General features: G+C 35.9%; 1 non-coding gene across 1 annotated transcript; it reads right to left on the reverse strand.

Moving 5' to 3' along the window:
- Positions 1–101,158: 101,158 nt before the first annotated feature.
- LOC128283334 (small nucleolar RNA R71) lies at positions 101,159–101,264 on the reverse strand. Its single transcript, XR_008273676.1, has one exon. It is a non-coding gene; the product is annotated as a small nucleolar RNA R71 (small nucleolar RNA).
- Between the last annotated feature and the right edge of the window lie 42,915 nt (positions 101,265–144,179).

Below are 144,179 nucleotides of genomic sequence, written 5' to 3' on the forward strand. Positions count from 1 at the left end.
GGTACACTTTAAGCACTCATCGGTGTGCAGGATAGCTCATCAAGCACCCAGATAGTGTTATCTAACCAAAATTCAGCTCGCTTCGGCATCATCATCATCCGTAGCCTTAAATTCTGTGGCCCCATGTTTTCGAATCCTATCGACTGGGGCTTACTTGACCTTATTTGGTCAATCACGGGAGGTATTGTAGGTGCGGGGTTGCATTTGTCGGGAATGGAGGTTGTGGAACAGTAGTGTTGGTTCGAATGTATTGATTAAACCATTCGCTCATCACACTATAAAAGGCTTGCCTAGCCTCGTCATTAGGATTGCTGGCCATAGGTTGAGAGTCATTGGCGCCGTCCCTTGCGCAGAGCAGCACCACACTCTCCACATCATCAGCTATCGCTTTCGGTTGGGATCGGGATCCATTGCTATAAACAAACACAAAGTCAAATTGTTAGAAATCACCACACTATCGATTCATCATTTAATGGCATGTATAGCTAGACCCCAAACACATCACGGTAGTCCTAGAATCGACTAAACCGTGGCTCTGATACCAATAAAATTGTAACACCCCAAACCCGAGACCATCACCGGTGTCGGACACGAGGGGTTAACAAGCCAAGTTCACTTGTTTTGCCCATCCATTTGACATTTCCAGTCAGGCTGGAAAACTGCGTCACTGTCGCCTTAAAAATCATATCTCGAGTTTCAAAACTCGGAAACTGGTTTCGTAAATTTTCACTGAATTTAGACTCATATATCCATCCATGGATTTATTTCTAGAATTTTTCGTCTGGCCAATTGATACAGTTTATTAGTTAAAGTCACCCATGTTACAGGGATCGACTGCTCTGACCTTCGCACGGTATAACTTGAATATCTCTCTGTACAGGGCTTTAATGCTGGTGTCATTTGTTTCTAACGAAACTATACTCAAAATGGAATCTGTACATATAAGGTATGTCTCCTAATTCTTTTTGGATAATTTATAGTAAATTTTTAAAGTTGCGACAGGGAACCCAGAAACCGTTCTGGCCCTGTCTCACAATAGCTTTAATATCTCTTAACATGTAACTCCTATGACCATTTCGTTTCTTCCATATGAAAATAGACTCATCAAGGTTCATTTACATAGCTTATTCACTATTTAATTCCATTCCTACGAATTTTGGTGATTTTTCAGATTCACGTCACTGCAGCTGGCAGCATCTGTTTTTAAGGTAGGTCTTACCTATTTGGTAGTCTCCATGAACCAACTAGTCTTGCCATACATAGGTTTATATATGATCATTTTAACCATGCCAATGGCTGATCATATGACCAACATTCCCATTTCCAAGCCATAGCCACATCATGACACCAATATATACATACAAACCACAATTAGTCTAAGTCGATACTTCACTTTTACGAGCCATTTTCGCATGGCCGTACATATATACATCACAACATATTCAACCAACAAGGGGTAGTCCTATACATGCCATTTCAAAGTTCAACCAAAATTTATACCAAAATATAGGCGTGGATAGTGTGGATGACTTCGACTTTATTGATCCCGAATCCGATTGCTATCGAGCGAAATCTATAAAACAGAGAGCCAAAGTAACGGGGTAAGCATTTTTTATGCTTAGTAAGTCTCAAGGAATATAATCAGCTCTAATTACAGCAATACATTCACATAGCCAAATGCATCATTTCATTAATACACATTCTTACTTCACACTTCATCATTATATACTTTCACAAAGTATCAATCAATTCAATAACTGAAATTCATTAGTCGATTGAGCGAATGTTGCTCAAACATGTCGACTTTCCAATGCACATATAACGTACCTTATCCTTTGGGCTTTTCGAGTGTACTAATTGAATTCATTACAGCAACCAACACTCACCTCCAGCCCAAGATTCTTCGAATATAACCGGATATAATCACGCACAAATGCCTTCGGGTCTTAGCCCGGATAGAATAACTCGCACGAATGCCTTCGGGTCTTAGCTCGGATATAGCCACTAGCACAATTGCCTTCGGGTCTTAACCCGGATATAATTTCCAGCATAATTGTCTTCGGGGCTTAGCCCGGATATCATTCAATTTCTCATGTACACATACATCAATAATCATTGGACATACATATTTCATTTTCAGTTACTAAGGCTCAAACGCAAATATAATCACAAGCATATTCGCCTTGGGACTTAGCCCGGGTAGAATTCAAATGCTCATACATACATAATCAATAATCAATACACATCCATACTTTATTTCACATAATTCAAGTAGGGTCACTTCTTGAGGACTTACCTCGGATGTTGTCGAACGGCTTTTTCGGCTATTCGATCACCTTTTCCTTCCCTTGTCCAATTGTGGCCCTCTTAGCTCTTGAGCTAATTCAAACAAATTCAATTTATTAAAACCTCATTGTGCTTGCTTATGGCGAATATGACAAGGAGTTTAAATGGTCATATGGCCACTCTTTAGCTTGAATACACAATGGTCATGCACATTTTATACTACATCAAGCAATTCAATACAATTTATTTGAGCATCAAGGAAAAGCTAAGGCCTTCAATAGGCTACCCAAGGCCGAATATTCATGTACATGTTGAGGTCAATTTTGCACTTAATACCTCACAAAAACAGCATGCATTTTACTAGTTAATGCTTTGCATATTGTGGCCCAAAACTTATAATATAGCATCAAGCACTTATATGTGTGCTAGGCCGAATTGTGCTTGCAATTTCACAAGCATTCTTCCACATTTTCTTCTTTAAACCAATATATTCATCACTTACTTCATAGCCAAAACATCATGTGCAAACATATATATACAATATGAGCATGGCGAATTTCAAGGTGTCCATAGCCATCCAAAATACAAATTTTAACTAACATGCAAGAAGCATGAACCATGCTCATGAATGCATCATGGCGAATATGACAATCATGCTCCATTCAACTTCAATCATGGTTAAACACAAAAGAAAACTCAAAATCTTACTCAAGAGTAGACAATCCATCATTGCATGCATCATCATCAAGCTTCACACTTAGCATGCAATGGCTTTATCACCATAACAACTTTGGCCAAATACCATTTCCATGGCATAACAAGGATTTGAGCCATGGCTAACATGCACATCAAATTAGCAACCAAACCATGCATGAAACTCCCAACACAACCTCATACATACCTTAATCTTGATGCAAACTTAGCCAAATCTCCTTCTAGATCTCTTCTAAACAAAGGAAATGAAGCAAAATCCCTTCTTCCTCTTAGTATTTTCGGCCAAAAGGAGAGAGCAAGCATGAACAAATTTTTTGTTTTCTCTTCTTGGTTGCACGGCAATGGGGGATGCTACTCTCTCACACACATTTTTTTTCTTTTCTCACCCATGCTTAGTTGTTTATTATTTCTAACATCATCCATTAGTAAAACATGTTGGGAACATGTTCCTTGCCCATAACCTTGTCATGGCCGGCCACTCCTCCTTAAGAAGGGATTATTTGACATGCAACTCCACCTTTTGTTAACATGTACTAACAAGCCATTTAAAATTAGCCTATCATATTTCACCATGTTTCACTTTGATCCCTATTTAATACTTTCTCATACAAATGGGTAAAATTAGAGAATGAAATTTCCACATATGCATGCACACACATAGTAAGCATAGAATATAACAATTAATTATTTTTATGACTCGGTTTAGTGGTCCCGAAACCACATTCCGGCTAGGGTCTATTTTGGGCTGTCACAGCTAAGGCCCAACTTAATCTATTTCTGTGGTTTGAACTGATCTGGACTATGGTTGGGTTATTTTACACACTGAGTTTTCTAAACTCACACCTTGTTTCCATCCATGCAGGTAATCCCCAACCATAGTGGACTTAGAGCCGTGAGGGATTCGGAGTGGCCACATGTTCTGCAAATTATGTTTTCGTCATGTGTTTTGATCAGCACTTATTTTGCTTTAATTGCTTTGGATTTTAAGTTGTAATAAGGCCGCTTTATTTATTTTTAATTGTCTAAGTATTTTTGTTAGCTTAGGCGTGATATTGATTTAATTGTTGAAGTTAAATAGCTCTAGGGCGCGTTTTAAAAAGGTTACTTAATTTCAAAATATCGCGATAACATGGCAAAGCTTCCGCAATGGAAATGCTTTCAAAATTAACAACCTTTTAAAATGGTTTTAAACGAATCGGTTTCCATGAACAAACACTCGATTAAAGTGCGGCAGTGGTTGTGTGCATGTCTAGGATTGGATCCATGGAGAGCTAGGTACTTAAGCAGTCTAATTGACTCACCTCCTCTTTTCTGGCATCCTACCTGGTGCACAGCTTCCATTCACTTTAATCTATAACGAGGTTATTCTTTAAACACTAAGAAAGACTTTAGCTAAAACATGACTTTTTAGTAATTCTTCAATGTGACACGTCGAATTCGGTCATAACGTATGGGCCAGGTTTGGGGTGTTACAAACCAAGTCCAAATCATGCAATACCAATACCAACAACCCTAATGCTCATAAACATCACAATTTGCCGTTTCAAAACATACCAATATCACTTTCAAGGATTCACCTAAATGATCAATTTCATATATGCATTATCTTGCCTAATACTTAGCATGATAATACATTCTCAATTTCAACCATTTGCTACCTAATTACCAATTCACAATAAGGCATTCACATAGCAATTATAAATCATATATAAAAGAGCCATTTACAGATATTTACATATCAAAACATATGACTACTTACAAGCCAATTCAAATGGCAAAAATTCTTCAAGACATAAAGGCTACATTAGCCAAAAAGACTTATACATGCCATATAACCACGCTACTCAAAGTTCAAAAATACCAAAGCAACTGCTAGATAGTGTGATGAGATCTCTAACTCTGAGCAAGCTTCGAAATCACTATAAGACACGAAAAAGTAAACAATGTAAGCTATTAAGCATAGTAAGCTCGTATGGCTAATAAGTACATCTCACAATTTAAGTAAATAAAAATAGCATTATGCAACTCAATTTGAATCCAAAAGCCTGACACATATTCAATCAATAGGTTAGTCATGAATTCACCAATCTCATAGATTCAATGCTTATACAATTCATGAACATACCTGTACTGGTACATGTCAATCTTTTACTCTTTCCTATCATCAATATACCCTTTGATCCATTCGGAAGAATATTAGATACTCAAGACTCTTGCACACTAAGTGCCAATACATGGTCGACACCATCTCAATCTCATCTCTCATATAAATGCTCACTCTCGAGCTCTCACTGAGTCTACTAACACAAGCTAACGGTCAAGAAGTACCTACATGGCTCTGCTCACACAAGCTGACAAGTAACAGCAACACATGCCGAAAAACTCAGCCATCGGTAGAACGTACAAACCAGCACCCAAAACATAGTAACCTCTAATGACATGTCATTTGTAACCTATCTATTCCCAAGGTTCAATCGGGATCTCATATATTTCCAAATCTTCATTGAGTATATTGTGACATCATGTTCATCAATAATGTAATGGTAAAGGATTTAAAACAGAAATAATTTAATGCTTATTAACATACAAACTTATCTTGATCACAAAAACGATAAAATGGATCAACTAGTCCAAACCTTTATCTTTTCCTCGTTCTAAATCTGTACAAGGTTAACTTGATCTAAATAATCAAATTTAATCCATTTAGTATTCATTCTATTCAACTCAGCCCAAAATACATTTTTTACAAATTTACAATTTTACCCCTAATATTTTAACTTCTTTACAATTTAGTCCCTATCTCATAAAAATGCAAATTCATGCAATTTAATCCACACCTATACTAACCGAATTTCATACAAGCTTATAGCAGCACACACATTTCATTAATTCACACATTTCACCACATAATTTTCACATTTCTCAATTTAATCCCTATTTGACATTTTCAACCAAAATCACTTAACAAATGTTGTTTATCTAACAACAACCATTCATTTTCTATCATCAAACATCAAAACACATACACATTCATCAATGGAAATTTCAAACAACTCAATAGTTTTGCAAATTAGTCCATGGGCTATCTAGATTAAGTTACAACAACTCCAAAAATATAAAAATCATTAAAAAGGGGACGGAAACACACTTTCATGCACAAGGTATTGTTGGCCGAACCTTTGAACCGTAAAAATGGTGTTCTAACCTCAAATATTTGGTGGAGGCTGAAGATGAATGAAAGGAATTCGATTTTGTTTTATTAATTTTAACCTTAATTACTCATTTACCTTTATGCCCTTTAAAAACATTAATAATATCAAATAAACCAATCCCATAAGTGTCTACTATCACTTAAATGGTCTATTTACCATCCAACTACTCATACATTTAAATTCTATAGTCATTTAGTGCCTATAACTAATAGAAATCAAGTTTTGTATCTTATGCGATTTACTCTTTTTTATCAAATTAAGTATGCAAACAATAAAATTTCTTAACAAAATTTTTATTCTAAACTACGAACATGTTCTAGACATTAAAATAATAATGAAATAAATATTTCAACCTCAAATCTGTGGTCCCAAAACCACTATTCCAATTTCACTGAAAATGGGCTGTTCAAGTCTTACCAGAAAATAGGTTAGGGTACTATTTTCTCATAGCTTCTTTGGGTTCCCACAAAGCCGTCACGTTGCCAAAGAATCTTCACTAGAGCTATGCTTTCGTTTCTTAACTCTTTAATCTCTCAGACCAAAATTCTTTTTGGTTCTTCGCTATACGACATATCAGGCTAAATTTCAATCTCTGTTGAAGAAATTATGTGCAACGGATCTGATCGATATCGTCATAACATGGATACATGAAATAAATTATGGATCCTTTCAAGTTCTAATTGTAACTCAAGTCAATAAGCTACTGGCCCAATTCTCTCAATAATCTCGTATGGTCCAATAAATCACGGACTTAATTTTCCTTTGCAATCAAAACGAGGAATCTTCTTCTACGGTGATACTTTCAAAAACACTCTGTCGCCGATTTGAAATTCAATATCTTTACATTTTAAATCTGCATATGATTTCTATCGATCTGAAGCTGCTTTCAAACTGTTGCAAATTACTTTCACTTTCTCTTCAGTCTCTCTAATCAAATCAACACCGTGAATCTTTTTCTCACTAAGCTCGATCCAGTACAACAGAGTTCTGCATTTACAACTATATAAAACTTCATATAGTGCCATCTTTATGCTCAACTATAAATATTATTATACGCAAATTCAACCAATGGTAAATATTTTTCCAAATTACCTTCAAACTCTAAAACATAGCAACGAAGCATAACTTCGAGAACCTAAATCACTCTCTCAGATTGACCATCGGTTTGAGGATGAAATGCAGTACTAAAATGCAACTGTGTACCCAAAGCCTCTTGCAAATTCTTCTAAAATTGTGACAGAAACCGTGGATCTCTATCTAAAATAATAGAACCTAGCACCTCGTGCAATTTGACAATCTCAGAGATATACAATTCAGCTAATCTATCGAGTGAAAAGTGTATACATACTGGAATGAAATGTGTAGATTTCGTTAAACGATCAACAACAACCCAAATAGCATCTTTCTTTTTCGGAGATAGGGGTAACCCAATACGAAATCCATCGCAACTCTATCCCATTTCCACTCAGGTATCATCTTAGGCTGTAATAGTCCCGAAGGTACTTAATGTTCGACTTTAACTTGTTGAGAAACCAAGCATCTCGGCACAAATTCTGAAATGTCTCATTTCATGCCCGACCACCAGTACATCTGTTTCAGATCGCTATACCTCTTAGTACTCCTCGGATGAACAGATAAGCAACTACTGTGTGTTTCATGTAAAATTTTTTGAATAAGCTCAGAATTCCTCAGCACTCAAACTCTACCTCGGAATAGCAAACAATCATCTGATCCAATCTGATACTCTAAATCAATAGTCGACTCGCATTATACTCTTTTAGCTTGCAATTCATTGTCACATTTCTGAGCTTCACAGATTTGCTGGAGAAACATCGATTTAGCTTTTAATTCAGCTAAAATCAAACCACCATAAGATAATGTGAATCGTGAATTCATAGCTCTCAAAGCAAACAAAGATTTTCTATCAGAGCATTTGTGACTACAATCGCTATCCCAAATGATAATCAATCACTAACTCATAGTCTGTCAATAATTCAAGACATCTTCTTTGTCGCAAATTCAAATCTTTTTGAGACATCAGATACTTCAAACTCTTGTGATCAGTAAAGATATGGCATTTGTCACCTAACAAATGATGTCGGCAAATTTTCAATGCGAATACAATAGTGGCCAACTTTAAGTTGTTCATCGGGTAATTCTTTTCATACAGTTTTAACTATCTGGAAGCATAAGCTGTTACTTTGGCTTCTTGCATTAAAACAAATCGCAAACCATTCAATGAAGCATCACTAAAAATCACAAATTCTTTACCCGACTCAAGCTGAAGTAAAACTGGTGCTTCAGTTAACAGTGCTTTTAGCTATTCAAAACTTTGTTGACATTTCTCAGACCACTCAAACTTCACATCTTTCTGTAATAATCGAGTCATCGGTGTAGCAATCATCGAGAAGCCTTTTACAAGACGCTAATAATAGCCAGCTAATCCCAGCAAACTTCTGACGTCAGATACGTTTCTTGGTGGTTTCCAGTCAACAACTATTGAAATCTTGCTCAGATTAACTCTAATGCCTTCCGCCGAAACAATGTGTCCCAAAAATCCAACTTCTCATAGCCAAAACTCGTATTTACTGAATTTAGTAGACAATTGTTTATCTTTCAAAGTCTGCAATACAATTCTCAAATGCTTGGCATGTTTAGATTCTTCTCGAGAATAAATCGAAATGTCATCAATGAATACAACTACGAATCTGTCTAAATACGATCTAAAAATTCTATTCATCAAATCCATAAAAACAGTAGGAGCTTTAGTTAACACAAACGGCATAAAAAGAATTTCATAATGCCCGTTCCTAGTTCTGAATGAAGTTTTCGAAACATCCAAATTTTAACCCGCAACTGATAATAACCAGATCTCAGATCAATTCTTAGAAAATACTATTACTCCTTTTAATTGATCAAACAAATCATTGATTCTCAGCAATGGATACTTATTCTTGATCATAACCTTATTAAGCTGACGATAGTCGATACACAATCTCATCAATCCATCTTTCTTTTTGATGAATAAAATTGGTGTACCCCAAGGAAAGAAACTAGGTCATGCGAATCCTCTATCTATTAACTCTTGCAACTGAGCTTTCAACTCTTTCAACTCTGCCGGAGCCATTCGGTACGGAGTTATCAATATTAGTGATGATTCTGGTACTAACTCAATAGCAAATTCAACCTTTCTGATTGGTGGAAACCCGGGTAATTCCTCTAGAAACACATCCAAATATTCACAAACCACTGGCACCGATTCAGTCTTCAATTCAGACACTTTTTTATCAAGTACATAAGCAAGGTAAAAACCCTTTCTCACATATTTCTGTGCTAACATTGTCGATATCACAACCAGCAACCCATTCGAATTATTGAATTCAATATGAAGAATTTCACTATTCTGACATTTCAACTCAATAGTCTTTCGTCTACAGTTTACAACAGCATCATGTAGAGTCAACCAATCCATACCCAAAATTACATCGAATTCATCACATGGTAAAAGAATCAAATCAACTGGAAAGCAGTAACTCTGTGTCATTAAATGATAGTTCTTGCAAACTTTATCAACTAGGACATACTGGCCTAGGGGGTTCGATACTTTAATCATGAATTCAGTAGAACCAACTGGTAAACTCTTACTAGACACTAAATTCATACAAACATATGAATAAGTCAATCCAGGATCAATCAAAGCAATTACATCAGTGTCATAAATAGAAAATGTACCGGTGATAACATCTGGTGCTGATGCATCTTCACGAGCACTAGTAGCATAAGCTCTGGTTGCCACTCAAGCCTTTGATCTCATAGTAGAATCCTTTGTTGCTCCTTTGCTACTATTTACATTTCCAGTATTTCAAGGTGGTCTCCCTCTGGTAGCTATATTACTTGGCCTTGCATTCAAAAATTTGTCTTTCTTTGGTAACTTAGGGCAATCCTGAATAAAATAATCTTACGAGCCACATCTGAAACAGGCTCTATTATTCATACAAAAATCTCCAAAACATCGTCTGCCACATTGTTGACACTCAGGTTTGTTGGTTTTGACACTACCTACGCTCAATACTGAAGTAGCTTGAGCTTTCGAACTCGTGTGTTACTTTCCATGATCTCTATTGGAATACCCCACTGAAGTAGTTGAACGATTATAAGAATCCCTTGATTTCTTTGAAGAGGAATGATAGGGTTTACTCATTGACCTCTTTCTCGAATCTCTAGCCTCAGAGTCGTCTCTTCTCTTTTCTTTGTTAAGCTTCTCAGCTTTGCATGCTCTATCGACAAACACAACAAATTCTTTCAGTTCAAAAATCTTGATTAGAAGCTTAATGTCTTTGTTCAACTCATCTTCAAACCATTTACACATAATTTCTTCAGTGGAAATGCATTCTCGAGCATACTTACTCAGTCTCACGAATTCTCTTTCGTACTCAGTTACGGTCATACGACCCTGTTTCAATTCTAGAAGTTCTTTACGCTTTTGATCAAGAAACCTCTGAGTTATATATTTCTTTCTGAATTCAGCCTAAAAGAATTCCCACGTGATCCGTTCTCTTGGCACTACAGATGTTAAAGTGTTCCACCACTGGTATGCAGTATCTCTTAGAAGTGATACAACACATTTAACGCATTTCGCTGGTGTACAAGATAGTTCATCAAAAACTCTAATTGTATTCTGAAGCCAAAACTCGGCTCTCTCAGGATCATCATCAACTGTAGCTCTAAACTCTTCAGCCCGTACATTCAAATTTTATCAACAGGTGGCTTACTCAAATGCAAAGGTTCTAAACCTTGAGGAGCTATAGGAACCGATTGGGAAATAGGTAGGGGTGGATGTTGTTGAGTAGCTGGATTCATTCATAAAAACTAAGAAAACCATTCATTCATCATTTAGAACAAGGCTTCTTTGGCCTCTCCTCCATGACCATTAGATACGGGTTTCGATTTAAACGGCGCTACTCTGTGAATGGAGGCTGGCGCATGACTTTTTACATCATCAGAAACTGGTCAATTAGGATCCATTGCTATATGAAAACATAATTTAAAACTATCAGGAGATATCATTGTAACACCCCTTACCCGTGTTTACGCCAGAACAGGGTACGAGGCATTACCGAACTTAATCACTAATCATCGTATAAAAATCGATTCATAATTAATAACATAATCAAGACTATCTACATTAAATGACTTTATACAATCATAGGTCAGTATTTTAAGCCAATTCCTAGCAACTTAATAACAATTAAACGAGTCTCCATACATGCCAAAGACTTAAAATATTTTAAAACCTTTATATATCGATCAATAGTGTGATAGTGTGATTTAACCTCCGACAACCTCCAACTCGAGCTAACATTTGCGACATTATAGGAAAAAGGAAAGGAAGGGAGTAAGCATTATAGCTTAGTAAGTAAGTATGTAAATATTAGTAAACAATATATTATCATACTTTAAACAAAGTCACAATATGTTCCTAGAATATTACCATCAGAAACACACATACTTTCACTATTACAATCATAAACAGGTTCAAAATAAGCTGTCTAGCAGAGTACCAGCAACTAAATTATTTATTTTTGGAGCTATAGAACTCCAAATTACAAACCGTTAATTTCTTTGAAACTAGATTCACATATATTCTTACCATAAAATGTTCAAAAATTTTGGTCTTGCAAATTAGTACAGTTTATTCATTTAAGTTACCCCTGTTTCACTGCTCAACTATTCTGACCACTCTTCACTATGAATCAATTTTCTCCTCGTACAGAATTGAAAAAATGTTCTCGTTTATTTCATTTGAAACTAAAATCATTAAGGATTTTAAGCATATAAATTATATCCCATAATTATTTTTTTTAAAATTTTTAATGATTTTTCCAAGTCGTAACAGGGATCACGTAGTCATTACGAACCAGTCCCTCAAAAACTTAAATATCTCATAATATAGAATTCCTTTGCTTCCTCTGCTTTACATTATATGAAAATAGACTCATTAAGCTCTAATTTGATATCTCATTCAGTCTCGATTCAATTACTATTTTTGGTAAATTTTTAGATTCACATCAACGCAACTATCCGAGCAGCTTTTATTGTCAATTTTGATCTTTCACACTTCAATTGTATTCATCACTTTCCCATAACAATCTTTCCAATTTCCAATCACATATCGAGCATATTGCTCATAAGTTACACACGTATATACTTACACTTATCATCACAAAGTCATACACAATTTCATTTAATTAATTTTCCAATTGAATGCTTCGGAATAATAACAGATACGCAATGGTATCGCACACAGCCCACCTTTAAAATCGAAGCTCTCTTGTACACAAAGTGGCCTTCACTTAAAACCACTCATGTGACCTAGCTAGATTGTACACATAATTTTGGCTCTTTTGTACACATGGTGAACACTTAGTACCACCAATTTGACCTAGCTAGTTTATCTCGTAGCTCTCTTGTCTACATGGTGTCCTTCACCTGGAACCGCGCATGCGACCTAGCTACATATAACCCGTAGATCTCTTGTCTACATGGTGTACATATAGTATCACCCATGTGACCTAGCTACATCATAATGTCTCGTAGCTCTCTTGTAAACATGATGTGCACTCAGCACCATACATGTGACCTAGCTACATACCATCTGTATCATCCAATCTTTCCGAAGGTTCAACCGGGATTTCTCTCTCTTTCTAATACTTGATTCCATACTTCCAATAGTCAAATATGTTTCAAAAATCAGCTACAATACATAAAATATGATGAAATACAAAAACATAATAAAGATAATGTATTATTTACATACAAACTTACATACTTTCTCATTTCCATGTCGAATTAATATTGAACATTTAAATCATCATAATTATACTTACTTTCAACACCTCGAAAATCATATTAAATATATCAATTTTAAATTGAAGCATGTATAAATTAATTGCTTAGCTCGATACTAAAACGGTCATTTCACCAACTTCTCGATTTTAGATTTTTCTCCCATTCTAGATTCAAACCTCATTCTTCGGGATCTAAAACATCATATTTTACTTATTTAATTCATGTACTATTCAAAACAATCCTTAACTCAAACTTTTGCAAAATTACAATTTTGCCCTTAAACTTTTGCATATTTACACTTTTGCCCCTAGGCTCGGGAATTAAACTTCATCCCTTATTCTTATGTTTTATGACATGCTGATCATTTTTCCCTTCTATGGCAACATCAAATTCTCACTCTAACACATAGTTATGAACAATAACAACTTTTACCGATTAAGCCGTTTTACTCATTTTTGCTTAAAACCGCTTAGCAAAAGTTGTTTAAAATAATGCCCTTAAAATGCCCTTAAGGCATTTCTTTTAATTACCAGATGACTAAAATGCCCTTAAGGCATTTCTTTAAAATTTTGTCCTATTCATGCCCATTTTTGTCCAAACGAAATATAATGGTCTAATTATCATTTAAGGACCTCATCTTTAAACCCCCATTTCAATCAAGTACTTATGAATTAGAACACATATTTTGCAACTTTGGCAATTTAGTCCTAAAAGTCCAATTAAGCACTTTATTAGTAAAATTACTTAACGATATTTTTATACAATATTTTAATCAATAAATAAACCTTAAAACTTAATCGGAATAAATTTTTCAACTTCGAATTCGTGGTTCTAAACCGTCGTTCCATTTAGGCCCTAAATCGTGCTGTTACATCAACTTCTGCAAATAAGCCTTAATAGGAAAATTAAACATGCAATCTATAAAATTTCTTATCAATACTCTAACACAAGCATCTAATCACTCGGTAAATCATAAAAATTAATCGAAATAAACTTTTCTATCTCAGATTTATGGTTTCACAACCACTATTCCATTTAGGCCCTATTTGATGTTATAATCACACTATCACAGGTTAAATATGGAATGTATAGCTAGACTCAGACATGCTACATTAGTCCTAGAATTGACCAAACCGTAGCTTTGATACCAATAAATGTAACACCCCTAACCTGTATCCATTTTCGGAATAGGGTTACGGAGTATTACTAGAATTATTGCTTAAATAATCATACATTTCATATACATTTCTAAAATCCAAACAGAAGTCACCCAAATACAATCATATAGTCCCTAACATGAGCTCTTGAGGCCCAAAACAAATAATAGAAGTGATTCGGTACTAAATCGAATACTGAATAATTTTTTAGAAAAACATAGAAATTTTTCAAATTGCAGGGGACACACGCCCGTGTGGCCAGGCCGTGTGTCTCATACGGCCAACCACACGCTGGTGTGACCAGCTCATGTAACCTTCGAAATGGCCTCACAAGCCCGTGTGTCAGGCCGTGTGCTAGGCCGTGTGAAAACTAGAAGGCATACGGACTTGTGCCACATGACCAAGCCACGCACCCGTCTACTAGGCCATGTGAAGCTACTGACTTGGTTTCTAAATAAGTATCAGGACCGGGTCACCTAGCCGTGTGTCAAATACTGTTGAGACACATGCCCGTGTCTCTACCCGTTTGGACAAAAATAGGCCATTTTTCAAGCCTTATTTCTCACCCAAAGTTACATCAATGTAAACACAACAAATAGCATAAAACCATATCATCAATTGGTAATCAAACCAATCTTAACCAAGTCCAAATCATGCAATACCAATACCAACAACTCTAATGCTCATAAACATCACAATTTTCCATTTCAAAACATACCAATATCACTTTCAAGGATTCACCTAAATGATCAATTTCATATATGCATTATCTTATCTAATACTTAGCATGCAAATACATTCTCAATTTCAACCATTTGCAACCTAATTACCAATTCACATAGCAATTATAAGCTACATATAAAAGAGCCATTTATACATATTTACATATCAAAACATATGACTACTTACAAGCCAATTGAAATAGCCAAAATTCATCAAGACATAAAGGCTACATTAGCCAAAAAGACTTATACATGCCATATAACCATACTACTCAAAGTTCAAAAGTACCAAAACAATTGCTAGGTAGTGTAATGAGCTCTCCGATAACATCCAATTCGAGCAAGCTTCGAAATCACTATAAGACACAAAAAAAGTAAACAAAGTAAGCTATTAAGCTTAGTAGGCTCGTATGGCTAATAAGTACATCTTACCATTCATTCACAATTTAAGCAAATAAACATAGCAAAATGCAACTCAATTTGAATTCAAAAAGCCTAACACATATTCAATCAATAGGTTAGTCATGAATTCACTAGTCTCATAGATTCAATGCTTATACAATTCATGAACGTACCTGTACTGGTACATGTCAATCTCTTACTCTTTCCTATCATCAATATACTCGTTGAATCATTTGGAATAATATCAGATACTTAGGAATCTCACACACTAAATGCCAATACATGGTTGAAACCATCTCAATCTCATCTCTCGTATAAATGCTCACTCTCAAGTTACCACTAAGCCTACTCACATAAGCTGACAGTCGAGATGTAGCTACACAGTGCTACTCACACAAACTGACAAGTAACCGCAACACATGTCGAAAAACTCAACCACCAGTAGAACGTACGGACCAACACCCAATACATGATAACCTTTAATGACATGTCATTTGTATCCTATATATTCCTAAGGTTCAATTGGGATTTCACATATTGCCAAATCTTCATTGAGTATATCTGTGAAGTCATATTCATCAATAATGTAATGATAAAGCATTTAAAACACAAATAATTTAATGCTTATTAACATACGAACTTACCTCGATCACAAAAATGACGAAATGGATTGACTAGTCCAAAACTTTATCTTTTCTTCGTTCTAGATCTGTACAAGCTTAACTTGATCTAAATAATCAAATTCAATCCATTTAGTATACATTCTATTCAATTCAACCCAAAATACATATTTTACAAATTTACACTTTTACCCCCAATATTTTAACTTCTTTACAATTTAGTCCCTATCTCATAAAAATGCAAATTCATGCAATTTAATCCACACCCATGCTAGCCATGTAACACCCCGTACCCGAGACCGTTGCCGGAGTCGGACACGAGGGGTTAACAGACTTAATTCACTTATTTGCACAGTCCATTTTAAATTTCCAGATATGCTGGCTAACTGCGTCACTGTCACCTTAAAAATCATATCTTGAGTTCCAAAACTCGAAAATCAGTTTCGTAATTTTTCCCTGAAACTAGACTCATATATCCATCCAAAAATGTTTTTCTAGAATTTTTGGTCAAGCCAATGAGTACAGTTTATTAGTTAAAGTCTCCCCTGTTACAGGGTTCGACTACACTGACCTTCCTGCATTGCGACTTAGATAACTCCTTATACAGGGCTTCAATACTTATGCCGTTTCTTTCTAATGAAACTAGACTCAAAAAGGAATCTATACATATATTTCTTGACTTCTAATTATCTCTGGTTAATTTGTAATGAATTTCCAAAGTCGGAACAGGGAATCCAGAAACCGTTCTGGCCCTGTTTCGCGAAAACTTAAATATCCCTTAAAATACGACTCATATGACGGTTTCGTTTTTCCATATGGAAGTAGATTCATCAAGGTTTGATTACATAATTTATTCACTATTTAATTCCATTCCTACTATTTTTAGTGATTTTTCAAATTTACACCACTGCTGCTGTCAGCATCTGCCTTTAAGGTAGACTTTACCTAGTACATAGTTTCCATGATTCAACTAACCCTTTTACATATATAGCACAAAGTATGATCATGATTAACCATTCCAATGGCCAATCATTGCCAAGCACATCCACACCTCTCAATAACCATATACATACAAAATGATTATAACATTATGCTCAAAAATATATATAAGCCATTTTCGCATGGCTATCCAAATTTGTACAATACCGAAAGGTACATGACTAACATCAAAAAGGGTAGTCCTATACATGCCATTTCAAAGTTCGACCAAAAGTGTACCAAAAGGGGCTTTGATAGTGTGGGAGACTTTGACTTCAACAATCCCGAGTCCGATAGTGATTTAACCAAAATCTATAAAAGAGATTCAAAGAAACGGAGTAAGCATTTAATGCTTAGTAAGTTTTGAGCCATGAAATTAGACACAACTAAAGTGTAGTACTCATATGGCTAAACGGATAATTTCATATGCACAAATTCTCAATATCATACTTACTTCACATTACCAACCCTTATATTCATACACAAAAGATCAACTTAGCCAAAGGCCGGTAGCTCATTTATCGACTGAGCGAATACTAATTGTAAGGGATCAACTAAATCAATGCATTTACGAGACATACCTCATTGCTGGGATTTTACGAGCATATTAATTGAAACTATTACAGCAAGGTCGCTCATTCCCAAGCCAAGTACCTTCGGGATTTAACTGGATATAGCTACTCGCTCAATGCCTTCGGGACATAGCCCGGATATAGTAACTCGCACCAATGCCTTCGAGACTTAGCCCGGATGTAATAACTCGCACAAATGCCTTCGGGACTTAGCCCGGATGTAATAACTCGAACAAATGCCTTCGGGACTTAGCCCGGATGTAATAACTCGCACAAATGCCTTCGGGACTTAGCCCGGAACTAGTCACTAGCGCAAATGCCTTCGGGACATAGCCCGGTTATCATCCGAATATTCATGCACATATCAATAAATCATGTCACATTTATATCTCATTTTCATAATTAGAGTTCAAACACAAGTCACGTATTAAGCACTCCCATTTTCGGCTCACTAGCCACATACAAACAGCATGGTTTAGTTTGCTTTATGACACGATCTCTATGCACATACGGCTACGCGTCATACGTATAGACTAATTAACTCATCATATAATTCAAGTAGAATCATCATATCACCGTATATTTGTTATGCTCATACATCATGACTTAATCAAATCATAAACTAAGTCTCATTGCTCGAAAACTTACCTCGGATGTTGTCGAACGATTTCGATGGCTATTCGACCACTTTTTCCTTCCCTTTATCGAATTTAGTTCCCCTTTGCTCTTGAGCTTAATTTAACAAATAAATTGATTTAATCATTTGAGCATCGAAAAGAGGAACTCAAGGTACTTGGCCCATATATATATACATTAGACATTAAAGTCACATACATATGAAATCATGAATCAACTCAACACATTAACCCACACTTCCTTTTAGCCGATTGTCTAAGCCAAGATAAAAGCATCAATATGCTTGCCTCTAACCGAATACATGCAACACCAATCTTCTTCCTATGGCCGAATATGCATGTCTATGTTGAGGCCGATTATATGCTTAATACTTCCTACAAGTATGGTTACTTGTATTGATTATATATCATCTTGTTTCAAGTTCAAAACTCAAGCTAATACGCATATATACACTAGTAATCAAATACAAACATTTTGCACTTCACCTTACTACCATTTCACATCTATTTTCTACCATGGCCGAATGCATCAAGACACCATACCATTCAATTTTGGTCATGGGTTACACAAAGAACTTAATGTCTAACTCAAAAATGCCAACAAGAAAATCCAAGAGTCATCAATCACCATCACATGTATCATTACAAAGCTTCACACTTAGCATGCAAATGACATCAACACAAATCCATCTTAGCCGAAACTTAACTCATCTTCATGCCTCATCACTACAACATCAAACATCAACCAAGAAGACAACACCCATGGCCGAATATCATCTCCATCTCATAGCAAAGATTTAAACCATGGGCTAGGTAGAACTCAAACTAACAACTAAAAACATGCATGAATCTCAAGGACAACATCAAACATACCTTAGCCTAGCAACCCACCATAGCCGATTTTCTCAAGCTCTTCCCCTTCCTCTATTTGGCCAAAGATGTTCAAGAATGAACTCTTTTTTTTTTTGTTTTCTTTCTTCAATTCACGGCAATGGGGGGGGGGAAACATGGATGAGACAATTTTTTTCATCATCATTTACCTTTCCATTATTATTTTATTGCCCATACTCCTTATTTTATTTTTTTCTAACATAAACCATTATCACAACATGTTTTATGACATGTTTTGCTCATCACCCTTTGTCATGGCGGCCACTAGTAATTAAATGGGGAAATTGACATGCAAGTCCACCCTTTGATTACATGCACTAATAGATCCTTATAGATTAACCTATCACATTTCTAAGTGTCACACATAAGTCCTATTGACTAATTTCACATGCAATTTACTAAATCAAGCTTAAAACTTTCACACATTCATAATCACATATTTTAGACAATAAATATCATATTCAAATAATTTGGTGACTCGGTTTAGTGGTCCTTAACGCTTCCGACTAGGGTCACTTTAGGGTCACACAACTCTCCCCACTTAAGAAATTTTCGTCCCAAAAATCTTACAGTAAATAGGTTTGGGTATCATTCTCTCATAGAGTTCTCGGTTTCCCAAGTAGCTTCTTCGACTCCGTGTTTGAGCCATAACACCTTTACTAACGGAACCCTTTTGTTTCGCAACTCTTTCACTTCACGAGCTAGGATACGAATCGGTTCTTCGTCATAACTCAAGTCAGATTGAATTTCAACTTCTGATGGATTAATAACGTGTGATGGATCAGATCTATAACGTCGAAGCATCGAAACATGAAAGACGTCGTGAATCTTTTTAAGTTCAGGGGGCGAAATCAATCTATACGCAACTGGACCAACTCGTTCAGAGATTTCGTACGGCCCAATGAATCTCGAATTCAACTTGCCCTTACGGCCAAATCTGAGTATCTTTTTCCAAGGCGAAACTTTAAGAAACACTTTATCTCCCACCTGATATTCAATGTCTTTTCGTTTCAAATCCGCATACGATTTCTGACGATCTGTGGCTGCCTTCAGACTTTCACGGATTACTTTTACTTTCTATTCAGCATCTTTAACCAAATCAACTCCGAAAATTTTACTTCCACCGAGCTCGGTCCAAAACAATGGTGTACGGCATTTACGACCGTACAAAGCCTCGTAAGGTGCCATCTTAATACTTGATTGAAAACTGTTGTTGTAAGCGAATTCAATCAAAGGTAAATACCGTTCCCATGAACCACTGAACTCGAGGATGCAACATCTCAACATATCCTCAAGTATCTGAATTATCCGCTCGGATTGACCATCGGTTTGAGGATGAAAACCGATGCTAAAATACAACTTGGTACCCAAAGCTTCTTGCAATTTCTTCCAAAATCGTGAGGTGAATCTCGGATCTCTATCCGACACGATAGAAATAGGTACCCCGTGTAATCTCACAATCTGAGAAACATACAATTCAGCTAGTTTATCCATTGAAAAATTCGTGCGTACGGGAATAAAGTGAGCCGACTTAGTCAGTCTATCCACAACAACCCAAATCGTATCTTTCTTACTTGCCGATACTGGCAACCCCGATACGAAATCCATCATGACTCGATCCCATTTCCATTCAGGTATCATGATCGGTTGAAGTAAACCGGTAGGCACTTGATGTTCCGCCTTCACTTGCTGACATACTAAGCACTTCGAGACAAAATTGGAAATGTCTCGTTTCATACCATGCCACCAAAACTGATGTCTCAGATTGTTGTACATTTTCGTACTCCCCGGGTGAATTGACATTCGGCTACAATAAGCTTCGTTCAGAATCATCGAAATGAGTTCTGAATTTCTTGGAACACACAACCGACTTCTGAACCTCAAACAATCGTCATCATAAATTTGAAACTCAGATTCCATATTCGGAACACATTCAGCCCATTTTGCAACCAATTCATCCTCGACTTTCTGAGCTTCACGAATTTGATGAATCAACAATGGTTTGGCCTTTAGTTCCGCCACTAACACATTGTTGGATAGAACAGACAAGTGCACATTCATCGCTCGTAAAGCAAACAGTGATTTATGACTTAAGGCATCCGCAACCACATTAGCCTTTCCCGGGTGATAGTCAATGACAAGCTCATAATCTTTTAATAACTCGAGCCAACGTCTTTGTCGCAGATTTAAGTCTCTTTGGGTCATCAAATATTTGAGACTTTTGTGATCCGAAAATACATGGCACTTCTCACCGAATAAGTAATGTCGCCATATTTTCAAAGCGAATACGATGGCAGCTAATTCGAGATCATGGGTCGGATAATTTTTCTCATGTGGCTTTAATTGTCTCGACGCATAGGCCACAACTCGACCTTCTTGCATCAATACGCAACCCAACCCAAGTAGGGAGGCATCACTATAAATGACAAACTCTTTGCCTGATTCGGGCTGCACTAGAACTGGAGCTTCCGTCAAGTGAGTTTTCAATTGTTCAAACTTTTCGACACTTTTCTCGTCCATTCAAACTTAACATCCTTCAAGTAGTTTCGTCATTGGTGTGGCTATCATCGAGAAACCTTTCACAAACCGCTTAAGTAACCAGCAAGTCCCAAAAAGCTCGAACCTCGAATATTTCTGAGGCTTCCAGTTAAGTATGGCTGAAATTTTGCTCGTCAACTCGAATACCCGATCGGATACCACATGACCCAAGAAGCTAACCTCTCTTAACCGAACTCACACTTATCGAACCTAGCATATAATCGCTTATCCCGTAAAATTTGCAACACTAATCTCGGTGCTCAAAGATGTTCGGTCTCATCTCTTGAATAGACCAAAATGTCATCAATAAACACAACTACTGAACCGGTCCAAATCATCTAAAGATCCGATTCATCAAATCCATAAATCTGTAGGGCATTAGTGAGCCCAAACGGCATCACTAATAACTCATAGTGATCAGATCTCGTTTTGAAAGCGCTTTTGGGTATATCCGAATCTCGAATTCAAGAATCGGTAATAACCCGATCTCAAATCTATCTTTGAAAACACCGAGGCTCCCTTTAGTTGATCAAAAAATCGTCAATACGTGGCATCGGATATTTATTCTTTATTGTCACCTTATTCACCGACGATAGTCGATGCACAACCTCATGGTTCCGCCCTTCTTTTCACAAACAATACTGGTGCACCCCAAGGTGAGAAACTTGGTCGGCGAAACCTCTATCCGTCAATTCTTGCAACCGAGCTTTCAACTCTTTTAACTCGGTTGGTGCCATAAGATACGGAGCTATCGAAATCGGCGTAGTCCCGTGTACAAGTTCAATACCAAACTCTATCTCCGAACAGTGGTAAACCCGGTAATTCCTGAAAACATCCGGTATTCACAAACCACCGGCACAGATTCGGGTTTCTTTTCTAACTCTTTGTCATCAAGTACATACGCAAGGTATGCTTCGCACCCCTTTCTTACATATTTCTGGCCCAACATTGATGATATTACAGCTGGCAACCCCTTTAAGTCCGTAGACTCAACTCGGATTATCTCGTTATTTGCGCACCTCAAATCAATAGTCTTGCTTTTGCAATTCACAACCGCATCATGCACGGTCAACCAATCTAAACCGAGGATAACATCAAATTCATCAAACGACAAAAGCATCAAGTCCGCCGGAAAACAGGAACCTCGAATTACTAAGGGACATTTCTTACACACTTTGTCGACAAGCACGTAACGACCCAAGGGATTTGACACCGATTACGAACTCGAGAGACTCAATAGGTAAAGTCTTCTTTGGATGCTAAGGTTTCACATATATAAGAATGAGTAGAACCGGGGTCAATCAAAGCAATCACATTAGTATCAAAGAGAGTAAAAGTACCAGTAATAACATCTGGCGAGGAAGCATCCTCGCGTGCGCGTATAGCATAAGCCTTAGCAGGAGCACGAGCCTCAGATCTGGTCGTAGCATCTCTAGATCCTCTCTGATCACCACTAGCATTGCCCGTATTTCTAGATGGTCTACCTCGAGCAGTGGTAGCACCCGGTTTCCCACTCTGATTTACATTCTGTTCAGACAACCTCGGGCAATCTTTAATGAAGTGGTCAACTGATCCGCACTTGTAACAGGAGTGGTCATGAAATCTACAACTCCTCGAATGCCATTTACCACAATACTGGCACTCGACGATCATTTCCAACACTGGCGATCGAAGTGACGCGTGTGCTCACAGGGGGTCGATCGCGATTTCGTCTAGAAAAACCCGAAGTGTCTCTAGATCGGCCCAAATCATCTCTAAACTTTTTCGATGATTGTTGAAAGGGCCTCCCCGAAGACCTCTTACGAAACTCCTTTGCTCCCATATCAGCTTTTCTTTTCTCCTTACTAAGCTCCTCGGCTTTGCAAGCTCGCTCGACAAGTACCACAAATTCTCGGATTTCCAAAATGCCAACATACAGCTTTATATCATCATTCAGTCCATCCTCGAAACGTTTACTCATTACGGCTTCTGAGGAAATGCATTCTCGAGCATACCGGCTAAGCCTTACAAATTTTCGTTCATAGTCGGTAACCGACATGGAACCTTGTTTGAGTTCAAGAAATTCCTTTCGTTTTTGGTTAATGAATCTCTGACTCATATACTTCTTTCGAAACTCGGTTTGGAAGAACTCCCAAGCTACTTGCTCTCTGGGCACAACAGAAGTCAACGTATTCCACCAATAGTAGGCGTAATCACGTAGCAAGGAGATAGTACACTTTAGGCACTCATCGGTGTGCAAGATAGCTCATCGAAAATCGGATAGTGTTGTCCAACCAAAATTCAGCTTGCTCGGCATCATCGCTGTCCGTAGCTTTAAATTCATAGCCCGTGTTTTCGGATTCATCAACTGGGGCTTATTTGACCTTATTTGGTCGATTCACGGAGGTATGGTAGGTCTTGGGGTTGTGTTTGTCGGGATTGGAGGTTGTGGAATGCCAAATTAGTCCGAATGTATTGGTTGAACCAATCATTCATCACGCTATAAAAAGCTTGTCTAGCTTCATCATTTGGATTACTAGCAATAGGTTGAGAGTCCGCCGCTGTCCCTTGTCTTGGGAGCAGCGCTACACTCTCAAGATCATCACCACCGCTTCGGTGGGATCAGATCCATTACTATAAGTAAACACATTTGCAAATGTCAGAAATCACCACACTATCAAATAATCACATAAATGGCATGTATAGCTAGACCCAAACGTATTACGGTAGTCCTAGAATCGACTAAACCGTAGCTCTGATACCAATAAAAATTGTAACACCCCGTACCCAAGACCATTCCGGAGTCGGACACGAGGGGTTAACAGACTTAATTCACTTATTTGCACAGTCCATTTTAAATTTCCAGACATGCTGGCTAACTGTGTCACTATCACCTTAAAAATCATATCTTGAGTTTCAAAACTAGAAAATCAGTTTCGTAATTTTTCCCTGAAACTAGACTCATATATCCATCCATAAATTTTTTTCTAGAATTTTTGGTCGAGCCAATGAGTACAGTTTATTAGTTAAAGTCTCCCCTGTTACAGGGTTCGACTACACTGACCTTCCTGCATTGCGACTTAGATAACTCCTTATACAGGGCTTCAATACTTATACCGTTTATTTCTAATTAAACTAGACTCAAAAAGGAATCTATACATATATTGCTTGACTTTTAATTATCTCTGGTTAATTTGTAATGAATTTCCAAAGTCGGAACAGGGAATCCAGAAACCGTTCTGGCCCTGTTTTGTGAAAACTTAAATATCTCTTAAAATACGACTCATATGACCGTTTCGTTTCTTCCATATGGAATTAGATTCATCAAGGTTCGATTACATAATTTATTCACTATTTAATTCCATTCCTACTATTTTTAGTGATTTTTCAAATTTACACCACTGCTGCTGTCAGCATCTGCCTTTAAGGTAGACTTTACCTAGTACATAGTTTCCATGATTCAACTAACCCTTTTACATATATAGCACAAAGTATGATCGTGATTAACCATTCCAATGGCCAATCATTGCCAAGCACATCCACACCTCTCAATAACCATATACATACAAAATGATTATAACATTATGCTCAAAAATATATATAAGCCATTTTCGCATGGCTATCCAAATTTGTACAATACCGAAAGGTACATGACTAACATCAAAAAGGGTAGTCCTATACATGCCATTTTAAAGTTCGACCAAAAGTGTACCAAAAGGGGCTTTGATAGTGTGGGAGACTTTGACTTCAACAATCCCGAGTCCGATAGCTGACGAACCAAAATCTATAAAACAGAGATTCAAAGAAACGGAGTAAGCATTTAATGCTTAGTAAGTTTTGAGCCATGAAATTAGACACAACTAAAGTGTAGTATTCATATGGCTAAACGGATAATTTCATATGCACAAATTCTCAATATCATACTTACTTCACATTACCAACCCTTATATTCATACACAAAATATCAACTTAGCCAAAGGCCTAGAGCTCATTTATCGATCGAGCGAATACTAATTGTAAGGGATCAACTAAATCAATGCATATACGAGACATACCTCATTGCTGGGATTTTACGAGCATATTAATTGAAACTATTACAGCAAGGTCGCTCATTCCCAAGCCAAGTATCTTCGGGATTTAACCGGATATAGCTACTCGCTCAATGCCTTCGGGACATAGCCCGGATATAGTAACTCGCACCAATGCCTTCGGGACTTAGCCCGGATGTAATAACTCGCACAAATGCCTTCGGGACTTAGCCCGGATGTAATAACTCGCACAAATGCCTTCGGGACTTAGCCCAGACGTAATAACTCGCACAAATGCCTTCGGGACTTAGCCCGGAACTAGTCACTAGCGCAAATGCCTTCGGGACTTAGCCCGGTTATCATCCGAATATTCATGCACATATCAATAAATCATGACACATTTATATCTCATTTTCATAATTAGAGTTCAAACACAAGTCACGTATTAAGCACTCCCATTTTCGGCTCACTAGCCACATACAAACAACATGGTTTAGTTTGCTTTATGACACGATCTCTATGCACATACGGCTACGCGTCATACGTATAGACTAATTAACTCATCATATAATTCAAGTAGAATCATCATATCACCGTATATTTGTTATGCTCATACATCATGACTTAATCAAATCATAAACTAAGTCTCATTGCTCGAAAACTTACCTCGGATGTTGTCAAACGATTTCGATGGCTATTCGACCACTTTTTCCTTCCCTTTATCGAATTTAGTTCCCCTTTGCTCTTGAGCTTAATTTAACAAATAAATTGATTTAATCATTTGAGCATCGAAAAGAGGAACTCAAGGTACTTGGCCCATATATATATACATTAGACATTAAAGTCACATACATATGAAATCATGAATCAACTCAACACATTAACCCACACTTCCTTTTAGCCGATTGTCTAAGCCAAGATAAAAGCATCAATATGCTTGCCTCTAACCGAATACATGCAACACCAATCTTCTTCCTATGGCCGAATATGCATGTCTATGTTGAGGCCGATTATATGCTTAATACTTCCTACAAGTATGGTTACTTGTATTGATTATATATCATCTTGTTTCAAGTTCAAAACTCGGCTAATACGCATATATACACTAGTAATCAAATACAAACATTTTGCACTTCACCTTACTACCATTTCACATCTATTTTCTACCATGGCCGAATGCATCAAGACACCATACCATTCAATTTTGGTCATGGGTTACACAAAGAACTTAATGTCTAACTCAAAAATGCCAACAAGAAAATCCAAGAGTCATCAATCACCATCACATGTATCATTACAAAGCTTCACACTTAGCATGCAAATGACATCAACACAAATCCATCTTAGCCGAAACTTAACTCATCTTCATGCCTCATCACTACAACATCAAACATCAACCAAGAAGACAACACCCATGGCCGAATATCATCTCCATCTCATAGCAAAGATTTAAACCATGGGCTAGGTAGAACTCAAACTAACAACTAAAAACATGCATGAATCTCAAGGACAACATCAAACATACCTTAGCCTAGCAACCAACCATAGCCGATTTTCTCAAGCTCTTCCCCTTCCTCTATTTGGCCAAAGATGTTCAAGAATGAACTCTTTTTTTTTTTTTTTTCTTTCTTCAATTCACGGCAATGGGGGGGGGAAACATGGATGAGACAATTTTTTTCATCATCATTTACCTTTCCATTATTATTTTATTGCCCATACTCCTTATTTTATTTTTTTCTAACATAAACCATTATCACAACATGTTTTATGACATGTTTTGCTCATCACCCTTTGTCATGGCCGGCCACTAGTAATTAAATGGGGGAAATTGACATGCAAGTCCACCCCTTTGATTACATGCACTAATATATCCTTATAGATTAACCTATCACATTTCGGAAGTGTCACACATAAGTCCTATTGACTAATTTCACATGCAATTTACTAAATCGAAGCTTAAAACTTTCACACATTCATAATCACATATTTTAGACAATAAATATCATATTCAAATAATTTGGTGACTCGGTTTAGCGGTCCCGAAACCGCTTTTCGACTAGGGTCACTTTAGGGCTGTCACAAGCCAAATTTCATACAAGCTTATAATAGCCCACACATTTCCTTAATTCACACATTTCTCCACATAATTTTCACATTTCTCAATTTAATCCCTATTTGACATTTTCAACCAAAATCACTTAACAAATGTTTTTATCTAATAACAACCATTCATTTTCTATCATAAAACATCAAAACACATACACATTCATCAATGGAAATTTCAAACAACTTAATAGTTTTGCAAATTTGTCACTGGGCTAGCTAGATTAAGTGACAATGACTCCAAAAACATAGAAATCATTAAAAACGAGACGAAAACACACTTTCATGCACAAGGTATTGTTGGCCGAACCGTTGAACCCAAAAAATGGTGTCCTAACCTCAAATATTTGGTGGAGGTTGAAGATGAATGAAAGGAATTTGATTTTGTTTTATTAATTTTAACCTTAATTACTCATTTACCTTTATGCCTTTTAAAAACATTAATAATATCAAATAAACCAATCCCATAAATGCCCAGTATCACTTAAATGGTCTATTTACCATCCCAGTACTCATACATTTAAATTTTGTAGCCATTTAGTGCCTTTAACTAATAGAACTCAAGTTTTGTATCTTTTTTGATTTAGTCCTTTTTATCAAATTAAGCATGCAAATAATAACATTTCTTAACGAAATTTTTATACTAGACTACTAACATGTTGTATACATTAAAATAATAATAAAATAAATATTTCAACCTTAAATTTTTGGTCTCGAAACCACTGTTCCGACTTCACTGAAAATGGGCTGCTACAATTAGAATTGACTAAGTAACTTTCTTGGGGAAAAATCCTAGGAGGTATAAGAGTCTTATATGATATTGCCACTTTCTTTGGGTCATTTGAGTCTTTCAAGCCGACCTCATTAATTTAACCCTTGAAAATTAATTTTTGAGCTTGATGACCTGTTTATTGCAAATTACCTACATTATCATCTTTTTTATTTTATCCTATTCTTTTGCACCTATCTTAACTAAAATTGTCTTGGTGATCCAAGTTTGGGGAAAAATACAAAAGATGTACATGCTCTTCACATGTTTAAAAATAGGAACAAAGGTAAGTTTGTCAAAAGAATAAAAAGCAAAGAAATGTTTGCTCAAAGTCTTAAAAGTAAAGGTTGAGCATGAGCTCAAAATAAGTTTAAGGTGTTCCAAAAACCCAATTTTATGAAGGTTGCGGCATAGAAAGATCCAAGACAAGTTAGGTTCAAGATGATTGAACCTAAAAATTCACTTCTCTTTATCCTTACCTTTAGCTGTAACATCCCGAAATAGGGCCTAAACAGAACAGTGGTTGCGAAACCACAAATCTGAGGTAAAAAATTTACTTTATTATTATTTTGAGGTTCATGATATGATTGCATGATTGTGTGAAAATTTCGTGATGAAATTCTATGCATAAGGTGCTTAAGTTGAGATTAGGGACTAAATCAAATAACTTGCAAAACTTGCATTCTAGAATTTTTATTATGAAATTGCTTTGGAATATTAATGAGGAGGTCTTAAATAGCAATTTTACCAATTTCTAAGTCTATGGACAAAAATTGGACATGGATGGAATTTTTGGAAAGTTTAGTAGTAAGGGCATTTTGGTCATTTAGTTATTCAAATGAATTAAAAACAAAATTAAAAGCCAATTTTTGTCCATCTTCTTCATTAGGCCGAAATTTCAAGGGTTATGCATAGCTAGGGTTTGTTTCAAGCTTTCAAGCTCCATAGTAAGTGATTCCAAGCCCCGTTTTTAATGATCTTTACATTTTTGGAGTCCAGAAAGTCCCGGTTGAACCTTAGGAATGTGTAGGATACAAATGTCATGGCATTAGGGTTTAAGGATACCGTGTAAGACCATGCCAAGGCATGGCAATTGGTAAGGTTTCTAAGGCAAGGAAATCATGTAAGACCATGTCAAGACATGGCATTGATAAGTTACTATAAGGAAAAGGTCCCATGTAAGACCATGCCAAGGCATGGCATTGGTGAGTTCATAAGGCAAGGCTACCATGTAAGACCATGTCAAGACATGGCAATGGTAAGTTTCAAAAGGATACCACGTAAGACCATGACAAGTCATGGAAATGGTAAGATACCCGTGTATCCTTAGTATTCCAAGTGGTTCAACGGGAAAATTTAAAGAGAATATCAAGGTAAGGTAAGGTAAGACGAGTTATACTAAAAAGGTAAGACAAGTTCATGCTAGAAGAGTAAAGGTAAGTACATAATGTTCATGTATGCTTGATAAGGAAAAAGGTAAGTAAAATGTATTAATAAATTTGATTAAGTAAGTAAGTATTTAAGTAAGTGAGTAAGTGAAGAAGTTTAAAATATGTCTATGACAATTAATGAAGTTGCATTATGTAGTATCATGTCAAGTAGTAAGAAAGTTCTTATGAATGTTGTTATTTATTTGCATGCAAACTTACTAAGCTTAATGCTTACGCCCTTTATTTTCCTTCTTTTTATAGTTTTGTCAAGCTAACTCGGGGATCGTAAAGCACGTCGGAGGTCCGGGCACACTATCACGAGGATTATTTTGGTATAGCTAGACGTTTCATTTTGAGTATGGCATGTATAGCATCGTAGCCATTTTGTGTGTATGATCTTATGATATGGCTAATAAATAGTATGTAAATGCTTGATAATGATTAGCTGTTGGAATGACTAATCAAGGACATGTTTGGTGTTATGTATGCCTAAATGCTAGTTATTCCATGGAAATCATGAAAAAGGTGAAATTAGCACAAAATGAATCAGACAAGAGCGATGGCGTGAATTTGAAAAATCACTACAAATAGTAGAAATGGAATTAAATGATGAATAAGTTATGAAATCAAATATTATTATGTCTATTTTCAAATGGATGAAACAAAATAGGTAAATGAGATATATTTTATGAGATATTTAAATTTTTTGTGAAACAGGGCCAGAGCGATTTCTGGATCCCCTGTTCTGACTTTAAAAATTCATCATAAATTGTAAAAAAATAATTAGAAGTCATTATTTATATGTAAAGATTCCTTATTTAGTATAGTTTTAAGAGAAACAAACTTCATAGTCATTGAAATTCTATACAGAGAGATATCTAATTCATAATATACAGACGTCAGAGCAGTCAAACTCTGAAACAGGGGAGACTTTAACTAATAAACTGTACTAATTGGCTTGACCAAAAATTCTATAAAAACAATTACTAAATAGATATATGAGTTTAGTTTCAGTGAAAATTTACAGAATTGGATTTTGAGTTTCGGAACTCGAGATATGAATTTTTAAGCAACTGTGACGCAGATTGCTAGCTTGACTGGAAATTTTAAAAATAAATTGTTTGAGCTGTTTAAGTAATGAATTAAGTCCGTTAACACCTCGTGTTTGACTCCGGCGACGGTATCGAGTACGGGGCGTTACATTTTATTGGTATCAGGGCAAAGGTTTAGTCGATTCTCGGAATATTTAGTATGAGTAAGAGTCTAGCTATACATGCCATACTTATGTGTTGATAGTGTAACGACTCCTAACGATTTTAAAATGTTTTCTTTTATAGTTATGGATCCCGAACAAGCTGGTGCAGATGATGTACAGAGTAACGTGCCCGCTCCCGCAGAAGGGACGGTGCCACCAAATAGTAGTGAAAGGCCCGTTACAGTTAGTCAGGGAGGAGGGGCTCGAGAAGCCTTCTTCCAAGCTATGAATGAATGGTTTACCGAGTTCATTCGAACGAATCCGGCTGTTAGACCTCCACCCCCTCATGATCATCAGACCACCAATGTAGCTCCCCTAGTCACAGGTACAATTATAAGAGAAAAACCACCAGTTAATAAAATCAGAAAACAAGGAGCCGAAGAGTTTCGAGCTACAAAAGATGATGATGCAGAAAAGGCAGAATTTTGGCTCGAGAATACTATCAGAGTCTTTGATGAGTTATCCTGCACATCTGAGGAATGTATGAAATGTGTTGTATCACTCCTTAGAGATTTAGCCTACCATTGGTGGAAGACACTTGTATCAGTTGTACCGAAAGAGAGAGTCACTTGGGACTTCTTTCAGGATTAATTTCGTAAAAAGTACATCAGTCAGAGGTTTGTTGACCAAAAAAGAAAAGAGTTCCTAGAGTTGAAACAGAGCAATATGACAGTGACTGAATATGAGCGCGAGTTTGTTGGACTCAGCAATTATGCTCGAGAGAGTGTGTCTACAGAGGCTATTATGTGCAAAAGATTTGAGGATGGACTTAATGATGATATCCGATTGTCTGTTGGTGTCCTAAAAATAAAAGAGTTTGTTATCCTAGTTGAGAGAGCACATGTAAGGCGGAGGAGTCATAAAAAGAAAGAGCAAAGTTGAAATTGAGACACAAGACACGAAGAAAAGACTAATGAGCAAGTCATTTCAGTCTACATCCAAGAGGCCTAGAGAGTTCTCCACTAGATCTAATTTTTCAGTTGGATATTCTAGCCGAAATAGAGGCAGAAGATTTATGAGTCTGAAAGCTCAGACCACTTCGATTGCAAACATTGGCAGTGTTCAGCCTGATAGACCAGAGTGTCCTTGATGTGGTCGATGTCACCCAGGTCAATGTCGAGCAACTGAGACAGGTTGTTTCCGATGTGGTACACCAGACCATTTTATTCGGGAGTGTCCCGAGATGATCAAAAGGGAAGCAATACCGAATGTAAGATCAGAAAAAGCTCCTGTCAGAGGCAGACCACTGAGAAATCTGGGAGCTGGGGCAAATAATAGAGGTGCATCTAGAGATTTAGCAGTGAGGCCAGATGTTAGAGTACCTGCGATGACTTATGCTATCCGTACTTGCGAAGAGGCATCCTCCCCTGATGTGATTACGGGTACATTTTCTCTCCATGATACTAGAGTTATTGCTTTGATTGATCCGGGTTCAACCCATTCATATGTTTGCATGAAATTGATGCCTAGTATAAGTATGCCTATAGAATCTACAGAATTTGTGATTAAAGTATCGAATCCATTAGGCAAGCATGTATTAGTAGATAAAGTATGTAGAAATTGTCCTTTGATGATTAGAGGCTACTGTTTTCTGGCCGATCTCATGCTATTACCATTTGATGAGTTTGATGTGATTCTTGGTATAGATTGGTTGACCGCACATGATGTGATAGTGAATTGTGGAAAGAAATTCATTGAGTTGAAGTGTGAAAATGGTGAAATTCTTCAGGTTAATTCAGAAGAGTCAGATAGTTTATTTCCCATAATTTCTATTATGTCTGCTCAGAAATGTTTGAGAAAAGGGTATGAAGCTTATCTTGCTTTTGTGTTAAACACTAAAGATCCAGAATTGAAAATTGAATCGATTCGTGGTATGTGAGTTTCCGATGTGTTTCGGAAGAACTACGTGTTTTCCTCTTGTTAGAGAAGTTGAGTTTCAGATTGAGTTGATTCCAGGTACCACGCCCATTTCTATTGCTCCTTATAGAATGGCTCCGTTGGAATTGAAAGAATTGAAAGCTCAGTTGCAGGAATTAACAGATAAAGGCTTTGTAAGACCCAGTAGTTCACCATGGGGTGCACTAGTGCTATTTGTGAAAAAGAAAGACGGATCGATGAGATTGTGCATAGATTATCGGCAACTGAACAAGGTAACAATAAAGAACAAGTATCCATTGCCTAGAATTGATGATCTGTTTGATCAATTGAAGGGAGATACTATGTTCTCCAAGATAGATTTGAGATCCGGATACTATCAGTTGCGAGTTAAAGAGTTTGATGTCCTGAAGACTACTTTCTGGACTAGGTATGGTCATTATGAGTTCCTTGTGATGCCATTTGGCTTGACTAATGCTCCTGCCATTTTCCTGGACTTAATGAACTGAATTTTTAGATCGTACTTGGATAAGTTTGTAATTGTGTTCATTGATGATATCTTAATTTATTCTCATGATGAGACTGAGCATGCAGAGCATTTGAGAACGATTTCTGATTACGAGAGATAATCAGTTGTATGCCAAGTTCAACAAAAGTGAGTTACGTTACGAAGTTGGTTTTCTTGGACATATTGTCTCAGGTGAAGGTATTAAGGTTGATCCGAGCAAGATTTCAGCCATTGTTGATTTGAAGTCTCCTAGAAATGTATCAGAAGTTAGAAGTTTTCTTGGTCTTGCCGGATATTATAGACGATTTGTAGAGGGATTTTCCATGATAGCTACCCCACTGACAAGATTGCTGCGAAAGGATGTCAAGTTTGAATGGACTGAGAAGTGTCAATAGAGTTTTGACAAGTTAAAAGCATTATTGACTAAAGCTCCTATTTTAGTACAACCAGAACCAGGTAAGGAGTTTGTGATTTACAGTGATACATCCATGAATGGACTTGGTTGTGTACTTATGCAGGAAGGGAAGGTAATTACTTATGCCTCTAGACAGCTAAAGCCACATGAGAAGAACTATCCGACACATGATTTAGAGCTATCTGCCATTGTTTTTGCGCTGAAGATTTGGAGACATCATTTGTACGGTGAGAAGTGCCACATATTCACTGATCACAAAAGTTTGAAATATTTGATGACTCAAAAAGATTTGAATTTGAGGCAAAGAAGATGGTTAGAGTTGATTAAAGATTATGAGCTAGTGATTGATTATCACCCAGGTAAGGCAAACATTGTTGCTGATGCTTTGAGTAGGAAATCTTTATTTGCATTAAGAGCTTTGAACACTAGTCTAGCCTTATCAGATGATGATTTTATCTTAGCTGAGTTGAGAGCTAAACTGATGTTTCTTGAAGAAATTTGTGAAGCTCAGAAAAATGACAGTGAGTTGTTAGCCAAAAGAGATCAGTATGAGTCGGATATAGAGTCAGATTTTCAGATCAATTCTGACAGTTGTTTGATGTTCCGAGACAGGGTATGTGTACCGAAGAATGATGAGCTTATTCGAAAGATCTTACAGGAAGCACATAGTAGTTCTTTGTCTATTCACCCAGGTAGTACAAAGATGTATAATGATTTGAAAAAATGTCTTGGTGGGTAGGAATGAAAAGGACATTTGAGTTTGTTTCTAGATGCTTGATCTCGGCCAGTAAAGGCCGAACATCGGTACCTTCAGGTTTATTGCAGCCTGTGCTAATCCCTGAGTGGAAATGGGATCGAGTTACTATGGATTTTGTGACAGGATTACCGTTGACACCAAGAAAGAAAGTTGCAATATGGGTTGTGATTGATAAGTTAACGAAGTCGGCTCATTTTATCTCAGTTCGTATGGATTATTGTAATATCCCGAATTAGGGCCTAATCGGAATAGTGGTTTCGTGACCACAAATCCGAGATAGAAATAATTATTTTAGAATTATTTTGAGGTTTATGATATGAATGCATAATTGTGTGAAGATTTCGTGAAGAAATTTTGGGCATAACGAGTTTAATTTAAAGTTAGGGACTAAATTGAATAAGTTGCAAAATTTGCATTCTAGAAGTTTTTAGTATGAAATTACTTTGAAATATTAATTAGGAGGTCTTAAATAGCAATTTTACCAATTTTAAGTTCATGGACAAAATTAGGACATGGAAGGAATTTTGGAAAGTTTAGTAGTAAGGGTATTTTGGTCATTTAGTTATTAAAATGAATTAAAACAAAATTAAAAGCCAATTTTGTCCATCTTCTTCATTAGGCCGAAATTTCAAGGGTTCTCCATAGCTAGGGTTTGTTTCAAGCTTCCAAGCTCCATAGTAAGTGATTCAAAGCCCCGTTTTTAATGATTTTTACGTTTTTGAGATCCCGGTAACTCGATAAAGCTTATGTTAGCAATAATTTAACCTAGGGTTTATATTTGGAAAAATACCCATAGGTGAAATTTGTGTATTTTGATGTTTTATGATAGAATATGAAGTTTTAAATTATGTTAGACAACTTGTACTACTCGATTTTAAGCAAAAACGAGTAAAAGGGCTTAATCGGTAAAAATACCTAATAGTCACAAGTACATGTTAGAGTGAGAATTTGATGTTGCCATAGAAGAGAAAAGTGATCAGCATGTTGTAAAACATAAGAATAAGGAATAAAGTTTAATCCCGAGCCTAGGGGAAAAAAAGTAAATATGCAAAAGTTTAGGGGTAAAATTGTAATTTTGCCAAAATTTGAGTTAAGGATTAATTTGATAATGTGAGTATTAAATAAGCTAAATGTGTTATTTTAGATCAAGAAATACGTGGAATCGACCTCAATCGAGGAAAAGAAAAGATTGTGGACTAGATTGCAAAATCCTTGTATTTTGGTACCAAGGTAAGTTCATGTGTAAATAATGTAGCATAATGGTTATTTTAAGTTATTGATGTTAATTATATGTTATGCTGAATTTTATTATGAAATGTATGCTTTGTGGTTAATTTCAAATAATATGTAAATTATGTGAACTACTTGTTAAATATAATTGTTACCGAGTATTGATTTCGGCATTCTACGGAAGACGGCAAGGATAAGTGTTCGAGGAAAAAGCCTGTTTGAACCTTAGGAATAGATTAGGATACAAGTGATGTAACACCCCTTACCCGAGTCCGTTACCGGAGTCGAACACAAGGTGCACACAGACTTAACTTAATTATTTTCACAGTCCAAAAAAAAAAAAATTTTCCAGACAAGCTGGTTACTGCATCACTGTCGCCTTAAAAATCATATCTTGAGTTTCAAAGCTCAAAAATCAGTTTCGTAATTTTTCCCTGAAACTATACTCATATGTCCATCTACATATTGTTTTCTAGAATTTTTGGTCGGGCCAATTAGTACAGTTTATTAGTTAAATTCTCCCCTATTTCAGGGTTCGACTACACTGACCTTCATGCATTACGAATTGGATATCTTCCTGTACAGGGCTTCAATACTGATGCCGTTTCTTTCTATAGAAACTAGACTCAAAGAGGAATCTATACATATATGGCATGACTCCTAATTATCTCTGGTTAATATATAGTGAATTTCCAAAGTCGGAACAGGGATTCCAGAAACTGTTCTGGCCCTGTTTCACGAAAACCTAAACATCTCTTAATATACAACTCATATGACTGTTTCGTTTCTTCCATATGAAAGTATATTCATCAAGGTTCATTTACATAATTTATTCACTATTTAATTCCATTCCTGATATTTTTAGTGATTTTTCATATTCATGTCACTACAGCTGACAGCATCTGCCTTTGAGGTAGACTTTACCTATTTCATAGTTTCCATGATTCCATTAGTCCTTTTTGTATACATAGCACAAAGCATGATCATGATTAACCATTCCAATGGCTAATCGTTTCCAAACACTTCCATACCTCTTAATGATCAACATACAAAACGACTATAGTACTATGCTAAAAACGTGTATAAGCCATTTTCGCATGGCTATCCAAATTTACACAAAATTCATGGGTACATGACCAACAACAAAAGGGTAGTCCTATACATGCCATTTCAAAGCTCAACCAAAATTGTACCAAAAGGGGGCTTTGATAGTGTGGGAGACTTCGACTTCTAAAAATCCCGAGTCCGATAGTTGACGAGCCAAAATCTATAAAACAGAGAACAAAGAAACGGAGTAAGCAATTTATGCTTAGTAAGTTTTGAGCAAGGGATTCCAGCACAACAAAAGCATAGCATTCATATAGCTAAACGGATAATTTCATATGCACACATTCTCAATATCATACTTACTTCACATTACCAACCCTTATGTTCATACACGAAAGATCAACTTAGCCAAAGGCCGGTAGCTCGTTTATCAACTGAGCGAATACTTATTTGTAAGGGCTCAACTAATTCAAAGCACATGCGAAACTTACCTCATTGCTGGAATTTTTGAAGCGTATTAACTGAAATTTTTACAGCAAGATTGCTCATTCTCGAATCACGTACCTTCGGATTTTATCCGGATATAGCAACTCGCTCAAAAGCCTTCGAGACATAGCCCGGTTATAATAGCTCGCACAAATGCCTTCGGGACTTAACCCGGATTTGGGAACTCGCACAAATGCCTTCAGATCTTAGTCCGGATATGGTCACTTAGCACAAAGCCTTCGGGACTTAGCCCGGACATCATTCGAATAACCATGCACATTTAACACTAAATCATGACACATTCGCATTTCATTTTCATTAGCAAAACTCAAACACAATACACTTATCACTCTTGCAAATTTCGGCTCAATATCCACACCCAAAGAGCATGATTTCGATTTGCTTAAAACATGATCTAATCAAATCATAATTTAAGCCCTATTACTCAAGAACTTACCTTGGATGTTGTCGAACGATTTCGATGGCTATTCGACCACTTTTTTCTTCCCTTTATCGGATTTGGATCCCCTTTGCTCTTGAGCTTAATTAAATAAATAAATTGATTTAATCATATGAGCATCGAAAAGAGGAACACAAGGCACTTAGCCCACACTTATACATTAGACATTAAAGTCACATACATGTGAAATCATGCATCAAACTCACGGCAAAAGTTAGTACTCTCCTTAGCCGAATTTTTCTAGGTCGAGATAAAGCCTTCAACATGCTTACTTATGGCCGAACAACACATCAACCTATGTACTCATTCATGTGGCCGATTATGCATGTTGATGTTGAGGCCAATTACATGTTTAATACCACACATGAACGGCATACATTTTACTAACTAATGCATTACATATTGTAGTTCAATACATATCTATCATTTACTTCATAACCGAAACATCATCATAAGCAAATATATACCTTGAGGTAGTATATATGTCATACCAATACATCATGTGCAAACATATATACATATAGGTGCAAGGGCCGAATCTCAAGTTGCTTATATCCAAATATAAACATATATCCAAAGCTCAAATCTTACCTATCATGCAATATGCATAAATCATACTTATGGATATACCATGGCCGAATACACCACAACACCATACCGTTTCAATTTTGGTCATGGTTAAACAAAGAACTTAATGTCTCACTCAAAAATGCTAAAAGAAAATCCAAGAGTCCTCAATCCACCATCACATGTATCATTATCAAGCTTCACATTTAGCATGCAATGGCATTAACACAACATCCACCTTGGCCGAATATCATCCCCATGACATGGCAAAGATTTGAACCATGGGCTAATAAGAACATTAAGCTAGCAACTAAAAACATGCATGAATCTCATGGCACAACCTCAAACATACCTTAATCTAGACACAAGTATGGCTAAACCTCCTCCTAATCCTCTTCCAAACCAAGCATGAAGCAAGAACCCCTTCCTTCTTCCTTAGAATTTCGGCTCAAAGAAATGAAAAAGGATGAACAATTTTTTTTTCTTTTTTTTTTCTTCAACTCACAGCAAAAGAGGGGGGGGAGGGACACTCACACCATTCTCTTTTTTTTTTCTTCCCTTTCATTATTCAATTCCCATGCTCATTATTTTATTTTTTTCTTACATACACCATTGTCACAACATGTTTTATGACATGTTTTTGCCCATCACTCTTTGTCATGGCCGGCCACTAGCACTTGGGGGGGAAATTTGACATGCAAGTCCTCCCTTTTGACTACATGCACTATTAGGTCCTTATAGATTAGCCTATCACTTTTCAAAAGTGTCACACAAGTCCTACTAACTGAATTCACATGCAATCGACTAAATCGAAGCTTGAAATTTTCACACATTCATAATTACATATTCTAGACAATAAATATTACGTTCAAACATTTCGATGACTCGATTTAGCGATCCCGAAACCACTTCCCGACTAGGGTCAATTTTGGGCTGTCACAAGTGACATGTCACTAGGATGGTTGAGCATCCGAACTCGTTGAGTTGAGTCCGAGTTCACTTATGGATGCGAATGTCCGGACTCGTTGAGTTGAGTCCGAGTTCGTGAGATGTAAGTAGGCATCTGAGCTCGTTGAGTTGAGTCCGAGTTCACTTATGGATGCGAACGCCCGAGCTCATTGAGTTGAGTCTGAGTTCGCTTATGGGCGGGTTACATGATTGCTTGATTGCATATATGGCACTTATGTGCAAGTTATCCATGTATCCGAATTATATTCCGATATGTTCAACGGGTAAAGTTCTACTCAAATGGAGGAATATTCGAGATGTAAAGAGACGTATTGGTAAGTGATGTGAAATGGATACTTTGGATAGGTATGTATTTAACCCTCGGGTTGAGTATTGATACAACCACGATAAGGTAATAAGATGATGAAAAATGATTAGAAATGTGACATGTGTTTTAGTGATGCATGCTAATGTTGATTGGTATGACTGTTTGTTATGTTACTTATTATTTGCATATGAACTTACTAAGCATTTATGCTCCTTCTTACTCATTGTAGTTTTGGCCAAGCCAGCTCAGGAGTCAGGATAGGTCGAAGGCTCAGTCACACTATCCGGAAGACTTTTGGTAAAGGCTTGTAAATTTAAGTATGGCATGTATAGCAATATATCTATTTTGTGTAAATGATCTTATCGTATGGTAATGGAATGGTTGAGGAAATGTTTGATAATGATAAATTATGAAAATGGTTAGTTTAGATTATGTTTGATGATAAGGAAAATTAATAAGATACTTAGTGTATAAAAACTCATCAAAAGGGATGAAATTTGCCATAAACAGGATACTGCAGCAACACTGACGCGAGTTTGAAAATTTACTAAAAATCATAGAAATTTAATTTAGTGATGGACTACATATCAAATTGAATCTTATCATGTCTAGTTTCACATGAAATAAATGAAATAAGAAAAGAAATTATATGTTAGAAGATATTAGAATTTTAGTGAAACAGGGTCATAGCAGTTTCTGAATCCCCTGTTCCAACTTTAGAAATTCACCATAAACTGTAAAGATATAATTATGTAGTGTATTGTATATTATCAGAATCCTTATTGAGTCTAGTTTCAGGATAAATAAACCTCATATTCATATGTATTTTTTACAGAGAGAAATGTGGTTCGTAGTAAACAGAGGTCAGACCAGTCAAGTCCTGAAACAGGGGTAACTTTAACTAATAAACTTTACTAAATGGCCAAACCAAAAATTATAGAAAAAAATTAGTAGATAGATATATGAGTCTAGATTCAGGGAAAATTTACGGATCTTGATTTCGAGTTTCGTAACTTGAGATATGATTTTTCTTGTGACTGTGATGCAAGTAGCTTAAAAGCTGCGAATGTAGAAATAAATAATCCAAAGTTCTAAATATGTTAAATTAAGCTTAGTAACACCTCATACTCGACTCCGACGACGGTCTCGGGTGTGGGGGCGTTACATTTAGTGGTATCAGAGCAGCTTTAGTCGGTTCTCAGACTACGTGTTGTATGTACGGATTTTGCTATACATGACATATGTATAAATTGTGATAGTGTGACGACTTCTGACCTTTTTAAATGATTTTTTTTATAGTAAATGGATCCCGATCTAGTTGTGGCGATGAAGTAGAGAGTAATGCGCCACTCCTTTGAAGAAGCGTGTAGACTAAAATCCACCTCCTATTGTTGGTCGGGGAGGAGGAGAAAGGGATCGAGAAGCCTTTCTCCAAATGATGAGTGCATGGTACACTTGAGTTCGTTCAATGCGAACCCAAATGTACGACCTCCCTACCTCCCCAATTCCTCAACCTATACCCCGATGCCTCAAGGTATGGATCTGATGAAATTTCACGAACTCCAGTTGATAGAATTACATAAGCAAGGGCGAAGAATTTAAAGCAAATATTGATGATGATGCCGAGAAAGCGAGTTCGGCTTGAGAATTCTATCCGGTATTTGATGAATTATCTTGTACACGAAGAATGTTTAAAATCGCTCTATCTTTGTTGAGGATTCACTTATAATTGGTGGAAGACTTTGATTTGGTGGTACCGAAGAGAAAATAACTTGGGAATTTTTCAAGAAGAGTTTGGAAGAAATATATTAGTGAAAGATTTATTGATCGAGCGTAAAGAATTTACGGAGTGAAGCAAGGTAATATGACGATTCTGAGTATGAAAGAGAGTTTGTTCGATTAAGTAAGTATGCGGAGTATGTTCCTCAGAGGCCAAGATGTGCCGATGATTTGAAGACGGGCTCAACGAAGACATCAAGGTATTTGTTGGAATTCTTGAATTAAAAGAAATGGTAGTATTGGTTGATCGAGCTTGTAAGGTCAAGAATTACTTAAAGAAAAGAAAAAGGTAGAGGTGAAACTAGAAATTGGAAGAAAAGACCGATGAGTAGTTCATTTTCACAAGAACTGGAAAGTCAAGGAATATGAATCCTCGTTCCCAAGCTTCATTTGGGCAATCATATGGGAATTATAAGAAGCAAAATGTGGGTCCTAAATCCCGGACTACTTGGCTGACCGATGTAAGGAACTCGAGATTTGTTAAACCTGAGTGCGAGGGGTGTGGTAGAAATCATTTTGGTCCATGTAGAGCAAATGAATGTTTTCGATGTGGTTCTCCGGATCATTTTATTAGAGACTGCCAGAGAGAGCTGAAAAAGAAAAATTTCAGAATACAAAAACAAGTGGGATGGATTCGAGAGGAAGATATCCAAGAAAAGTGGGAGCGAAGCAAGCGGTAAGAATGTAGCCGAGGATGCACCGTTAGACTGAAGGAAGGGCTCGGCTAGAACTTATGCTATTAAAGCGCGTGAAGATGCTTCCTCACCGATGTGATTACCGTACATTTTCTCTCTATAATGTTAATGTTATTGCTTTGATTGATCCGGTTCTACTCATTCATATGTGTGCATGAAATTGGTGTCTAGTATGAATATACCTGTTGAGAATACGAATTTATGATTAGAGTGTCGAATCCGTTAGGCAAATGTGTGATTGTTGATAAAGTATGTAAGAAATGTCTTTTAATGATTCGGGATCATTACTTTCCAAATTGACTTGATGTTGTTGCCGTTTGATGAGTTTGATGTTATTTTGGGTATGGATTGGTTGACATTACATGATGCTAAAATAAATTGCAAAGAAAAGGTTATAGAATTAAAGTGTGAAAATGGTGAAACTCTGCGGGTTGAATCGGATAAATCGAGGCATTGCCTAGTGTGATTTCTTCAATGTCGGCTCAAAGATATCTCGAGAAAGGGTTATGAAGCTTATTTGGCGTATGTAATTAATACAAAAGAAGTTGAAAAGAAAGTTGAATCGGTCTTGGGTTGTGTGTGAATTTGCGACGTATTTCGGAAGAATTGTCGGGTTTGCCTCCGATCGTGGAAGTAGAATTTGGTATTGATTTGATACCGGAATAGCTCCGATTTCGATTGCTCCGTATAGAATGGCACCAGCAGAGTTGAAGGAATTAAAGTCGCAGTTGCAAGAGTTAACTGATAAAGGTTTTGTGAGACCAAGTTTTTCACCTTGGGGTGCTCCCGTGTTATTTGTGAAAAAGAAGGATGGTTCTATGAGGTTGTGTGTTGATTATCGCCAGTTAAACATGGTGACAATCAAAAACAAGTATCCGTTGCCAAGAATTGATGATTTGTTTGATCAGCTAAAAGGAGCGACATGGTTTTCAAAGATTGACTTGAGATCTGGGTATTACCAACTGCGGGTAAAGGAGTCGGATGTACCTAAAACTGCTTTTAGAACAAGGTATGGTCATTATGAATTTTTAGTTATGCCATTCGGGTTGACAAATGCTCCTACTTTGTTTATGGATTTAATGAATCGCATATTTCGGCCATATTTGGACAAAATTGTTGTGGTGTTTATAGATGATATTTTAATTTATTCAAAAGATGATACAGAGCATGCTGAACATTTGAGGATAGTTTTGCAAACTTTTAGAGATAAATAGTTGTATGCTAAGTTTAGTAAAAGTGAATTTTGGCTACGGGAAGTTGGATTTTTGGGTCATATTGTTTCAGGTGATGGTATACGGGTTGATCCTAGTAAAATTTCAGCCATTGTTGATTGGAAACCACCGAAAAATGTAACGAAGTTAGAAGTTTCTTGGGGCTAGTGGGTATTATCGGTGGTTTGTAAATGGATTTTCTATAATTGCGGCTCCTATGACTAGACTACTCGAAAGGATGTTAAATTTGAATGGACGGAAGAATGTCAACGAGTTTTGAAGAATTGAAAAGTTATTAACTGAAGCACCAGTGTTGATACAACCCGAATTAGGTAAAGAATTTGTGGTGTATAGTGATGCTTCTCTAAATGGTTTGGGATGTGTGCTCATGCAAGAAGGAAAAGTGGTGGCATATGCTTCGAGGCAGTTAAAACCCCATGAGAGGAATTATCCTACTCACGATTTGGAATTGGTCGGTGGTGTTTGCTTTGAAAATTTGGCGACATTATTTGTATGGTGAAAAGTGCCGGGTATATACCGATCATAAAAGTCTTAAGTACTTGATGTCACAAAAAGACTTGAATTTAAGACAGCGAAGATGGTTGGAGTTATTGAAAGATTACGAGCTTGTTATTGATTATCATCTGGGAAAAGCGAATGTGGTTGCTAATGCTTTGAGCGAAAGTTGTTGTCTGCTTTGAGAGTTATGAACACTCGGTTGAAAGTGTCGATGATGGTTCGATTCTAGCGAGCTAAGAGTAAAACCGAAGTTTTACAAGAGATTTCGAAGCTCGAAAGATGATCAAGATTTGCAAGCCAAGAGAAAGCGGTGTGAAGTTGATCTGAGTCGATTTCAAAATTGATTCGATGGGTGTTTAATGTTTAAAATCGGATTTGTGTAGAAGAATGAGGAACTGATTCAAAAGATCCTCTGAGAAGCACATAGTGGTTATTTCTCGATTCATCCGGGTAGTACGAAAATGTATAATGACTTGAAGAAAATGTATTGGTGGAATGGAATGAAAAGAGATATATCGAGTTTGTGTCCAAATGCTTAATCATCAGCGGTGAAAGTTGAACACCAAGTTCCTTGAGATTACTTCACCTATTATGGTTCTGAATGGAAATGGGATCGGATTACAATGGATTTTGTTTCAGATTGCCATTGACTCGGGAAAGAAAGATGCCATCTGGGTAATAGTTGATGATTAACTAAGTCGGCTCATTTTATCCCAGACGTCTTTAATTATTCTCTTAACAAGTTGGCTGAATCGTATATTAAAGAAATTGTTAGATTACGGAATACCATTATCGATTATTTCGATAGAGATCCAAGGTTTACCTCGCAGTTTTGGCAAAAGTTGCAAGACGCGTTAGGTACAGTTAAATTTCAATCTTGCTTTTCATCCACAAACCGATGGACAATCGGAAAGAATAATTGATTCTTGAAGATATGCTTAGATGTTGTGTATTGGAATTTCAAGGAAGTTGGGAAAGATACTTACCGTTGGTGGAATTTGCTTACAATAATAGTTATCAGACGAGCTTGAAAATGGCACCTTATGAAGCATTATATGGTCGTAAGTGTCGAACGCCATTGTATTGGACTGAACTCAAGGAAAATCAGATTTATGGAGTTGATCTAATAAAAGAAATCAAGAAAAGTGAAAATAATTCGAGATTGTTTGAAAGTCGCTTGAGATAGATGTAAATCTTATGCGATCTAAAACGAAAGGACATTGAATTTCAAGTTGGTGATAAAGTATTTTTAAAGGTGTCTCCGTGGAAGAAAGTCCTTAGATTTGGACGGAAGGGCAAATTAAGTCAGCGTTTTGTTGGGCCGTAATAAGTAATTGAAAAAGTTGGACCGGTAGCATATCGGCTAGCATTACCACCTGAATTAGAGAAGATTCATGATGTGTTCCACGTATCTATGTTACGTCGGTATCGTTCGGATCCTTCACATGTAGTTTCACCGATAGAAATTGAACTACAACCGGATATGACCTACAAAGAAGAACCGATTAAGATTTTAGCTCGAGAGGTCAAACAACTAAGGAATAAAATGTTGCACTTGTGAAGGTGTTGTGGCAAAGGCATGGAGTAGAAGAAGCTACATGGGAATCCAAGAAACTATGAGAAATCAATACCCACATCATTTCTGGGTAAGATTTTCGAGGACAAAAATCCTTAAAGGGGAGAGTTGTAATATCCCGAATTAGGGCCTAATCGGAATAGTGGTTTCGTGACCATAAATTGAGATAGAAATAATTATTTTATAATTATTTTGAGGTTGATGATATGAATGCATAATTGTGTGAAGATTTCGTGAAGAAATTTTGGGCATAACGAGTTTAATTTAAAGTTAGGGACTAAATTGAATAAGTTGCAAAATTTGCATTCTAGAAGTTTTAGTATGAAATTACTTTGAAATATTAATTAGGAGGTCTTAAATAGCAATTTTACCAATTTTAAGTTCATGGACAAAATTAGGACATGGAAGGAATTTTGGAAAGTTTAGTAGTAAGGGTATTTTGGTCATTTAGTTATTAAAATGAATTAAAACACAATTAAAAGCCAATTTTGTCCATCTTCTTCATTAGGCCGAAATTTCAAGGGTTCTCCATAGCTAGGGTTTGTTTCAAGCTTCCAAGCTCCATAGTAAGTGATTCCAAGCCCGTTTTTAATGATTTTTACGTTTTTGAGATCCGTAAACTCGATAAAGCTTATGTTAGCAATAATTTAACCTAGGGTTTATATTTGGAAAAATACCCATAGGTGAAATTTGTGTATTTTGATGTTTTATGATAGAATATGAAGTTTTAAATTATGTTAGACAACTTGTACTACTCGATTTTAAGCAAAAGCAGTAAAATAAACTTAATCGGTAAAAATACCTAATAGTCACAAGTACATGTTAGAGTGAGAATTTGATGTTACCATAGAAGAGAAAAGTGATCAGCATGTTGTAAAACATAAGAATAAGGAATAAAGTTTAATCCAGAGCCTAGGGGCAAAAATGTAAATATGCAAAAGTTTAGGGGTAAAATTGTAATTTTGCCAAAATTTGAGTTAAGGATTAATTTGATAATGTGAGTATTAAATAAGCTAAAATGTGTTATTTTAGATCAAGAAAGACGTGGAATCGACCTCAATTGAGGAAAAGAAAAGATTGTGGACTAGATTGTAAAATCCTTGTATTTTGGTACTAAGGTAAGTTCATGTGTAAATAATGTAGCATAATGGTTATTTTTAAGTTATTGATGTTAATTATATGTTATGCTGAATTTTATTATGAAATGTATGCTTTGTGGTTAATTTCAAATAATATGTAAATTATGTGAACTACTTGTTAAATATAATTGTTACCGAGTATTGATTTCGGCATTCTACGGAAGACGGCAAGGATAAGTGTTCGAGGAAAAAGCCTGTTTGAACCTTAGGAATAGATTAGGATACAAGTGGCATGTCACTAGGATGGTTGAGCATCCGAACTCGTTGAGTTGAGTCCGAGTTTGTGAGATGTAACTAGGCATCCCAGCTCGTTGAGTTGAGTCCGAGTTCACTTATGGATGCGAACTCCCGAGCTCGTTGAGTTGAGTCCGAGTTCGCTTATGGGCGGGTTACATGATTGCTTGATTGCATATATGGCACTTATGTGCAAGTTATCCATGTATCCAAATTATATTCCGATGTGTTCAACGGGTAAAGTTCTACTCAAATGGAGGAATATTCGAGATGTAAAGAGACGTATTGGTAAGTGATGTGAAATGGATATTTTGGACAAGTATGTATTTAACCCTCGGGTTGAGTATTGATACAACCACGATAAGGTAATAAGATGATGAAAAATGATTAGAAATGTGACATGTGTTTTAGTGATGCATGCTAATGTTGATTGGTATATTTGTTTGTTATGTTACTTATTATTTGCATATGGACTTACTAAGCATTTATGCTTACTCCTCCTTCTTACTCATTGTAGTTTTGGCCAAGCCACCAGAGTCGGGATAGGTCGAAGGCTCACCACACTATCCGGAAGACTTTTGGTAAAGGCTTGTAAATTTAAGTATGGCATGTATAGCAATATATCTATTTTGTGTAAATGATCTTATGGTATGGTAATGGAATGGTTGAGGAAATGTTTGATAATGATAAATTATGAAAATGGTTAGTTTAGATTATGTTTGATGATAAGGAAAATTAATAAGATACTTAGTGTATAAAACTCATCAAAAGGGATGAAATTTGCCATAAACAGGATCTCTGCACAAACACTAACGCGAGTTTGAAAATTTACTAAAATCATAGAAATTGAATTTGGTGATGGACTACATATCAAATTGAAGCTTATTATGTCTAGTTTCACATAAGATATTAGAATTTTAGTGAAACAGGGTCATAGCAGTTTCTGAATCCCCTGTTCCAACTTTAGAAATTCACCATAAATTTTAAAGATATAATTATGTAGTGTATTGTATATTATCAAAATCCTTATTTAGTCTAGTTTCAAGTATAAATAAACCTCATATTCATATGAATTTTTCTTGATAGAAATGTGGTTAAGTAGTAAGCAGAGGTCGACCACCAAGTCTCAAACAGGGTAACTTTAACTAATAAACTGTACTAAATGGCCAAACCAAAAATTCTAGAAAAAAATTAGTAGATAGATATATGAGGCTAGATTCAGGGAAAATTTACGGATCTTGATTTCGAGTTTCGTAACTAGAGATATGATTTTTCTTGTGACTGTGATGAAAGTAGCTTAAAAGCTGCGAATGTAGAAATAAATAATCCAAAGTTCTAAATATGTTAAATTAAGCTTAGTAACACCTCATACTCGACTCCGACGACGGTCTCGGGCGTGGGGGCGTTACAATTATTCACTTGACAAGTTCGCCAAATTGTATATTTCAGAGATAGTCAAACTACACGGGGTACCATTATCGATCATTTCAGACAGAGATCCAAGATTTACTTCACGGTTTTGGAAGAAATTACAGGAGGCTTTGGGCACTAAGTTGAGTTTTAGTACAGCTTTCCATCCTCAAACCGACGGTCAGTCAGAGAGAGTTATTAAGGTACTTGAAGATATGCTTAGATGTTGTGTACTGGAATTTCAAGGCAGTTGGGAAAAATATTTACCATTAGTAGAGTTTGCCTACAATAATAGTTATCAGTCGAGTTTGAAGATGGTACCGTATGAAGCTTTGTATGGACGTAAATGTCACACACCTTTGTATTGGATGAGCTTAAGGAAAATCAGATTCTGAGGTTGATCTAGTTAAGGAAACAGAAGAGAAAGTAAAAATCATCAGAGATTGCTTGAAAGCAGCTTCAGACAGACAAAAGTCGTATGCAAATTTGAAGAGAAAAGAGATTGAGTATCAAGTTGGTGACAAAGTGTTTTTGAAAGTATCCCCGTGGAAGAAAGTTCTCAGATTTGGCAAGAAAGGCAAACTAAGTCCACATTTTATTGGACCGTTTGAAGTGATTGAGAGAGTCAGACCATTAGCATATCGGTTAGCTTTGCCGATTGAGTTAGAGAAGATTCATAATGTATTTCATGTGTCTATGCTATGTCATTATCATTCAGATCCGTCACATGTTATTTCTCAGACAGAGGTTGAGATTCAGCCAGACATGACTTACGGTGAAGAACCAGTAAAAATTCTAGCTCGAGAGGTAAAGCAATTAAGGAACAAAAGTATTGCACTTGTGAAAGTACTATGGAATAGACATGGGGTAGACGAGGCTACATGGGAGCCCGAAGAGGCTATGCGAAAATAGTACCCAAATCTCTTCACAGGTAAGATTTTCGGGGACGAAAATCCCTACAGGGGGAGAAATGTAACATCCCGAAATAGGGCCTAAATGGAACAGTAGTTGCGAAACCACAAATTCGAGGTAGAAAATTTACTTTATTATTATTTTGAGGTTCATTATATGATTGCATGATTGTGTGAAAATTTCGTGATGAAATTCTATGCATAAGGTGCTTAAGTTGAGATTAGGGACTAAATCGAATAATTTGCAAAACTTGCATTCTAGAAGATTTTAGTATGAAATTGCTTTGGAATATTAATGAGGAGGTCTTAAATAGTAATTTGACCAAATTCTAAGTCTATGGAAAAAAATTGGACATGGATGGAATTTTTGGAAAGTTTAGTAGTAAGGGCATTTTGGTCATTTAGTTATTAAAATGAATTAAAAACAAAATTAAAAGCCAAATTTTGTCTATCTTCTTCATTAGGCCGAAATTTCAAGGGTTCTCCATAGCTAGGGTTTGTTTCAAGCTTTCAAGCTCCATAGTAAGTGATTCCAAGCCCCATTTTTAATGATCTTTACATTTTTGGAGTCTCAATAACTTGATTAAGCTTATTCTAGCAATAATTCAACCTAGGGTTCATATTTGGAAAAATACCCATAGGTGAAATTTGTGTATTTTGGTGTTTTATGATAGAATATGAGGTTTTAAATTATGTTAGACAACTTGTGCTACTCGGTTTTAAGTGAAAACGAGTAAAAGGGCTTAATCGGTAAAAATACCTAATAGTCATAAGTACATGTTAGAGTGTGAATTTGATGTTGTCATAGAAGGGAAAAATGATCAGCATGTCATAAAACATAAGAAAATAGGATGAAGTTTAATTTACGAGCCTTGGGGCAAAAGAACAAATATGTGAAAGTTTAGGGGCAAAAATCTAATTTTGCCAAAGTTTGGGTCAAGGACTGTTTTAATAAATGTGAGTATTAAATAAGCTAAATTTTTTGATTATAGATCAAGAAGAACAAAATTCAGAGTTAGACCGGGGAAAGAAAAAGATAGTGGACTAAATCGATATAGTTGATCGTATTTTGTTTCGAGGTAAGTTTGCAGTAAATAACTGCAATATTCTATTATTTTATGTTAATTTTGTTAATTTCCAGCATGTGTATATTTATTTTATGAAATTATTCAAAGAAGACTTAAGCATGAATTGACGGAGAAGAAATTTCAGAAAGTCTCGGTTGAACCTTAGGAATGTGTAGGATACAAATGTCATGGCATTAGGGTTTAAGGATACCGTGTAAGACCATGCCAATGCATGGCAATTGGTAAGGTTTCTAAGGCAAGGAAATCATGTAAGACCATGTCAAGACATGGCATTGATAAGTTACTATAAGGAAAAGGTCCCATGTAAGACCATGCCAAGGCATGGCATTGGTGAGTTCATAAGGCAAGGCTACCATGTAAGACCATGTCAAGACATGGCAATGGTAAGTTTCAAAAGGATACCACGTAAGACCATGACAAGTCATGGAAATGGCAAGGTACCCGTGTATCCTTAGTATTCCAAGTGGTTCAACGGGAAAATTTAAAGAGAATATCAAGGTAAGGTAAGGTAAGACGAGTTATACTAAAAAGGTAAGACAAGTTCATGCTAGAAGAGTAAAGGTAAGTACATAATGTTCATGTATGCTTGATAAGGAAAAAGGTAAGTAAAATGTATTAATAAATTTGATTAAGTAAGTAAGTATTTAAGTAAGTGAGTAAGTGAAGAAGTTTAAAATATGTCTATGACAATTAATGAAGTTGCATTATGTAGTATCATGTCAAGTAGTAAGAAAGTTCTTATGAATGTTGTTATTTATTTGCATGCAAACTTACTAAGCTTAATGCTTACGCCCTTTATTTTCCTTCTTTTTATAGTTTTGTCAAGCTAACTTGGGGATCGTAAAGTACGTTGGAGGTCCGGGCACACTATCACGAGGATTATTTTGGTATAGCTAGACGTTTCATTTTGAGTATGGCATGTATAGCATCGTAGCCATTTTGTGTGTATGATCTTATGATATGGCCAATAAATAGTATGTAAATGCTTGATAATGATTAGCTATTGGAATGGCTAATCAAGGACATGTTTGGTGTTATGTATGCCTAAATGCTAGTTATTCCATGGAAATCATGAAAAGGTGAAATTAGCACAAAAGCAGAATCAGACAAGATAGCGATGATGTGAATTTGAAAAATCACTACAAATAGTAGAAATGGAATTAAATGATGAATAAGTTATGAAATCAAAGATTATTATGTCTATTTTCAAATGGAAGAAACAAAATAGGTAAATGAGATATATTTTATGAGATATTTAAATTTTTTGTGAAACAGGGCCAGAGCGATTTCTGGATCCCCTATTCTGAATTTAAAAATTCATCATAAATTGTAAAAAAATAATTAGAAGTCATTGTTTATATGTAAAGATTCCTTATTGAGTATAGTTTTATGACAAACAAACTTCATAGTCATTGAAATTCTATACAGAGAGATATCTAATTCATAATATACAGAGGTCAGAGCAGTCAAACTCTAAAACAGGGGAGACTTTAACTAATAAACTGTACTAATTTGCTTGACCAAAAATTATAGAAAAAATTAGTAAATATATATATGAGTCTAGTTTCAGGAAAAATTTACAGAATTGGATTTTGAGTTTCGGAACTCGAGATATGAATTTTTAAGCAACTGTGATGTAGATTTCTAGCTTGACTGGAAATTTTAAAAATAAATTGTTTGAGCTGTTTAAGTAATGAATTAAGTCCGTTAACACCTCGTGTTCGACTCCGGCGACGGTCTCGGGTACGGGGCATTACATTAGCCTAGCCCCATTACAACTAAATAAAAGACCTATTGATATGATGATTATACTGACTACGTTAGTAGAGAGGACTCGCTTCGTTCAACATATGAAGACCACTAATTAAACCTTGTGATTGCTATGTTTAGTTGATAAAGAAAGCATATTAATTTGTGAATGTTATGTATGACTTTGAAAATCATGAAAACTATGATTCATGTTGATATTATGATGTAACTAGTATAAAGTTTGGAAATAATATTTGCATTCGAGTTACTTATCAATAAAAAGTATTTTTGTGCATAATTTCATTGATGCATGATTATGTGCGAAGAATGATGCTGCTTTATCATTTTTTCAAAATTGTCTTAGCAAAAGTTGTGATGTGCATGCACATTACTCGAGATGATCAATGGTTTCAGTTTGGGGGTGTTTAAACTCAAAATTATATATGGTTTTTCTACATATTTTTACCACCTTTTTGCTTAATAAATATGTTTATCTTGAGTAATTGTTATTAAAATAAGTGAATTTTACTTAATTAGTAATACTACACATGAATTTATAAAGTATGTGAAATTGTGCTTAATTACATGATTTTTGTACATATTTTATATAATTTCATGTTAATTTATTAATATGTGATTTTTAACTATGTAGGAGGACCATTAAAGATGTGATTCATGTGAACGAAACATAGACCTGTACAAATCAATTCATGTGGATGACAAAACCATGCAAACTGGGTCATGAGTTGATAATTTGATCTAGTAAAAGATGTGATAAAAGTTGGACATGTTAGCCCAACAGCTTTGCTATTGAAATTGTCCACCCTATGGCTATTAATAGCCTTGGTTTGAATTCAAAATGAAGAGACTAAGTCATCCTTTTTTCCATGAATTGTGGTCGACCATATGTGAGAGAAAAGAAAGAAATTTAAATTCCATTTTTAGAAAACTCTACCCCTTACCTTCACATACAAATACCATGCATCAATCCCTCATCCATCATCCAACATATCTCATTTCTCTTCTCTCATTATTATTTTCTCTATCTTCTATTTCCCTTTTTCCTTTCCCTTGCATAGCCGCCCATTTCCCATCCTATCCTTTAGCCAACATAAGCTTTGTCAAAAACATTCTTTGGTCTGCCACCTTAGGAACTCCTTGGCAAAAGAGTTTACTCTTTCCTTTTTTTTATTTATTTTAATAATGTTTGCTTGGAGTTTATTGTTTTTGACATCAACGATGATATTTTAAATCCTATTTTCTAGGATGATTATGTTAAGTCAATAAGATTTATTTTATTCATGTTTAATATAATTGGGCCTCAATCGATCATATTTTCAATTATATCATGATGCACTTCAATCATACATGACTGGGTGCACTCAGATTAAAGGACCGATCTTTACAAGACAACGGCTAGTAGACACATAACTAAAATCTGCAATGCTCAATTTAGATCCTTAAACCCGACTAAGTTAAAGTTCATACTATCTTTAGTTAACTCTATTATCTTGAATAGTTTTTAGGTTTATGTAATAAAATTGTTGCAAACATAAATGATAAGAAACCCTTAGTCTAATAAGATCAGTAAAATGCATATTTCGCTAAGTAAAATACCCAAGAGGTCTTAATTTGGTTTCCAAACTCATGAAAGATTGAGTTGCCATGGAAGTATTTCTGAACATTGTGAAGCATGATGAAGTAAATTTAAATTATTAATATAATTATCCTAGCCCATTTAATGTTGATTGTTTTTGTTGCTAAAGCCATTGATTCATACATTTAGGTAAATTGCATCTAGATTAAAATTGCATTAGGGATCACTCTTTGCATCTAGTTAAACATCACTATCCAAAATTATTGAGTTTTTACATCAAATTATTATCTATAATTTTGCAATTTATTGGTTAAGCTTATACAATCCCTGAGGAGAGGATAACTCATTTTTACGTACTTATTACTTAAACAATTGTGTACACTTGTGCATATTCCTCATTACAACTAACATGCTTCCACTGTGCAACTCTGATTCCTATTCTCTTTAACTTCCTACGGATTTTTTTTAATATCCTATTCATTACCACGTACTTCCCTTTAGTAACTTCACTAATAGTTTCCTCTATTCATTAGGACACTCTTATCTAAATAACACATAATCGTTGCTCCTAATTTAATGGTCTCTATCAAGATTCTCCATTTATTAGCTAAATCACCTAAAATTTACGACAGCATTGAACCTAGATCTACCAACAAGAATAAAAAGAATGATTACAAGGAAAAAAAATAATACCCACAATCTCGTCGATTGAATCCTAATCCTACGGCTTCCTAACAGCATATACCCAAGCTAGTCTTGTGGTCTAAACCCGAGTAGCAACGGTATGAGCAACAACCCACTGCCAAGCTTGTCTCTCATTACCACCTCTACCTCGGCCACGACCTTTAGCAGGTACAAGTGTAGGTGTAGAACTCTGAGTCTGTGAAACCTCAACACTCTTCAGACAATCCTTCAACATGTGTTCCTTACATCCATACTTGAAACGTCCTATTGTTAGTTTCTAACACTTTTCGGGATGCCTATGATCATATCGCCCACAAAGTAGTCATCTAGAACCTCTTGATGATCCACCAGAACTAATTAAAACACTGTTCTATTTCCTAAATTGACTTGAGCGAAACTCGTGTTGTGTACTCCTATCAGAACTCTGAGTATCACTCCCTCTCTTAGACGATCATCCAAATGCGCCAAATTATTAGAGGCTCTTTTCCCCAATTCTGTCACTACTAAGCGCTGTGACTCAGCCAAAGTCTCTTCAACAACTTTGGCTTCTCAACCATTTCATCAAACAACTTAGTATTAAATAAGCTCAGATCTCATGATTAAGTGCAAAATGAAACCTCTTGCATTAGTCCTTCTTAGTAACTACCATTTTAGGAGCATACTAACTTAGTTGTAGAAATTCCAATTCATACTCAACTACTATCAAACTACCTTGAACCAAGTTTATAAACTTACATTTACGGGCTTCCACATACAACTCACCCATAAACTTCATTTTAAACATTTCTGGTAAGAAATCCCAAGTCAAATGGTCTACAGTAGTACCTCTCTTCATAGTAATCCACCAACAGTGTGTTTCTATGTTGACTAAGGGCACGATACATCGCAATACCTCTTCATTAGTATAGGACATCTGATCGAGGATCATCTCCACACTTTCAAGCCAATATTCCACTACAGTCAAATTGGCTCACTTCACTCCAGTAAACTCTTTACCACCCAACACCCACAGACATTCAAGTGGCAGTCCCTGATTAGCAGAAGTAGGGTTAGTGGGAGCAAGGTTGGCACCAGCAATCCTCAAAAATTCTCCAATCATGGCTTGCATCAGAGAGACAACACCTTTATACTTTCTATTTACTCTATGAGGCGATGCATGAGGTGTAAATGATGTTCCATCCTCTTAAGTGTTTGCATTCACATTAGCACATCTACGAGGCATATTGTATCTACTCTAACATACACAAACAAACCAAGAGTGTGAGTAGCGGGAAATGATCCAAGCCATGTTCCTAAAAAAATTTAAAGAAAGGCAATGTATTCGTAGTCCTACCCCAAAACCAGCAATTTATAAATAATTTCAAACAGAGATATTCAAGTTAAATAGTCAAAGTACTATGAAAATCCAAGTACATGTGTTATGTTACCGTAGTCCCAAGTATTGAAAACTTAGGTCCGAGTGTTAGAAAATCTAGGCTCTAATATCACCAAATGTAACACCCCTCACCTGATCTGCTCACTAGACTTGAGTTGCAGGTTACCATAATAATAATCGAAACTTATACACATGAATACACAGTTTCAAATAAGAGCAACACCTACCACTATAACAGCCCATTTTTAGTAAAATCAGAATAATGGTTTTGGGACCACAAATATGAGGTTTAAATAATTATTTTAATATTATTTTAATGTCTATATCATGATATATGATTGTGTGAAAATTTCATTAAGAAATTTTATCGTTTGAATGGTCAATTTGATAAAAAGGACTAAATCGCGTAAAGTGCAAAAGTGGAGTTCTATTAGCTAAAGGTGTCTAATAGCTATGGGATCTTAAATTAGAGATCCTTATGTTGTAATTAGACCATGGTTAATATGAGTGGACAAATATGGACATGTAATAAGTGATTTTAATGAATTACAACAAAGGTTAAATTGGTAAATTAGTTAATAAAGAGAAATTAAATAAAAATAACATGGCTATCATCTTTGTATTCTTCATCTTCAACTAATTTTAAAGGGGAGAAAAAGCCATAGCTGGGGTTCTCATTCGGCCAAGCTTCCATTGTCTATTTAGGTATGGTTTTTGTCCCGATTTTAATGATTTCTATGTTTTTGAGATTGTTCTAGCTTAATCTAGCTAGCCCCGAGACTAATTTGAAAATTTTTTAAAGGTTTAGGGTTTTTCCATTGATGAATATAGGTGAATTCTGATGTTTGAAGATAGAAAATGTATGCTTGTTGTTAGATAAACAACATTTGTAATGTGATTTTTGGTAAAATTGCCAATTAGGGATTAAATTGTAAAATGTGTAAATTTTGTGGTTAAATTGTGAAATAAATGAAAAATATAGGTTACTATGGGTCTATATGAAATTCAGCTAGCATGAGTAGGGACTAAATTGCATGAATTTGTATTTTTATAAGATAAGGACTAAATTGTAAAAATGTTAAAATATTAAGGGCAAAAGTGTAAAGTTGCCATAATATGCATTTTGGGCTAAATTGAATAGAATGATAATTAAATAAGTTAATTTTCGTTACATATAGATCAAGAAAAGTGAAATTTGGATTTAGATCGAGGGAAAAACAAAGTGTTGGATTAATAGACTCATTTCATCATTTTTGCATTGAGGTAAGTTCATATGTTAATAAACATTAATACAATTGCATTTTAAATGCTTTATTATTGAATTACTTATGAATACGATCTTGCGGATATATTCGACAAAGATTAGGCATTGAGAAATCCCGGTTGAACCTTAAGAATATATTAGGATATGAGTGACATGTCATTGGGGTTATGTGATTTGGGTGATGGTTCCTACGTCCTCCCTGTGGCTGAGTTATCTAACATGTGTTGTGGATTCTCGTCAACTTGTGTGAGATACCCGTTGATAGCTCGAGAGTGAGCATTATATGGGATATGAGATTGAGATAGCTTCGGCTATGTATTGGTACTTAGGGTGCGAGATTCCCGTGTATCCGATAGTATTCCAAATGGTTCAATGGGTATATCGAATATATGAAATGGTGAGAAAAAAATACGTATTAGTACAAGTATGTACGAAAACTATACGAGCATTGAAACTATGAAAGATATGAGATCTTGATTAATTATGTCATTTAATATATGTTAACCTTATAATTACATGATTTTGAAGTATACTATGTTATATTACTTGAATGGTGATTAAATGGTGAGATTTACTTATTAATTATATGAGCTTACTAATTTTTATAGCTTACTTCGTTAACTTTTCCATTGTTTTATAGTGAATTTTGAAGCTAGCTCAGATTGGGAATAGTCGGAGATTGCATAACACTGTCAATCTTCTACTTTGGTACTTTTGAGCTTATGTTTTGTTTATGTGGCATGTATAGGAATTATGGCAGTTTTGGTTTATGTTTTGGTAATGAATTTAGCCATTTGAATTGGTTTGTAAATGTTAAGTGTTTGGTCTTATGTATAGCCATGAGAGTTGGCTTATTTTTGTATATTTGGTGATGTATATATATGAGCAAATACCATTGGTTATGCATTTGGTAATTGATATATAAATGCTTGTGGTGAATGATTGTTTGTGAATTGGAGATTCAGGTAAAGTGATGTATAAATGAAAGTGCATATATGAAGTTAACTAGTTAAGTGAATTGAGAATGTGAATTTGGTATAGAATTGATTAGCCTAATGTGGTACTTGTGTGCCTTGTTGTTTTTGGTATGTAAATGGTATGAATTATGCTTGGTTGAGGTTGGTTGAATTCTCATTTATGCCATATTATGTGCCAATTGGATTGTTTAGGTGTATGCTAATTTGGGTGAGAAAGATAGCTTGGTAAATAGCCTATTTTTGTCCACATGGGCAGAGACACGGGCATGTGTCTTAGCCATGTGTGACACACGGTCAGGTGGCACGGCTGTGTGTCCCCTGGTGTTTTATTACAAACCAAGTCAATATGCTCCACATGGCCCAGCACACAGGCGTGTGTCTTGGCCGTGTGGTATATGTGACACCCCTAATTTGACCCTAGTCGAAAAGTGGTTTCGGGACCACAAAAAAAAAATCGAGTCATAAAAATAATTAGCCGTCATATTTTATGACTATTATATGTGAATACGAATGTGTGAAAGTTTTAAGCTTTGATTTAGTAAATTGCATGTGAATTTAGTCAAAAGGACTTCTGTGTGACACTTTTGAAATGTGATAGGTCAAAACATAAGGATCTATTAGTGCATGACATAAAAAGGGTGGACTTGCATGTCAATTTCCCCCCTAATTAGTAGTGGCCGGCCATGAGCATGAGAATGGACAAAATGTTATGGGGTGAAACATGTTGGAAACATGTTGTGTTAGTGTGTTATGGGAGAAAGAATAAAAGAAAGGGTTAGTAATAAAGAAATGAAAAGGGAGGGGTGATGAGAACAAAGTTGTCTCATCCATGTTCCCCCATTGCCGTGACTTGAGAAAGAAAGAAAAGAAGAAATTGGTTCTCCTTGACCGTGAATTGAAGGAGGAAGAAGAGGGGAAGTTCAGCCAAGGTGGTTCTTGAGATTAAGGTATGTTCAATGTTGCTTTTGGAGGGTTAGCCTACTTCTATTTATCTCATGGATGAAATTGGAGTTGTTGGAGAGTTAGGATTCGGCTAAGAGGCTTCAAAATTTTAGTTGATGCCTTGATACTACTAGCATGTTAGCTATGTGGATGTGTTAAGTTACTTGAAATGTTAGATAAATTTGAACTCCCTACCAAATTCTTTAGGCAACCCATGTTAGAAATTTCGGTATTGAGATGTCTAGATCTTTCGGCCATTGTGGCTATGGAGGAATTAAGTTTTGTTTCTTGTTAAATTGGATGAATTTTGTTGTATGAGTGCTTGAACAAACTATGATTAAATGGATGCATAGATTCAAAGTGGGAAGAAATGGGCTATTATATTTGTTGCTAATGCCGAATATGAAGATGATGAACTTGAATAAATAATATTCAGCTAGCATGATAAGTTATGAAATATTAAGTAGATGATATAAATGAGCTATTTAGATGTTAAAGAATGTTGTCTAAATGGATGAAGACTATGATGCCTAAAACTGCTATTAATTGCTTTACAAGCTGAAATTTAAGGGGATTGAATGCCGAAATTAATTGTACATGAAGGTTAAAGTTTTTGTAAATGATGCTTCAATCCCAGCTGAGTGATGGTGTTCGAAAGTGCTCTGCGGCTTTAGCTTAAGAGCAAAGAGGATCAAAGTCGGATAAGGGAAAAAGAGAATGTAAACGAATAGCCGTGGATACCTAATCGTCGACCACATCCGAGGTAAGTTTTCAGCGATTAATCGTTGAGTAAATTCAATCATAATAGGACATAATGAGTTGGTTTAATAAGATATGATGTGGCCATGATATGTCTTAAACCCAAATGGTAAGTTCATAAGTGTTTGGACTTGAAAATTTAAGAGCAAATTGTAATAATTTGCTTGGACAGCAGCAGTAATGTGATTTTAGAAAATCACTATAAATTGTTGGTGTGGAATTATAGGCTGAATAAAATATGTAATCAAAGCTTAGTTGGTCTAGTTTCTTATAAAAGAGACCGTGGAAGCAAAGAAATTTCCTATAAAGAGATATTTAAAGTTGTGCGGGACTTTGTCGGAATGACTCCGAAATCCCCTGTTCTGTTTTTGGAAAATCATTATAATTTGTACAAAAATGGTTATAAGATAAGATTTATATGCTTAGACTCCTTAATGAGTCTAGTTTCCAATGGAATCAAATAGAACACATTATGAATTCTGTACAATGAAAAATTTGATTCGTAGAGAAGAATAGTCAGATTAGTCAAACAGTGAAACAGGGGAAACTTTAAGAAAAATCTGGTATTGATTGGCCAAACCTAAAATTTTAAAAATTTTATGGGTGGAAGATATATGGGTCTATATTCAGGGAAAATTAACGGGAATTGATTTTGAGTTTTGTAGCTCCAGTTATGAATAATTTAGTGACTATTGCTCAGGAAAACAGCTTGTGGTGAATATGTGAATTTGTTGCAAACATTGATCAAACTAATTGAGTTGCTTATAAGCTATGGCTGAAATTGATGTACAAGATAAATAAGTATATGTGTGATATGTATATGTGGTAAAGCCGAATGGCTGATGTGAAATATATGTGTGATATGTATATGTGGTAAAGCCGAATGGCTAATGTGAAATGTATGTGTGATATGTATATGTGGTAAAGCCGAATGGCTAATGTGAAATATATGTGTGATATGTATATATGTGATAAAGCCTAATGGCCCATGTGATGAATGTGAAAGTGCATATGTGTGATAAGGCCGAATGGCCAATGTGATGAATGTGAAAGTGTATATATGTGATAAGGCCTAATGGCCGATGTGATGAATGTGAAAGTGTATATATGTGATAAGGCCGAGTGGCCAATGTGATGGATGTGAAAGTGTATAAATGTGATAAGTCTCGAAGGGCATTTGTGTCGATTACTATATCCGGTTAAAACCCCGAGCTTTATGCGAGAATATTATCTGATTAGTGTCCGTAGGCTCCGTGCTCGTACTATATCCGAGCTCTAAAGACCTGATGACTAAGGGTGGAGATTTTGTCCGGGTAAGCCCCAAACTAAAGATTTCGCTGAAGATTCGAGTAAAGCGTAAGATTATACGACTTCACAGTAACAATTGGTAATAAATACATTCAATGCGATAAGTTGGTCAGGTATGTATTTTGAGATTATATTTAAGCTTGATTTGGACTAAATCGCAAGGTCGTTATATGAGGCATATGTGAGTAAAGTAATAAGACTGTTCTATGATTATTGTGCATTTGGTCAATGTGGAAAGTTAGGTGAAAATATGTAATGTACTTATGTTTACAAGAGATCACTATCAAGTGAGAAATTATCTGCCTATAAATACATGGTGAGATGTACATATTCGGTAAAGGGATAGTATGCCCGAAGGAAGAGTGAAATAAAAAATACGAACAACTATGTTATAATTTGGTTGTTATCTGTTGACCTTGCTTAAAACTTACTAAGCATTGTAATGCTTACTCCGTTCTTTGAATCTCTGTTTTATAGATTTTGGTTAAATCAGCTATCGGACTCGGGATCATTGAAGTCGAAGTCGTCCACACTATCAAAGCCCTTTTGGTACACTTTTGGTTGAACTCTGAAAATGGCATGTATAGGACTACCCTTTTGTTGTTGGTCATGTACCCTTCGGTTTTGTGTAATTTGGATAGCCATGCGAAAATGGCTTAGATATACTTTGATCATAGCATTATAATCGTTTTGTATGTTGTTTGTCGAGAGGTATGGAAATGTTGGTAACGGTTAGCCATGGGAATGGTTATTCATGATCACTTTTGGTGTATGTATGACAAACTCTAGTTGATCCATGGAGGACCATGAAATAGGTAAGGTTTACCTTAAAGATAGATGCTAATAGCAGCAGTGACGTGAATGTGAAAAATCACTAAAAATAGTAGAAAGGGAAATAAATAGTGAATAAATTATGTAATCGAACCTTGATGAATCTATTTTTATAGGAAAGTAACGAAACAATCATATGAACAGTATGTTAAGAGATATTTAAGTTTTTGTGAGACAGGGCCAGAACGGTTTCTGGATTCCCTGTTCCAACTTTGGAAATCTATTATAAATTAACCAGAGATAATTAGAGGTCATGCCACATATGTACAGATTCCTTTTCGAGTCTAGTTTCTATAGAAATAAACAGCATCAGTATTGAAGCCCAGTACAGGGAGATATCCAAGTCGTGATACGCAAAGGTCAGTGTAGTCAGACCCTGAAACAGGGGAGACTTTAACTAATAAACTGTACTAATTGACTTGACCAAAAATTCTAGAAAAAAATATGTAAATGTACATGTGAGTCTAGTTTCAGGGAAAAATTTCGAAACTGATTTTTGAGCTTTGGAACTCAAGATATGATTTTTAAGGTGACAGTGACGCAGTTAGCTAACTGCCTGGAAATTTTTTTTAAAGTGGACTGTGTAAGTAAATTAATTAAGTCGGTTAGCACCTCGTGTTCGACTCTGAAAAAGGTCTCAGGTACGGGGTGTTACAGTATAAGTCAGTATACCGTACAGGTTTGGCACGGCCTAGCACACGGCCTGACACACAGGCGTGTGAGGCAACTTTGAAAGTGTAACAGCCCGAGTTTAGGGCTTGCCGGAATAGTGGTCCCAACACCACAAATCCAAAAATGAATAAATTATTTTATTATTATTTTGGAGTCATTGCATTTTTATATTAGCACATGAAAAATTTGGTAAAGTAATTTTGACGTTTGTGAGCCCAATTGCAAGAAAGGACTAAATCGCATAACATTCAAAAAGTCCTATTTTGATAGCTAAAAGTGTCAGATAGCTAGAGAATAAAAATTGGAGGTCTTTAAAGGGAAATTAGACCCTATTGTGATAGCTTGGCCTGCCATGGGAGGTAAAAATGTTGAAAAGTCAACATTAGGTTAGTTGATGACATAATGTATGATATAATAATGCCCTAAGCCTAGGTATCATCTTTTTTTCTTTAATTCTTTCGTCTTAACCGAAATTTTCAGTAAAAAATGAGGTTTTAAGAGCTTGAAGTTTCAGCAACTTTAAGTCTTCACAAGTTATTTTTATGGCTTTTCTTGAATATTTTTGTACTTTTGAGACCCTTAAAGCATGAGCTTTCAAATGAGGGTACTATTTTGGAAAATGATTAAGAGTTTAGGGTTTTTCCATGAAAAGATTTGTAATGTTTGCTGAGTTTTTATGGAAGAAAATGAGTCTTGGGTGTCTTATAACCAACTTTTGTGAAAGGTGTTAGCATGAAAACACCTAAAAGGACTATTTTGCATAAGTTGTAAAATAGATGATAAGTGTGTGAAATAGTGGGAATTTGGTGTTGCTATAAGAGTAGAAAGGGTTTGGCTAGGCTTAAGATGTGAAGAAATTTGATAAAAATCGATTTTCGAACCTAGGGGTAAAATGGTCATTTTTTAAAATTCTAGGGGCAAAATGGTCATTTTGCTTAAATATAGGTTATTGAATACCTAGATCGATAAAGTGATTAAATTTCTAAATTTTTGTTATTATAGATCAAGAAATACTGAATCTAAACCTAGACGGGGGAAAGCCAAGCAAATCGACTAAATCAACTAGTCGCCACATTTTGTAACCTAAGGTTTAACATCCCGAATTAGGGCCTAGTCAGAACAGTGGTTTCAGGACCACAAATTCGACACATTAAAAATTTCTTTATTATATTTTTATGGTCTACAATTTCATGGGATGATTTTGTGAAAATTTCGTTCGAAAATTTTGACGTTTGGGCACTGAATTTGGTCAAAAGGACTAAATTGTAAAAAGTGAAAAAGTTGAGTTCTACATGAAAAATTTCAACTTATTACTAACAGCATATAATGCATTTAATTTCACAACTTTATCAAATACCAACATGGTTAAATATACTTCCATTACCACCTCTGTAATTATACATATAGCCACCAAAATTACATATACATTCTTATAATCCAATAAGCCAAAAAAAAAACACATTAAATCATTGCATATACGACTTAGGTAATAATCAATTTGAATTTTGCATGCTTTACACTTTACCACAAATTGAAACAACCACACGATATTATTCACACATTTCCATATAATTCATTTAGAGTATTAATTATTAAAAGAAAACTATACACACCTACTTTAGTCATTAAATTACACGAAATTGGCGTTCGTGAATTTTGACCATTTCATGCACATACCACCAAGAAATACACCGATTAAATATACTAGTTAATGTGTCCAAAATTTCGTATTCAATAACAAAGTAATAGTCAATGTTCGGACATCTTAAATTATTGATCACCTAATGTCACTCATGGTCTAACTTTAACAGCAAATTCTTAATAACTACATATAAGCATACAATCATATTAGATAATTTAATAAGTAGTTACTTATGTGTATTTGGTACATTATACCTTAGCCGAACATAATATTAATGCACATGTACATGATAAGCAGTTTACCCTAAAAAAATAATGATCACACTTAGCATTGAAAACTTACTAAACAATCGACCAAATATTCATGAAACACATGCATTGCATATTTTTCCATCTCAACTAATTAACATACCAAATGCATATTGTAGTATTATTCCTTCATAGATGAATCTTCTATTTGAAATCATATACATATCCCAAAACTTTCATCATCAATTACCAACGAACATGCTCATTAAATATTTTGACTATGATCTTACCATACCAAGTTCAAACATAATCAGCAAGCCATTCCCAAACATATAGTGCTTACCACATATATTATACCTTCAATGCACGCAACTTAGTAACCAAAATTAATATACACATTAACTAACATAACCAAATTCTAATATAATAACTTAGCCATTTTCGTATGGCTTAGGTTACACATAACCGAAAATCCAGCTTACAAAAGCACACTTTAGCCTATACATGCCATAATTCGAGTTTGAATATTAAAATCCCGAAGCTGTAGATAGTGTGATAGACTTTTTTGATGATCCCCGAGCTTGTAACTCGAATCCAAAATCTATAAAACAAAGACAAATATACACGCGATAAGCTATTTAAGCTTAGTAAGCCATAAGCAAACAAACAAACTGATAACATAATCAACCAATTTTAACCAACCAAATTACAATATCAATATCAAGCTTATTCTTAACTTTCAACTTCAATAATAATATACCTGAACACATATATCCTTAACTTGGCCGAATGTTCACAAGATTAAGTCATCAAATCATTGTTCAATTTTCGAAGCCAAATTATCAATATAAAACCTAATATACATACTTTTGTACAAATAAGCTTTTAAATCAAGATAAAATTTATATACACACATTAACTAAGTAACCAAATATGCAAGACCATTATATATATATATATATATGTGTGAAAATAAAACCACACCAACATAGATCATACTTCTTGCCCATAAAGCTGAATACACATGACATAGTTACACATATACTTTTCATTCAAGTCACACATGCTTGTAACTAATATCATAACACTCACTTACCTTGTTGCAAATAAATACTAAGTATTACCTGATCACATAGCTAATTTTACATATTTGTTCCCCACTCACCGATGCCCGATGAACCATTCGAAATTGGGTAGGACACTCCGATAATCACACATGTATTGTACAATGCCAACATCTCATACGTGGTCTTACATGTAATCACGTATCGATGCCACTGTCCCAGATAGGGTGTTACTTGTACACATATAACGGAATCACATATCAATGCCATGGTCTTACTAGCACACATATATCAGGATCCTATGTCATGACATATGTATCCTAACTATTCCTAAGGTTCATACAGGGCTTTCGAACATCGTAACTCAGTCGAAATGAACTCGAAATGTTGTAAGTAAGCTTATTCATATTTGGCCAAAGTGTATATAATTTCATACATTTCGTTCCAGCATACATATTTAATATTAAACTACAATTAAACACGTCTATTTGTTTATAAACTTACCTCGGACGATACAAAACGGAACAGGGTAGCTAGTCGACAACTTTCGTTTTCTCTCGATCCAAATTCGATTTCTTTGGTTCCTGATCTAAACATATTCAAATTAAGCTCATTCAAACATATTTTCATTCAATTTAGTCCAAAAACACATAAATATGCAAATTACCATTTTACCCCTGACATTTACACTTTTTACAATTTAGTCCCTATTGCACAAAACACAAAATATTCACAATTTCAAGGTACCCATGTTTGGCCAAATATTCCTAGTGTTCATACAAGCCCATATATTTCATTTATTTCACATTTTAGTCTCTTAAATTATTATTTTTGCAATTTAGTCCTAATTACTCAAAATCATCAAAAACTCCAATACAAAATATGTTAATCTAAAGCATATCTTTCATATTTCATCATCAAACAAAAAGAATCACAAGCTATCAACAATGGCATAACTCAAAATATTCATCAAAATCAAAAATTAAAGCTTGGGTTTTGTAGTACTCGAAGCAACAATTAAAAAAACGTAAAAATTACCAAAACTGAGCTAAAACTTACCTTGGATCAAGCTTGAAAGAGCCGAACCCTAGGTTTCTTTTTTGTTTTAATGTTTTGGTCATGGAAACAATAATATGAACATGGTTTCTTATTATATGTTTTATTATATACTTATTATTACTTATTTTACTATTATAACCTTAGTTATAAAATTATAAAATCATATATAACGTACCCATTACTGTTCACTTTACTTAATATTGGGCTAATTACGACATAAAGGCTTCCATTTAAAAAGCCAAGTGCAATTCAGCCTCTTTTAGAAAGAACCACCTATTTTCATTTTACGCGATTAAGTCCTTTTATTTAATCGGACACTCAAACGACAAAAGTAAATCACGAAAATTTCACAGACATAAATTCACACAGAAAATAATTTTAAAATATTTTTTTGACTCAAATTTGTGGTCCTGAAACCATCGTTCCTATTAAGGTCTAAATCAGGCTATTACAACTCTCCCCCCTCAGGGATTTTCGTCCCCGAAAATCTTACCGGTGAATAGGTTCAGATAGCGTTCTCTCATTGTATCCTCTAGCTCCCATGTTGCTTCCTCAACATCGTATTTATGCCACAATACTTTAACTAATGGAATCTTTTTATTTCGTAACTCTTTAATCTCACGAGCCAGAATACGAATTAGTTCTTCCTCGTATGTCATATCGGGCTTAATCTCAACCTCAGTTGGACTAATCACATGTGAAGAGTCAGACTTACATCTACGGAGCATCGAAACATGAAATACATTGTAGATCTTTTCTAACTCAGGTGCCAACAATAGTCTGTAAGCAACTGGCTCGATAGCTCTATTACCTCATACGGCCCAATAAACCTTGGACTCAATTTACCTTTGCGACCAAATCTGAGTATTTTCTTTCACGGTGAGACTTTTAAGAAAACTTTATCTCCGATATGAAACTCTATATCTTTGCGTTTCAAGTCCGCATAAGATTTCTGACGATCCGATGCTGCTTTCAGACTTTCACGAATTACTTTCACTTTCTGTTCAGTTTCTCTAATCAAGTCGACCCCGTGTATCTTATTTTCATTGAGCTCAGTCCAATACAATGGCATACGACATTTACGATCATACAAAGCCTCATAAGGTGCCATTTTGATACTCGATTGAAAGATGTTATTATACGCAAATTCAATCAGAGGTAGGTATCGTTCCCACGTACCTTCGAACTCGAGAATGCAACATCTCAACATATCCTCAAGCATCTGAATGATTCGCTCAGGCTGGCCATCTGTTTGCAGATGAAAAGCAGTAATGAAATGTAATCTCATACCTAGTGCATCTTGTAGTTTCTTCCAAAATTGCGATGTAAACCTCGGATCTCTATCTGAAACAATAGATATAGGCACACCATGTAATCGCACAATCTGAGAAACATACAATTCAACCAGTTTATTCAGCGAGTAGTCTGTATGTATCGGAAAAAAATGAGCCAATTTAGTCAATCTATCAACAACAACCCAGATTGCATCTTTCTTACTCGGTGTCAACAGTAAACCAGTTACAAATCCATCGTGACTCTGTCCCACTTCCACTCAAGTATCATAATCGGCTGAAGTAATCCGAAAGGGACTTGATGCTCGGCTTTTACTTGTTGACAGACTAAACATCTTGCAACAAAGTTAGAAATGTCTCTTTTGATATTATGCCACCAGTAAAGCTGTTTCAAATCATTATACATATTTGTACTACCTGGGTGAACTGATAACCGACTGCTGTGAGCTTCATTCAAAATCATCTGAATTAACTCTGAATTCCTTGGAACGCATATTCGGTTTCTGAATCTCAAACAGTCATCAACATCAACTCTAAATTATGAATCAGCATCTGTATCACACTGAGCTCGTTTCACTATCAACTCATTATCAACCTTCTGTGCATCACAAATTTGTTGAACAAATAACGGTCTTGCTTCCAATTCAGCTATTATCAAACCATCATCAAACATAGCTATATGTGTATTCATTGCACGCAAAGCAAACTGTGATTTTCAGCTTAAAGCGTCAGCAACAACATTAGCCTTCCCCAGGTGGTAGTCAATCACAAGCTTGTATTCTTTTAGGAATTCAAACCATCGGCGTTGTCTCAAATTCAAATCTTTCTGAGTCATCAAGTACTTCATACTTTTATGATCAGAATAAACATGACATTTTTCACCAAGTAGATAGTGACGCCATATTTTCAATGCAAACACAATAGCTGCTAATTCCAAATCGTGTGTCGGGTAGTTCCTTTCATGTGGCTTCAACTGTCTCGATGCATAAGCTATAACTTTGTATTCCTGCATCAAAACATAGCCTAAACCATTTAAATATGTGTCACTAAAGATAACAAATTCTTTACCAGAGTCTGACTGAACTAGCACTAGAGCTTCAGTCAAAAGGGCTTTCAACTGATCAAAGCTTTTCTGGCATTTCTCTGACCATTCGAATTTAACATCTTTCTGCAATAGTTTTGTCATCGGAGCTGCAATCATAGAGAAACCTTTCACTAACCGCATATAATAACCAGCAAGTCCCAGAAAGCTTCGGACTTCAGAAACATTCTTCGGTGGTTTCCAATCAAGTATAGCTAAAATTTTGCTCGAATCAACTTGAATACCTGATGCTGATACTACACGGCCCAGAAAAGTAACTTCACTTAACCAGAACTCACATTTATTGAATTTTGCATACAACTGCTTATCTCACAAAGTCTGTAACACAAGTCTCTAATGCTCGGCATGTTCAGCTTCATCATGATAGTAGATCAAAATGTCATCTATAAACACAACCACAAATCGGTCCAAATACGGTCTGAAGATTTGATCCATCAAATCCATGAAAATAGCAGGTGCATTAGTGAGTCTGAACGACATAACCAAAAACTCATAGTGTCTGTACCTCATTCGGAAAGCAGTCTTTGGTACATCAGTGTCTTTAACTCACAACTGATAGTAGCCTGACCTTAAATCTATCTTCGAAAATACTGTAGCACCTTTCAGTTGGCCAAACAGATCGTCAATTCGTGGCAACAGATACTTATTCTTTATAGTCACCTTATTAAGCTGCCTATAATCGATGCACATTCTCATAGTTCCATCTTTCATTTTCACAAACAACACAGGTGCACCCCACGGAGAGAAACTCTGTCGTGTGAAACCTTTATTGTCAATTCTTCAACTGAGCTTTCAATTCTTTTAATTCTGTAGGTGCTATTCTGTATGGAGATATGGATATCGAAGTCGTCCCAGGTATTAACTCAATACCAAACTCTACTTCCCGAATAGGTGACAAACCCGGTAATTCTTCAGGAAATACATCTGGATACTCACATACAACAAGTACTGATTCTATGTTTCTTTCAGCCACTTTACTATCAAGCACATATGCAAAGTAAGCCTCGTAGCCTTTTCTCACATATTTCTGAGCTAACATGGAAGAAATTACTGCTGGTAAACCATATAAATCACTAGATTCAATCCGAATAACCTCATCATTCTGACTCCGTAGATCAATGGTCTTTTTCTTGCAGTTCACCACAACATCATGTAATGTCAACCAGTCCATACCTAGAATTATGTCGAACTCATCAAATGGCAGCAACATTAAATCAGCCGAAAAGCACAAATTTTGAACCATCAAGGGACAATTCTTCCACAATTTGTGAACCAAAACACACCAGCCCAAGCGTTTGACACTCTAATCACAAACTCAGTAGGCTCAACAGGCAGAGTCTTGCTAAATACTAATGTCTCACACACATAAGAATAAGTAGAACCAGGATCAACCAATGCAATTACATTAGTATCATAAAGAGTGAATGTACTAGTAATAACATCTAGGGATGAAGCCTCCTCTCGCGCTCGAATAGCATAGGCTCTGGTAGGTGCACGAGCCTCAGATCTGACTGTTGTATCTTTATTCCCCCTTTGACTTCCACTCGCATTACCCGTATTTCTAGGTGGTCTCAGTATTACCCGATCTCGTGTTCTGTATTGGATTTTCTTCAGTTAACCCTGGGAAATCTCGAATGTAATGATCTGTTGATCGACATTTAAAACAGGCCCGATCATGCAATCTGCAACTACCGGGATGACGTTTACCACAATGTTTACACTTGGGTTGATTTGATCTGACATTCCCCATACTAGCTACTGAGGTAGCTCTTAAGCTCCTAGGTGGTCTATTCTGATCCCGTCTGGTGTAACCCGAAATGGCTCTAGAACAACTAAAATCATCTCGAAACTTCTTTAGTGTTGACTGAATGGACTTACTGAATGATCTCTTATGCGAGTCTCTAGCTTCAAAATTAACTTTTCTCTTCTCTTTCCCGAGCTCTTTAACTTTGCATGCTCACTCAACAAGTACCACAAACTCCTTTATCTCAAGTATGCCAACTAACAGTTTAATATCTTCATTCAGCCCATCTTCGAATCTTTTACATATTATGGCTTCAGTAGAAACACACTCTCGAGCATATCGACTGAGTCTCACGAATTTTCGCTCGTACTCTGTCATGGTCATCCGACCCTGTTTCAGCTCCAAAAATTCTTTTCGCTTCTGATCAATAAATCTCTGGCTAATATTTTCTTATGGAACTCTACCTGAAAGAATTCCCAGGTCACCCGCTCTATCGGAATCACTGATACTAAGGTATTCCACCAGTGATATGCTATGCCTCAAAGCTAATATATGGTACACTTCAAACATTCATCTGGGTACAAACAGCTCATCAAACATACGGATAGTATTATCAAGCCAGAACTCAGCCTACTTAGCATCATCATCATCAGTAACTTTAAACTCTTTATTTAGCCCTGTGTTTTTTGATTTTATCAATAGGTGTCTTATACAATCTCAATGGATCACTTAGTTGAGGTACTGCAAGCATCCAAGAGGAATCAATTGGGGGTGGAGGTTGTTGTGTAGCCGGGTTAGTCTGAATATATTGAGTAAACTAGTCATTCATCATTTGATAGAAGGCTTGTTTAGCCTCACTTTCTTGATTACTCGAAATCAGTCGAGAATCAACCGGCGCTGTCCTTTGCGTGGGAGCAGGCACTACACTCTCGACATCATCAACTACAGCTCTTCGAGATCCATTTACTATATGAAGACACATTTCAAATGTAAGAATTCATCACACTATCGCAGTATATAATATGGCATGTATAGCTAGACTCACACGCGCTACGTTAGTCGTAGAACCGACTAAACCGTAGCTCTGATACTAATAAAACGTAACACCTTTAGCCCATATCCGTCGTCAGATTAGGGTTACGAGGCATTACCGATCAAAACACAATTTCAAAGAATTTATATATATAATTATTCAAGTCAAACTCATTTATAAATAAAATATAATTAATTCACCTTTCAGTACATACATCGATTTATACCTAGCATATATAGATCACAACAAATTTCAACTTATTACTAACAGCATATAATGCATTTAATTACACACCTTTATCAAATACCAACATGGTTAAATATACTTTCATTACCACCTATGTAATTATACATATAGCCACCAAAATTAGATATACATTCTTATAATCCAATAAGCCAAAAAAAAAACACATATTAAATCATTGTATATACAGCTTAGGTAATAATCAATTTGAATTTTGCATGCTTTACACTTTACCACAAATTGAAACAACCACACGATATTATTCACACATTTCCATATAATTCATTTAGAGTATTAATTATTAAAAGAAAACTATACACACCTACTTTAGTCATTAAATTACACGCAATTGGCCTTAGTGAATTTTAACCATTTCATGCACACACCACCAAGAAATACGTCGATTAAATATACTAGTTAATGTGTCCAAAATTTCGTATTCAATAACAAAGTAATAGTCAATGTTTGAACATATTAAATTATTGATCACTTACTGTCACTCATGGTCTAACTTTAACAGCAAATTCTTAATAACTACATTAAAGCATACAACCATATTACATAATTTAATAAGTAGTTACTTATGTGTATTTGGTACATTATACCTTGGCCGAACATAATATTAATGCACATGTACATGATAAGCAGTTTACCCTAAAAAAAATAACTATCACACTTATCATTGAAAACTTACTAAACAATCGACCAAATACTCATGAAACACATGCATTGCATATCTTTCCATCCCAACTAATTAACATACCAAATGCATATTGTAGTATTATTCATTCATAGTTGAATCTTCTATTTGAAATCATATACATATCCCAAAACTTTCATCATCAATTAGCAACGAACATGCTCATTAAATATTTTGACTATGATCTTACCATAACAAGTTCAAACATAATAGCAAGCCATTCCCAAACATATAGTGCTTACCACATATATTATACCTTCATGGCACGCAACTTAGTAACCAAAATAATATAAACCTTAACTAACATAACCAAATTCTAATATCATAACTTAGCCATTTTTGCAAGGCTTAGATTACACATAACCGAAAATTCAGCTTACAAAAGCACACTCTAGCCTATACATGCCATAATTCGAGTTTGAATATTAAAATACCGAAGCTGTAGATAGTGTGATAGACTTTACTGACGATCCCCGAGCTTATAACTCGAATCCAAAATCTATAAAACAAAGACAAATATACACACAATAAGCTATTTAAGCTTAGTACGTCATAAGCAAACAAACAAACTGATAACATAATCAACTTATTTTAACCAACCAAATTACAATATCAATATCAAGCTTATTCTTAACTTTCAACTTCAATAATAATATATCTGAACACATATATCCATTACCTAGGCTGAATGTTCACAAGATTAAGTCATCAAATCATTGTTCAACTTTCGAAGCCAAATTATCAATATAAAACCTAATATACATACCTTTGTATAAATAAGCTTTTAAATCACGATAAAATTTACATACACACATTAACTAGGTAACCAAATATGCAAGATCATTATATATATATGCGAAAATAAAATCACACCAACAAGGATCATACTTCTTGCCCATGAGGCCAAATACACATGACATATTTACACATATAATTTTCATTCATGTCACACATGCTTGTAACTAATATCATAACACTCACTTACCTTGTTGCAAATAAATACTAAAGTAATACATACCTGATCACTTAGCTAATTTTACATATTTGTTCCCCACTTGTCGATGCCTGATGAACCATTTAGAATTAGGTAAGACACTCGGATAATCACACATGTATCGTACAATGCCAACATCCCAAACGTGGTCTTAATTGTACACATATATCAGAATCACATATCGATGCCATGGTCTTAATCGCACGCATATATCGAGATCCTATGTCATGACATATGTATCCTAACTATTCCTAAGGATCATACGGGGCTTTTGAACGTCGTAACTCAGTCGAAACGAACTCAAAATGTAGTAACTAAACTTATTCATATTCGGCCATAGTGTATATAATTTCATACATTTTCTTCCAGCATACATATTTAATATTAAACTACAATCAAACACGTCTATTTGCTTGTAAACTTACCTCGGATGATACAAAATGGAACAGGGCAGCTAGTCTACAACTTTTGTTTTCCTTCGATCCAAATCTAATTTCTTTGGTTCTTGATCTAAACATATTCAAATTAAGCTCATTCAAACATATTTTCATTCAATTTAGTCAAAAAACACATAAATTTTCAAATTACCATTTTACCCCTAACATTTACACTTTTTACAATTTAGTCCCTATTGCACAAAACACAAAATATTCAAAATTTCAAGGTACCCATGTTTGGTCGAATATTCCTAGTGTTCATACAAGCCCATATATTTCATTTATTTCACATTTTAGTCTCTTAAATTATTATTTTTGCAATTTAGTCCTAATTACTCAAAATCATCAAAAACTCCAATACAAAATATGTTAATCTAAAACATATCTTTCATATTTCATCATCAAACAAAAAAAATCACAAGCTATCAACAATGGCATAACTCAAAATATTCATCAAAATCAAAAATTAAAGCTTGGGTTTTGTAGTACTAGAAGCAACGATCTAAAAAACGTAAAAATTATCAAAAACTGAGCTAAAACTTACCTTGAATCAAGCTTGAAAGAGCCGAACCCTAGGTTTCTTTTCTCTTTTCTTTTGTTTTAATGTTTCGGTCATAGAAATAATAATATGAACATGGTTTCTTATTAAATGTTTTATTATATACTTATTATTACTTATTTTACTATTATAACCTTAGTTATAAAATTACAAAATCATATATAACGTACCCATTACCATCCACTTTACTTAATATTGGGCTAATTGCAATATAAAGGCTTCCATTTAAAAAGCCATGTGCAATTCAACCTCTTTTAGAAATAACCACCTATTTTCATTTTACGTGATTAAGTCCTTTTATTTAATCGGACCCAAAATTAAATCACAAAAATTTCACAGACATAAATTCACACAAAATAAACATAGAAAATAATTTTAAAATTTTTTTGACTCAGATTTTTGGTTTCGATACCACAGTTCCGATTAGGGTCTAAATCGGGCTGTTATAGAGAAGACATAGCTAGGGTTTTCCAAGCTTCCAAGCTCAACTGTAAGTCTGTTCTAGCCCCATTTTTAATGATTTTTACGTTTTTGAAATCCTCATAACAAGCTCTACTCATTTCTACCTATATTTTGAGCTAGGGTTTGTGTTTAAAAATTTACCCATGGATGACATGCATGTGTTTTGATGTCTAATGGTAGAAAATGAATGCTTAGTGTGTAATAAATGACTTTTACTAAGTGATTTTCGGTGAAATTGTCAAAAAGGACCGTTTTGAAAAAGTTGCAAAATTCATCATAAAAGTATGATTTAGTGGAAATTAGGGGCTACTGTTGTTATGAAAATGATTCAGCTGGGCTTAAAATGCAAGGAAATTGGATAAAAATAATTTTACGAGCCTTGGGGAAAAAGTGCAATTATGTAAAGTTTAGGGGTCAAAATGCAAATTTGTAAAAATATGATTTTTGGACCCATATGAATAATGTGACTAATTATTAAGTTAAATGTGATATTATAGATCAAGTAAAATGAGATTCGGGCATAGATTGGGAATGAATGAGATTATGGACTAAATTAGAATAAATAGCCGTGCTCGCATTTGAGGTCAGTTTGTATGTAAATAATACATCGATTCTTTTTATGTTATAATATTTTGTTATTATATGAGTGTGGCTACCTATAGAATGATCATTTGATGTAAATTACGAATCAAAATAGACTATGGATGAGTTTGTTAAATGTTGAAAAATGAGGGATTTCCCGGTTGAACCTTTGGAATAGAAATGATACGAATGATCCATTGTGAGAACACATGTGTAGTCCTATGTGTAGGCTACTATGTGTTTAAGATGCTTTTAGGTCATGTGTGTAGTACTAAGTGCAGGCTACTACATGTACCAGATAGTTAAGTTGCATGTGTAGTACTAAGTGGAGGCTACTATGCATACCCGACAACTTCAATCACGTGTGTAGTACTAAGTGCAGGCTATTACATGTATCAAATGGTTAGGTCACGTGTGTAGTACTAAGTGTAGGGTACTACGTGTACTAGATAGTTAGGTCACTTGTGCAATACTAAGTGCAGAATACTATGGGTACCCGACAACTTCAATCACGTGTGTAGTACTAAGTACAAGCTACTACGTGTATCAGATGGTTAGTTCACGTGTGTAGTACTAAGTACAGGCTACTACATGTACCAGATTGTTGGTCGCATGTGTCGTACTAAGTGCAGGCTACTATGCGTACTAGATAGCTTCGATTACAAGGGTGGTAATATGTGCAAGCAACCGTGTATCTGTTATTATTCCAATGAGTTCAACGGGAAATCGACTAAGTGAAAATACATGTGAACATGACCATGTGATGAATAAGTGAAGATATATGTTTGTGGAAATTTATAAGCAATGTGCTCAATTTTTTAGCGAACTTTCAGTAAGATGGAATGGAGTAAGTGAAATTATGTAAGAGTGAAATTTGTAATAAAACAGTTTTGGACAGCAGCAGCTGTGTAACTTTGAAAAATCACCAAAATTCATGGAAATTGAATTAAGGTTGAACAAGATATTAAATTAAATATTTTTGAGTCTATTTTCTTATAAAGGAAATGCTATAAGCAAAATAATTTCATATTATGAGATATCTGAATTTTTGTGAGATAGGGTCAAAATGATTTCAGAATCCCCTATTTTGACTTGGAAATATCATTAAAAATTGTTAAAAAATAATTATGGGTTATACTTTATATGATTAAAATAATTAATGAGTCTATGTTCAAGAGAAATAGACGAGAACATTAATCGAAACCTGTACTATGAGATAATCGATTTTTAGTAAAGAAAGCTCGAAGCTGTCAAGTAGTAGAACAGGGGTAAATTTAAAGAATAAACTATTCTTATTGGCTAGACCAAAAATTTACAGATCTTAATTTGGAGTTCTGTAGCTCTAGATATAAATAATTTAGTAACTATGACTCGAGAAAATAGCAAGACCAGAAAATAAGTAAAAGTGTAATTATGATTATATTTCCATGGAATCATGTTGATAATTTGCTTATTATTTTCATATGGACTTACTAAGCTTTAAACTTATTTCCTCCTTTCCATTTCTTTTAGTTTTGTCAGGTCAGCTCGGGCTTGGAGTCGTCGGAGGCAGCATCATGCTATGAAGCCAATACTTTTGGGATATTGTTACATATGTTAGGATTATCAAGTGAGTGGCATGTATAAGGACCTAGTTTTATGACATGTGTTATTATGATTTGGCCAAATGTATTGACCTATTTTGAACTGTTGTATATGGCCATGAGATGTCATCATATTGATTATGGCTTGTAAGTATAGCTAGTCAGGTTATGATTTATTGCTTATGATGTGAAGATATGATTATGTTTGTTTGTCATGCATGGTTGGCAATATATCATGTGTGTTGAATGCTTGTGTTATGACCATGAATTAAATGTGTAATATGGAGATAAATAATAATGCTTTGAACATGGAAGTTTGATGATAAGTTGAAATAAATTGGCACAAAGATAACTATGGTATGGATAGTCTTGGCCTAATGTAGGAATGTAACGCCTGCACTTTAGACCGTTATCGAGTCGAACACGGGTGTTAACGGACTTAATTCATTTGCTTACAGTTCATTTTAAAATTTCGGACAAAGTGGCTAAGCGCATCACAGTCACTTTAAAATCATATCTCGAGTTCCAAAACTCGAAAACCGATTCCAAAAATTTTTCCTGAAACTAGACTAATATATCCATCTAAAATTTTTTTCTAGAATTTTTTGTCGGGCCAATTAGTATAGTTTATTAGTTAAAGTGTCCCCTGTTTCAGGGTTCGACTACTCTGACCTTCATGCATTACGACTTAGATATCTCCCTGTACAGAGCTTCAATACTTCTGCCGTTTGTTTCTAATGAAACTAGACTCAAAAGAGAATCTATATATATAAAGAATGACTTCTAATTGTCTCTGGTTAATCTATGGTAAATTTTCAAAATCAGAACAGGGGATCCATAAAACGCTCTGGCCCTGTTTCACGAAAACTTAAACATCTCATAAAATACGGCTCATATGGTCGTTTTGTTTCTTTCATATGAAAATAGACTCATCAAGATTCGATTACATAATTTATTCACTATTTAATTCTATTCCTACTATTTTAGTGATTTTTCCAAATTACATCACTCTTCTTTGTCAAGATCTATTTTAAGGTAAATTTTACCTATTTCATAATTTTCCATGAATCAAATAGCAAATTGACATACATTATTATCAAGGGTAATCCCGATTAGCCATGACGTCACGTAGCACCAATAGGACCATGATTGGCCATTCCAATGACTAGTCATTACCAAACATTTCCACACCACTTAATAACCATATCACAAGACCATAATGTTATACTTGAAATATCTGAGCCATTTTCGCATGGCTATACGAATACACATTACCAAAGGGTACTTAATTAACAACAAGGGTCAGCCCTATACATGCCATTTTCAAAATTGAACTAAAAGAGTACCAAAAAGTGGCTTAGATAGTGTGGATGACTTGACTTTGACACTTCCGAGTCCGGTAGTGACGAACATAATCTATAAAACAGAGAATCAAAGTAATGAGTAAGCATTTTAATGCTTAGTAAGTTCAAGTAATGAAATTATTTACGACTAAAGTATAGCGTTCATATGACTAAATGAATAGCTGCATATCGCATATTCCCAAAATCATACTTACTTCACACTTCAACCAAGATACTCATACGAGGATCAAACCGAACTAAAGGCCTAAGTTGCTAATCAATAGAGCGAATACTATCTAAAAAGGAATTAACTTTTCCCATGCATCTACGAAACATACCTTATCGTTTGGATTTTATGAGCGTATTAATTGAAATTATTATAGCAAGATTGCTCAATTCCAAAACCAAGTACCTTCGGGATTTAGCCGGATATAGCAACTCGCACAAATGCCTTCGGGTCTTAGGCCGGATATCGTCAATAGCACAAAAGCCTTCGGGACTTAGCCCGGATATAGTCACTAGAACAAATGCCTTCGGGACTTAGCCCGGATATAGTCAATAGCACAAATGCCTTCGGGACTTAGCCCGGATATAGTCACTAGCACAAAAGCCTTCGGGACTTAGCCCGGATATCATTCGAATAATCATGCACATATATCAATAAATCATGACACATCCATATTTCATTTTCATTACTAAAGCTCAAACACAAGACACTTATCAAACCTTACCAATTTCGGCTCAATAGCCACATACAAAGAGCATGATTTTGATTGGCTTTATAACATGATCTCTATACACATTCGGCTACCCGTCACAAGTATAACTAATCACCTCAATATATAATTCAAGTAGAATCATTATATCACCGTTTATTTGTTATGCTTATATGTCATGACTTAATCAAGTCATAAAATAAGTTCCATTACTCAAAGACTTACCTCCGATGTTGTCGAACGACTTCAACGGCTATTCAATTACTTTTTCCTTTCCTTTATCAGATTTAGTTCCCCTTTGCTCTTGAGCTTAATTTAACAAATAAATTGATTTAATCATTTTGAACATCAAAGAGAAACTCAAGGTACTTAGCCCATATATACATTAGACATTAGAGTCATATATATATGAAATCATGAATCAATTTCAACATATTAGCCAATATTCTCCTTTAGCCGATTATCTAAGTCAAGATAAAATCATTAATATGCTTACCTATAGCCGAATGTGCAACATCAATCTATCACTATCACCTACATCCTTAATTAAAGGCCGAATATATGCAACACCATTCTTGTGGTCGAATATACATATTCCAATATGATATCATTTCCATTTCATTTAACACTTAACATTTACCACATATCAATTAACCAATTTTGTTTATAATTACAAAACTCTTCATCTATTCATGCTCTCATATTCGGTCATCCATACCTATACTAACCATATAACTAAATAATTTTAAGTTTAAACACAATTACAACATTTTAGCACCATGGCCGAACACCTTATGAAGTTGCTAAGACCCATCCTTTTCAAATTCCCACACACACTCACATCCAATCCTTTTTATTAAACACTCAAACTCAATCATCTTCATGCCTCATCACCACAACATCAAACACCAACCAAGAAAGACAACATCCATGGCCGAGTATCATCTCCATCAAATAGCAAAAGTTTAAACCATGGGCTAGGTAGAATTTAAACTAACAACTAAAAATATGCATGAATTTCATGGAATAACAGCAAACATACCTCAACCTAGTTACAAGCATGGCCGAACTTCTTCAAACCTTTCTTTCTTTCTTTTACTTGGTTTTTCGGCCAAGAAGAACCAAACTCTCACTTTGTTTTCATCACCCCCCAATTTCCATTACTTTATTACTAACCTTTTATTTTATTATTTCTAACACAAAATATTAACACAAAATGTTTATAATATGTTTTAACCCATAGCATGGCCGCCACTACCTAAAATTTTGGGTAATTTGACATGCAAGTACAAGCATTTTCTAACATGCATTAATAGATCCTTATAGATTAACCTATCACATTTCAAAAGTGTCACACATAAGTCCTATTAACTAAATTCACATGCAATCGACTAAATCGAAGCTTAAAACTTTCACACATTCATATTCACATATTTTAGACAAGAAATATTATATTCAAATACTTCGGTGACTCGGTTTAGCGGTCCCGAAACCACTTTCCGACTAGGGTCAATTTAGGGCTGTCACAACTCTCCCCCACTCAAGAAATTTTCGTCCCCGAAAATCTTACCGGTAAATAGGTTTGGGTATCGTTCTTTCATAGAGTTCTCGGTTTCCCAAGTAGCTTCTTCGATCCCGTGTTTGAGCCATAACACCTTTACTAACGAAACCCTTTTGTTTCGCAACTCTTTCACTTCACGAGCTAGGATACGAATCGGTTCTTCTTCATAACTCATATCGGCTTGAATTTCGACCTCGAAGGGATTTATTATGTGCGAAGGATCAGATCTGTAACGTCGAAGCATCGAAACATGAAAAACGTTGTGAATCTTCTCGAGATCAGGGGGTAAAATCAATCTATATGCCACTGGACCAACTCATTTAGATATTTAAATGACGACCCTATGAACCTCGGACTCAGTTTGCCCTTACGGCCAAATCGAGTATCTTTTCAAGGTTAAACTTTAAGAAACACTTTGTCTCCCACGATACTCAATATCTCTTCGTTTTAAATCATGTATGACTTCGACGATCCGATCTCGCCTTGGACTTTCACGAATTATTTTTACTTTCATTCAAAGATCTTTAATCAAATCAACTCCGAAAATTTTACTTTCACCGAGCTCAGTCCAAAACAATGGTGTACGGCATTTACGACCGTACAAAGCCTCGTAAGGTGCCATCTTAATACTTGATTGAAAACTATTGTTGTAAGCGAATTCAATCAAAGGTAAATACCGCTCCCATGTACCACTAAACTTAAGGATGCAACATCTCAACATATCCTCGAGTATTTGAATTATTCGTTCGGATTGACCATCAGTCTGGGGATGGAAAGCAGTGCTAAAATGCAACTTGGTACCCAAAGCTTCTTGCAATTTCTTCCAAAATCACGAGGTGAATCTCGGATCTCTATCCGACACAATAGAAATGGGTACCCCGTGTAATCTTACAATCTGAGAAACATACAATTCAGCTAGTTTATCCAATGAATAATCCATACGTACGGGAATAAAATGAGCCGACTTAATCAGTCTATCAACAACAACCCAAATCGCATCTTTCTTACTTGCTGACAATGGCAACCTAGATACAAAATCCATCGTGACTCGATCCCATTTCCATTCAGGTATCATGATCGGCTGAAGCAAACCTGTAGGCACTTGATGTTCTGTTTTCACTTGTTGACATATTAAACACTTCAAAACAAAATCGGAAATGTCTCATTTCATACCATGCCACCAAAACTGACGTCTCAGATCATTGTACATTTTCGTACTCCCTGGGTGAATTGACATTCGGCTACAATGAGCTTCGTTCAGAATCATCAAAATAAGTTCTGAATTTCTTGGAACACACAAACGAATTATGAACCTCAAACAATCGTCATCGTCAATTTGAAACTCTGATTCCATATTCAAAACACATTCAGCCCATTTTGCAACCAATTCATCATCAACTTTCTGAGCTTCACGAATTTGATGAATCAACAAGGGTTTGGCCTTTAATTCTGCTACTAACACATTGTCGGATAGAAAAGACAAGTGTACATTCATCGCTCGTAGAGCAAACAGTGATTTACGACTTAAAGCATCCGCAACCACATTAGCCTTTCCCGGTTGATAGTCAATGACAAGCTCATAATCTTTTAACAACTCAAGCCAACGTCTTTGTCGCAGATTCAAGTCACTTTGAGTCATCAAATATTTGAGACTTTTGTGATTCGAATATACATGGCACTTCTCACCAAATAAGTAATGTCGCCATATTTTCAGAGCGAATACGATGGCAGCTAGTTCGAGATCATGGGTTGGACAATTTCTCTCATGTGGCTTCAATTGTCTCGACGCATAAGCTACAACTCGACCTTCTTGCATCAATACACAACCCAACCCAAGTAAGGATGCATCACTGTAAATGACAAACTTTTTGCCTGATTCGGGCTGCACTAGTATTGGAGCTTCAGTCAAATAAGTTTTCAGTTGATCGAAACTTTTCTGACATTTTTCTGTCCATTCAAACTTAACATCTTTCTGAAGTAGTTTCGCTATTAGTGTGGCTATCATCGAGAAACCCTTTACAAACCGTCTGTAGTAACCGACAAGTCCCAAAAAGCTCCGAACCTCAGTAATATTTCTCGGGGGTTTCAGTTAAGTATGGCTGAAATTTTGCTCGGATCAACTCGAATACCCGATACAGATACCACATGACCCAAGAAGCTCACCTCTCTTAACCAGAACTCACACTTACTGAACTTAGCATATAACTGCTTATCCCGTAAAATCTGCAACACTAACCCCAGGTGTTCAGCATGATCGGTTCCATTTCTCGAATAGACCAAAATATCATCTATAAACACAACTACAAACCGATCCAAAAACGGTCCGAAGATCCGATTCATCAAATCCATAAATACCGCAGGGGCATTAGTGAGCCCAAGCGGCATCACTAAGAACTCGTAGTGACCGTATCTCGCTCGAAAGCGGTTTGGGTATATCCGAATCCCGAATTAAGAATCGATAATAGCCCAATCTCAAATCTATCTTTGAAAACACCGAGGCTCCTTTAGTTGATCAAACAAATCATCAATACGCTGTAACGGATATTTATTCTTTATTGTCACTTTATTCACCGACGATAGTCGATGCACAACCTCATGGTTCCGTCCTTCTTTTCACAAACAATCTTGGTGCACCCCAAGGTGAGAAACTTGGTCGAGCGAAACCTCTATCCGTCAACTCTTGCAACCGAGCTTTCAATTCCTTTAATTCCGTTGGTGCCATACGATACGGAGCTATCGAAATCGGTGTAGTCCTGTACAAGTTCGATGCCAAACTCTACCTCCGAACAGTGGTAACCCCGGTAATTCTTCGGAAAAACATCCGGATATTCACAAACCACTGGTACCGACTCAAGTTTCTTTCCTGATTCTTCATTATCAAGTACGTATGCAAGATACGCTCCACACCCCTTTCTCACATATTTTTGAGCTAACATCGAAGATATTATTGTTGGCAATCCATTCAAAACAGTAGATTCAACTCGGATTATCTCATTATTTGCACACCTCAAATCAATAGTCTTACTTTTGCAATTCACAACTACATCATGTACGGTTAACCAATCCAAACCGAGAATAACATCAAATTCATCAAACGGTAAAAGCATCAAATCGGCCGGAAAGCAGGAACCTCTGATTACTAGGGGACATTTCTTACACACTTTGTCAACCAGTACATAACGACCCAAGGGATTTGACACCCGAACTACGAACTCAGTAGACTCAACAGGTAAAGTCTTACTGGATGCTAAAGTCTCACATACATATGAATGAGTAGAACCAGGGTCAATCAATGCAATCACATTAGTATCAAAGAGAGTGAAAGTACCGGTAATAACATCTGGAGAGGAAGCATCCTCTCGTGCACGTATAGCATAAGCTCTAGCAGGAGCACGAGCCTCAGATCTGGTTGTAGCGTCTCTAGATCCTCTCTGACCGCTACTAGGATTTCCCTTATTTCTTGATGGTCTACCTCGAGCAGTAGTAGCACCCAGTTTCCCACTCTGATTTACATTCTATTCAGACAATCTCGGGCAATCTTTAATAAAGTGGTCAGCTGATCCACACTTATAACAGGAGCAGTCATGGAATCTACAACTCCCCGAATGCCATTTACCACAATACTGGCACTCTGTCCTGTCTCAACGATCATTTCCAACACTGGCAACCGAAGTGACTCGCGTACTCACAGGGGGTCGATCGCAATCTCGTCTGAAAATCCAAGTGTCTTTAGATCAGCCTAAATCATCTCTAAATTTCTTCGATGATCATTGAAAGGGCTTTCCGAAGATCTCTTATGAAACTCCTTTGCTCCCATATCGCCTTTTCTTTTCTCCTTCTCGAGCTCTTGACTTTGCAAGCTCGCTCGACAAGTACCACAAATTCTCGATTTCTAAAATGCCAACATACGCTTTTATATCATCGTTCATCCATCTTGAAACATTTACACATTACGACTTCAAGAAATGCATTCTCGGCGTCTCAAGCAAAGTCTTACAAACTTTCGTTCATAGTCAGTAACCGACATGGAACCTTGTTTAAGTTCAAGAAATTCTTTCCGTTTTTGATCAATGAATCTCTGGCTGATATACTTTTTTCAAAACTCAGTTTGGAAAAACTCCCAAGTTACTTGCTCTCTAGGCACAACAGAAATCAACGTATTCCACCAATAGTAGGCAGAATCACGTAGCAAGGAGATAGTACACTTTAGGCATTCGTCGAGTGTGCAAGATAGTTCATCAAGTACCCGAATAGTGTTGTCCAACCACAATTCAGCTTGCTCGGCATCGTCACTGTCTGTAGCTTTAAATTGATAGCCCGTGTTTTGATTACATCAACTGGGGCTTATTTAACCTTATTTGGTCGATTCTGGGAGGTATTGCAGTGTAGGGGTTGTATTAGTCGGGAATGGGGGTTGGGGAATAGCCGTATTGGTTCGAATATACTGATTGAACCAATCATTCATCATGCTATAAAAGCCTGTCTAGCTTCATCATTCGATTACAAGCAATAGGTTGAGAGTCCACCGTACTTGTCCCTTGTCTTGTGAGTAGGCGCTACACTCTCAAGATCATCACTACCGCTTCGGTTGGGATCGAATCCATTACTATAAGTAAACACATTTTAATCGTCGAAATCACCACACTATCAAATAAACACATAATGGCATGTATAGCTAGACCAACGTATTACAGAGTCCTAGAATCGACTAAACCGTAGCTCGATACCAATAAAATTGTAACGCCCGCACTCGAGACCGTTCTCGAGTCGAACACGGGTGTTAACGGACTTAATTCATTTGCTTACACAGTTCATTTTAAAATTTCTAGACAAGCTGGCTAACTGCATCACAGTCACTTTAAAAATCATATCTCAAGTTCCAAAACTCGAAAACCAATTCCGAAAATTTTTCCTGAAACTAAACTCATATATCAATCTACAAATTTTTTTCTAGAATTTTTTGTTGGGCCAATTAGTATAGTTTATTAGTTAAAGTCTCCCCTGTTTCAGGGTTTGACTACTCTGACCTTCATGCATTACGACTTAGATATCTCCCTGTACAGAGCTTTAATACTTATGCCGTTTGTTTCTAATGAAACTAGACTCAAAAGAGAATTTATATATATAAAGTATGACTTCTAATTGTCTCTGGTTAATTTATGGTAAATTTTCAAAATTAGAACAGGGGATCCATAAAACGCTCTGGCCCTGTTTCACGAAAACTTAAACATCTCATAAAATACGGCTCATATGGTCATTTCGTTTCTTTCATATGAAAATAGACTCATCAAGATTCGATTACATAATTTATTCACTATTTAATTCCATTCCTACTATTTTTAGTGATTTTTCCAACTTACGTCACTATTGCTGTCAGCATCTATTTTAAGGTAAATTTTACCTATTTCATAATTTTCCATGAATCAAATAGCAAATTGACATACATTATTATCAAGGGTAATCCCGATTAGCCATGACGTACGTAGCACCAATAGGACCGTGATTGGCCATTCCAATGGCTAGTCATTACCAAACATTTCCACACCACTTAATAACCATATCACAAGACCATAATGTTATACTTCGAAATATACGAGCCATTTTCGCATGGCTATACGAATACACATTACCAAAGGGTACTTAATTAACAACAAGGGTCAGCCTTATACATGCCATTTTCAAAATTGAACTAAAAGAGTACCAAAAAGTGGCTTAGATAGTGTGGATGACTTCGACTTTGACACTTCCGAGTCCGGTAGCTGACGAACAAAATCTATAAAACAGAGAATCAAAGTAACAGAGTAAGCATTTTAATGCTTAGTAAGTTCAAGTAATGAAATTATTTACGACTAAAGTATAGCGTTCATATGACTAAATGAATAGCTGCATATACGCATATTCCCAAAATCTTACTTACTTCACAATTCAACCAGTATACTCATTCACAGGGGATCAAATCGAACTAAAGGCCGGAAGTTGCTAATCAATAGAGCGAATACTATCTAAAAAGGAATTAACTTTTCCGATGCATCTACGAAACATACCTTATCATTTGGATTTTATGAGCGTATTAATTGAAATTATTACAGCAAGATCGCTCAATTCCAAACCCAAGTACCTTCGGGATTTAGCCGGATATAGCAACTCGCACAAATGCCTTCGGGTCTTAGGTCGGATATAGTCAATAGCACAAAAGCCTTCGGGACTTAGCCCGGATATAGTCACTAGCACAAATGCCTTCGGGACTTAGCCCGGATATAGTCAATAACACAAATGCCTTCGGGACTTAGCCCGAATATAGTCACTAGCACAAAAGCCTTCGGGACTTAGCCTGAATATCATTCGAATAATCATGCACATATATCAATAAATCATGACACATCCATATTTCATTTTCATTAATAAAGTTCAAACACAAGACACTTATCAAACCTTACCAATTTCGGTTCAATAGCCACATACAAAGAGCATGATTTTGATTGGCTTTATAACATGATCTCTATACACATTCGGCTACCCGTCACAAGTATAACTAATCACCTCAATATATAATTCAAGTAGAATCATTATATCACCGTTTATTTGTTATGCTTATATGTCATGACTTAATCAAGTCATAAACTAAGTTCCATTACTCAAAGACTTACCTCCGATGTTGTCGAACGACTTCAACGGCTATTCAATTACTTTTTCCTTTCCTTTATCAGATTTAGTTCCCCTTTGCTCTTGAGCTTAATCTAACAAATAAATTGATTTAATCATTTTGAACATCAAAGAGAAACTCAAGGTACTTAGCCCATATATACATTAGACATTAGAGTCATATATATATGAAATCATGAATCAATTTCAACAGATTAGCCAATATTCTCCTTTAGCCGATTATCTAAGTCAAGATAAAATCATCAATATGCTTACCTATAGCCGAATGTGCAACATCAATCTATCACTATCACCTACATCATTAATTAAAGGCCGAATATATGCAACATCAATCTATGTATTCATTCATGTGGTCGAATATACATATTCCAATATGATATCATTTCCATTTCATTTAACACTTAACATTTACCACATATCAATTAACCAATTTTGTTTATAATTACAAAACTCTTCATCTATTCATGCTCTCATATTCGGTCATCCATACCTATACTAACCATATAACTAAATAATTTTAAGTTTAAACACAATTACAACATTTTAGCACCATGGCTGAACACCTCATGAAGTTGCTAAGACCCATCCTTTTTAAATTCTCACACACACTCACATCCAATCCTTTTTATTAAGCACTCAAACTCAATCATCTTCATGACTCATCACCACAACATCAAACACCAACCAAGAAAGACAACATCCATGGCCGAGTATCATCTCCATCAAATAGCAAAAGTTTAAACCATGGGCTAGGTAGAATTTAAACTAACAACTAAAAATATGCATGAATTTCATGGAATAACATCAAACATACCTCAACCTAGTTACAAGCATGGCCGAACTTCTTCAAACCTTTCTTTCTTTCTTTTACTTGGTTTTTCGGCCAAGAAGAACCAAACTCTCACTTTGTTTTCATCACCCCCCAATTTCCATTACTTTATTACTAACCTTTTATTTTATTATTTCTAACACAAAATATTAACACAAAATGTTTATAATATGTTTTAACCCATAGCATGGCCGGCCACTACCTAAAATTTTGGGTAATTTGACATGCAAGTACAAGCATTTTCTAACATGCATTAATAGATCCTTATAGATTAACCTATCATATTTCAAAAGTGTCACACATAAGTCCTATTAACTAAATTCACATGCAATCGACTAAATCGAAGCTTAAAACTTTCACACATTCATATTCACATATTTTAGACAATAAATATTATATTCAAATACTTCGGTGACTCGGTTTAGCAGTCCCGAAACTACTTTCCAACTAGGGTCAATTTAGGGCTGTCACAGGGAATGTGTAACACATGCATGTTGATAGGTAAATGATATGTTTGTATCATAATTGAGGATGTTGAATGCCATTGGATCCATGTATATATGTGTGCATGTAAGGGTAACAAAAAAGGCTTGGAAAATAGCCTAAGAGTTAACTACACGGGATGGGACACGGCCGTGTGTCTCAACCGTGTGAGAAACACGGCCTGATGGCATGAGAAAAATTTCAAAGTTTTTCCCAAAGCTTTACAAGTTCACGGTTTAGTCTCGAACCTTTTCTAAAGTATGTTTTGGGCTTTGTAAACCCAAATAAGGGATTATGTGCATGTGATCAAATGTTTTAAAATATGAATGAAATTTTATGGCCTAATTTGCATGATTGTTTGTGTTTAAGTCTGTTAATGCGCGTCGGACACAGGTACGGGGCATTACACAAGGTAAGTTGTATGTACATAGTACAACTACAATATTAATGTATGTGTTGAACTGTACTTAAACTTAATATAGCATGAATTGCTTGGTTGTGGAATTGAGAAAGCAAGATGAAAATAGAGATAGTAGAGTTTCCTTTGAATGTAGGAAAAAAATCAAATATTCATGCCATAGCATATGGGCTATTGTAAGCCAGTGTAAGACATGTCTGGGACATGCATCGGTCACATTGTGAGAGCCAGTGTAAGACCATGTCTGGGACATCGCATCAATATTGAGACGAGTGCTAGTGTAAGACATGTCTGGGACATGCATCTTCCTCAAGACGTAAGTCGGTGTAAGATATGTCTGGGGCATGCATCAGTTACGAGATGTGTCAGTGTAAGACCATGTCTGGGACATGGCATCAGCACAGATATGCTAGAGCCTATGTAAGACCATGTCTGGGACATGGCATCGGCATCTTACCCCATGTTTGAGGCTTAATGAATATCTGATATTGTTCCAAACAGTTCAACGGTGAAGGTTACGATTTCAAGTTAACTAAGAAAGTATGACCGTGTTGTGAGTGGTACAGGTACCTATTGGTATGTATGAAATGTGAGCTCAATATAGGCTGTATGAGGTGTAATGAATATTGATGAGTAAGTTTTGCTTATGCCACTTGTGTATTATGACACTTGTTGATGAATGGTAAAGATATGTGGTATATTTATTTATGTTCAACTTACTAAGCTTTATGCTTACTCCCTCTCCTTTTCCATTTTCTTACAGTGCTGCCTATCTAGCTCAAGGACCCACAAAAGTAAGAGTTATCGATCACACTATCAATTAAAGCTTTTGGTATAGTTTGATTTATATTTTTGAATATGGCATGTATAGGGCTTAGACTTTACTATTTTTGTGTCATTGAGATCTGGCCAAACGTGTTGGCTTGGGTTTGAAACCTTTCAATTTGTATTAAGCCTTGAATGATGGCTAATATTCATTTTGATTTATATACAAAGAGTTTATTTCCATGGATGAGAAAAATGCACTAATGGAATGTTGTTTATTGTGATTAATTTAGATGCATGAAATAACCTTGTATTGGTTTTGGTTGTTTATGTGCAAGGTGTGTATAAGGGTGGAAAAGAGGCTTGGTAAATAACCTTATACTGTCCATACAGGTAAACACATGAGTGTGTGTCTAGGCCTGTGTGATACACGGTCTGCCCTATGGGCATTTGGTTCGGCTATGTGTCCCCTGCACGTAACAATTTCAAGTCAGTATGCATGATAGTAAACACACGGGCAGAGACACGGTCTTGTGTCTCAGCCTTGTGAAGGGCACGGCCTAGCACACGAGCATGTGCCTTGACCGTGTGACCCTTAAAAAATGTTGACGTTAGAAATAGAATGTCCAAGTTTTTGCACACGGGCTAGGACACCGGCGTGTCATGGTCGTGTGAAGGACATGGGCGTGTGCCAAGCCGTGTAAAAACCCCTATAGGTGTGCATTTGGAATTAATTCCACACAGGTGTTGAACACGAGCGTGTCCCTGTATTTCCTAGGCCGTGTGAGCCACATGGGTCAACTGCACGACCATGTCAAATTGATCATGCGACCGTGTTGCCCCTTCCACATGGGTGTGTGCCCTTGTGTCAAGTGTCGTTTTTCTAAAGTTGACTAAAGAACCCAAGTTGTTTTCGAATGATTTTCGATGTATATTTTGGGTCTCATAGGCCCATACTAAGGACATGTTGATAAGCTTGAGAAATTTTTAAATTTGTCCAAGTCTTGGAGACTTGGAATTGGTCATAAGCACGAGTTTGAGTTAGGTAACACCTTGTACTCCGTCCCAGCGTAGGATACGGGTATGGGGTTTTACAGAAGAGCACACAGGCTGGTCACACGGGCATGTGGTTGGCTGTGTGACCCAAGTTAGACAGTTACACGGGGTCAGACATGGCCTGGGATAAGGCCATGTGATCCCATTTCGATGCCCACAGGGCCTGTGACACGAGAGTGTCTTTGGCCGTGTGAAACACACAGCTGTGTGTCCCCCGTATTTTGAAACAAATTTTAAGTTTTTTGAAAATTTCCTGAGTTATCGGTTTAGTCCCAAACCACTTCTAAAGCATGTTTTGGGCCTCGTAGGCTCATTTTAAGGACTTGATCAATGATTATGAATGATTTGTATTTGAATTGATTATTGTATGAGAAATGTATGTTTGATTGTATAATAAATCTGGCAATGCTCCGTAACCCTATTCTAGTGGTAGATACGGGTGAGGGGTATTACAACCACTACCAAATTTTAGAATTAGAATAAATAATAGAATTAGAATTATTCAAAAAAATAACCATTTTGAAATTTTTTGAAACCCAGCATAAGTATTGATACTAAACAAGCAGGTATCGATATTTTGGTCCCGAGTATCGATACTTTTTCCCATAATGCTAAATTTTCACAAGTTAAAACGTTCTTCATGCTTAAAATTTTTGAAATCTAGTGAGTATCGATACTAAACAAACATTCTTCATGCTTAAAACATATTCCTACTCAATAAATCCTACTATCATTTTTCAACCATTTTCCATAGCATATTAACACATATTCATCAACAACTATAATATGCATTTCTAATATCAATCTCAAGCATCAAAATTTTCCACATCCAAAGTCCAAAAACAACATTAACAGTTCATAAGCCTAATCTCAAAATAATGATAATAATAAAAGTCATAACTATGACCCATATTTCCTTTATTTAGAATGTTTAAAGAATTACAAAACTACCTACATGAAAATTATGCCTTGCTTAGATCACTTCGTTTGCCACTCCACTCACACCGAAAGAGCTACTTATTTGCAAGATTTTAGTGTAGAGTGTGTGAGCTTGAATAAGCTCAATGAATATTCAGAATTACCATAAAGCATACACAAAACCATGAGTTAAGCAAGAGTATACTAAGACACATTCACAATCATATTTTTATCAAGTCAAAATAACATATTCATGCTTCATTATCTCACAAGTCTAGTTTATGTACTCACATGCATTTACACACATCATATCTCATATATAAATCAATTAATGATAATTTGGAAACTTTAGATTATGGAACGTAAAAGTGGACTCTATCACCACACATTAGATAAACAGATCTCCATCACACCAATGACTCAAAATGCCTAACATGTCTCACAAGTGATAAAGCTTAACACTCTCCAACCCACCATCATGTCCCGATCAAAGAAGCTTGGCTTGACATTCTCATATCTCTCCAACCTATCCTGGGCCCTCAACACCCATATCACAAAACACAAAGGTGAGTACTCACAATCCTCTAGCATGCCAACTATATCCAATGGTTTGAAGAGATCACAAGGCCAAAATATCCATAATTACACATATTTATTAATTGTTTTGATACACCTAACATTTGTTCATATTCATCAATTTCAAATCACAATTACTTATACAAGCATGCTTACCAGATTCACATTTAGGCTCCGTTTGTTTCTGTAACACCCTAACCCGTATCTGTCATCGAAATAGGGTTACGAAGCATTATCAAAATATACAGATCAAGTAAACAAATATTTCATTTTATACAATATTCATGTCAGAAATCAAACTTAAAGTCCCTTATATGAACTCTTGAGGTCCAAAATATGCATTAGAAACGAGTCGGGACCAAGCTGGGTACTTAGAGAATTTTTCACAAAATCACAAATTTTTTCCTAGGTATAGGGGTCACACCTCGTGTGGTCTGGCCGTGTGCTTCACATAGCCAAAGGACATGCCCATGTCTCTGGCCGTGTAACTCTCTGACTTGGGTCACACAGCCAAGCCACACTCTTGTGTGCTAGGCTCTGTGTAAATACCTTGGCATTCTGTTTTGAAATTGAAAGATGCAGGGGACACACGGCGAGGTCACATACCAATGTGCTAGGCCGTGTGTCACACACTGTTGAGACACACGCTTGTTTCTCTGCCCGTGTGAATGAAAATAGGCTGTTTTCCAAGCCATATTTCTCAACCCATTTTGTCATCCTCCTACACCAACACTTTAATACATTCACAAGCTATTATAGGTCATTTAACCCAACTCAAAATCAAGTCCTATACATGATATAATACCTCGTATAATCAAGTATAGACACTTACTTAAATTACCAAATTCACATATATACATATCTTATCAAATATGCTAACTTAATTCAATCATCAATATGCTAATATAATTTCTATCAATCAACCATTTCAAACACATACCAAGCATATCCATCAGAAGCCATTTCAATGGCTAGTTACAAATAAAGCATTTATATGCCGATATTGGCTAATTAACCTATACATGTCATTATAACCATAATTGATTTACCATATATATACTAAAATGGGCTGATGGATAGTGTGAGTGATCTCCGCCAAGCTTCCAATCCAACGAGCCTTCAAATTACTATAGAACAGTGTAAAATAAAATAGAGTAAGCATGAAATGCTTAGTAAGTTCGTATAACATGGTAATTAACTTACCACTCATTTAAATTCAACATAAACATACAAAGCACATTCAATCAACTTGATCATGAGCCCTAACACATATCCTCATCACCCTTGTTAGTCATATATTTCATATAAATATCAAGAAACATGTATGGGCTCAACAATAATTAGATTTCCATGTACATATATACTTTCCACATAATGTATTCATATAACTTATAAAAATCATATCCTTGTATTTCAAGTACATTTTCATAATAAATTGTCTTACGTTTAGATTATTTCATGTTGGAAATTCACCCATTAAATAATTTAAAATGTCAGTGTCACATGAGTAATACACTCAAGGCGTACAAATCTATAATCATGGATGAACATATTCATCAAACAAATTTGATTTTCATATATTATCATCTTGTATTTCCATATATCATGAATCATCATTTTCATGTATTTTAGGCAGATACGTGCATTAATTCATTTCATATTCTTATTTTCTCATGTTAGGATTTTGCCCGTTGAATCATTTAAAACATCAATGGATACACAGGTAGTACACTCAAAGTGTACAAATCAAAAATCTGTCAATTCATATTTAGGAGTGCTCTATAGAGCACATAATCGGGAAATCCTCTCTCAAGCTATATAACAAGAACCTCACAAAAAGCCATTAATCGAGAAGCTCACAAAGAGCCTATCAGGAAGCTTATCCAGGCTATATAGTAGGAAGCTCATAAGAGCCATAATTAGGAAGTTCACAAAAAACCTTTTAGTCTAGAGCTCCGGATAGCCATATATCAGGAAGTTCAAGCGAGCCATATCAAGATGCTCACAAAGACCTACATTTGTGTCTGCAACATATGCAAGATCACAACCAATCATATAACAAGACGCTCACAAAGATTTGCGTTTGTGTCTGCAATATATATAGGATCAAAATTGATCATATAATAGGATGATCACAAAGAGTTGCGGCAGCCTGCAACATATGCAGGATCACTACCGATTAGGATGCTCGCAGGAACCATGTAGCGGGAAGCTCAAGAGATCTTATAGCAGAATGCTCGTAAGAGCTATGATGTGTCTGCAACATATGCGGGACAACAACCAATCGAGAAATCCTGTATCCATCAAATTCCATTATTCAAATGAGATTTAATATTTATCAGGCTTTGACGGATATGTAATCAATTTCTTGTATATGACATTTATACAATTCACATACACAACATTCAATTCAAGCATATAAATATACACAATTTAGTTACATGAACTTACCTCGATAAATGTTCGTGTACATAAAATTCTATTAATCTGACACTTTCTCTTTTCCTCGTTTTAACTCTAAATTTAGTCTATCCAGATCTACAAGAATTGATGTTAAATCAATTTATGTTCATTTCAATTCAATTTACATCTAAGGAAAAATTACCATTTTGCCCCTAAACTTTTAATTAATGATGATTTCATCCCTAGGCTCAAAAAATGAAATCCATGCAATTTAATCCTTATTCAAAGCCTAGCCATTTTTTACATGTAAAATTTACAGCCCATGTATTTCTTAAAATTTGGAATTTTTCCATAAATTTTACATCTTTTCAATTTAGTCCCTAAATCATAATTTCATCAAAATTCCCTTTAAAAAAGTTATTTATCTATCAACAACCTTTCATTTTCTACCATAAAAATTCATAATTCATTTATGTTCATCCATGGAAAAACCCTAGTTCTTTAATAACATTACAAATTAGTCCCCTAGATAGCTAGATTAAGCTATTACGATCTCGGAAACATAAAAATCATTAAAAACAGAACAAGAAAACATACCTAATTGATCAAAGTAAGCTTGCTTGAACTACTTTCTCTTAGCTAAGGTTTCCATGGAAATAATTTGGGAAAGATGATGAAAAAGATGATATTTTCATTATTTAATTAATTAAAATCTTTTATTTTTTTCACTTTCCAATTTCATCCTTTTCTTTATTTTTTTTCCATGGATGAATCATTATTCTTAACCACTAAGCATTTTTAAATGGTGTATTTACCATATAAGGACTCAAATTTTGAATTCCGTAGCAATTTAATCCTTTTAACAATTAGAACTCAGCTTTTGCACTTTGTGCAATTTAATCCTTTATCACATTAAACATGTAATCGATAAAATTTCTTTACGAAATTTTTATACGACATTACTATCATACTATAAACCATAAAATAATATAAAAGTAATTTTTCTTTCGAAATCGGATTTGTGGTCCCGAATCCACTGTTTCGATTTTACCAAAAACGAGCTGTTACAGTTTCACTGAAAATGGCTTCTGAAAAATGATTTCTAGAAAATGACTTATTTTTCTAGAAATGCTAATACTTTCTAGTGCTTGGATGAATCTGTGTAAAATATTTTTTATTGTTTGGCAGATTTGTGGTCCCGAATCCACTGTTCTAATTTTACCGAAAATGAACAGTTACAACTCTCCCCCTTAAGAATTTCGTCCTCGAAAATCTTACCAATAGAGAGGTTCAGATATTGCTCTCTCGTAGTTTCCTCTGGTTCCCAGGTAGCTTCTTCTATATTGTGTCATTGCCAGAAAACTTTTACTAAAGCTACATTTTTATTTCTGAGTTCTTTCACTTCAAGTGCTAGAATTTTGATCAGTTCTTCATTAAAAGTCATGTCAGACTGAATTTTAATATCTATTAGAGAAATAACATGTGACGAATCTGATCGATGCCGTTGTAACATAATATATTAAAAACATTATGAATTTTATCAAATTTTGGCAGTAATGCTAATCGATACGCAACAAGTCCAATCTTTTCAATAATTTCATACTGCCCAATATATTGAGGACTCAATTCGCCTTTACAACCAAACCAAAAAATTTTATTCCAAGGTGAAACTTTCAAGATTACCTTGTTGTTAATTTGAAACTATATTTCTATTCGTTTTAAATCCACATAGAATTTCTAACAATCAGATACTGCTTTTAAACTATCTTGGATCACTTTCACCTTTCTTAAGTTTTACGAATCAGATCAACTCCATGTATCTTTTCTCACTGAGTTTAGTCTAATACAATGAAGTTCTACATTTACGATCATACAGAGCCTTGTATGGTGCCACTTTATACTTAACTAATAACTATTATTGTATGCGAATTCGACTAACGACAATTATTTATTTTCCAATTACCTTCGAATTTGAAAACATAGCACCAAAGTATATCTTCAAAAATCTGAAGCATACGTTCAGATTGACCATCCGTCTCAGGATGAAATACGATACTAAAATGTAACCGCGTAACCAAAGCTTCTTGTAATTTGCTCCAAAATCGGATATGAATCGTGGATCTCTATCAGAAATAATAAAAACTAGCACACCATGTAATTGACAATCTCATAAACATATAATACAAACAATCTATTAAGTGAGAAATCCATTCATACTAGGAATAAATACGCAGACTTCGTCAAATGATCGACGATTACCCAATAGCATATTTCTTTTTCAAAGACAGGGGTAATCTTGATACAAAATCCATAGTAACCTTATCCCATTTCTATTTCAGTATTGTCACTGACTGTAATAGTCTTGAAGGTATTAGAACCTAAAGTTTAGCTTTAACTTACTGACATATCAAACATTTAAATATAATTTCAAACATACCACATTTCATTCCAGACTACCAATACATCTATTTTAAATTGTTATGCATTTTATTATTCCTTGGATGAACAAATATAGTACTATTGTGAGCACTCGTGTAAAATTTTCTATACAAGATCTAAATCCTTTGGTACACAGGCTATACCTCGGAATAATAGAAAATCATCGAGTCCTATTTGAAATTCTGAATCAGAAGTTAATTCACATTGTACTCATTTAACGTGTAACTCATTATCACTTTTCTGAGCTTCACAGATCTGTGATAGAAACATCAGTTTAGCTTTAAGCTCAGCTAAAATTGAGCCATTCTCAGAAAATTATAGGTATCCATGGCTCGTAAGGCAAACAGAGACTTTCTACTCAGAGTATGTGCAACCACATTTACTTTTCCCGAGTGATATTCAATTGTCAAATCATAATCTTTCAACAGTTCAAGTCATCTATGTTGTCTCAATTTCAAATCTTTTTGCAACATCTGATAATTTAAACTGTTATAATCAATAAATATATGGTATTTTTCACCAAATAGATGATGTCTGTAACATCCTGAAAATCGGGGGTTAGTAGAATCGGGTTTTTGAATCGAGAGATTGTGATAATGCCTAAATTTTTTAAAATTATCTATGTATTTTTAGGAAATAAATGAGGTATTGGTTTTTTGGTTAAGTGTTAGTGTAACGTTTCTTGAAACCTAAGTTCAAATCCCTTCTCTCTCAAAATTTTTATTATTTTGCAAATTTTGCCTTAAACCCTAGTATATGGGATGTCTTGTTTTTTTAAATAAATATTGCAAAATTATTTCAAGAATGAGGAAAAAGCCTAATGGTTAAAAGAAATATGAGAAAGCATGGAAATTAAATGACGTCCCAAGTTCGAACCCCTGCCTTTGCGAAATAATTAAATTTTGCAAAATCCCTTGTTTTTTAATGTGTGTGCCATCCATACCCTTGAACCCTAAGTATAAATATAACTTTTTATTTAATTCAAATTTTACCTACCCAAGCCGTTCACTCTCTTCCTCTCATCTTTTCTCTTCAATTTTCTTTTTTTCTCCCATTGTTGTCGTCACCTACACTTAGTTTTACCATTTTACCATCTCTTTCTTTTCTTTTACTTTTTCTTTTTGCCACAAGATTTGTTAACATTGTAACACCCCAAACCTGGCCTGGACGTTATGGTCGAATCTGGCGATGTCACATTGAAGTGTGGAAACACAAAAATTTATATACTTTTTCATACCTAATTTTTCTTAAATTCATGCAAATCCGGTTAAATTCTTATCAAAAAATAATTAAATATTATAAAATAATTAAATCATGTTAAAAATATGAACATGGTGAATTTATTTAATTTTATACTTAACTTTGATTAATTTTGACTATTTTCGACAGACTCGTGCAAAGGGTGAAGATTGGCTCGGCTGACACTACTGAATGAACAAAACCGAGAAGGAATTTGAAGTATCGAGGCACTTTAATTTCCAGCCTAAGACGGTCCAGAGATGTGTGTTAATTCATAATTTGATTAATTTTAATTTATTCCCCATTTAGTTTGGGTTAAATAAATTATTTTTAATTAATTATGGAGAAAGGGTCCTGTTGAACCGCACTAGTCGAGCCTGATTGAGTGAACCAAACCAGGTACTAAATGGGCAGCCCAGAACCGTTCATATGCTAAACCAAATCAGCATTTTATCTGATTAAATATGCTTGCAAAAAGGCCCTCAAAAGACTTCTAAATTGCCTTCAAACCCCACCTTAATTTATGGCTTTGTGGATTTGCCCCAAGCTTAAAATAGCAAAGTTGAAACTCTCAATTTTGCCATGTGTGTGGCCAGCCAAGGAAGGGCTCTTTGGCTGCTGGAATTTTCTATTTTTAGCAGCCACAATCAGTTATAAAAGCCATCCCTTGCTAATCATTCAAGGCATCCCTAACTTCACATCATTCTCTCATTTCCTCTCTCACTTTTCTCTCATTTTTTCCATTCCATTCCCTTTTGTTCAAGTGCCGATTTCTTCTATTGGGAAAGAGGCTTCCATCAGAAATTTTGGAGCAGCAATTAGGTGTTCATAAGCCACCTTGATAGCCAAGGTCAATGAAGAAACGAAGAACGGAGCAACTAGTCAAGCCACGGAGAAACACCAGATTTTCCTCTTGTTCCCTAACTCTTTAATTTTTGTTGTTGTTTTAATCAATTCAGCTGAAATTATGTTTGTGTTGGGTTGATTATATTATGCCTGCTTGAATTGTTAAAATGATGTTTATGCTGTTATAAGCCTCAGTAAGATGCTTGATTAAGTAAAATCATGCCTAAGTTATTCTTGCGTTACGACTGTGAGGTAACTAATAACTAATGAATTAATTATTTAAACAAATTGCAATTGTAATTAGTTGACACAATACTTAATCTGTGCATGTTTATTCTTCTAAGGTAGCTAAAGGTTAAATTAGCAATGTATCTTGCGATATTATTGCCTTGCATAACTTCCAAGATTATTGTGATTAAATTGTTTCAAGGTAGGGATATCTTGTTACTTCACAAAGTCTTTTATATGCTTATTAGATTTAATTAATCATTTAAATTGACATAGGGATATGCAAGAGATTGGTTCAATTTAATGAGTATGTATGTGCAATAGCATGTTTGCTTGCTAGAATCTGTTTAGTCGGTTGAATTGACATAGGGATATGTCAAGAGATGAATGGATTTTTGGTATGTAAATTTGTTCATAAGTTAGCAAATTACCGAGTTGCTGTGAATTTATTCATAACAGTGTAAACATGAGTTTAGTAATTCTGAGTTTAAGAAATATAATTAATCCAACACAAGTATGTTACATGGATTAAATCTTATTTGAAATCGTGCACTTGAACTCTTTTGTTTTATTTTAATCATTTACTTATCATTTACTTAAGTTTTTAAATAGTTTTTGACGACATTTTAAAACCAAATTATTTTTACCTCACCAAAGTGTTTTACAATTAATTTCATAAATAATTCTTTTACAGTCCCTGTGGGTACGATAACTCAACATTTACTTGTCACTTTATTACTTGTTACGATTGTGTACACTTGCACATTATTTCCGTTGTTCCAAGTTTTTAGCGCCATTGCCGGGGACTGTTTCAAAAAGTCATTATTTGTGATTTTGTTAGTTTTACATTTTGGTTTATTTTTTTGTTTAATTTTTAACATTTCTTTGATATTTTCAAGTGTTTATGAGTATTGACCAAATTATTGACTTACTCCCTGTAGACCCTGAGATTGTATGAGCTTTCCGACAGCGAAGAAGACAAGCAAACCAGAGAAGGACTGAAGGAATGAATTTCGAGAATATGAACCAAGGAATTGGAGCAAACCTTGCTCAAAATCCTATCCTTATTGCTGATGATAGGGATAGAGCCTTAAGACAATATGTTGTGCCAGTATTTAACGATCTTAATCTGGGTATTAGGAGACCCAAAATCAAGGCACAACAATTTGAGCTGAAGCCAGTCATGTTCCAGATGCTTCAGACAGTGGGCCAATTCAGTGGAATGCCTACAGAAGATCCTCATCTTTATTTAAGACTATTTATGGAGGTGAGCGACTCTTTCAAATTAGCTGGAGTTTCTGAAGATGCATTACGATTGAAGCTATTCCCGTACTCACTAAGGGACAGAGCTCGAGCCTGGTTGAATTCATTTCCACCAAACTCAATTTCTACATGGCAAGAGTTAGCCGAAAGATTTCTCATGAAGTGTTTCCCGCCTAGCAAGAATGCTAAGTTGAGGAACGAGATCACTGCCTTCCAACAAATGATGATGAATCCTTGTATGAGGCATGGGAACAATAGAAAGAGCTATTACGGAAATGCCCTCACTATAGAATCCCACATTGCATCCAACTTGAGACATTTTATAATGGTCTCGATGCTCACACGAGGATGGTAGTGGACGCTTCTGCTAACAGTGCTCTACTTTCTAAGTCTTATAATGAGGCTTACGAAATCATCGAGAGGATCGCCAGTAACAATTATCAATGGCCTACCAATCAAGCTGCATCAGGAAGACTAGTCGCTGGAATACATGAAGTGGACGCTTTCACTTCACTCGCATCTCAGGTATCTTCAATTTCCTCAATGCTTAAAAATCTTACTACTAATGGGTCTAATAGTTTTTCAACCCAACCACCTCACCAATTTGAGATTATAGCATGTGTTTATTGTGGGGAGGGACATTTCTTCGAAGAATGTCCATCAAACCCTGAATCCTTATACAATCCAACTTCTACAACCCATCATGGCGAAACCACCCTAATTTTTCCTGGAGTAACCAAAGGGCTGGAACCAGTAACAGCTATGCCCAACCTAGACCAACTCAGCCACCTAGTTTTTCCCAACAAGTTCAGAAACCAGCTCAGGCTGAATCATCCAATAGCTTAGAGAGTTTATTGAAGGCATACATGGCGAAGAATGATGCCTTAATTCAAAGCCAAGCAGCTACATTGAAGAATCTGGAAAACCAAATGGGCCAGCTTACTACTAAACTCAGGAACCGACCACAAGGTGCTTTACCTAGTGATACGGAGAATCCGAGGAATCGAGGGAAGAAACATTGTAAAGCGTTGACATTGAGGAGCGAAAAGACAGTAGAACCTAACACTATCGAAGCTGAAAAAGAACCAGCTGATGCTCAAGACTCAGAGAAAGTTCAACCAAGTGTTGAAATTCCATTTACAGAAGAACCAAAATCTTTTAAACCTGACAAGGTAATTCCAGAACCAGCTACTTCTGATCAACTAACAACTCCGTTAGATGCAGAATTGCCGCAGAAAACGAATCAACCAGTTCTAGTAAAGAAATCTCCACCACCCTACCCTCAAAGACTTCAAAAGCAGAAACAGGAAATCCAATTCAAGAAATTCCTAGACGTACTCAAGCAACTTCATATCAACATCTCGTTGGTTGAAGCACTTGAACAAATGACGAACTATGTCAAGTTTATGAAGGATGTCCTGTCCAAGAAAAGAAAACTTGGAGAATTTGAGACGGTAGCTCTGATGAAGGAATGCAGTGCATATCTTCAAGATAAACTACCCCCAAAGCTGAAGGATCCTGGCTGTTTTACCATACCTTACAACATTGGAGCAACATATTGTGGTAAGGCATCATGTGACTTAGGTGCGAGTATTAACTTGATGCCTATGTTAATATTTAGAAAGCTGAGGATAGGTGAAGTTAGACCTACTATGGTTACACTTCAACTAGCAGATCGATCCTTAGCATATCCAAAAGGAAAAATCGAGGACGTATTGATACGTATAGATAAATTTATCTTTCCCGCTGATTTTTTTATCCTAGACTTTGAAGCAAACAAAGAAGTGCTGATTATCCTAGAAAGACAATTCTTAGCAACCGGAAGGACCCTTATAGATGTGCAAAAGAGCGAGCTTATGATGCGTGTTCAGGATGATCAAGTAACATTTAATGTTTTTAAGTCTATGCGATTTCCTGACACAATTGATGATTGTTCTGTAGTATCTGATTTAGAGGATTTAATAGTGGAAAAGGAGCTCAACTATGTTGAGGATCCGTTGGAACAAATTTTAACATCAGATTCTCCAAATGATGAAGAGGAGGATGAATATTTAGCTTTGTTAGAAGCTAATCAAAGGGGATTTAATCCGCAATCCCGCTTTGAATCTTTAGAGTTAGAGAAAAGGGATTATGCCCAACCAAAAGCGTCAATCGAGGAGCCACCTAAATTAGAACTGAAGGTACTTCCCTCACATTTGAAATATGTTTATTTAGGTAACGCTTCTACTTTGCCTGTGATCGTTTCAGCAGAATTAACTACTGAGCAAGAAGAGAAACTCATCTTGGTGTTGAAACAATTACAGAAGGCTATCGGATGGACCATAGCCGATATTCATGGTATTAGTCCATCTGTATGCATGAACAAGATTATCCTAGAAGATGGCAAAAAAGGGACGATTGATGGACAACGAAGACTGAACCCCATCATGAAAGACGTGGTGAAAAAGGAGATTATTAAGTGGATAGTTGTGGGTATTATTTATCCCATCTTAGATAGTTCGTGGGTAAGTTCGACCCAGTGCATGCCAAAGAAGGGAGGTATCACAGTCGTAGAGAAAGAGAATAATGAGTTGATACCAACTAGAACAGTTACGGGATGGAGGATTTGCATCGATTACCGGAAGCTGAACAAGGCAACTAGGAAAGATCATTTTCCTTTGCCGTTCTTGGACCAGATGCTGGATAGACTCGCTGGGCGAGACTGTTACTATTTTCTCAATGGATATTCGGGGTATAATCAGCGTACAGTAGCACTAGAAGATCAGCACAAGATAATGTTCACCTGCCTGTACGGTACATTTGTATTTAGACGCATGCCATTTGGTTTATGTAATGCACCTGCTGCATTTCAAAGATGTATGATGTTTATTTTTACTGACATGGTTGAAAAGTACTTGGAAGTTTTTATGGATGACTTTTCAGTGTTTGAAGATACTTACGATGATTGCTTAGCCAATCTAGCTAAGGTACTAAGACGATGCGAAGAAACAAACCTAGTACTTAACTGGAAAAGTGTCATTTCATGGTACGAGAAGGGATTGTTTTAGGGCATCGGATAACGAGACATGGAATCAAGGTAGATAAAGCAAAGGTAGATGTTATGAAGAAACTCCCACCTCCAACATTTGTAAAGGGTGTTAGGAGCTTCTTGGGTCACGCCGGGTTTTATCGAAGATTTATCAAGGACTTCTCCAAAATTGCCAAACCTGTATGCAAATTATTGGAGAAGGACTCGACATTCAAGTTCAATGATGAATGCTTAAAGGCTTTCAAGGATTTGAAGAGTCGATTAGTTACGGCACCCATAATTGTCACACCAGACTGGGATCTACCATTTGAATTAATGTGTGACGCAAGCGATTTCGCGATAGAAGTTATCATAGGCCAACGAAGGAATAAAGTTTTCATCCTATCTGCTATGCAAGTCGGACTCTTACAGGAGCTCAACTGAACTATACAGTAATAGAAAAAGAGTTACTTGCTATTGTATTTGCTTTTGACAAGTTTTGGTCTTACCTTGTAGGTACCAAAGTAACTGTTTATACGGATCACTGGGCAATCAAGTACTTACTTACCAAGAAAGATGCTAAGCCGAGACTAATCTAGTGGGTGCTTCTACTTCAGGAGTTCGATCTAAAAATTCAAGATCAAAAGGGAGTAGAAAACCAAGTAGCGAATCACTTGTCCAAATTGGAGCCTTAAGAAGTGAATTCTCCTATTATACCAATTCAAGAAATGTTTCTAGATGAACACATACTGAACGTAAGTCATGTCCATAGTACCCCTTGGTTTGCTGATATTGCTAACTATTTAGCTTGTGGTTTGATGCCAATTGATAAGACTTATTAACAAAGGAGGAATTTTCTTCATGATGTTAAGTACTATTTCTGGGAAGAGCCATATTTATTTAAAAAGTGTGCAAATCAGATAATCAGGAGATGTGTGGCAGAAGATGAAGTACAAAAGATTTTATATCATTATCATCAGCTCTGAGTGGGGGACACTTCAGAGGTACTCGTACAGCGGCCAAAGTATTACAAGCCAGGTTCTTTTGGCCAACACTATTCAAGGATGCAGACGCGTACGTAAAGAGTTGTGACCGATGTCAAAGGGTTGGAAATATTACAAACAGAAATGAGGTGCCTCGAACAAACATCATTGAGGTAGAATTGTTAGATGTATGGGGTATTGACTTTCTTGGTCCTTTACCTCCGTCTTTTGGTCACAATTATATATTGGTAGCAGTAGACTATGTGTCCAAGTGGATCGAAGCTAAAGCTTATCTGAAAAACGATGCTAGGGTTGTAATTAAGTTCTTACAGAAACACGTGTTCACAAGGTTTGGAACCCCAAGAGCTATCATTAGTGATGAATGGTCCCACTTCATGAATAAGTGGTTAAGATGGTTATTAGACAGGCACGGAGTGAAACACAAGGTTGCAACAGCTTACCATCCGCAAACGAATGGGCAAGCCGAACTAGCAAATAAGGAAATCAAAGGCATACTTGAGAAGGTAGTCTGCCCAAAACGACGTGATTGGTCCAAAAGGTTGGATGATGCTTTATGGGCTTACAGAACAGCATACAAGACACCTCTAGAGATGTCACCTTATGGGTTGGTCTTTGGGAAAGCATGTCATCTACCCTTAGAGTTAGAGAACAAGGCTTACTAGGCCCTTCGACAACTCAAATTGGATCCTAAGCTTGCTAAGGAGAAACGGATGCTCCAACTCAATGAGCTAGAGGAACTCCAAGTATTCTCCTATAAAAATGCAAAATTACTCAAGGAAAGACTTAAGAAATGGCATGACAAGCACATTCGAGTTCGAGAATTTGAAGTAGGTCAGTGAGTTTTGTTATTTAAATCCAGACTAAAATTCTTTCCAGGTAAGTTAAAATCACGTTGGTCCGGTCCATTTATGATCCATCATGTCTATCCATACGGAGTTATCGAGCTTCAAGGTAAGAGAGGTAATTTTCGAGTTAACTCTCAGCGCCTGAAATACTATTGGGGAGATAAGATTGAATGGAATGAAATTTCATTCATTTTATCGGATGTTTAAAATTTTCCTATGTTTTTTTTTTTAATAAATGATTTAGAGTATATTTTCGGGATTAATATATTTAAATAAATTCTGTTTAGGAGATTGGAACTTAAGCGGGACCACTTGTGACCCCTCCAATCTTTCCTGGGAATTGATTTTAACATAATTCTCCTAAAAATTATTCCCTAAATAGAAATTTTACTCTTTGATTTTTCTAAATAAAAAGGTTAATTTTGACCCAAGTCTTAAATTGCAACTCAATTCCGAATTTTCATTAAGTCTAGGGACTCAATTGAAACATTTTTAAAATTTGGTTGCTTTTTTCATAAATAATAAAATCTAGATGCCTCTTTTGTAAATATTTTCAAAAGGCTTCTAGAATAAATGTTTTAGTTTAAAAAATGATAATTATAAATATATAATTATATCCATTATAATATATATTAATTATTATCAATTTTAGGATTTCATTTGATAAATTTTTATAATAAGATGATAATCTTTAATATATAATTATATCTATTATAATTTATATATTAATCTTTATCAATTTAGCATAAAATTAGGATCTTATCTTTGTTTAAATAAATTAAATAGAAATTAATAATTTAATATGCTTATATCTAATTATTAATTGTTATTAACTTTATTTAGGATTAGAATTTAGAATTTTTATTAATTAAATTGTTTTAAGAATTCTACTCTAATTCCTATTTCTCCCTCTTTAAATATCACCCATCTTCCCATTCATCTAACACTTAAAACCTAAAGCACCAAAATACCAAAGTGCCGAAACCCCAAGCAACAGCAGCACCAAGCATTCGGCTCCATCACACGCACATCCTGCGCACCCAATGCGCGCGTTGCCTCGAGCGACCCTAACCTCAGCTCGCGCCAGGCCTTCACCACGTATGCGGTACCGGCCCTTCACACCATCCTGTGCACGCCCACGTCCTACCTGCTGTTGAACGCCCATGATGCTGATTGCTATTAGCCCTGTTGCGCATCACTGCTCCTACACGCACCACACCCGCACACCCTAGCTGCTTGTGCGGCATTCCTCTTCCATCATCCCTAAGCCACAAACCCTCCAACTCTTCTTTTTAATTCTCATCTTTTTCTTCATTATTATTATTCATTTCTAGAGTTCTTATATTTTTACAAAAAAAGTGGTAAGACCTAGTCTCTCTTAATTTTTAATTTTATTTTATTTTTCAATTAATTGAATTATTAATAATTTTTATTAAATTTTATTGAGAAACTAACTTTTCCATCTTATGATTAGGTTAAACATGCCTCGTAAGAGAACTCGTGCTTTCGCTCAAATTGATGAAACACAAAACAAATTCCACTGTGAAGACACCAAAGTGAGATACGAAAGTATCTTCAAAAATCAACAGATGCATCCAGAAAAAGGCTTCACTTTAAAGGAGAGCAACTACCGAGACTTTATGGAACGTATTCGTCAAGTTGTGAAACCCTTAATTGGGAGTTGTTTTGTGAAAAGAGACCTAGTGTGGATGAGGAACTAGTTCGTGAGTTCTATGCAAATTTAACTTCAAGCGAGATGACAGAAGTTCCAGTCCGCAGAATCAAGGTACCGATAAATTCAAATGCTATTAATGAGTTCTTTGAATTACCATATTTCGAAAACGATGAATATTCCATATTGATGAGCAATATCAAGCCTGCAAATTTGCAAGAAATTTTCGAGGAACTGACAGTTCAGGGTTTTACATGGACTGTGTCAAAACAAGGAATCACACTTGTCGAAGAGAATATTTGACTCCATTTGCGAAGGTATGGTTTTACTTCATCCGATTCAGCCTTATGCCTAGCTCATATGGGACTACAATCTCATTAGAGCGAATGGTCTTCTTGTACTCGATCCTAATTGGTAAGACCATTGATGTGGGGAAGATCATTTTACGGGAGATACGTAATTGTGCTGTTAAGCACTCTGGCCCTGCTCATTTCTCCTTTACGATAACAATTCTATGCTTGAAAGCTGTGATTCTTGCAAATGTAAGGAAGACAGGGTATAGCCAAGGAACAATCACGGATTAGGACCTTTACCGAGTAGCTGGAGACTCAGTCCTACAGCAACGAATTGAAGTAAGTGAGGAACCGGAGGACCCTGATGAAGAAGAAGATCCTATGATGAAATCATTCGAAGTCCCTGAAAAGGTAGAATCAGTGGAGCCAGAAGCTGAACTTGATGTTGAAACTTTGATGTTTAGAGCTCAACAACCTAGCCCAAACCTTCGAGATGAATTGTCAAAATTGATGGACTTAATGCAACATATGCAATGGCAGCAACAAGACTAATGGAGATACTAAAAAATAAGGGATGACTCGATGAGAAGTGCTTTTAAGAAAATATACAATGACCCATTTATTTTTGTGCCTGAGTTTCCAGATTTTATATTTGAACTATGGAGTTCATTATCAAAGAAGGAGCAAAGTGATTCATGCAAAGGCGATAGTGATGGAGAAAAGGATGAGTCGAATTCGGAAGGGTTTGCAAATAAATAAAGGGAGGATCTTGACTTTAATTTATTTCTATTCTTAGGTCATTTTAGGATTAAGTTTAATTAGAAATTTATTTTTATTTTTTGCATACTAAAATAAGAGAGGACAATCACTAATAAAATGTGAGCAAGTCACAAAGTATAAAGAAAGCAATAGATATATACATGTCTAGGATTGGATTTAGAAAGAGCTTGGTACTTAAGCAGTCAAATTGACTCACCTCCTCTTTTCTAAAATTCTACCTGGTGTATAGTATCTGTTCACTTTAAAAAATGAGGACGTTGCTCATTTTAAGTTGGGGGGACCGAAAATTTGAATTATTTCCACTCAGAATAATTTTTTTCTTTTAATTATGATTAGGATATTTGGTTCAAAATTTTGAATTCTGTTAAGTATGCTCAATTTGAGTATGAATAAAGTTCTATTATTTCAATAAATTATTATGTTTGCTGAATAATGACATGAATGTATTTTTAATAAAGCATGCAAATTCGTAGCATAAAAATTTTTAGTTCTTTAGGAAAGTTAGGTATGCATGAAAGTTTAAGTCTTTAGAATTGACTCAGTAGTTTCTTGAGGCGAAATCTTAGGGAGCATGGAATGTTGGAAATGATTTAGGCAACTATTGTTTAGACCATTTGAGGCTTTCAAGCCCACCATGGTAAATTTTATCCTTTGAAACCCAACTTTGAGACTATATGGCCTGATTTTATTTTGACCCTTACAATAGTTAGCCATTACTTTTCGCTTAATGATCTTAAAATTGTCCCAAACACTAGACTCAGTAATATTCTAGATGTTTCTCAAAAATAAGTTTGGGGGAGTTGAAAAGAAGTATCAATTGCTCGAGAATTGCAGTACACAAAGTGAGTGCTTGTGTTATTCAGCTTAAATCAAAAAAAAAAAAAAAGAGAGCGCATGTATTTGAAAGAGATGAACAAAAGAGCATATGAAAGTCAAGTTGGTGTATTGAAGGTAAAAACTCCGAAGGTTCGATTGAGGCTGAATCTAGGGTTTCTTAAACCAAAATTTATCCATCTCTCACCTACCCCTAGCTGAGCCACGTTACAACCTTGATAAAGACCTATTGATTCAAAGTCCTCATGCTACCTACATTAGTGGAGAGAAATTGCTACGATCAACATATGAAGACATAAGTTAAGCTTAATGATTGCAACTTAGTCTTATAATGGAATAAAAATCAAATTGGTAAAGGTTGACATGTCTTTGTTACTAAAAGCATTTAGTCTAAATTTTGCTATTATAAATAAGTTGTTGAATTTAATTTGAACAATATGTATACTTAAGTAGCATAATTATCAGATTTCTTGTTTTTGAGCATTAGTATTTTCTATCCATAATTTTGAGAAAAATTTTGTTCTAAAGGAATTTTTCAAAGGTGTTTCCGAGAAATTCTTTTCAAAATTTATGCATTACTCGGGACGAGCAATGAATTAAGTTTGGGGGTGTGGAAACACAAAAATTTATATACTTTTTCATACCTAATTTTTCTTAAATTCATGCAAATCCGGTTAAATTCTTCTCGAAAAATAATTAAATATTATAAAATAATTAAATCATGTTAAAAATATGAACATGGTGAATTTATTTAATTTTATACTTAAATTTGATTAATTTTGACTATTTTCGACAGATTCGCGCAAAGGGTGAAGATTGGCTCGGCTGACACTGCTGAATGAACAAAATCGAGAAGCAATTTGAAGTATCGAGGCACTTTAATTTCCAGCCTAAGACGGTCCAGAGATGTGTATTAATTCATAATTTGATTAATTTTAATTTATTCCCCATTTAGTTTGGGTTAAATAAATAATTTTTAATTAATTATGGAGAAAGGGTCCTGTTGAGCCGCACTAGGCGAGCCAGATTGAGTGAACCAAACCAGGCACTAAATGGGCAGCCCAGAACCGTTCATATGCTGAACCAAATCAGCATTTTATCTGATTAAATATGCTTTCAGAAAGGCCCTCAAAAGACTTCTAAATTGCGTTCAAACCCCACCTTAATTTATGGCTTTGTAGATTTGCCCCAAGCTTAAAATAGCAAAGTTGAAACTCTCAATTTTGCCATGTGTGTGGCCGGCCAAGGAAGGGCTCTTTGGCTGCTGGAATTTTCTATTTTTAGCAGCCACAATCAGCTATAAAAGCCACCCCTTGCTGATCATTCAAGGCATCCCTCACTTCACATCATTCTCTCATTTCCTCTCTCACTTTTCTCTCACTTTTTCCATTCCACTCCCTTTTGTTCAAGTGCCATGTAACACCCCGTACCCGAGACCGTTGCCGGAGTCGGACACGAGGGGTTTGCAGACTTAAATCACTTGCTTTCACAGTCCATTTTAAAAGTTTCCAGGCAGTTGGCTAACTGCGTCACTGTCACCTTAAAAATCATATCATGAGTTCCAAAACTCGAAAATCAGTTTCATAATTTTTCTCTGAAACTAGACTCATATGTCCATCTACGGATATTTTTCTAGAATTTTTGGTCTGGTTAATTAGTACAGTTTATTAGTTAAAGTCTCCCCTATTATAGGGTGCGACTACACTGACCTTCATGCATTACGACTTGGATATCTCCCTGTACAGGGCTTCAATACTGATGCCATTTGTTTCTATAGAAACTAGACTCAAAAAGGAATCTATAAATATATGGCCTGACTTCTAAATGTCTCTGGTTAATTTATAATGAATTTCCAAAGTAAGATCAGGGGATCCAAAAACTGTTCTGGCCCTGTCTCACAAAAACTTTAATATCTCATAATATACTGTTCATATGAACGTTTCGTTACTTCCCTATGAAAATAGATTCATCAAGGTTCAATTACATAATTTATTCACTATTTAATTCCATCTATACTATTTTTAGTGATTTTTCACATCCACATCAGTGCTGCTGCAAGCATCTATTTTTAAGGTAAACTTTACCTATTTCATGATCCTCCATGGATCAACTAGAGTTTGTCATACATATTCCAAAAGTGATCATGAATAACCATTCCCATGGCTAACCGTTACCAACATTTCCATACCTCTCGACGGACAACATACAAAACGATTATAATGCTATGATCAAAGTATATTTAAGCCATTTTCGCATGGCTATCCAAATTTACACAAAACCGAAGGGTACATGACCAACAACAAAAGGGTAGTCCTATACATGCCATTTCAAAGTTCAACCAAAAGTATACCAAAAGGAGCTTTGATAGTGTGGGTGACTTCGACTTCAAAATCCCGAGTCCGATAGCTGAAGATCCAAAATCTATAAAACAGAAAATCAAAGAAACGGAGTAAGCATTAAATGCTTAGTAAGTTTTGAGCAGAGAATTTAAGTACAACTGAAGTATAGCATTCTTATAACTAAACGGATGATTCCATATATACTTATTCTCAAATCATTCCTACTTCACATTCCAACCCCTATATTCATACATAAGGGATCATCTTAGCCAAATACGGAAGCTCATTACTCGATCGAGCGAATATTATTCAAGGAATCAACTATTCCAATGCACATACTAAACATACCTCATTGTTGGGATTTTACAAGCGTATTAACTGAAATTTTACAGCAAGATTGCTCATTCCCGAATCACGTACCTTGAATTTAACGGATATAGCTACTCGTTCAAATGCCTTTGGGACATAGCCGGTTATAGTAACTCGCATAAATGCCTTCGGACTTAACGGATTTAGTAACTCGCACAAATGCCTTGGGCTTAGCCCGGATTAGTAACTCGCACAAATGCCTTGAACTTAGTCCGGATATAGTCACTTAGCACAAAGCCTTCGGGACTTAGCCCGGACATCATTCGAATAACCATGCACATTTATTAATAAATCATGATACATCCGTATTTCATTTTCATTACCAAAGCTCAAGCACAAGACACTTATCACACTTGCAATTTTGGCTTAATAGCCGCATACAAAGAGCATGATTTTGATTTGCTTAAAACATGATCTAATCAAATCATAATCTAAGTTCCATTACTCGAAAACTTACCTCGGATGTTGTCGAACGGCTTCAACGGCTATTCAATCACTTTTTCCTTCCCTTTATCGGATCTAGTTCCCCTTTGCTCTTGAGCTTAATTTTAACAAATAAATTGATTTAATCATTTGAGCATCAAAAAGAGGAACTCAAGGTACTTAGCCCATATATATTCATTAGACATTAAAGTCACATACATATGAAATCATGAATCAACTCAACATATTATCCCAGACTTCCTCTTAGCCAATTGTCTAAGCCAAGAATACATGCAACGCCAATCCATCTCATGTGGCCGAATATGCATGTCTACGTTGAGGCCATTTATATACTTAGTACCACATATAAATGACATACATTTTACTAACTAATGCATTACATATTATAACTCAATACGCATCCATCATTTACTCCATAACTAAAACACCACCATATATAAACATATACCTTGAGATGATATATATATATATATGTCATACCAATACATCACGTGCAAATATATATATATATATATGCAAGAGCCGAATCACAAGGCTGATTATAACCATCTCATATATTTTCATCCCATACCCGAATGCACAAGTACATTATAATAGCTTCCAACTTAATTCATCATAAATTTTCTTTTTTTTTTTTCATGGCTGAATGCTCCTTCTACACCATTTACCTTCACAAAGCATGAATTTCATCATCCAACTTACAAGCTTACAATCTCATGAAGTTTAACCTCATAGTATCTATCAAACTCTCACTCATTAGCTTCTATCATAAACCTCCAACAACACCAAATAAACATATACTTCGTGGGTCTATGGTAGAACCAAGAAAGGAACTCATAGATATCAAGATGTAAGCAAACTACCATTATTCATCTAAGTTTAGCATGAAACACAACCATCACCCTTATTAATCTTTTATAGCGAAAACCATACTCACCCCAAAAATCAAAATTTCAACATGGTTTACAAAATTACTTGATATCTCACTCAATATCAACTAAAATTTCAAGAGCTAGTACAAACTTCCTTACCTTAATAGTGACCTAAGATGACCGATTGCTTCACTCCCTTCTTCTTCCTTTCAATTCGGCCAAGAAGAACCAAAGAACACAACTTGTTTTTCTTTCTTCCTTAGAACATTTGGCCAAGAGAAATGAAGAAAGATGGACACTTTTTTTTTTGTTTTCTTTCTTACATTCACGACAATGGGGAGGGGGAGAAATAATCACACACCTTCTTTCCTTTTTCCATTTCTTTATTACCCATACTCGTTATTTTATTGTTCCTAACATACATCACTAACATAACATGCATGGCCGGCCACTAGCTCAAATATTGGGCAATTTGACATGCAAACCTACAATTTCTATAACATGCATTAATAGGCCACTTTACATTTGCCTAGCACATTTCTAAATTTTCTCACATAAGTCCTATTTACTAAAATTCACTTACAATTAACAAAATTCAAACATGAAATTTTCACACATGCATAAGTACATATAATGAGCATCAACTAGGACGGTTAATTATTTTTTTATGACTCGGTTTAGTGGTCCCGAAACCACTTTCCGACTAGGGTCAATTTAGGGCTGTCACATGCCAATTTCTTCTCTTTGGAAAGAGGCTTCCATCAGCAATTAGGTGTTCATAAGCCACCTTGATAGCCAAGGCCAATGAAGAACGAAGAACGGAGCAACTAGTCAAGCCACAGAGAAACACCGGATTTTCCTCTTGTGACAGCCCAAAATTGACCCTAGTCGGGAAGTGGTTTCGGGACCGCTAAACCGAGTCACCGAAATGTTTGAATGTAATATTTATTGTCTAGAATATGTAATTATGAATGTGTGAAAATTTCAAGTTCGATTTAGTCGATTGCATGTGAATTCAGTTAGTAGGACTTGTGTGACACTTTTGAAAAGTGAAAGGCTAATCTATAAGGACCTAATAGTGCATGTAGTCAAAGGGAGGACTTGCATGTCAAATTCCCCCAAGTTGTAGTGGCCGGCCATGACAAGGAATCATGGGCTAAACATGTCATGAAACATGTTTTGTTGGTGCACTAGGAGAAACAATAAACAAATAAGTATGGGTAATAAAGAAAGAAAAAAAAATGTGTGTGTGTGAGTGAAACCCCCATTGCCGTGCATTGTGGAAGAGAAAAGAAAAAAAAATTGTTCATCCATCTTTTCATTCTCTCTTGACTGAAAATACTAGAGGAAGGAAGGAATTTTGCTTCATGTTTGTTTTGGAAGAGGATTAGGAAGAGGTTGGCCATACTTGTATCTAGATTAAGGTATGTTTGAGGTTGTGCCATGAGATTCATGCATGTTTTTAGTTGATAGCTTGATGCTCTTATTAGCCCATGGTTCAAATCTTTGTTATATCATGGGGATGGTATTTGGCCAAGGTGGATTTTGTGTTAATGCCATTGCATGTTCAATATGAAGCTTGCTAATGATACATGTGATGGTGGATTGAGGACTCTTAGATTTTCTTTTAGCATTTTTGAATGAGATACTAAGTTCTTTGTTTAATCATGACCGAAATTATGGTGTTGTGATGTATTCGCCATGGTACATCCATAAGTGTGATTTATGCTCATTGCATGGAAAGTAAGATTTGTGTATTGAAATTTTGTTCATGTTTAGTTACAATCAACTTGAGATTCGGCTCTAGCATATATATTTGTATATATGTTTGCACACGATGTATTGGTATGACATATATGCTATTTCAAGGTGTATATTTGCTTGTGATGATGTCTCGATTATGAAGTAAATGAGAGATGTGTATTGAGCTACGATATGTAATGCGTTAGTAGTAAAATGTATGCTGTTTTGTGTGGTATTATGTATAATTGGCCTCAAAATGGACATGTATATTCGGCCACATGAGGGAAATTGGTGTGCATGCATTCGGTTAGAGGCAAGCATATTGATGCCTATTCTTGGCTTAGAAAATTCGCTAAGAGGAATATTAACTAATGTGTTGAGTTCGATTCATGATTTCGTACATATGCAACTTTGATGCCTAATGAGTATATATATTGGCTAAGTATCTTGAATTCCTCTTCGATGCTCAAATGATAAAACCAATTTATTTGTTAAATTAAGCTCAAGAGCAAAGGGAGCTAAATCCGATAAGGGAAGGAAAAAGTCGTCGAATAGCCGTCGAAATCGTTCGACCACGTCCGAGGTAAGTTCTTGAGTAATAGAGCTTAAATTCGAATTGATTAGATCATGTTTAAAGCAAATTAAAATCATGCTCTTTGTGTGTGGCTATTGAGCCGAAATTGCAAGTGTAAAAAGTGCCTTGTGTTTGAGTTTTGCTATTGAAAATGAAATACTAATGTGTCATAATTTATTGATAATTGTGGTCGGTTATTCAATGATGTCCTGCTAAGTCCCAAGGCTTTGTGCTAAGTGACTATATCCGGACTAGGATCCAAGGCATTCGTGAAGTTAATAAATCGGCTAAGCTCAAGGCATTGTGCAAGTTACTAAACCCGGTTAAGTCCCAAGGCATTCGTGTGAGTCGCTATAACCGCTTCATTCCAAGGCATTTGAGCGATTCGTTATATCCAGTTAAATTCAAGGTACGTGATTCTAGAATAAGCGATCTTGCTGTAAAATTTCAGTTAATGCGCTTGAAAAAATTCCAGCAATGAGGTATGTTCATATGAGCTTGAATTAGTTGATTCCCTTCAAATAATATTCGCCAATGAGTAATGAGTTTCCTGATTTGACTAAGGTGATCCCTTATGTATGAACATAGGGGTTGGAATGTGAAATGAGTATGATATTGAGAATTTGTGCATATGAAATTATCCGTTAGCTTTATGAATGCTATGCTTTTATTGTGCTGAATTTCTTGCTCAAACTTACTAAGCATAAATTGCTTACTCCGCTTTCTCTGTTTCTCTGCTTTATAGATTTTGCTCGTTAGCTACCGATTCGGGATCATTGAAGTCGAAGTCATCCACACTATCAAAGCCTCCATTTTGGTATAATTTTGGTTGAACTTTGAAATGGCATGTATAGGACTACCCTTTTGTTGAAGGTCATGTACCTTTCGGTTTTGTGTAAACTTGGATAGCCATGCGAAAATGGCTTATATACGTTTTTAGTATAATACTATAATCGTTTGTATGTTGATCATTATGGGGTCTGGAATTGTTTTGAAATGATTAGCCATTGGAATGGTTAATCATGATCACACTTTGTGCTATGTATGCAAAAAGGGCCAATTGAATCATGGAAATCATGAAATAGGTAAAGCCTACCTTAAAGGCAGATGCTGACTGCAGCAGTGATGTGGATGTGAAAAATCACTAAAAATAGTAGGAATGGTATTAAATAGTGAATAAATTATGTAAATGAACCTTGATGAGTCTACCTTCATATGGAAGAAACGAAACTGTCATAGGAGTTACATGTTAAGAGATATTAAAGTTCTTGTGAAACAGGGCCAGAACGATTTCTGGATCCCCTGTTCCGACCTTAGAAATTTATTGTAAATTAACCAGAGACAATTAGGAGTCATGCCATATATGTATAGATTCCTCTCTGAGTCTAGTTTCTATAGAAATAAACGGCATCAGTATTGAAGCTCTGTACAGGGAGATATCCAATTCGTAATGCGTGAAGGTCAGTGTAGTCAAACCCTGGATTAGGGGAGACTTTAACTAATAAACGGTACTAATTGGCCTGACCAAAAATTATAGAAAACAATATGTTGATGTACTTATGAGTCTAGTTTCAGGGAAAAATTACGAAACTGATTTTCGAGCTTTAAAACTCAAGATATGATTTTTAAGGTGACAGTGATGCAGTAACCAGCTAGTCTGAAAAATTTTTTTTGGACTGTGAAAATAATTAAGTCAAGTCTGTGTGCACCTTGTGTTCGACTCCGGTAACGGACTCGGGTACGAGGTGTTACAATTTTATTGGTATCAGAGCTACGGTTTAGTCGATTCTAGGACTACCGTAATGCGTTTGGGTCTAGCTATACATGCCATTTTATGTGATTATTTGATAGTGTGGTGATTTCTGACGTTTGAAATTGTGTTTATTTATAGTAATGGATCCCGATCCCAACCGAAGCGATAGGCGATGATGTGGAGAGTGTGGCGCTGCTCCGCACAAGGGACAGCGCCGGCGGACTCTCAACCTATTGCTAGCAATCCGAATGATGAGGCTAGGCAAGCCTTTTATAGCGTGATGAATGATTGGTTCAACCAATACATTCGAACTAATACGGCTGTTCCACAACCTCCATTCCCAACAAACACAGCCCCCATACCTACAATGCCTCCGGTAACTGACCAAATAAGGTCGAATAAGCCCCCAGTTGATAGAATCCGAAAACATGGGGCTACTTAATTTAAAGCTACGGATAGCGACGATGCCGAGCAAGCTGAATTTTGGTTGGACAACACTATCCGGGTACTCGATGAGCTATCTTGTACACCCGATGAATGCCTAAAGTGTACTATCTCCTTCCTACGCGATTCTACCTACTATTGGTGGAGTACTCTGACTTCTGTTGTGCCCCGAGAGCAAGTAACTTGGGAGTTCTTCCAAACCGAGTTTAGGAAGAAGTATATCAGTCAAAGATTCATTGACCAAAAACGGAAGGAATTTCTCGAACTTAAACAAGGTTCCATGTCGGTTACCGACTATGAACGAAAATTTGTGAGGCTTAGCCGGTACGCGCGAGAATGCATTTCTTCAGAAGCTGTGATGTGTAAACGCTTAGAAGATGGACTGAATGATGATATAAAGCTGTATGTTGGCATTTTGGAAATCCGAGAGTTTGTGGCTCTTGTCGAGCGAGCATGCAAAGCCGAGGAGCTCAGTATGGAGAAAAGAAAAGCTGAAGTGGGGGCAAGGGAGTTTCGTAAGAGGTCTTCGGGGAAGCCCTTCCCACAGTCATCAAAGAAATTTAGAGATGGCTTAGGCCGGTCTAGAGACACTTCGGGCTTTTCTAGACGAGACCGCGATCGACCCCCTATGGGCACGCGAGTCACTTTGATCGCTAGTGTTGGCAATGATCGTCGAGACAGAACGGAGTGCCAATATTGTGGCAAATGGCATTCTGGAAGCTGTAGGTTCTGTGACCGCTCCTGTTACAAGTGCGGATCGGTCGACCACTTTATTAAAGATTGCCCGAGGTTGTCTGAACAAAATACAAATCAGAGTGGGAAACCGGGTGCTACCACTGCTCGAGGTAGACCATCTGGAAATACGGGCAATGCTAGTGGTGGTCAAAGAGGATCTAGAGATGTTACGACCAGATCCGAGGCTCGCGCTCGTGCTAGGGCTTATGCTATACGCGCACGTGAGGATGCTTCCTCGCCAGATGTTATTACCGGTACTTTCACTCTCTTTGATACTAATGTGATTGCTTTGATTGACCCTGGTTCTACTCATTCTTATATATGTGAAACCTTAGCATCCAAAGAAGACTTTACCTATTGAGTCTCTCGAGTTCGTAATTCGGTGTCAAATCCTTGGGTCGTTACGTGTTGGTCGACAAAGTGTGTAAGAAATGTCCCTAGTAATTCGAGGTTCTGTTTTCCGGCAGACTTGATGCTTTTGCCATTCGATGAATTTGATGTTATTCTTGGGTTGGATTGGTTGACCGTGCATGATGCGGTTGTGAATTGCAAAAGCAAGACTATTGATTTGAGGTGCGCAAATAACGAGATGATCCGAGTTGAGTCTACGGACTTAAAGGGTTGCCACCGTAATATCATCAATGTTGGCCCAAAACTATGTAAGAAAGGGGCGAAGCATACCTTGCGTATGTACTTGATGATAAGGAGTTAGAAATAAAACCCGAATCTGTCTTGGTGGTTTGTGAATACCGGATGTTTTTCCCGAAGAATTATCGGGTTTGCCACTGTTCGGAGATAGAGTTTGGCATTGAGCTTGTACCGGGACCACACCGATTTCGATGGCTCCGTATCGTATGGCACCAACGAATTAAAGGATTTGAAAGCTCGATTGCAAGAGTTGGTGGATAGAGGCTTTGCTCGCCGAGTTTTTCACCTTAGGGTGCACCGGTGTTGTTTGTGAAAAGAAGGACGGAACCATGAGGTTGTGCATCGACTATCGTCGACTTAATAAAGTGACAATAAAGAACAAGTATCCGCTATCACAGTATCGATGATTTGTTCGATCAATCTGAAGGAGCCTCGGTGTTCTCAAAAATAGATTTGAGATCGGGCTATTATCGATTCGAATCCGATATTCGGACATACCCAAAACCGCCTTGAGCGAGATATGGTCACTACGAGTTCTTAGTGATGCCGTTTGGGCTCACTAATGCCCTGCGGTATTTATGGATTTGATGAATCGATCTTCGCACCATATTTGGATCGGTTCGTAGTTGTGTTCATTGACGACATCTTGGTCTATTCAAGAGATGAGACCGAACATGCGAGCACCGAGATTAGTGTTGCAAATTTTACGGGATAAGCGGTTATATGCTAAGTTCAGAAGTGTGAGTTCGGTTAGAGAGGTTAGCTTCTTGGGTCATGTGGTATCTGCATCGGTATTCGAGTCGACAGAGTAAAATTTCAGCCATACTTAACTGGAAGCCTCCGAGAAATATTACTGAGGTTCGGAGCTTTTTGGGACTTGCCGGTTACTACCGACGGTTTGTAAAAGGATTCTCGAAGATAGCCACACCCATGACGAAACTGCTTCAGAAAGATGTCAAGTTCGAATGGACGGAAAAGTGTCAGAAAAGTTTTGATCAATTGAAAACTCATTTGACGGAAGCTCCAGTTTTAGTGCAGCCCGAATCTGGCAAAGAGTTTGTCATTTATAGTGACGCCTCCCTACTTGGGTTAGGTTGCGTATTGATGCAAGAAGGTCGAGTTGTGGCCTACGCGTCGAGACAATTAAAGCCACATGAGAAAAATTATCCGACCCATGATCTCGAATTGGCTGCCATCGTATTCGCCTTAAAGATATGGCGACATTACTTATTTGGTGAGAAGTGCCATGTGTATTCGGATCACAAAAGTCTCAAATATTTGATGACTCAAAGAGACTTAAATCTGCGACAAAGACGTTGGCTCGAGTTGTTAAAAGATTATGAGCTTGTCATTGATTATCACCCGGGAAAGGCTAATGTGGTTGCGGACGCCTTAAGCGAAAATCACTTTATTTGCTTTACGAGCTATGAATGTACACTTGTCTATTCTACCCGACAATGTGTTAATAGTGAATTAAAGGCCAAACCATTATTGACTCATCAAATTCGTGAAGCTCGAAAAGTTGACGATGAGTTGGTTGCAAAACGGGCTGAATGTGTTTGAACAAGGAATCGGAGTTTCAAATTGATGATGACGATTGTCCGAGGTTCGAAGTCGTCATGTGTTCCAAAGAATTGAACTTATTTCAATAATTCGAACGAAGCCCATTGTAGCCGAATGGCAATCCACCGGGAGTACGAAGATGTACAACGATTTGAAACGTCGGTTTTGGTGGCATGGTATGAAACGAGACATCTCGACTTCGTTTGAGATGTTTAATATGTCAACAAGTGAAAGCGGAACATCAAGTGCCTTGAGATTACTTCACCGATTACGATACCGAGTGGAAATGGGATCGAGTCACAATGGACTTTGTGTCCGGACCGCCATTGTCGACAAGTAAGAAGGATGCGATTTGGGTTGTTGTTGATAGACTAACTAAGTCGGCTCACTTTATCCCCGTCGTGCACGGATTTTTCATTAGATAAACTAGCTGAATTGTATGTTTCTCGATTGTGAGATTACACAGGTACCGATTTACATTGTGTCGGATAGAGATCCGAGATTCACCTCGCGATTTTGGAAGAAATTGCAAGAAGCTTTGGGTACCAAGTTGCATTTCAGACCGCCTTTCACCCCCAAACCGATGGTCAATCCGAGCGGATAATTCAGATACTTGAGGATATGTTGAGATGTTGCATCCTCGAGTTCAGTGGTTCATGGGAACGGTACTTACCTTTGATTGAATTCGCTTACAACAATAGTGTTCAATCAAGTATTAAGATGGCACCTTACGAGGCTTTGTACAGTCGTAAATGCCGTACACCATTGTTTTGGACCGAACTCGGTGAAAGTAAAATTTTCGGAGTCGATTTGATTAAAGATGCTGAACATAAAGTAAAGGTAATCCGTGAAAGTCTAAAGGCGGCCACAGATCATCAGAAATCGTACGCGGATTTGAAGCGAAAAGACATTGAGTATCAGGTGGGAGATAAAGTGTTTCTTAAAGTTTCGCCTTGGAAAAAGATACTCAGATTTGGCCGTAAAGGCAAATTGAGTCCGAGGTTCATCGGGCCATATGAAGTCTCCGAACGAGTCGGTCCAGTTGCATATCGTTTGATTTTGCCCCCTGAACTCGAAAAGATTCACGACGTCTTTCATGTTTCGATGCTTCGACGCTATAGATCTGATCCATCGCACCTAATTAGTCCATCAGAGGTTGAAATTCAAGCCGATATGAGTTATGAAGAAGAACCGATTCGTATCCTAGCTCGTGAAGTGAAGGAGCTGCGAAACAAAAGGGTTCCGCTAGTGAAAGTGTTATGGCTCAAACACGGGATAGAAGAAGCTACCTGGGAACCCGAGAACTCTATGAAAGAGCGTTACCCAAACCTATTTACCGGTAAGATTTTCGGGACAAAAATTTCTTAAGTGGGGAGAGTTGTGACAGCAAAATTGACCCTAGTCGGAAGTGGTTTGGGACCGCTAAACCGAGTCACCGAAATGTTTGAATGTAATATTTATTGTCTAGAATATGTAATTATGAATGTGAAAATTTCAAGTTCGATTTAGCCGATTGCATGTGAATTCAGTTAGTAGGACTTGTGTGACACTTTTGAAAAGTGAAAGGCTAATCTATAAGGACCTAATAGTGCATGTAGTCAAAGGGAGGACTTGCATGTCAAATTCCCCCAAGTTGTAGTGGCGGCCATGACAAGGAATCATGGGCTAAACATGTCATGAAACATGTTTTGTTGGTGCACTAGGGAGAAACAATAAATAAATAAGTATGGGTAATAAAGAAAGAAAAAAAAAATGTGTGTGTGTGAGTGAAACCCCCCCCATTGCCGTGCATTGTGGGAGAGAAAAGAAAAAAAATTGTTCATCCATCTTTTCATTCTCTCTTGATCGAAAATACTAGAGGAAGGAAGGAATTTTGCTTCATGTTTGTTTTGGAAGAGGATTAGGAAGAGGTTGGCCATACTTGTATCTAGATTAAGGTATGTTTGAGGTTGTGCCATGAGATTCATGCATGTTTTTAGTTGATAGCTTGATGCTCTTATTAGCCCATGGTTCAAATCTTTGTTATATCATGGGGATGGTATTTGGCCAAGGTGGATTTTGTGTTAATGCCATTGCATGTTAAATATGAAGCTTGCTAATGATACATGTGATGGTGGATTGAGGACTCTTAGATTTTCTTTTAGCATTTTTGAATGAGATACTAAGTTCTTTGTTTAATCATGACCAAAATTATGGTGTTGTGATGTATTCGCCATGGTACATCCATAAGTGTGATTTATGCTCATTGCATGGAAAGTAAGATTTGTGTATTGAAATTTTGTTCATGTTTAGTTACAATCAACTTGAGATTTGGCTCTAGCATATATATATGTATATATGTTTGCACACGATGTATTGGTATGACATATATGCTATTTCAAGGTGTATATTTGCTTGTGATGATGTCTCGATTATGAAGTAAATGAGAGATGTGTATTGAGCTACGATATGTAATGCGTTAGTAGTAAAATGTATGCTGTTTTTGTGTGGTATTAAGTGTATAATTGGCCTCAACATGGACATGTATATTCGGCCACATGAGGGAAATTGGTGTGCATGCATTCGGTTAGAGGCAAGCATATTGATGCCTATTCTTGGCTTAGAAAATTCGGCTAAGAGGAATATTAACTAATGTGTTGAGTTCGATTCATGATTTCGTACATATGCGACTTTGATGCCTAATGAGTATATATATTGGCTAAGTATCTTGAATTCCTCTTTCTATGCTCAAATGATAAAACCAATTTATTTGTTAAATTAAGCTCAAGAGCAAAGGGGAGCTAAATCCGATAAGGGGAAGGAAAAAGTCGTCGAATAGCCGTCGAAATCGTTCGACCACGTCCGAGGTAAGTTCTTGAGTAATAGAGCTTAAATTCTGAATTGATTAGATCATGTTTAAAGCAAATTAAAATCATGCTCTTTGTGTGTGGCTATTGAGCCGAAATTGCAAGTGTAAAAAGTGCCTTGTGTTTGAGTTTTGCTATTGAAAATGAAATACGAATGTGTCATAATTTATTGATAATTGTGCTCGGTTATTCGAATGATGTCCGGGCTAAGTCCCGAAGGCTTTGTGCTAAGTGACTATATCCGGACTAGGATCCGAAGGCATTCGTGCGAGTTAATAAATCCGGGCTAAGCCCGAAGGCATTGTGCAAGTTACTAAACCCGGGTTAAGTCCCGAAGGCATTCGTGCGAGTCGCTATAACCGGGCTTCGTCCCGAAGGCATTTGAGCGAGTCGTTATATCCGGTTAAATTCCGAAGGTACGTGATTCTAGAATAAGCGATCTTGCTGTAAAATTTCAGTTAATGCGCTTGAAAAAAATTCCAGCAATGAGGTATGTTCATATGAGCTTGAATTAGTTGATTCCCTTCGAATAATATTCGCTCAGTCGAGTAATGAGTTTCCGGTATTTGACTAAGGTGATCCCTTATGTATGAACATAGGGGTTGGAATGTGAAATGAGTATGATATTGAGAATTTGTGCATATGAAATTATCCGTTAGCTTTATGAATGCTATGCTTTTGTTGTGCTGGAATTTCTTGCTCAAACTTACTAAGCATAAATTGCTTACTCCGTTTTCTCTGTTTCTCTGTTTTATAGATTTTGCTCGTTAGCTATCGGATTCGGGATCATTGAAGTCAAGTCATCCACACTATCAAAGCCTCCATTTTGGTATAATTTTGGTTGAACTTTGAAATGGCATGTATAGGACTACCCTTTTGTTGAAGGTCATGTACCTTTCGGTTTTGTGTAAACTTGGATAGCCATGCGAAAATGGCTTATATACAATTTTAGTATAATACTATAATCGTTTGTATGTTGATCATTATGGGGTCTGAATTGTTTTGAAACGATTAGCCATTGGAATGGTTAATCATGATCACACTTTGTGCTATGTATGCAAAAGGGCCAATTGAATCATGGAAATCATGAAATAGGTAAAGCCTACCTTAAAGGCAGATGCTGACTGCAGCAGTGATGTGGATGTGAAAAATCACTAAAAATAGTAGGAATGGAATTAAATAGTGAATAAATTATGTAAATGAACCTTGATGAGTCTACCTTCATATGGAAGAAACGAAACGGTCATAGGAGTTACATGTTAAGAGATATTAAAGTTCTTGTGAAACAGGGCCAGAACGGTTTCTGGATCCCCTGTTCCGACCTTAGAAATTTATTGTAAATGAACCAGAGATAATTAGGAGTCATTCCATATATGTATAGATTCCTCTCTGAGTCTAGTTTCTATAGAAACAAACGGCATCAGTATTGAAGCCCTGTACAGGGAGATATCCAATTCGTAATGCGTGAAGGTCAGTGTAGTCGAACCCTGGATTAGGGGAGACTTTAACTAATAAACTGTACTAATTGGCCCGACCAAAAATTCTAGAAAAAAATATGTTGATGGACTTATGAGTCTAGTTTCAGGGAAAAATTACGAAACTGATTTTCGAGCTTTAAAACTCAAGATATGATTTTTAAGGCGACAGTGATGCAGTAACCAGCTAGTCTGAAAATTTTTTTTTTTGGACTGTGGAAACAATTAAGTCAAGTCTGTGTGCACCTTGTGTTCGACTCCGGTAACGGACTCGGGTACGGGGTGTTACACCTCTTGTTCCCTAACTCTTTAATTTTTTTGTTGTTTTGAAGAACATGCTTATGAATATTTACACTATTGAAATGGTTATTTTAATCAATTCAGCTTAAATTATGTTTGTGTTGGGTTGATTATATTCTGCCTGCTTGAATTGTTAAAATGATGTTTATGTTGTTATAAGCCTCAGTAAGATGCTTGATTAAGTAAAATCATGCCTAAGTTATTCTTGCGTTATGACTGTGAGGTAATTATTTAAACAAATTGCAATTGTAATTAGTTGACACAACACTTAATCAGTGCATGTTTATTCTTCTAAGATAGCTGAAGGTTAAATTAGCAATGTATCTTGCGATATTATTGCCTTGCATAACTTGCAAGATTATTGTGATTAAATTGTTTCAAGGTAGGGATATCTTGTTACTTCACAAAGTCTTTTATATGCTTATTAGATTTAATTAATTATTTGAATTGATATAGGGATATGCAAGAGATTGGTTCAATTTAATGAGTATGTATGTGCAATAGCATGTTTGCTTGCTAGAATATGTTTAATCGGTTGAATTGACATAGGGATATGTCAAGAGATGAATGGATTTTTGGTATGTAAATTTGTTCATAAGTTAGCAAATTACCGAGTTGCTGTAAATTTATTCGTAACAGTGTAAACATGAGTTTAAGAAAAATAATTAATCCAACACAAGTATGTTACATTGATTAAATCTTATTTAAAATCGTGCACTAGAACTCTTTTGTTTTATTTTAATCATTTACTTAAGTTTTTAAATAGTTTTTGACGACATTTTAAAACCAAATTATTTTTACCTCACCAAAGTGTTTTACAATTAATTTCATAAATAATTTTTTTTCCTGTTTTTGTGTTCTTATAGAGGTTCAGTTAGTTTAAAACTCAAGTTGTATATTAAAATACTAATCATATTAAAAATGGTTATTACTTTTTAAAACATTGTTTGTTGCGAAAGCCTTTAAAATTTGTCGCGTAAACTTGGCGTTTTCGGAAAAAACATTTAAATTTTTGAAAACACGTGTCTTTTCCTACTGCTAGCAGTTATAAGCCCAAAAAACACCCAAATTTAAGTTAAAATCCATAGAGGGCTTATTACATAAACAAATACCCAAATTTAATTACTTATAAATTAAAAATCAAATAAGAAAGAAAATACAGTTGTGTGGCCACCATCGAGTCCCTCGCAGCGCCAATCCGCCTAAGGCTAGGGATCACCTGTACAATTAAGCAGATGGGTGAGTTTACGAAAACTCAGTATGTAATCCCATATAAGAAAACAGTTAGAAAACAAGCACAGCCTGGGCCTAAGCCCTTTTTAGTAACAGTGAAAATATCAATTGGGCTTTAGCCCATCTCAATACAAAAACAGTCATGTGTTCGGTCCTTGGCCCATTGCAATAATAGTAAACCAGTGTAATGTGATATAATGACAAGAATAGTAAGCAAAGCAATAAACAATTGTAGCAACAAAGAAATAGTATGCAAGTCCTACCCATCCAGCCTCTACACACCATCTCCGTCTAACCCTCCACTCCATGTGGGGATATAATCAACCCACCCATCCCTACACACCAGAATTAGCACCGATTGTGGCACTAAACAGTATTTGCAGTAGAGCTGTCAGTATAATAGGCTTAGAGCCATCAGTGATTTGCAGTAGAGCTGCCAATGCAGTACACTTCCTCTAATCAAATGAAAACCCACCCCCATGCAATGCATCATGCCACATGTCATGTCATAGCATAATATTAAACATGCAGTCAACACAGTTATAATAGCATGCAAAAATATAAACATATATCACATAGGGAAAAACAGTCATTTTATCAGTTAGGGGCAAAACAATCATTTTACCTCATAAGTACAAAATAGTCATTTTACCAATTTAAGGGTCTAGGTATACTTACCGATACCTAGACCCAACAGTAGGTCCATAGTCGTCTCGGGAGACCCGTGAAACCTTAAGAGTCCAATAGTGAAAATGGGCCCAAAGCCCATAACACGGCCCATGTGGGCCCTCACGCCCATGTGGGCCCTCACGCCCATGTGGCCCATAAAGCCTAAAAATGGCCTTAACAGTGTAAACTACACAACCTAACCTAATAGTCTCCACATGTCTGTGTGATTTACCTGAGTAGGGCCTACGAGCGACCCCCTATCAGAAATCAGTAGCACAAAAAGATGATAAGTGAAAGACTAAAAAGTCAAAGAGGGAGAAAGAGAGAGGAAAAGCAAAATTGAGTAACTGCATTACCACCAAAGCCAATAGCAAGTAAAGAAGAATTGACACAGAGAGGGAGAGAAGTAATTGGTCAATAAGAAACTGATTGGGAAGGGAAGGAGGAAGAAGAGGGAAGCAACCGGCTAATGGAATCAAGAACAAAAACTTGAAAGAAAAAGAAAGAGAGGGAGAGGAGACAGTCGATCAATAAGGCACCGCTGTGGAGAGCAAAATCGAAATAGACCTGAAATGACAAATACCCAAGCTGACAACAACAATATCTGACCTCAATGTAAAATGAAAAGAAGCAAACTTCGGCACCAAAGGAAGGAAAAAGAGCAAAAATGTTCTAGTCAGAACCAATAATGAGAAGAGAAAAATCCTACCGCTCTTAGCCAAAATCTGTGTGGTCAGGGTCCCCATTTCAACACAACTCTCCCATATTTCAAATCCCACTTTTGCTTCCCCTAATATCTAAATTCCCTCCTCAAATCTCTCCTCAAATCCCTCAACTGATCACTCATCCCTCAACTACTCAGTTCTAATTCCACTCAAACACCTTAGTGTTCCAATCAAACCACAACTCCTCCACAAAATTTTTAGCAAAATAAAACACTCCCCTGCGTCAAGAAGGACTTGAACCTCAAACCTCTTGGAACACTCCACACGTTCCTATCCCCTAGATCAGTAGGCCTTTTTTTATGGCATGCTTCACCCATTTTTATTCAAAAGCCTACTGTCTAGAGACAGTGCTTATTCCTTTAAAAAAAATTTTTTTGCACTTGCTCAGGTTTGAAACCAAGACTCTCAGACACTTCCTAGCACACTTAACCACTAAAACAGATACACAATTGTGTCACTTTCTTGCACAACTAAATATTTATGAGCAACTTCCTAACTGTACCCCTACTTAAAACCTAATACTTCTAGGCACAAAATTCGGGGTGTTACAAACATATTCTCAACCATATTGCTGTAATTTTTCCTCATTAAAATCAGCCCCAAATCTGAAATATTGAATTCCAATATCGATCCCGAACATTACCAAGAAAGTGCCATTGTCATTTCTCTCGACTAGCTTGGGTAAGGTCTCTTCTCTCTTCAATTTATTAATAATCTTGTCCATTAAAAAAGTAAATTTCCAAATCTAGAATTTTGGGGATTTTAAATTATTTTAAAGGTATTTTTCCATAATTTAATGAGATCTCGAACCATTTTAAAATTCAGCCCTAATTTTGGCCACCGTGAGTGGTGGTGCATACACCTATGGGCAAGAAAAGGGGTTGTTTTGTTTCATGGTTCTTGCCTATATTTTTCTAGAATTAATTTGAGTTCTTGAACCCTCCTAATCAAATTTTAAACCTATTTCAATTGGGAAAAACGTTCTTGATCGATTAGCCATTTGGATCCCACAAATCGTGAAACGTAAGTGCAATTAAGAGTAACTAGTTTGTTATTTCGACATAGTTGTTAGGTAAATTTTATGATTTGATTAAATGAAGGAATTTAATCATTAATTAGATACTGATTTTCTAGTATATTATTGAATTAGGTGCTGACCCAAATGCCTCAAATCATCCGTAAAGGTGAAGAACAATTGTACGTACGGTTTGCATCGATACAGTGTAAGGAATCTAACTAGTTTAGATTCATAAAATAGTTATAATTCCAATGATTGGTTTGAAATCATAAGTTGGTTTTGTCAGGTTGGTTTAGTGGTAAATTTATTGTATTTATACTGAATTTTTGTTTAGGTTTGTTTAAGGAATTGTTAAGGAAAATTGGAAGATTCGCTAGTGTGCTACGATGAAGCGAAAAATAAGGTGTGGGTTCTAAACTCATAAATTTGTTTGAAAATATTAAATATCATGTTATATTTGATAAATTAGCTTGCTGATTGGATTGGGTTAATAGCCAAATTATTGATTTTGTGAGTGGTCGAACCTGGTATGTTTCGAGCCTTAAAATATTGACATGCTGGCAAGATTGCTAGTTGATATTATGAATGCTTGATTGAGTTTGTAATTGCATATTTGAGTTATGAGATATGAGAATTTTGATTGAATGATATAATGTGTTGAGATATTAAGCTTTTGTATGATTTAAATGCATGAGATATTTGTTATATTGTGTATTGAAAAGGGTGTTATTTATACACAATGAAAATCTGTACAATATGTGAAATTGAACGATATTGATTGATAGCAACTCAATGGTAATTTGAAAGATTGGAACACTGTTTCCATTTACTGAAAGTATGTGATTATGTGTGAGATTGTATGACATACGACATATGCATTGGATTGGGATTTTGTGGTTGATGGAGGAGTTCTGTGGAGTACCGGTGGCATATTAAGTCTGCATTATTTGTAGTCAGTGCACTATACCTGGTGTACTGAGGGGATTGGCGATTTTATCGCATATTATATCTTATTGGTGATTGTATCACACTATTTAATAGCTGGCAGATTTTCTGCATTATTGATTATTTGGTGGATTTACCACATCGAGCTATGCTCATAGTGTTTTGGAGTTTGGTAGACGGGTTCTGGGAAACTTGTGGTGTGTAGCGGATGGTACGGGTAGGAACCTTTTTGCATTGCATTATGTGCATGACATATTCTAATGTTATTGATTTATGCTATGTATTGTATTTTGTTGTACTGAATGGTGATTGTTACTCGAATGAACGATGTCCCATGTTCATACACCGTTTGACATCAATTTGATAATGACTGTAATGATATGAAATTCCAATGATGGTTTTGTGTTCTTCTGTTAATGCTAATATGTTTCAATGTATTCGATATTTATGTTTTTCTCCGTTTAAATAATTATTAGACTCACACTGAGCTTTTCATAAGCTCACCCCCCAATAGTGTTTAACTTTTCAGGTAAACCTCAAAATTAGGACAGGACTTCGCATTCGGAGAATCAGCTTCGACCTCAAACTATTTTTAATAAGTATTAATCAGTTTCTATTGATTTTGGTTTGTAATTTTTAATGACTTCTGGTCTGTGGCTTGCTAAATTTTTTTTTTTGGATTTTTGCATTCATGAATTACTCAAGCATAATAACTGGATAATGCATTATATCGGGCTTAAGTAAATTTTGACATTGTTCCCTATTTTTCACTACATTGTAAATGAACTGTTTTTGAAAAACAAATCGATAAGGCAACTACTTTTCCAAAATGACTTAAAAAATGGTTTTTCCTCTACAATAGTTTAACATCCAGTTTTTTTTAAAGAAAAGCAACAAGCAAACAATTTTTCTAAACCAACTCTATCAACAATAAAATGAATCTTAAGCATACACGACCTAATGAATGAATGCTTTTAAGATAACTTAAAGTACAACTACAGTTTTCTCTAAAATATGTTTATTTTAAGTCTTCAAAAGTAACGTAAGTTAGCTTAGCCATTTCGGTGGCTAATGTAGCCTTCTCAATCCAGCCATAATGTCTAGGCCGAGTTTGGGAGGTTACAATGTTGGGAAATTTTTAGTGCAAATACAATAGTTGCAAATTCTTAACCATGTATCGAGTAATTCTTTTCATGTGGTTTTTAACTGTCTGGAAAAATAGGTTATTACTTTGCCTTCCTACATCAAAACATAGTCTAAACCATTCAATGATAAATCACTGTAAATCACAAATTCCTTACTCGGTTCAGGCTAAACCAAAATTGGTGCTTCGATCAATAGAACTTTCATCTGGTCAAAACTATATTGACATTTATCAGAGCATTCAAATCTTACATCCTTCTGTAATAACTATATCATTAACGTGGCTTTCATAGAAAACCTTTTAATGAAAATTGAAAAGAAATTATATAATAAAGCTATTTCAATTATTAACACCAAATGTAACAGCCCGTTTTTGAGTCAAATCGGAACAGTGGTTTTGGAACCACAAATCTGAGTTCAAAATATTTATTTTATTATTTTATTAAATTTTACAGCATTATAGAATTATAGTGTGAAAGTTTCGTAAAGAAATTTTATTGTTTGAATGCTTAATTCGATAAAAAGGACTAAATCGCGTAAAGTGCAAAACTTGTGTTCTATTAGCTAAAAGTGTCAAATAGCTATAGAAAATTAAAGTAAAGGTCCATAATTGGTAATTATACCATTTCTATGTTAGTGGATGTTAATGGTTTGGCATAAATGAAATTTTGAATTAATTTTAAGGTTAAAATGGTAAATGGTTAATAAATGATAAAATAATTAAAAGAAAAACCTATTTTTTTCATTTTCATCTTCATTTAGCTGAATCTAAAGAAGAAGAAGAATAAAATTTTTCTGATCTAGGGTTCGATCACTAGAAGTTAAATTGGTAAGTGATTTTGACTTAGTTTTTGATGATTTCTACGTTTTTGCGATTGTTGTTTCGTATTCTAGCTAGCCCGTACCTTAGATTTTGACATTTATAAAGATTTATCATGTTGCCATTATTGAATGCTTGAGTAATTTGATAGTTAATGATGGATTTTGAATAATTGTTGATAGTTAAGCTAGTTTTGTAAAGTGACTTTTGACAAAAATGTTAGAAAGGGATTAATTTATGAAAATGTAAAATTATGTGGTTAAAAGTGTGAATAAATTGAAAATATGGGCTGCTAGTAATATGTATTAAATTTGGATAAGCTTGGGTTGTACTAAATTGCATGAATTTGCAATTTTATGTGATAAGGACTAAATTGTAAAAATGTGAAGGTTTAGGGGCAAATGTGTAAAATAGCTCTAATATGTGTTTTGGACTAAATTGCATAAATAGTTAATTAAATAAGCTGAGTTTGATATTATATAGATCAAGATAAGCCAAGATCGGGTTTAGATCGGGAAAAGGGAAAAGTTGACGATTAGCTAATATTTGTTATCCGAACTATACGAGGTAAGTTCGTATAATTAGAATCAAACTTTTAAATACTTGAAATAATTGTAATGAATGTGTATAATTGAGTAGTTGATATACTTGGAATGTGAATGCCTTATCGATATATTTTAATTGTTACTGAAGCCCCGTTTGAACCGTAAGAATTCGTAGGATATGAGTCACATGTCCTTAGGGCTATCGTTTTGGTCAAGATCCTGCATGTGTTGTAGACTCACCATAGCTTGTATGAGCTTACCAATATATCAACTCATAAGAGCTTACTATTCTCAGCTCATAGGAGCTTACTGATTCAGCTCGTAGGAGCTTACTGATTCAGCTCGTCAAAGCTTACCGTTTTAGCTCAATAGAGCTTACTGTCCGTCAGGTTAGGAGGAGCTTACTGTTTATAGCTTGGAAGAGAAGAAATGATAATGAATTGATGTATTATTGATTTATATGTAATGTACATCACCCGAGTATCCCTCGAGATTCTAATCGGTTCAACGGGTATAAATTTTGTGATATGGTAAAGTACTATTTATACAAACGAATTACTACTATGCGATTGAAAGTAAAATGTTACAAATGATGTACATGATGTATTATTGAATTTGATATGATACAATGTATTGAGTATCTATATTGAGTTAATGGATGAATTCATGTATTTAGGTAACTAATTTGTGATGAATGTTTGTGTTTAAGGCTTCGTAGGCCTTATAAAGGGACAAGATGATTGAGTTAAATAGTATTTGAATATGAATGCATAAATGTATGAATTATGTAGGTTAAATGATGTGTATTGATTGGTAATACCTCGTAACCCTACTCTGGCGACGGATACATGTTAGGGGTGTTACATTTATTGGTATCAGAGCTACAATTTAGTCGATTCTAGGACTAGCGTAGCGTATGTGAGTCTAACTATACATGCCATATCTAAAACTGTGATAGTGTGATTACTCTTGGCATTTTCAAATGCGTTTTTATATTGTAATGTCCCTGAATTTTGGGCCTAGAAATATTAGGTCTTGAGCATGGGAATAGTTAGGAGGCTGCACATAAATGTTTAATTGTGCAAGAAAGTGTCACACAAGTGTGTATCTGCTTAAATGGCTAAGTGTCCTGGGAAGAGTCTGAGAAGTCTTGGGTTCAAGCCTTGGCTTGCGCAAAAGTTTTGTTTTTATGTGAATAAACACTGTCTCTAGGTAGTAGGCTTTTAAATAAATGTGGGTATAACATGACAGAATGGGCCTGCTGGTCTAGGGGATAAGTGGCATGTTATTAATGTCTGAGGTCTGAAGTTCTAGTCCTAGTTTGCATAATGGGGGTTTTATTTTGCTGCCTTTTCCTTGTAGGTAGTAGAGTTTGACCGAAATACTGCAAAGTTGAAGTGGAACTTGAATTGGATGGTTGAGAGATTGGAGGAGAGATTTGAGGATTAGATTAAGGGTTTGGTGGACGATTTGAATGGTTTGGGGAGGAAAATTCGGGATATTGAAGGGAGTGGATGAGTGTGTGCTGAATGAGAACTCCTGCTTCTTAGGTTCGGCTTTGGCTAGTTTGTTCATTCCCTTTTTTCTATTTTTGCAAAATTTTTCATTTGTTTCCTTTCACTTCTTTGTTTGAGGCCGATTAGCACTTGGACCATTCAGGGATCTCTTTCTGTATTTCACGATTTTGCTATCCCTTGCGACCATTTTCCTCTTGTTAGTCGATCCCCTCTTCTCCTCTACTCTGCTACCTATCTATTCTCCTTTTTGTTCTCTGGCCGAATACCCTTCTCCCTTCCCTCAATCTATTTGTGTGTTGGCCGAATACTTCCTCAATTCTTCTATTCTCTTCTCTTCTCTTCTCTTCTCACTCTCAAATCTTTTCTCTTATCATCCTTTCATCTTGTTACTCTAGCTGACTACTTAATCACTCTCTCTCCTTTTTTTGTTTTCGATTTTGGCAACTGATATTCGACCAATCGGTGGGTCACACGGTTCTTCTCTATTTTCTCTCCCATTCCCTTCCGTAACAATCTTCCTTCTAATAATTTCCTTGGCTGTTGATAATTACTAGGGGTGTGGTGGTGCTAGCCTTTGCCTTTGCCTTTGTAGTAGTGTGTGACTATTTGGGGGCAGACCGATTGCTTCCTCTTCCATATGCTTGGGTTGCATTTTGGTAAGTGATTAATCATTTGGTTCAATCTAATCATGTGAATAGTTGTTAATCGGAGTCGGTTGGAATGCAGGTTATCACTAAAGAGCAAGGGATCAGTCTCTTGCAATGGGTTAGGTGTGCAAACCCCAATCGATTGATCAAGGCAACAATGGTTAATCTTTTGAAATAAGTGTTGTTAGAGGGGTGGTTTAATACTGTTGTTAAGCGACTGATGATGTATTGTGTTTGAATCTAGGTTAGAACGCTTGGGGGCTTTTTGCCCACTTTCGCAAATAAGGTGTGTAATATAATCCCAACTTCGGTAATTGGCAAAAGCTGAAATAAGTGAACGGTGACGCTACACGAGCGTATGCTTGTTCGTGTGGTAGTCCGTGTGACTAAACATGGGCGTTTGATCGTGGAGGCCATCATGAGTGATTTCATGGGCTTAGGCCGTTTTGGGCCTTATTGGGCCGAACTGGGCTGTGTGGGCCCCCTAGAATATGGGCCCCATACGGGTAAATCACACGGATGTGTGGTGAATATTGGGCCAGGCTGTGTAATCCACACGGCCAAGGCCATATCTGGGCTTCGTGTGCCATATGGGCGTACGGGCCCATATGGGCCCACAATATGGGTTGTGGGCCCATTTTCACTGTTTGACTGTTAAGGTTACACGAGTCGCCCGAGACGATTATGGACCTACTGTTTAGTCGGTAAGTGTACCTAGACGCCCTTTGTGGTAAGATGACTATATTGGCTTATGTGATAAAATAACTATTATGCCCTTATAAGATGTACGACCGTAATTGAGCATGCCATTCTTAAACATACTGAATACATGTATGATTCTATGACATGATTGTCTGATGCATTGCATGGAGATGGGTTTATTATGATTGGAGGAAGTGTACTGTGCTGGCAGCTCTGCTAGAAATATTGTTTAGTGCCGCAATTGGTACTACTTGGAGTGTAGGGATGGGTGGGTTGATTATATCCCCACATGGAGTGTAGGGTTGGACGGAGATGGAGTGTAGAGGCTAGATGGGTATGACTTCTATACTATTACTGCACTAATTCATCACACTACACCGATTCTTTATCTTGATCTTGATTATTGTTACTGTGCTGATTCTTCGTTACAACACTGTTTATTGTTACTGTAATAGGCCAAGGCCCAAACACATGACTGTTTCTATATTGAGATGGGCTAAAGCCCAAATTGATATTGACACTACTACTAAAAAAGGGCTTAGGCCCAAACTGTGCTTGTTTTCTGACAGTTTGCTTATATGGGATTACATACAGAGTTTTTGTAAACTTGCCCATCTATTTTAACTGTATAGGTAATCCCCAGGCTTAATAAGATCGGTGCTACGAGGGACTCAAAGGCGGCCACACATTTGCATTTACTATCATATTTGCTTTTTTTTATAAGTTATCTTATTTTGGGTATTTTGACTGTAATAAGGCCTCTTTAAATTTTTAATATTTAATTTGGGGTTTTAGTTGTTTTGAATTATAACTGCTAGCAGTAGGACGCGAGTTTTCAAAAAGATAAATGTTTCTCAAAACACCACATTACGCAACATGTTTTAAAAGCTTTCGCAATAAATAATGTTTTAGAACAAATGACGATTTAATATGATTAACTCTTTGTTAAATGACTTTCATTTTGAAAACGAATGAGACATCCTAAAATCATCATCAAAGTCACAAGGAGGTTGATTATAGAACAGGGTTTTCAATGATATCGCATTTTTTCGATGAACACTTCAATGTGACATCACCAGATTAGGCCATAACGTTCAGCCAAGTTTAGAGTGTTACATTTAGTGGTATCAGAGCCAAGTTACAAAACTCAGCTGTGGATTTGGGTTATTTTTTAAAAAAAACTTGGAATTTCTAAAATAACTATTTCAAAAGATTTGAAGTATTTTGGAAATGTTTTACTGAATATGTGGTGCACCGAATCTCTGCGTCTAAAAACTATATTTTGGTTTTCACTGAAACTGCCATAGGTAGGATTACTAAGACTACTATAGGTAGTATACCGTACTGCAAACTCTTTTGTAGTGTATACTGAAACTGTAGTAAAACCTGTAGACACTGATAGACACTGTGTTGTGCGAAAATAAAACTTTATATACTGTTTTCATAAAATATTTGTTAATAAACACTAGAACTGTAAACTGATGCATAAAACTATTAACAAGATAAAACACAATTTGATAAAAAGCACCAAAGGTACTCGAGGAAGGGGTACAAGAGGCCGCGGCAGAGGCCATGAAGGTGGTCGAGCTAGGTCTTCGTCATTTGGGCACATGCCTAATGTTGAAGCTAAGGAGGCACCGGCTTCACCTGTGACTGAGACTGGGTCTCATGATCATGCGACTGTGTAACACCCTCTACCCGTGTCCAACGCCAAGATAGGATACAAGGCATTACCTGACTTAAACGCAAACAATCGAGCAATCTGAGCTATAAAATTCTGTTCAAATTTAAAACTTTTCAAGTTTTATCTTAAAGTCCCTTGTTTGGGTCTACGAGGCCTTAAACGTGCTATAAAAGTAATTAGGACTAAACCAGGAACTTTGAAAGTTTGGGAAAATTTATGAAATTTTTCCATGAAGCGGAGCCACAAGCCTGTGTGGACACAGAAACACGCCCGTGTGTCTTCAACATGCCCATGTCCTTAGGCCGTGTAACTCTCTAACTATGACATCATCATGCAAAATGAACCACACGGCCAAGCCACATGCCCGTGTGCTAGGCTGTGCCCTCCACACGGCTGGGACACATCGTGTCTCTACTCGTGTGACTAACACTTAGGCTATTTTCCAAGCCTTTGTGTTACCCTTAATTTCCACAATTCATTACATATATTAAGGACACATATCATGGCATCATTTTAATGATTTAACCTCCTTCATTAAGATATATTCTGAACATTAACATGTCATTATTCACGTATTTCACATACTCGTGCAATATTAAGTCTAGATGCAAACATCCATGACCATTAATCTTACTATTACACCACATTTACTAATAGTCTAGAATTATTCACTTATCATTTGTGTCATTAGACCTTGAGCATTCAAGTTCAATCAACATCACCATCTCTTTTTTTTTTCTATATCATGCATTTTCTCATAGAAATGACCGGTTCGATTGGTCATGAACCATTCATCATACACACATGTTATACACTAACATGCATTTTCAATAAGCATATCCAATTCACAAACATTAGGACTTAACAAGGATAAATAGGCTTACAAGCCATAATCATTATAAGCCACATCTCATGGCTATATACAACGAATCATTATAAGCCGATACATTTGGCTACTCATAACAACATCTATCATAAAACTAAGTCCCAATACATGCCACTCACTTAGAATTGCTAGGATATATATATTAATATTCCAAAGATGATGTCTCAATAGTTAGATGCTGCCTCCGACGATCTCCAACCCAAAGCCAAACTGAAAATAGTAAGGAAATGGAAAGTAGGGAATAAGCTTTATGCTTAGTAAGCTCGCATGAAAATAATAAGCAATGTGATAACGTGTTATTTTTAAATTCTTTCTAATTATTCAAAGTTTAGTGAAGTTGTTTTCCTGAGTCATGGTCACTAAATTATTCCTATCCAGAGCTACAGAACTCTGAATTGAGAACCGTTAATTTTTCCTGAAACTATACTTATATATCTTCTTACCATAAAATTTTCAGAATTTTTGGTCTAGCTAATAAGTACAATTTACTCCTTAAATTTATCCCTATTTTGCTGTCTGGCAGTTCCGACCTCTCTTCACTATGAATTAATTATCTCATAATATGGGACTTGGATGACACTTAAATCTATTTCCCTTGAACATAGACTCGTTAAGGATTTTAAGCATATAAATTATAACCCATAATAGTTGTTTTACAGTTTTTAATGATTTTCAAAATTTAAGTTAGGGGAGTCCGAGATCACTCTGGCCTTGTTTCACAAAAATTCGAATATCTCATCATATGAGATTCCTTTGCTTATCCCATATCCTTTACCTAAAACTAGAATTGATAAGAATTAATTTCATATTTTACTCAGCCTCTAACTCAATTTCCACTATTTTTGGTGGATTTTCAAAGTCAGACCGCTACTATTGTACTAATCTGTCTTAGTGCAACATAATGATAACCATCACAAATTTGTCATAGAAATTATTCTCATAAATATCACTCATTCATTTGCACTCTTATCACAAGTCCATTTCATTTCACATGGAAAACACATGTTCATGGATTTCGAGTACGTACCTGTGCTATCTCTTAGCACAACCACTCATCCAAACATGACAATCATATACATCATACTAGTGTCATCTAAGCATAGATGAGTTTATCATTTCAAGTATTTCCATTCCATTTCTCATATTAATTCCCGTTGAATTCCTCGAAATCTCAATGGATATCACATTTATCGTCAAGTCATGCAAGTGATCATTTCAAGTACGCACTCCCGCGAACCTCACTCATTATGGTGGGATTACCAGTCCAGGCTAAATCCCTTACAATGACATACACTCTCATAAGCTTGGATCTGAATCACCAGTCCAGGCTAAATTTTGTCCTTAATCGGATTACCCGTCCGGGCTAAATCCTTAATGAACCCATATTCTTTGGAAGGCTTGATCACTTAAGGAACACTCGTCTAGGCTAGATCCTTTCTGTATTAAGATCAACGGATTACCCGTTCGGGCTAAATCCTTTTCTGCAACACATTCAGGATCTCATGTCATGTAAACAATGATTTATCCATCAGATATCCCTTTTTATTCAACCAGGAATTTTCTCTTTTCATCAAGTATATCAATATGCATAGGTGATCATGCAATGTACATTCAATTCAATACATTTTCATGTTTATTTGGGCATTAGTCCATACAATAAAAATAACATATCACCTAGTTTTCATATAAACATATTCATTTCATTTAAAATGTCAATTTCCATCAAATGTCCATTAATGTCAAATTCAATACAATCATAGAAAGATGTATTTCATGTATAACAATAATAACATGAATAATATACTTATTAAATCACGTGAACATACCTCGAATACGGAAACGGCAAAATTACCATTTTAGTCCAAAACTTGTATTTTCCCGATTTAAGCCCGAATCTCGATTTCCTTGATCTATCATTTCAAATATAGCCTATTTAGGACTCACATTATTCAAATTGACCCAAAATCATATTTTGACAAAATTATATTTTTTCCCCTAAACTTGGCAAAACTACACTTTTACCCCTAGGCTCGTAAAGTGATTTTTATTCAATTTTCCCATTCTATAGGCCTAGCCGAACCATTTTCATAACTTTATAAAATTACAATTCTCATTATAACACCCTTTTATACCATTTTTACAAATTTTACAAAATAGTCCTTTCGGACGTTTTCGTCGAAAATCGCTTAGGAAAAGTTGTTTATTTAACACCCAACACTCATTCTCTACCATTAGACATCAAAATACAAGCATGTCACTCATGGGTAAATTTTTAAACATAAACCCTATCTCAAAATAATGGTAGAAATGAGTAGATCATGTTACCGAGACTTCAAAAATGTAAAGAACATTAAAAACGGGACTCGGGATCACTTACAAATGGGCTTGGAAGCTTGAACCAAACCTTAGACATGGTGTCCATGCTAGTTTCGGCTGGATGGAGGAGATTATAGCCAATTTTGGCTTATTTTCCCTTTTTAATTCTTTTAATTATTAGATTACCAAAATACCCCTAACTTAAAAATATTTTATTACACCCATTTCATGTCTAGTTTTGTCCAACAATTAACCAATGGTCTAATTACCATTTAAGGACCTCCAATTTAAAAACTCATAACAATTGGAAACTTCTAACATGTGGAACTCAACTTTTACACTTTTTACAATTTAGTTCTTTTGACTAAATTGAGTGCCCAAACGTCAAAATTGTTGAATGAAATTTTCACGAAATCAACCCGTTAAATCATATACCATAAAAATATAATAAAAATAAATTTTCTTACGTCATATTTATGGTCCCGAAACCATTTTTCCGACTATGCTATACATAAATGTTTAATTGTGCAAGAAAGTGACACACAAGTGTGTATCTGCTTCAATGGTTAAGTGTCTTGAGAAGAGTCTTAGAAGTCTTAGGTTCAAGCCTTGGCTTGCGCAAAAGTTTTGTTTTTATGTGAATAAACACTGTCTCTAGGTAGTATGCTTTTAAATAAATATGGGTATAACATGACAGAATGGGCCTGCTGGTTTAGGGGATAAGTGGCATGTTATTAATGTCTGAGGTCTGAAGTTCGAGTCCTAGTTTGCGCAATGGGGATTTTATTTTGCTGCATTTTCCTCGTAGGTAGTAGAGTTTGACCGAAATACTGCAAAGTTGAAGTGGAACTTGAATTGGATGGTTGAGAGATTGGAGGAGAGATTTGAGGATTAGATTAAGGGTTTGGTGGACGATTTGAGTGGTTTGGGGAGGAAAATTCAGGATATTGAAGGGAGTGGAAGAGTGTGTGCTGAAGGAGAACTCCTGCTTCTTAGGTTCGGCTTTGGCTAGTTTGTTCATTCCCTTTTTTCTATTTTTGCAAAATTTTTCATTTGTTTCCTTTCACTTCTTTGTTTGAGGCCGATTAACGCTTGGACCAATAGGGGATCTTTTTTCGCATTTCACAATTTTGTTCTCCTATGCGACCATTTTCCTCTTGTTAGCCAATCCCCTTTTATCATCTACTCCTCTACCTATCGTGCTCTCCCTTTTATTCTCTGGCTGAATACCATTCTCTCCTCCCTCAATTTATTTGTTTGTTGGCAGAATACTTCCTCTCTTCTTCTGTTCTCTTCTCTCTCTCAAATCTTTTCTCTTATCATCCTTTCATCTTGTCACTTTAGCTGACTACTTCATCACTCTCTCACCCTTTTTTGTTTTCAGTTTTGACAATTGAGATTCGACCAATCGGTGGGTCACACGGTTCTTCTCTATTTTCTCTCCCTCTCCCTACTATAATAATCTTCTTTCTTATAATTTCCTTGGCTGCCGATAATTGCTAGGGGTGTGGTGGTGCTAGCCTTTGCCTTTGTGGTAACGTGTGACTGTTTGGGGGTAGACTGATTGCTTTCTCTTCCCTATGCTTGGGTTGGATTCCGATAAGTGATTATTCATTTGGTTCAATCTGATCGTGTGAATAGTTGTTAATTAGAGTCGATTGGAATGCAGGTTATCACTAAGGAGCCAGGGATCAATCTCTTGCAACGGGTTAGGTGTGCACAAAACCAATCGATTGATCAAGGAAGTGATCGTTAATCTTTTGGAATAAGTGTTGTTAGAGGGGTGGTTTAAAACTGTTGTTAAGTGACTGATGGTATATCGTATTTGAAAATCTAGGTTGGAGAGCTTAGGGGCTTTTTGTGCACTTTCGCAACAAGGTGTGTAATCATAATTCCAACTTCGATAATAGGCAAAAGTCGGAATAAGTGAACGATGATGCTACACAAGCGTACGCTCGTTCATGTGGTTGTTTGTGTAACTAAACATGGGCGTTTGGTCGTGGAGGCCATCACGAGTGATTTCATGGGCTTAGGCTGTTTTAGGCCTTATTGGGCCGAACTGGGCTGTGTGGGCCCCAAGGCATATTGGCCCCACACAGGTAAATCACACGGATGTGTGGTAAATATTAGGCCAGGCTATGTAATCCACACGACCAAGGCCATATCTGGGCTTCGTGGGCCATATGGGCCCGCAATATGGGCCGTGGTCCCATTTTCACTGTTTGACTGTTAAGGTTACACGGGTTGCCCGAGATGACTGTGGATCTACTGTTTGGTCAATAAGTGTACCTAGACCCCCGTTGTGGTAAGATGACTATATTACACTGTGTGATAAAATTACTATTATGCCCTTATGATATGTACGACCATAATTGAGCATGCCATTCTTAAACATACTGAATACATGTATGATTCTATGACATGATTGTCTGATGCATTGCATAGGGATGGGTTTATTATGATTGGAGGAACTGTATTGTGCTGGCAGCTCTACTGCAAATACTGTTTAGTGTCGCAACCGGTACTACTTGGGGTGTAAGGATAGGTGGGTTGATTATATCCCCACATGGAGTGTAGGGTTGGAGGAAGATGGAGTGTAAAGGCTAGATGGGTAGGACTTCTATACTGTTACTGCACTTATTACTATTAATGCACCGATTACTGTTACTGCACAGATTACTGTTACTACACAAATTACTGTTACTGCACTATTTATTTTTACTGTAATGGGCCAAGGCCCAAACACATGACTGTTTCTGTATTGAGATGGGCTAAATCCCAAACTGATATTGACACTGCTACTAAAAAAGGGCTTAGGTCCAGACTGTGCTTGTTTTCTGACTGTTTGCTTATATGGGATTACACACTAAGTTTTTGTAAACTCACCCATTTGTTTTAACTGTACAGGTAATCCTTAGGCTTAGGCGGATCGGTGCTGCAAGGGACTCAAAGGCGGCCACACAACCGTATTTACTATCATAATTGCTTTATTTTTCTTTTGTAAGTAATCTTATTTGGGGTTTTAATTATTTTGTCCTATAATTGCTAGCAGTAGGATGCGAGTTGTTAAAAAGATAATTGTTTCTCAAAACACCACATTGCACAACATGTTTTAAAAGCTTTCGCAATAAATAATGCTTTAGAAAAAATGACGATTTAATATGATTAACTCTTTGCTAAACGACTTTCATTTTTAAAATGAACGAGACATCCTAAAATCATCGTCAAAGTGACTAGGGGGCTGATTATAGAACAAGTTTTTCAATGATATCGTATTTTTTTTGTTAAACACTTCAATGTGACATCACCAGATTCATCCATAACGTCTAGGTCGAGTTTGGGTTGCTACATATATAGTAATAGATCCCGACCGAGTTATAGCAAATGACGTTGAGAGTAACGCGCCAGCTTCTACTCAAGGGACAACGCCTTCTGAATTTAGACCTGTGATGAGTATTCACGGGGGTGAGGCTAAAGAAGCCTTCTTTCAAATAATGAACAAGTGGTTCACACAGTATATTCGTACGAACCCAGCTATTCAGCAACCTCCACCCCACCCTATTCCCCAACCGATCCCTATAGTTCCTCAAGGTATGGATCCTCTACGATTGAATAAACCACCTGTTGATAAGATACGAAAACACGGAGCTGAGGAATTTAGAGCCACTGTTAACGATGACCCTGAAAGAGCTGAGTTTTGGCTTGAGAACACGATTCGGGTATTTGATAAATTATCTTGTACACCTGAAGAATGTTTAAAATGTGTTATATCACTGTTGAAAGACACTGCGTATCAGTGGTGGAATTTCTAAGAGGAA

The sequence above is a fragment of the Gossypium arboreum genome, chromosome 10 (assembly GCF_025698485.1).
Source record: "Gossypium arboreum isolate Shixiya-1 chromosome 10, ASM2569848v2, whole genome shotgun sequence".
NCBI lineage: Eukaryota > Viridiplantae > Streptophyta > Magnoliopsida > Malvales > Malvaceae > Gossypium > Gossypium arboreum.